Source organism: Condylostylus longicornis, unplaced genomic scaffold (assembly GCF_029603195.1).
Source record: "Condylostylus longicornis isolate FDR11 unplaced genomic scaffold, ASM2960319v2 ptg000013l, whole genome shotgun sequence".
NCBI classification, from domain to species: domain Eukaryota; kingdom Metazoa; phylum Arthropoda; class Insecta; order Diptera; family Dolichopodidae; genus Condylostylus; species Condylostylus longicornis.
In genome coordinates, this window is record NW_026577982.1 from 9,874,091 (window position 1) to 10,000,000 (window position 125,910).

The 125,910-nt window shown below is 25.1% G+C and overlaps 1 protein-coding gene across 1 annotated transcript; it reads left to right on the top strand.

Annotated features, from left to right (window-relative positions):
* The first annotated feature begins 38,283 nt into the window (after window positions 1-38,283).
* LOC129605369 (irregular chiasm C-roughest protein) lies at window positions 38,284-105,346 on the top strand. The gene is made up of 8 exons (XM_055515082.1): window positions 38,284-38,368; window positions 88,013-89,109; window positions 89,184-89,384; window positions 90,731-90,907; window positions 92,263-92,365; window positions 97,378-97,505; window positions 98,482-98,908; window positions 104,206-105,346. The coding sequence occupies exons 2-8, from the start codon at window positions 88,207-88,209 to the stop codon at window positions 105,297-105,299; spliced, it is 3,033 nt and encodes a 1,010-aa protein (XP_055371057.1). The 5' UTR covers window positions 38,284-38,368; window positions 88,013-88,206; the 3' UTR covers window positions 105,300-105,346.
* The last annotated feature ends 20,564 nt before the right edge of the window (window positions 105,347-125,910 follow it).

The window sequence follows — 125,910 nt, forward strand, 5'->3', positions numbered from 1 at the left end:
TTGCCCATTTCAAATAATCTAAATTAATTATTACATTTAATAATTTAATAAATTCTGAAAATTAGCTAGACATTAAATTGAAAAAAAATCATATTAATATATTAGAAAATAAAATAATTTTAATCAAAAAGAAATGTTATTAGAGTGAAAGAAAGAAAAAATTAAATACTTTAATTATTATTTTTTTTTTTTTTATAAATATTCATGGAAAATATTTTAATTAATCATAAGATGATTACAAAAATATTAAAAACAAAATACCAATGAAAAAGAAATTATAATTTAATTTTTAAATACATACATACATGTAAGTAGGATGTATGTATGTGTGTAAGTAATAATTGATATAATAATATTGTATGTAAAGCCTGTTTTATACAATAAAATTTCTTAATAGTAGAAAAACTACATTTTTTTCTTGAATCCAATATCTAGTCTAGATTATTGATAATTTTTTCTTGTTATATTATTTTAATAATACCTATTAATTATTTATGTATGTATGTGTGGTTGTATAAATGTATGTATGAGAAAAAAAAAATTTATATTTGAACTAATATTAAAGCAGTTAATCAAAAATTATAAAAAATTTTTTTTTTGTTTTAAATTTTCATATTCATAGCTTATAATAGATGCATATTCGCACTAGATAGGTAGTATACAAAGTACAAGAAATTAATAACGATTATTCGTAATTTTCTCGATTTTAGTTATAGATAAACTTATAGGAAACATCAATAAGTTTTGAGACAACACACAAATATTTTCTAAAATTTTTTATTATACGCTTAATTAGAGGCGGAAAGTAAAAATTCGTAAATAAATATAGTAATATAACAGATGTTAGTAATAGTTTTCTGGAACAGATGATGGCAGATAACCTGACAGATAAAAGCGCCAGAAGTAGTTTGATACAATGTGAAGAAGAAGTTAATAGATGAAAAGAGTAATATAGCAGATGAAAGTGGTAGATAAAGATAGTTATTTGATGTGTCGTAGCTTACATTCATAGGAAACTTCTACGTTCGAACTCTTGTTATACGTATTTGAACAAAAGTTAAAATAATCTTGACATTCTAAATTAGAACTTATTTTAAAAAAATTGCTTCAACAACACTATTGATTACGTTGATCCAGCTTTACTTATTTGACTTATTTCAAAACTCTTACATTAAATTTTTAGCAGTCATTCTATAAATCTTTAATCCATGGAAGCAGATGTTTGAGTTCTAAAAAAAAAAAAAATTTATCAACAAAAATTTCTAAAAGAAAAATAAAAGACTCTTACCATTTAAACATCGGGATATTAAAAACTATAAAGAAAAAATAAAAACAAAAAAAAAAAAGAATTTAAAAAATTGCAACAAATAACAAACTACATTCACAATTTGAATTTATGATACAAAGAATGGATGCTGCCATCGCCATATAGCTATATAGCATAGGAAACTAAAATTAAACCTGACACTATAACTTGTTTTTGTTTTATAATATTTTGATTTCTATACTTTTTATCAAAAAGAAAATGCAACAACGACAGCAAACGGCACCATGCAACATACAACTTTTAAAAAACCATAATAACAGCAACAACAACAACAACATGAACGCAACAAAAACCGCATTAAATCAAGTGAAATCAAATCACAACAATGAACTTATAAAATGAAAGAGCAAAAATTTTTGTACATATATAAAAAATCTTTGATGATGATTCATTGATATTGATTGTAATTGATTTTGATTAATAATTTTTCAGCATTTTTCTCTTATTTTTTTTTTTTTTTTTTTGGTTGTTGTTATCTATGGTAAATACAAGAATTGAGATAGTGATATTGTTGTTGATGGTAAACTAAGGATGATATTGATGATGATGATGACGATGCCGATGATGCTGATGATGATGATGATAATGCTGTGATTATTAATATGATGGAACATAAAAAGAAAATGTTAATTTATTTCTTGTGGCATTTTATATCTTTTCTGATTTCTGATTGGTCAATTTATCCAGGTGGTCACACGACCGTTGTTTCTTCTTTCACATTATTTTCTTGTTTTCCTGGTTTTGTGATTTTCATCATGATTTCCAACTTGTTATTTTATTTAATAATAACAAAAATATCCTTGAAGTAATCTCAGAATAATTAAGAATACAAGTATAATATAGTATATAATATTTTATAGATTTTTATGGTGTACAGGATGGTTAAAAAACATAGAATTTTTTGATTTTTAAATCTAAATCAAACATATAAGGTATACAAGTGAAATTGCCTATTATTCAAGTTCAGCCATTTTACAAGTTCAATTTATAATTTACAAGCTCAAGATTTATACAATATATAATTAAGTACAACTAAGTTCAACTAACTTAAATACGAGTAATAAGACCATAATAGTGGATGTGACACTATGGTAATAGCAAACACATTATAGCAAATTCATCTAATCATTGTAATCACTGTCGGGAAAATCCGTACATTTATGAATTTCCCTGACTTCCCAATAATACGGTATTAATATGTAATTCGACTTGTGCATTGTAAATTCTGAATTGTGCAGTAACACAGTATTGGCACAAATTTGAAATCACCTAACATATAAGTAACCTCAATATTTTCTTAAAATTTTTACTATACAAACGAATTTATGAATGCGTTTCCATACTTTTGTTCCTTCCTCATTAAAATATGGGATAAATAAAATTTAGCAATGCAAAACTTTGCAATTAGTTGTAATTTCTCCATTTTCCAGCCAAGTTTCTTGTCAGTCACCTCTTATAGGTTCAGCAATATACTGTATAAACCATAGTGAAACAAGAGCTCTGTTGAAGAAACTTGTATACTGTACCGTATTCAATTTTAGATTAAATTAAAAATTCGGAATGCGAACAATGCAAAACAAAAATTTCAATAAACAAAATATTAATATTCAAAATTTTATAAAACACTCTGTATTAAAGACAACCATATTATTATAACAATATTATATGCGCTAACATCGTCACTATTATGATTATAATCAACATCATCATCATCATTATTTAGTTTTAAAAAAAAAATACATAATAGCATTTCATTGGCAATGTGCATAACAGCAGCGCATCAATTCAATAAAATAAAGATAATAACAATAATATGTAATAATAATAATAACTGCAGCAGCTGGACTGATCAGACAACCTTAAATGATAATAACACAGCAGTGATAGCGGTGGCGGCGGCAATAACAGCAGCAAAAATCGTCATCATCATCAAGTAAAGTCGTCGTAATTGTTGTTGTAAGTTGTATGGCAACTAACATTTTTATTTCTATAAGATTTTTTTTTTGTTTTTTAAATCTTTGATGATATTTTTGTTATATTCGATACGTCTTTCTCAACTTTGTACTTTTAGGGATCTTTGATAATTTTACAAGAAGAAATCCAAAAAAAAAAATCATTTTTATGCTTTTAATGATCCTGCGTTGCGTGTGTATAAAATGTAGGTTCTCTTCAAATACGATTCAATCTACAATAATATGAAAAAAGGAAAAAACAACCAAAAAAATATTAAACTAAAAAGTCAGGTTAATTTCTTTTGTTCGAGATTCAGGGATTTTGAAAAAAAAGTTAAAGTGTAGACAAAAACAAAATCAGAGAAAAAAATTTATTTTTTTTTTCAAGAGGGTCAGAAGAATTCAGAGCGAACGTATTCAAAAAATATGAAGGAAATAAAAGCAAGAAGCAAAAAAAAAAATACCTGTTTTTGGTATTCGTTAAGTCTTAGGTTTGATGGGCTCAGGTTGATTCGTTGCCTTTATGAATTTGGTTTAGAGATTCGTGGAAATTTTTCTTCTTATTTTTATTCTTTGATTTCAGTTTTTTTTGTTTTTTGCTGTGCCGTCTTCGATGATTTTTTCTTCTTTACCTTGATTTTGTTTTTTTTAAACCTTTAAGGATTTTTTTTTATCGCTGTTGTCCTTCTCTTTAAATTCATAATATTTTTATTTTTTATTTTTTTTGTGACCAGATGATGTTTGAGAAAGAAGTTTAATATTAAAATTTTTTTTTGATTTAAACTTTGTGTATTTGGACCCTAGTATATTGTTTACCGTTTATTATGGGATATAAGTATTACGTTTTAGGATTTATAATACTCGTATCGTAAATTTTATTGATGATAAAATGAAATATTTCGAAAGGTATTCTAACGTTAATAGAGGAAAATTATTAAAAAGTATTTTTATACATACCTATAAAAGGCAACCAAATATTCAGCAGCATTAAAAGCGAAAACGCGATGATAATACTTGTGTATTATCGTAAATATTCCATAAATTTAGAAATAAGAGAGAACATTGATATTAAGGCTGAATCATAATTTCGCTTATGTTTCACTTTCAAAAACTAATTTTACTTGAGATTTTGTAAAACAATAACAATTTTTAAATTATTATAGATCTTTGAATGCAATTGTTTTTTTGTGAATGGTCGCTGTAAATGAGTTCCACACCTTAAGAATTTAGAGCTAGAATCATTGTTGTCATTTATTTCGTCTTTTAATTTACTACATTAGGAGTCTTACATTCCAATATTATCAACTATCTAACTAGAACGACTAGATTGTAAAATTTGAACTCCAGTATTACTCAATGCGCTCTTTGCCTTTGGTCACTCAAATTTCAAAACTCACAAAACCAAAAACTTGTTTTATTATACCCGACTGCAATATTTCCATTGATCCATGAATTTTATATTAAAAATAATTTTTATTTCTTTGTTTTTCCTAAATAAAGTTTAAGATGCGTAAAGCATTTATATAAAAATATATTTATTATACTCGTATATAATTTTAATTGTATGTGCGCACTGCACTATGTTGACAGAAAAATCTTATAGAAAAAATCGCATGAAACACGTTTAATTTTTTCTTTTTCTAATTTTTTTTTATTTTTTTTATATTTTTTACATAACATTCAACTTAATAATTTTTCATTTTATCCCTTTTAACAAGAATATTTGAATATGCAAATTAAAAATAATATTATTAGTCTGTGTGCAGTGCTTTGATAGTAAAACTGATTATTATATTATTATTATTTAATTCACCTTCAATATGTGAGGTCATTGAATTAAAAAGAAGTCGGGAGACATCTTTTGAAGATTTTTCAAAATTATTTTACTCGTATAATATAGTTGTAGAGTTTATCACCGAACGAAATTTATGCAAATTATTTAAAAACCATTTTTATATTTTGCTGGTGTTATAATGGTCTATATGACTAATATTCCTGAATTTTTTCGAATTAAATTCGGGTTAAAATATAATTCTATACATAAAATTCGGTAGAATAATGTGTTCGATTTATTCGCATTAATGAATTTCATTATTTTCGAATTGGTGCAAATAATTTAATTATCGAATATGTTATAGTGTAAGTTGCCTTCATACTTTTGGAAATTAACAAGTATTCGCAAGAAGATTTCTTATGTGGCGGTCTCTGTACTTTGTTTAAAAATTTTCCAATATAGTTCAAGTATAATAATATTATATAAAATACAGTTGTACCGGTAGTTTTATTTTGAAACGTTCTTAGAATTAGCAATTTTGGCGGAATCGGAAATTTTATTTGTACTAGACCAAGTTGTATTTCGATTCATATAAAATATGGCAAAATAATTGAAATTTATTTTATTGGTTTCATGGAAATTTTTCGACGTTTAACAATATTATTCTAGACAATTTTTATTTGAAATTTCATTTTATGCACAGGCACCTAGTTTTAATACATTGAAACGAAAACTGCTTTCTACTTTCCGACAATAACACTATCATTTTATGAAAGTCGTGCACCAAAACATTTTCTTCATGGTTTATGTGAAGCATATTTAATTCGTGATTCAGTCGAAAATTCAGAAACTTGGACTAGAAAGGATCTGGAAACTAGATACAAAAACATATCGAGAATTTTCAAAGTGTTGCCGTTTTAAACGAATTCCTATATATTTTATGAATATTTTTATATTTTATTCAATTTTCCAAATCACTTAACTATTAATATTATTAGCAAATAAACTCAAAATAATCATTTAAATACTTTCAATCTTCATAGAATGCACATAAATCTTTTAATTCCCACTAATGATTTTTCTAAAATTTTAAAAAGAAAGCAAATACCTAAATACCTATAAGTTCTTTTCTTTATCAAATTCAATTTTACAATTTGCGAGAGATTAAATTTAATAAGAACACAAAAATTAAGTAAATATTTTTATTACATTATTTTTGTAAATTTCATTTTCAATATTAACAATTTAATTCCATAATAAAAAATCAATAAAACAAAGTTATAAAGTATTAAAGAGAGGGGGTGAAGGGGGGAAAAACTTAAATATTTATTCTTAATTTCACCTAAATAGTATATAGTTTTTTTCTTTAAATATTTACTTTAAAACAAAAATATCTTCCTCCCTTTAAATAAGTGCTTGTATACGCTATGTTGTACTTATTGTGTATGAAACGAAATAAATAAAAAGCATCGATAAGAAGTGGAGTAAAGCAACTGCATATATTTATAAGTATACCGAATATATTCGTTCGTACACCAATAACAAAATCCTTGTTAAACAATAATAAAAACATACAGCAAGTCTATATATATATATATGTATATATATATATAAATCAATATCAAAGCAATAAATTTAAAAAGTTATTATTATTGTACAAGAGTTATATAAAATAAAAAAGGAAAAATGCTTAAAAACATGAAGAGGAAAAATAATATTCCCTTAAGCTTTATTTATTTTTTTACACTCACTTTATTCATAAATCCACACAAACTTAAGGTAAACATATATGTACATACATACATATAAATATATATTTTCTACCTCTCTGATGTATCACTCAATATTGATATTTATACTGTTATAAATTTGAGTATAACACATTCGAATAGTATTATTGTTATTGTTTTATAATAAAGAAACGAAAATATTGAGGTAAACACAAATTGTTAAGAAATCACAAATCGATTAAAATTTTTTTAGAAAAATCTAAAGAACAAAATGGCAAAAAAAAAGAATAAGATTCCCATTTTTAATATAAAATATAAAGGGAAGAAAACAATTGAAATTCCCATTTATAAATAAAAAACAAAAGAAAACAAAAAACGAAATAATCAATTGAATTTTCATTCAAAATTTTATTTATATTTTATATACTTGTATATACTAAGAATTAAGTGTGCAAAATGAAAAACAATAAATAATATTTATTGTTATACACCATCGAATAAAGTAAATCTACTACATTTTTCAGATTTTTGTTTATTTGTGTTTTTATGTCAAATTGTCGTTTTCGAATTAAAAATTTCTTGTATATTGAAAAATAAATTTGTTATTTTCTAAGCAATAATTAAAGACTTTACCTAGGTTGTTTCAAATTTAAATAAATTATTAGTGTTGCCGTGTATTTTGGAAACAAATGATTAAACAGGTATACTTCATAATCTCTAATTGACTCATTTGTAGCTTGAAACTAAGATTCATTGACTGAACTGAAGCTAAAATTCATTGGAGTGATATTGGCTCAATAATTTACATTTCAAATGTCATATATCTTACCAATTTCTTACAAATTTCCTAAAAGTTTTAACATGGCAATAACGATTTTCCAGATAAACACCCCTATGCCGTGAATCATTTACAAAATTTTTATTTTTATAGCAAATATTTAATATTGAAATATAATTTTTAGCTAAGTATTTGTAACTTTAAGAATTATCAAATTCAAATTGGAAAAATTTTTCTTGTAACCACAGAAAATCTATCACAGTAACTAGCGAAAAGTAAACAATCCCGAAAATGCAACTTACTATTCAACAATAAGACACTGCAATTTCTAACTAATGCATGGATGTATGTATATCTATATGTACACGTAATTTATTTTTAAAGTAATATGATTAGAAAGGAAAAAGAAACTTTTTGATTTTCTACAAGTACCCCATACATTCATAAACAATACACACACATAATACATGTTCCATTCTAATCAAAGTATAAGCTCTGAGTACTTCTGACTATGATACATTTTATACGAAACTATAAACCTTCTTTTAGCTGCGCTGCACATTATCATTTGTATATGTACAAGGATCCTTTATAAATTGTTATTCCTGTATTTTAACTTTATTATTATAAAATCATATATGTTTGTACTTAGAAAACACTCAAAATCTCGTATATAGTTTGAGTAATTTTAGATTTTCAGATAAAATACCAAAAAAAAAACAAAAATAATAAGAGAAAAACAACAATAAGAAGTTGACAAATAATAATATGTCCTTATGGATGTATGTATGTATATGTAGGTATATACATTGTATTTTGTTATACAATATGTCATTATGAATTACAGTACCTACATATATGTACAAGTTAACATGCACATTGCAGATCTCACCCCAAAGCATATTAGAACGGAATAGAATATGATGTGCATCAATATGTTAGAACAATACTAATGTAAGTGAATATGTTATACATATACTAGATATGTGTGCCTTAGTACAATTTAGAAATTTGAGGAGGAAATAAAATATTTTTAGTTTTTCTATTTTTCTGTTTAAAAACTTTATTTGTCGTTTAATTATTGGGGTTTTTCGTTTGATAAAAGAAAGTTTTTTTTTTTCTGAAAAATTTTTCTATTATTTTGATATTTTCTTTAGTTTGTTTTTTTTCTGTGTAACTTAGGGAATTTTTTTGAAATTAAATTAAATTCTGAGGTTTATAGATTTTGTAAGTTGTACTTTGGCAATTCTTTAATAAAAAGTGTTGAGGTAATTTTGTGTTTTTTTTTTTTTCAATATGAAATGTGTTACATATGGAAGAGATCCTGCAGTATACGCTTTCTATACTATGAGTATGTGTATAACAGAATTTTTAATGATAATTGCAAAAATTAAGTTGATCAATATTAAATTAATTTAGAATAGACATCGAAGAGGAAAATAAATCTATGTCCAGTTGAACAGGGTATTTTACATATAAATTTTAATTGAATATTTCAACAGTGCGTTGTTGTATAGGTGTAAAATTTGAATATCGAATTCGGTAATTAGTGCATAGGGCGGATAACAAATTACTTACGCAACTAGGCAGATTTGGATTTATCGAAATCAAAAGGAAGGTTTAGTCATTCTCAATAATACTTTGATTTCTGAAAATATTGGTAGTAAAAAGCAAGTAAATTTCTAGGATTAATTTGAAATTTTTTACAATCTTAAAATTAAGTTTAATATAGAACTATGAGCAGTATTTCAAGTTCTTAGGTTGCGAAGAGTCGATGCGGCGAAGAGTCGAATTATTTTTCAGCATATATAAGTTAACGTTGCACATTATTTCAGACTTTAACCTATCACATTTAACTTAAAAAATTTTAATTTAAAAATTGCGAAATCGTCAACACAGCAATTTTCGGTGTGAACTACCTTAAAATTTAGTTCACATAAAAATCGGTAATAAAAATAAAAATTTTATAAAATGGGTTCATTATTATTTAATAATTAGAAGTGATAACTAATAAAATTTTTGTTTGTAAAATTAAACTAAAATATTGTTTTTTTTATTAAAATAAAATAAAGTAATTTTTTCTGATAAAATAATATTATAAAAGAAGTGAAGGTAAAGGACAGAACCCAGGTGGACGCCAGAGAACTTTAATTTATATGTATATCGACAGCGTTCAATTTAAGAGCGTATAGCACTTCCAGTAACATGAAGTATAAAACAATAAATATTTGAGAAATACGTGAGATGGCGTTTATACTTTTATAATTAAAATAAATTGTCAAATTTTTGATATTCAAAATTGTTCATTTATGTGCATCGGGTTTAGGTACTGCTATGATGCCATTAAATTTATAACTACATCTTCACAACAATATATCTTACTCTGACACAATGACCGTAAATTTTTACATTCTCTTCTTTAATTATTCTTCTTTTGCCAAAACGTGAAATAATTGACAATCAAAAGTTGATTTGCTTAACTCTTAAACTTGAATGAAGGCATGGAATACGCAATTACAAAATCCAAAAAAAAAAATTTAAAATAAATTTTAATCAAACCAATCGAAAAACAATTTAACCAATAAAAAATTGTCAAAATTTTGTTCTCATTCAAAATTATCACCGAATAAATTAAAAATATTCAAGTAAAATCAATTTAATCTTCCAATATCGTTACTACAACAACGATTTTAACCACAAGCCAAGTTTATTTTACTTGAAATATTTTTAGTTCCTTTCCAAAAATTCTCATTTGTACAGATTCCTCCCCGTTTTTATTTCTTATAATAACAAAAAACAAAATTAATTCCTACTCAAAATTTTACCCCAATGATTCGTTTTTGTAATTCAAAAAGTATAATTTTAATAAAAAAGTGTTAAGATGTTTATAAACATCCACAAGCAAATATGGGTTCTAGAAGAGGAAGAGAATATCTTTGCTATGTTTGTTTATTTTTTTAAGAAACTATCAACTTTAAAAGCCCTAAATATAACAAGTATATTTTGTTATCCCCCTGTTTTGAAAAAAAATTTTATATAATATATAGAATGTTTTTATTGAATCGATGACATTATGGTTTCGCCGCATTTTCTCATTAAAATGATTGATTCCCCACTCCCTTTCTTTCAAATATCTTGTATTATTATATGGATACTGTCAGAAATAGAAGATATCAAAATTTAAAAATATCTTAGGGGTGAATTGTTTTTTTTTTTTTTTTAAGAAAATTAAACTATATTTTCGCCCTCAATATATTTTTCTGTTAATATAAATTTTATACTTAAAATGTTAGTGTAATTATGCGGGAATTTTAAACTGGTACATACTTGATCAAGTGAATAAGACCGAGTTTCAATATAAATTCAGGGAAATCAAATATAATTGTAAATAAATTGAACGTACATGTGCTGTAAATATTGAAATAAAATTGTATTTGTTCGATGCACTTTTGAGCATAAGACAAGTAAAATTTAGCAACTTTGCAGGCGATCATCAAAATCCAGACCTATTTAAATTGATAGAATTTCTAAAATAATTTAAGGAATTTTAACCAGTAAGTGATGTTCTTCTTGCTATAATTTAAAAAAACACCACATTCTAAATTTTCATTCAATACAATCTGTCTCTATTCTTAAGGACGGTAGTGTAGAAAACAATTTCTTCAAATTTACTTAGAAATTTTCTTTGTATACATTAGTATTTTTAATTTTTAATAAATTTTGATTCCATTCATATTTCAAATTGTTTGGATGGGGGGGGGAACAGGGTTAGCTGATTTTCTTCTTAAAATCAACCCTAATTATTTTGTAACCCCATTGCTATTCACAAACTATATTGGTATATATATAAATATTACATAAAAATATTGTCAGTAACTTTGATTTTTGAAAAAGTCATCTGATAACATTTTGAATTTTTTACAATGTTATTTCACATTTTGATCTGAGAGGGTGTTGGGTTATGTAATCCAGGGTATTATAATTGCTATTTTATGTGTTTATTTTTGGAATATCATAAATTTTAACTGTAAATTCACTTCAATTTTCATGTTAATTAAAATATTTTTCAAAAACACTTTGGGAATTTTTAAATACTTCTCCATTATAGAAGAATTTTTAACTGAAAAAAGAAAATTGTATCATTAACTTTTATTGTTGAATAATTTTGAATTAAGAAAGACTAAATTTCAGGTCGTTGTCATCGCAAAACGAATGAACAGCAAAGAAAGAACAATTAGTGAGAAATTAAAAATATTTCGAATTGATTTAAAACAGCATCCTTCTACTTCCACTGGCAGCTTCATTTGGTTATGGTGTGATACAAAAAAAATTAAAAATTTTCTACCAATGTTCGTACCCTAGACATTTTTATCATAAATTTGTAAATTTTCTCTGAAATTCACTTAAATATAAAAAGGACAACAGAATTCTTAGCAATTAGTAGGTACTCATTACGTTGTTGTGCTAAATTTTTCACGAGACCATGTGTTTTAAAAATTGTTGTAGTTTCACTCAGACAACATGCTAGAATTTTAATCACCTTCGTAATGTTCACATTTTTAATAATCAAATTTATACGAAAACGAAAAGTCAATGTAAGCTTTTGGGGCGTAATAATCGCATTCTCCATTGCATTTTCGGAGTGGAAGTATCATTCTCACACTTTCATATTTTCATAAAATATTTGAGTACTCACTCCTTGAGACAGCACTATCACTTTTCAATACCCATTAAAACAACAGATAAAACTTACCCTTAAAAATGTTAAGTTGTGTTGCATAATTTATGGCTGAATTCTTATAGATGTCATCATTCATCAGAAGATTTTAAATTTTTAATAAAATTTAGGACAAAATTTTCACTTATCACAACTAGATAATTTAGCTTTATCTAAACAAAATGCGTGCATATTTAAATAAATTTTCTTGATATTCGATTAAGAATAAAGTGTGATACTCGTAATTAAATCTATCTCTGCTGTTAATCTTTCTCGACACCATTTTTCCTAAAGTATGCAAAATGAATACATGTGGAACACAAAAACCAGTTTTCTTCTCAAGTATTTTATTAAAAATTTTCTTGATTTTTTAATTTTTTTTTTTAAACTTAATTTTTCTTCTCTTTTATTTTCTAAATTAATAGAAAAACAAAACTTACAAATTTGAACAAAAGGAATATGCCAACAACATTCTTTTCTGCAAAACTCAACGATATTAATCTTAATATAAAAGGATGTCAAGAAATTGCAACATGATGCAAATTTTAAAGTTTTTGAAAACGCAATAAACAAACATTGAAAGAATGAAAAGAATAAAAAATATTAAAAAAACTATGATTTCTCTATATATCTATGTGTATGTGCTTATAAAATTTATCTAGATATAGAAGAGGGTGAAACAAAAAAAAAAAAAAACATTGCATTAACCTCCTATCGACTTTCTGTCGCCTAAACTAAAATGTCGCAATTTTGCATTTAAAAAATTTTCCTTTTGTTTTCCTTGCTTCGGATGAATTTCACTATGTTAAGTACCAAAGGAACAGAGCAAAAAAATGAGGAAAACTTGAATGAAAACAAAAAAAGAACAAAAAACAAAACGGTGTAAATGGAAAATTTATAATAGCGTATGAGGGCGGATTTAGCTACAAGATGCAATTGGTATGCAATTAATAATTTTTTTATCCCTTCAATCGTTTAAATAAAACAAATCCACCCTCTTAGTTTATTCAATTTTAATATTGGAACGTTAATTGAACTGAAAATAAATTGATAACCTTAATACTGTAGAATAGAGAAGAAGAAAAGAAGAAGAAGAAGTTAGAAAGGATTGAAAGGATCCTTCCTTTTCTTAATCCATTTAAGTGTTAAGTGAAGTTTTTGTAAATATTAACAAATTAGTTTAAATTTTAAAAGAGATATTTAAATATTATTTTGTTGAGCTTTTCCACAATATCTTTGCTAGTTAGGGAAAGTCAATTACAGATTAGCTTCATTCGACTTCCCACTATCTCATCTCCGGGGTCAGAAGGAGTGGGAAAAATGTGAATATCATGTTCTCATATACTGCAATTTTAAGTTAATAAAAATATTTTCCGTACAAAAATTATTCAAAAATCTTAGCGAATCTTAGCGAATCTTAGCGAAATTTAGTAGTAATTGTTGACAAATTGACTGATTTATTTGATAGTTCGAGATTTGTTTGCCAAGTACTGAATTGTATCATCCTGAATATTCATCTGATAAGTTAGAAAATTTCACCTGAAAAAAATGACTAAAAGTTTAAAATTAAAAATCACTATGCTGCATAAGTTAAGTTTAAAACACCACTACCGGATGAATTCAATTTCGGCGACTTTAAAGATTTTAATTTTGTAACCGGTTTAAGCCGGAGCGTATGCAAATTCCAACTCAAGTAACTACTAAAGGGGATCCCAATTTTCAGTCTTAACATATGAGACTTGTGAATAGTGTGAAAAATTAATAAAAAATCACATTTTTCTCTCAAAATACAATTCACATTCAGTGTTTCCCTATGATTCTTCCAAAAATTCTACTCTTTTCATAAATTTCAAACAAAGTGAAAAATATCAAACACATTTTTTTTTTAAATTTTTTTAATAAAAAAAATTTATTTTTCTTTTTCCTATTTTTCCCTTAAGAATTTCTACCAATATTTCAAAATATTGTTGTAGATTTCTTTCAATATTCCTACAGCAATAATTCCAAAAGAATAGTGAAAAACTTAAAAAGTTTTGTGATGCTTCGCAAATTTAAAGATAAAATCTTTCATTCCTTTTGCATTGCACAAATCGTAATTTGTTTTATAAGGAAACAGAAGCCAACAAAAATAGATGAAAAAGAAGAAGTAGATGGAAACTATTGAAGAAAAATTTAAAAACATTTGAAGCAACATTAAAGCAGAAATAGACAAAATGAAAGAGATAGAATGAATTTTTAAAGGAAAAGGATAGACAGTGAAGGAAAAAGAAGACAAGAGAGAATACTAATGAAAGATTGAAATGAAAATGTAATTATGGTTTTTCTTAAGTGATTCATTTTTTTTCTTGTTTTTTTATTTGGTTGTTTGCTTTTCCACTGCAACAAATTGTTGAAAACACAAATTTTTATTAATTATTCTACTTGCAACTCAAATGAAAATTTATAATATTATTTTAATTAATGATTTAATGAAAAAATAAGTAATAGAATGAAAGGAAAATATGAAATATGGATGCACTCAACAATAATCATTGTTGTTCTTCTACTTCGTCAAAAAATGCTCCGTTTCTTTTTGAATTTCTTTGCAAAATCTTAAAGAAAATCTTGAAAATCTTGAATTTTCTATTTTCTTCTTCTTTTTTTTTTTGAGTTATGATGCAGAACATTAAAACTTTTGTATAACTTTGATTGATTATTGTTGAAATTATTTTTGTGTACTTTTTTCCGGAAGAAGAGTTTACGTCTCTGTATGAAAATTGAGTTTACATTTAATTCTAGAAACAATCGTGTTTGCATTATCATTACACAACTTTGAAAAAGCTTGTCAGAATCATTCCGAAATACTTCTGTGTGAGTGTCGAATTCACTTGATTCTTATTTCAAGTGTCGAATTCACTTGATCGTAAGAATTAAATACGGCATTAACAATAAATTTGTAGTCGTAAATAAGTTTCTTACAAAAATATTTTAGTTAAATTTCGGAAGAAAGACGTGGAAAAAAGAAAGTTCGAAATCAAAGGTTAATTAACAATTTGATAGCTTTGTTAATTGCAACTTCACAATTTGTATAATTTTCACCTGTATTTTTTTATGGTGGAATATTGCATCTTTGGGATATCAAAGCGATTAGTATAAAGAATAAACACCAATGCTCGTGTTAAATTAAATCTATCTGGAACTGGGACTCCCAAATGTCTACCAAGATTCACTTGGACTGACGCATTTTCTGTAATCCTAGTATGTGGCAAACTAAAACTGTCCAACTCATCATGGACCGTTTATTAGGCTTATAGTAAAGAACGTAGCTAGACATCTTAAATTTGATTAAGTCGAATGCTTTATAGTTATACTTTGAATTCTTTTTGAATTTTAATTGTTATACCTTGAGTTCAGATAATTACGTTATTATTATTCCTTCTTATACATCTTATGACCGATTATTTCTTGCTTTATCTAATTTTACGATAATAAATTAATTGAGGTTATTAAGACTTATTACAATGAAAATAAATCAAAAATATTTAAATTTTTCATTAATATAACAGAAAAAATTGTGTATAAGAGATATCGTTTATTATTTTAAAGAAACATTGAAGATTTCAAGCGGTACTCTCTTTAGATTCATTGATCAGTAGCATACGATATCAGAAGTTTTTGTCTATAAAGTAACTCATATATCATACTTCATATTTCCATACATATAATTGCACTCCATACATATAATTGCATTTCCATACATAAACATGTACTCCATTAGTCACTGTACTTCGAATTAGGGAAATATAAATTTCATAATAGTGTTGCGCCTTTTGTGACAATATTCTATAAGTAATATTATCGTATACTAATTTGACAATTTTGTAATTAGTTGTTCTAAAATTAGAAAAATGTGATTGAATAGAATTTTGAAGGTGTGTGAACCAAATTTTCATTTTATATAAAATATACGATAAAATTTTCGATGCGCGCTTGAAAAATACGTTATGAACGTAAATCTGCCAGCACTACATAGCAAACATGGCTGCTACTGTCAACTCAAAATTTAATATTGTATGTGTGCCATATTTAAAATTCTAAAAATGTCATAAATATTTAAAAAAAAATCAATAAAAAATTTGAACAATTTTAAAAGTCTGTTTAGGAAATTGAAAACGGCACGAACTGAAAAATTTTAATTTTTCACCACTTTGCATGACCGTAGTCACTTGGTTCTTAATGCTTTAATAGAATAATTGTATGGAAAATGATGACTTTAACAAAAATAAATTGCCATGTAAAAAATAAATAAAATTTAAAATTTTTTTTCCCTCCATTTTAATTTTAATGTTACAATAAAATTTCCTTAATAATTTATAAAATGAATTATAGAATTTGGGTGAGTTGAGGAGGAGAAGAGAGAAAGTTTTGGTGTAATAAACAAAATAATGATTTTGGGAAATTTTTTTGGTTTCTTGTCGTTGTATTTTTCTTTTAATAATTCCTAGAATATTTTAAAATCAACATAATAAAAAATTACATCATAATCATAAATATTTTTTTTGTTGTTAATGGAAGAGGGAGTTGGGGTGGCTAACAAAAAAGTAAAAGGAAAAAGGGGGAGAAGAACACAACTTTCTTGTGTTTTCTTAACCTAGAGGCGAAAAAAAGATTTCTTTTTAGCTCCAACCCTCAACTTCATATAGCCGCCAAACCATCATGTTACCATTTTTGTTAAAATTTTAATATGGTGTCAAAAATATTTTGTTTTTTTTTTTTTTTTTGGGGGGTTCTTCCCCCTTATAAACTAGAAGTGTGTGGAGAATTTAAAGAATACCGAAATGGAGAGTGAGAGTAAGTTCCCTTCGTATTTCTTCAGTTCTTAATTTAATATAGAGTAAAATTTTTTCTCTCTCTTCTTTATTTCTTATTTTATAAATTAGGTTTTTTAATGCAATAAGTTGAAAAATTACTTAAAGATTATATTAAGGAAAAAAAAAAGAAAAAAAATTAAGAGTGTTAGACTAAAAAGTCATCTAAAGTCATTGTCGCTTTTCTTCTGTTTTTTTTTTCTGCTAAAAAATTATAAGGATTATTTAAGTGTAAGTGAATGAAAGAATCTTAGACGAAATACATAATACGCATAAATTCATTAATCGTAAAAAAAGTTCTTTACGATAATAAAAATTTTCTTATTTGAATAATTCAAATTATTAGTAAAAGTTGTAAGTTGTTTGGAAGATATTAAGACTTTCGTATTTTTGTACAAAACAGTCAGAAATTTAAAGAAAACTTGTAAGAAAAAGCTCTACGCTGCCGCTGGTACATTACTATGCTCTTAGATTACTGAAATTTTCAAATAATGTGTAAAATTTCCTTAAATTATTAAAAGGTACAAATATACAGTTATTTAGAATCTGAATTTCTATATCAATAACTTGCATGAGTAATCGCATGGGTGATCAAACGCATTACTGCATAATGACCACAATCATAATTGCGGAGGTGACTTTAAGATCTCTGGATTAAAATTTGAATCCAGATCATCATCCATTGGTTATACAGCTCAGGGTGAGCCTTGACCTTATTCACAATTTTCCGTCAGATTTCATGGTTCTGGGCAGTTTCTCTCCAATCATAAACCCCAATTCTTCTATAATCATTCTCTATACCATCGAGCAATTAAAGAACTAGGCCTGCCTCTTGCCCTTTTGTTGTATGGTCCTTGCACCTAGAATTCTTGTCTGCGCTTGATGTACTGGCATTCGAGATACGTGTCTTAGTCTATGTGCCTTAATATATTTCATGATATTTTTGCCATCAATTAGTTCTTCTAGCTCCCGATGTGATCCTATTTCATATTCCCCGTTTTCATTTAGTTTTTGACCAAATATTTTTCTGAGCAGTTTTCTTTCAAATATTTTTAACTTTTCCTCGTCACTAATTGTCATGATCTATGTTTCGCAGCTTACGGTACGTTTGTACGGGTTAAACTATAGCGTTTTGTACATTCTAATTTTTATTGACCTAGTTAGTAGCCTGAATTGGAAAAGTCATTTGTATGTATAATAGCATTTTTATGCTGCTTGAATTCTATCATTAATTAATATAACATAAATAAAATTTTTTTTTTCTCATCTGAGATCACAGCGACGCCCGAGGTAGTTTATAACAACGATCCAGTTAGTGGTTTAATAAAACTACTACAATTTTGCATAGGAACTGTTGTAATTAAAAGTTAATCTTCTCTACTGCTGGCATTCATTGGAACTATCATTTTATTAATAATTTAAAGCCAGAGTTTAAGAGTATGTGTACTGATTACCTGTGTAAAATTATGGCACTTCAAGTTAAGTACCGTTTGCATTTCAGTTCAATTTCAGGACCCTCCATTATCCATCTCTTTCTCTTCTACTTTAGGATGCGAAATGTCATTACTAAATACTTGCTTTTTTTGTTGCATTCTTTTGATTGCCATTTTTTTTTTGTTTCTTCCTTTTTATTTTAATAGTATTTTCTTTTTTATTTTAAAGATAAATTTCATTTCCATTTCATTGTTTTTAAGTTTTTTTTTTTTCCTTTTTCCTGTTTCTCGAATTTTCTTTCTTTTTTCTGTTTTCCTTTTAATAGAATCAAAGAATAAATGAAGAGAAAATCAAATTTTCTTTCGTTTTTATAAAAAAAATCACTTAAATCGTACACACAACAAAAAATATAAAAACTACAAAAAAAAGGAAGGAAAAATTTTCAAAGGAAAACTTGACAACAAAATATGAAAATAAATAAATAAAAAAAACAGTTAATTTTTTGACATTTTGTACTTTTTTACCGTTATTTTTTTTAAACTTCAAATATTATGTAAAAAAGAATTTTTTTCTTAATTTTGTTTTTGAAATGTGTATCCTTTGCACACATATCCTTTGTTTTTTTTCCTGAAATTTATTTTTGAAAATGTTTGCTTGCCTTTTTGATTGTTTTTCTTATTGTTGTTATTTGTAGCCTTTTTTACTTTTCCAATATTTGGTGATATAATTTTCTCCCTCTCTCTGTGTTCCTATTTATCTTTCTCGCATATCTAAGACATAAAAGCGATTTCTTCTACTTTCCTCCCTCCACCTCTCCGCTTGTTTAATATTTTATTTATTTATTTTGTCTTTTTTTTTTGCATTTTTTTGGAAAAAAAAAATTATCTTCGAATTTTAATGTTGTTATAACATAAAAGTGAATAAACAATTTATTTTCTCTCTCTTTTTCTTTTTGCTCTTTTTGTTTTTAATATTTTTTGTTTCTCTCTTAAAACTACATACATAATTCACGCAAAATACATGATACCAAGAATAAGTTGTAATACACGCACTCTAACAACTGCAACATATGGCATGAATTTTAACATAATAATGAAATACGTGTGAATGTGGGTGTGTGTGAATTTTCGTATGATTATGAATTGAAAATGAATTTTGTATGAGAACAAAAAACAAAAAAATTATTAAAATTCTACACAGAATCACAAAGATTGTATTAAAATATAGGGTGGTCGATATGTGAGAAAATTCTATGGATATAAGTAGAAAGATAGGAAATTAATGGCTAAAGTTCTTTCGATAAAGTTTAAATATTTTGAGGGTATATTCTAAATTTTACAAATAATCGATTCATTTTTATTGTAAGGGGCAAGTTTGAGGAAAAAAAATACTTCAAATACAAATATAAAACATTAAAATCGTGATGTCATATGCAATACCGCATAATCAAAAATTTCTGAAATTTTTAGTTCAAGACACTAAAAATTTCTTAATACCACCATATGTAATGTATATTTTTCGGTACCTCATCATTATTTTGCGAAATTGGACAATAACGATATTAACATTTTGATACAAAAATGTTTCTACTATCCCACAAATTTTGTTGAAATACATGTCAGTTATATGGTAGAGTACAATAAATACTGAAGGAGATTAAAGCAGCACAAAATTGAGTAAAGAGAGTCTAATTTATAATTCCTCTAATTACAAAATGAATAAAAATTAATTTACAATGAAAACTCAAGGTTTCTCTTATCTTTCATATATAACAATTGTATAATTCAGAACTACAATTCTGTAGAAATGTCTACAGTACATTCTTGAAATTTTTCAAATTTAATAACAGTTGGCATCCCTTTCATATACAAGCATAATAATAAATTTATATCCGTATATTCACTATTAAGAAATTGAAATGAGGTGTTAAACTTATAGAATTAAATTTCAAAGAAAATGGCATGTAAAATGAAAAAAAAAAAAATAATAATAATAATAATTTCCTCTTCTATATTCTTTTTCTAATGTTAAGAAATGTTTACAGGACCCCCTAAAGTGAAAAATAACAACAAAATATTGTCATATATACAAAATAAATCTATACTCCCATATATAAATGTTTTATTATTATTATTTTTATATAAAGTAAAAATAAACATAATAGAATAAAAAAAAGAAAAAAAACTTTTATACTAAAACAAAACAGATAAACAACAACAAAATACAAAAATCTATCAACTAAAACACTACAAAGCAAACAAGAAAAGAAAACATAAACATTCTTTTTTTTCTTTCTTCTTTCTCTCTCTAAGAACAGCATATCCGATTCGAGCATTTTCCACTTTGTATTCTAGTGAAATCTTTCTCTGATAAAAAGAAAAATAAAACAACAACAGAGAGACTTTAAAAGCATGCGATGAGAAAAACAGCAACACAAGAATAACAAGAACAAATAAAAAGGAAATTGAAAAAGAAATGGAGAATTAAAGTAAGATATGAAAGACATGAAAAATATTGTTATTCTCTCTGCCTCTCTCTCTCCCTTTATCTATCTCGTATTAAACATGTTATATTGTCGATATTCTTTTCTTTTTTTTTCGGTTCATTCAAGCTGAGAGCAAGTATTATAAATTATTTAAAGCTATCAATAAAAAGGACAGATAAAATATTTATACGGCACATTCAAAAATTTTCCTTTTATCCTTTTTTTTTGTATGTTTATTTTTTTTTTTACAATATTTTTTTTTCTTTTAAATTTTTATTTTATTATTATCGTATAATCGTGTATAATATAATCGGATGTCAAAGAATATTTCATTTTTGGAATTTCTTTAAGAATACACTTTTGGAAATATTTTTCTAAACTCATAAAATATTTAAAATTAATTTAATTTATTATAGAATGGAATTTATCGATGCAGCCGAATATTACCAAAATATTTTATTATCTAAATATGTGTACACTCAGAGAAACGTTTAATAATTTACCGAAAATTTTACTAGATTTTTGTAATAAATTTTATTTGAATGTTGTGGTAACAATAAATTAAGTAATTCAAATATGATTTTTGAAAAATTTTAATAATTTGAAATGTTTTTGACAGGATTTTGTGAAATATGTCAAAATTTTTTTTTGAGTGTACATTATGAATCATTTAATTAAATTATATTATTTTAATTAATTTTACTGTTTACAATTTTTTTATATATCATTCACAACCTGAAAGAACACAATGGTATTTTCGATATTTTTCAATTGTGTTGCCTGTTGAACCTGAGAAATATTAATGACCCTTGGCATACCTTACAGCTAACTAATATTTATTTGAAATTTTTCTGGAGGAATTTTTTTAGACAACTCATTATACAACTGTAAAATATTGCAGCATTTTTCTGCTAGCCGAACATTTTGCGGCTATTATACCAAGCCCTGTCTTTTTGAGTTCATTATGAGGTATACGATATATAAACGAACAATTACGATCTATAATTTTCAAAATTTCATATTATTGATAAATTTCTTCAGTAAAGTCCAGTTTTTTTTTTTTAGATACCTTACAGTTTTACTTAATAATTACTTAGTAATTTTTTATTTTAATTTTTTTGTATGAAATTTCACACCTTATTTTATAGCCATAAGATTTTTTCTTTTTGTGTCAAAAGCATATTCTTTTCATTCAACACTTTTCATTTTTATAAGAATAAAATCTTTGAAATTAAAATTATATTCAGTAAAATGTATTTTGAATTTATATAGAATATTTTTTAGTTACACACTTGTAATTTATTTTGGTTTATAGTGTTTTATAATCTAAAATAGTTAATAACACTAAAGCTAAGACTAAACAGTAATAGAAAATAAAGGTTAAGCAATATTGTGTCATTTAAATTAATTGAAAATAGAATTATAGCGTGTCACTGAATTGTTATTATATTTTAATGAATTTTTTATTTCGCCTGAAATTATGCAATAATTTTAATGGAACCAAGTTTAGCAAAAATGTGCTAAGCAACAGCACATAGGTTTCTTATCGACAACATATTTTTAATCAGAATTTTCAGTATACCAAAAAATGTGATTTTTATGGCAAAATTTAGTAATCGGTAGAGGGTATACCTTAAAATCAGTCACATAAGTAAGGTGACAAAAGTAAAAATATACAAGAAAAGAAAATTTCTATTTTTCTTTTTTTGATTTTATTTTTTTTTTTTTATTATTACAAGTCTAGACTTTTTAAACGGTTGTATTATATGACCTGATACATATTATATAAGAGAAAGTGGCTCAAAATAATTGAAAGAAGAAAAAATAATATTGTTGTTTAATGAACAGAGAAAAAAAAATCATGTACTTTGCTATAGGCAGGCTTCCCATATATTCTGTATGTATGTATGCAAAATAAAATGAGAGACACGTTCCATTAAAATACACTATAGAAAAAAATTATGCAAGTCAAGAACATTTTTCAAAACAATTTCACATACCTACCGTCAGGACTACTTTTGTTAAAAAATTAATGTTTCTTCCCCTAACACTTAAAAAAAAAATTATTTTTTATTTATTTTAAAAAATTTTTTTTTTTCTTTTTTTATAAAAATAAAAAAAAACATTATGACTTTCATGTTTCTTTGCCAATATTTGATTTTTCTTTTAAAAATTATCGCCATTTTTTTTATGTTTTTTTCTCTATGTTCTTCTTCTTTTTCTTAATAATTGTCCTTTTATGTTCGTATGGAATTGTTAAATTCATAAATAAGTATGTTGTGTTTTTTTTTCAAATGCACACCTTCAAATAAATTTTTGCAATTTACCTTTGAAGCAATTATTTTAATTGTTATATGGAAAGAGAGACTGTGCTGTGCATTTGATTCGCCTACTGATGCGTTCATTTTTAATAAATTCATAAAATTAATTAAAATCAAAAAACAAAAAACAAAAGAAAAATCAGGCGACATGTTAATAAGATGGCTAGTCGCCTAATTATTAAGTGCGTGCATGGTTTAATGATGTTCGAAATTATAAATTGAAATTAGTCTGTATTGACGAAGAACTTAAAATTAGGTACCTAATATTATTTATACAACGGAAATTTTTTCTAGAAGACTGGTCGGTCACGGTTTTCTTAACCACCTACATAAATCAGTCTATATGCAAAATGTATAAGGAATTCTAGAGAGGCCTTGCAAGAGGCGATAAGAAATTCTTAAATTTGTATAGTACATTTTAAAGCGAAACTACACGCAATCGCAAATGGAAAGAATTTTTTTAAAAGAAAGAATTTTTTTAGGTCGTGGACCCAAATGATAAGTGTAGAACAAGACTAGAAAAGCAAAACAAATTTGATAAAGTGACATGAACCTTACTAATTCCCTTTATTTTTTTGTATGTTTAAATTGTATACTTACAGGGTTTAATTTAGGATGTAAGCGGAAAAGCCTTGAATTTTTATGTTGAATTAATCAATACGCGAGTCAACGTTTTCTGTGTTACACTGCAAATCAACCGAAATAAACTGTACCAAACCTTGTACTTTTCCAAACTGATCGATACCAGACCCGTTTTCTTAAAAGCTCTTGAAATAATCCTTTATTTGGAATTCGTCACCACAGCTCCATATTTTTTAATTCATAATTTTCAAAAAATTGTTAAAGAGTTTTGGTATGCTCCCAATTGGGTATACAAACAACAAATATTCAGCCAGCTATAATAAAAATTATTTATAATTGTTATTTAAGTATAAAATTCTTCAGTATAAGCATACTCTCTTTTTGTTACACACAACATTTTTAACATTTTGACAACTAAAACCTATATCAAACGAAGTCGATATTAAATTATTTGATAGGGTTTACGTGATAATTACAAGTAATCGCTGCATGCAACTAAAACATAAACTAGAAAGAAAAAAATGAACAAAAATTGAAAAATATTTTTTTCTTCTTCTATACCTTTCCTACTTTTGAAATCAATTAATCAATGTAAAAACCATTTTCGAAAAGTTTTTTTTTTTTACCATTTTTCCAAATTTATACACCATGCTTGAACGGATAACGTAAATACAACAAATTTTTTACTTCTTGTATCCTTGTACATATTGTGCATTTTGTACATATTGGATATACACAAATATACACTTTCTGTGTATGTTCAATGGCACTTTGCTTTACTACACAGGGTGAGTCAGCAATAAGGTAAAAACTTGCCAGAGAAATACATCCTATACCATAACAGATTTTTAACATTTAATCACTTAAATTAAAACTTGAACAGCTGGGCGAAATTCTGAATTTTGGAAATTTAAAAAAATTTCATGATAAAAGTTCGAACCGCCTGCATTTCCAAAAAAAATATATAAAACCAAATAATGCGACATTCTTTATTGTAAGCCCTCTTTACTATACTAGCCCTTTCAAAAAACGCCTTGTTTGAAGCTTCTATCATCTTTGGAACGGAAACTATAAGCCAAAAAACTTAAGTATGTGAAAATTTCGTCAAATGTTCTTAAAATCCGTGTAGTTCGGAAGCGGTTCCGTTTTGATGGAGCCTCATTTTCGACCCTCTACCCAATAGCATAAATAAAAACTACGGCAGGCTAGTCACCTACCTAGTTAAACCCTATGACGCTATGAAACTAGTGCATGAGAAATCATGCACTAGCCCTATGCTCCTTCTAGGAGTGAACAAAGGAAAAAAAAAAAAAAAAAAAAAAACCCAATAGCATATGCCTCCTAAGTTGTTGCTGATTCACCTTGTATACAAGTAATGGAGAAGATATTTTTTTTTCCACTTTTATATACAAAATTACTTTTTATGTTGACCCAAATTTTCTTTATGTATGTAGGTATAATTTGATTCCTTTTTTGAACTCCAATAAAATATTGGGGATTTCTTATTAGCTTTTACATGGTCTTTGATATTAAAGTGCATTTAATTTGTGTACCCAAAAAAAAGTTCGATATTAAATTTTTTATTGTGTGTGTTTATGCTATTGTTGTTATTATGGGTTTGGTATATGCATTGAGATATTTACAGAAAATCCGCAGCAATTGGTTAAATTCAATGCAAATGGGAGCAATAAATTATCGAAATAAAATCAGAAAAAAAAGAGAAAAAAAAAAGTTTTGCATAAAATCCTCCGACGACTTTACATTTTTTTTTCTTTTGTTTATCCTTTATTTTTCTTTCCTTGTCAGAGGTAAAATAAGTTAAAAAACAATAACAAAGAAACAAAAATTCGGAAAAAAAAATGTTGATGGTTTTTTATTTATTTTCGAGTACAGCTCAGGTATAGTCTACTCTTCAGTAATAAAACAAATATTGTTAAGTAAAGGGTTTTTAAAGGTAATAGTTTCTGTTAAAGAAATTTTTTTTTTCAGTCGCAGCATTTTTCAAGTACTTAAAAGTCTTAAAAGAGAGTATTTTGTTCAAAGAGTACCTTGACACAGTTTGAAATTTTCGAAATAAAAGTTCAATTATTTTAAATATAGTTTCAATATACTATATAAAAAAATAAATAGAGGTCAATTTCGAGTTTGAGTTATTGTAAAATCTTTATTGTTATTGTAAAATCTAGGCCCTTAAGGCAGTTTCACATCGACCCACAGGATATTTTGTGATTCGCAACCTCACCTACAGTAGCAGTATACCTAGGCCCTTGATAATGCCTATAGTACCAACTTTAAGTCGCAAGACTTTCATCGGGATCACAAAGCTCCTTCCCAAGTATATCTCACAATAATGAATTATGTTCACAATTTACACGCGATATTTATTCACAAAAGAAGCCGAGAGCACAAAACAGTTAATCGATTCTTAACGTTACTATGATACCATATAATTCTTCAGTTTTAAAGAAGAGAACAAGGTCGAAGTTTGTTTTGAATATTTTCAAAACTGAAACAGGTAGATGATATTATATGAAGTTAGAGAATGTAAAGGGAAAATATAACAGTTTTCAACTCATGCTAACATTTCAAAATCCGCAAACAAACGATATCTTCACAAAACACTTATAACTTGCAAAGGAAAAAAATTTTTATAAAATTTTAAAGTTTAAGCAACAGAACCTTAGGTTAAGAAACATTAAGTTCGATTTAGGAACAATTCTACTGAATACCCTTTTGAATAACCTTTTTAATTTAAAATAATGTTTAAAATATGTTAAAGTTTTCCTATGTCGTAATGTTTAAACTCTTCCTCTTTCGAATATCTTATTGTCCTTAAATCACTTTACTTTTCGTCTCTAAATCTTCATGTACCTACAAAATATTTTTTTATAAAATCAAATTATTTTTTAGGGTTTTAAAATAAATTCCTTTGGTGCAATCTAGTGCAAAAGAAATTGGGAACCAATACACATACTTATACATGCATTAAAAAATTGTATAAAATTGAAGAAAAAAAAAACTTACATTCAATTGAATAATGATAAATGTAAATTCGAATTTGTTCCCCAATAAAAAAAAAATATAAAAAAAAAAAAAAAACCATAAAAATTATTGAATGAACACAAAAAAGGACACAAAACAAATGGTATGTAAACTTGGAAAATTTGAAAATTTGTACAATGAACCAAAAGGAGGCTTATTTTTCCCAATTTCCATAACTAGCAATAGCTAGGTAAGCTATAACATTCTTCCGACTCTCACCACAGTGTTTCTCTTACCATTCATTCTCTTTCTACTGCATTATATGGCAGACATTTTGCATTTTTTTTAAATATAATTTTAATGCACGAAGTAGTACAATTTCTTTTTTTTTTTGAAACTTTGCCAAAAATTAAATAGTTCATACAGGATAAACGCGCCACATGACTGTATAGGGAATATTAAAATAAATTATGTGTATGTGATATTTTCAGCAGCTATACAAAATAATTTCTTGACATGAAATCACCTATAGGCTGTATACCATTTTGTGTATATTACGGTATAAAATATTCCCCAAGCAAATTAAATGTTAAAGATCCTTTAACATTTTGAGTCCCTTTAGTTTACCTATCCTCTTTAACTCTTTATTAGACCAAAACAATAATAATAGCAATATTGTTTTCTTGGAAAGAAAATTGCAGTGTACCTTAGACTTTTAAAATTTCTTATCGAATTTTATTTATGTGTGTTTGTAGACATTGCTAAATGAAAATTCTTTCCAAGTTGCAGAAAAATTATATAAAAAGCAACATGTACGTGATAACTGCATATATGTACATAAAATAACGGTTGAAGTGAAATTTATAAAAATTAAATTGACATAAACATTATGTATTTGTCATACGAAAATTTTCGTGTCGGTTTAAGGTTTTCTGTCTATTGGTTTCTTATTCCTTGTTTCCTTAATGATATAGAAAGAGAAAAAAGAGAAAAATGGGGAATATTTAATTTGACGTAAGGCAGATTTTTTTTATGTTGTTTGAAATCTAACCCAAATAAAGCTCTTTTAAAGGTGGAAAAGAAGATTCGTACTAGACGCTTTTCACCACAAAGAATACCGCAATATTTAATAAAATCGAAGAGAGCAATATCCCAACTATGTCAACTTTTTAAGGAATTTTCAATTCTGCAAATTAAGTTTTAGTATTTTAAAATAAATTGTCCACCATATCAATAATCAGACTATGACAAATAGAGGCGGAATATGTGTGACGGGGTAGGACAAGATATCGAAGGCAAGCATCGGAGTTTTAGATAAATTCTTTAAGAGAACCGTGTGGCTTAAATAAGCCATCTGGAATTATGCACTTGTAGACTGGCCTGGTGATCACGGGAGAGTGGTAGCAAAACGGCACATTTGTGTTAACTGAGATTCAGTGGACTTGCTGCACCAGCTATGTCAATCAACCAACCAACAATATGGCAAATTGTGATATAAGGCTTATACGAAAGCCTTTCTTATTTCATTTCTAATTCTCATCGTCACAAATGTTAAAACAAATGCTTCTTCTCTCACCATAGACAATGATATCACTTTATATGGAAAAATTTTAAAATTCAAGTTCTACTGGAAAAAAAACAAAGTTTTAATATTACTATGAAAATCTAAAAATTTATTTCATTAAGATGTGACCTTAAAGGTTTCAAATCAAAAAGTCTATGAGTTTTGGAATAAAATCACTGACTACAACTGCATTTCGTACTTTACTTATAAGAACTCCGAATTTTAAATAATTTTTGCCTTATTGCCCGTTTTTGTTCCCATGCTACAATTTGCCGCATTTTGAAAATTTCAAAACTGAATACAAGAAATAGAAAAGAGCAGCTCGACCAATTATTGGAGAAAAAGCGAGAAGACCATCCAATAGTTCCTCTTATTACTACCAAAAATTAATCATTTAAAAATCTAAAGGTTATCTCTTCGCTTTACCAGCTTACTTCTCACGAAATTTCAAAATTGAACTATGGACATTAAATCACTTGAATCTCCAGTAAAATCTTGCATCAAAATATTTAAGTTTGCACACTTAAAATGCCTTTCAATTAAGAAAATTTATGTTTTTCAATTTGTTATCGTAAATTTTTTTTATTTTTAAAATATTTTCGCTCAGTTTTGTCATGACATTTTTAGGCTAAAAAAGAAGTTTTCCTTCTTATTTTTTTTGTTATTCCACTATAAGGGATTTGAATAGAGTAGAAGATTATTAAAAAAAAAAACTAGTCGTCGTCCTTTAAATATGCACAATAAGGAAGAAAATGGAAGATAAAATCAGGAAAAAAGAAAACAAAAAATAGTTAAAAGATTTTACAAATTCTTGTTTTTTTCTTCCTATCTTATCCAATTTTAAAACTAATCGAATCCGATTGAGTGCAAATTCAGGTGTGATGCAAATCGATTCTGAAGTTTTCCAAAAGTTTTTCATTTTATTTTGTACTCGGTTCACTTTCATTTTTATTCCTAATATTGTCATTTAAAAACAAGGCGAAATTTTGTATAAAGACAAAGAATTGAAAATTAAATATTTGAAAAATTTCCATATATTGGTATAAAAGATGAAGACTATAATATGGAATGAGATCAAGAGAGATAGAGACGATGGTTGTTGTAAAAGGAAGATAAGTTTTTGTTCATCTTATGCTCGACTGAATTTAATATGAATGACGTAATTATGTGATATATGCCAATATCAATTTAAGCGGAAATTCATTTGTAATTTATTTGTTACAGAAGACAAGTTATTTTTTTTTGGTTCTCTTTACATCTCTTTACAAAGAGCCTTGTCGTATACACATACGAAGAATGCATAATATACGTGAAATCAATGAATGTTGTAAATTCTATATATATGGTTTACAGTCAATGGTGTGAATGGTGTTAAAGAATGTGTTTTTTTAAAACTTGGAAAATTCTATTATAAATTTTATAGGTTTTAGATTTTTTTTTATACCTAAAATATTACCATAATAGTTGTATAACGGGAGAGGTACACAACATATTAAATTGTAGTTTTGGTAATGAAAATATTTTCAAATAAAGGACCGATGTACTCTTTAGTACATTTGGAACAAAATTAGGGGAGAGAATGTGCTTTATTACTATGTTCTGCCGTTTGTTCGTCCGCATACCTGTTTACAAAATTTATACACTATTTTAAGGTAGAAAACTTAATTTTAAAAACAAATGAGTTTTGCTGAGAAAAATGAGTTTTGCTGAGAAAAATGAGTTTTTATTTTTTGTTTTTGTTCGGAAGAAAATTTTACATTCCACTCTCTAAATGTGCCTCATACATTTTTGATAACGAAAATTCTCGATTTTCCTGACAATTTATTATTTAAAACGGACTTGAAATTTAACAATCAGAGTTGTAAAATGGCAACTGTTTCTATAAGTGCTACGCAACATAGGCAAGCGTTACTACAATGAAGGATATTACAGCTATAATTATTTCTTATCTATCTTAGACGGCCTCTTAAAAATAAGTAATTAATTTCAGTTCAACACACGTCCTCTTATCTCCACGTCCACTATCTTCCTAGTAATCGGCACTAAAAAGTAGAAAAATTTCAATTTTCGTCAACTATAACAACTTTTCCCTTACAGGTAATTAGAGAGTGATCGTGCTACGTCTTCTCATTAGGAAACATAATAAAAATATTTCAGATGCGATCCACAGAAAATGTGATACTCTACAAGCCATTGCGGTTTTATTGAAATTTTTTTATTAAACATTCTAGTTGCATATACAAAAAATAAGGAAAACAAGAAGAAACTTTTGTCATTCTAAAAATTCATTCAAATAATTTATTTTTTCTTGTTTTACTCTTTTGGTGTCTATTAAATTTGTTTAAAAAGTTTTCCTCCTAAATGTTTTTGGTATTTTAATTGAATCGATAAATTATACAACTACAAAACTATGGAAGATTTATTTTTGTTTATTGAATTTATTGGTAAAGTTTATTTTGTTGTTTTCTTTACAAATTTCTTTAAAAATAATGAAGCTATCTTAAAAAATTTTTAAAAAATTACCTATGCCGGTAAATGTGTAAAATTAAGGCAATTCTCTATATGTGAAATGATTGTTTGTATTGGAATAATTAAAATGTTCCCATTTCTGTTGGAACTAGTCTATTTTTGGAATATTAAGTGATAAATTAATCTCAGCCTTTATTCTATTTCCCTTTCAGCACCTTAATTTTAAAATATAAAATTTGTAAATGAATTTATTGGCATACAAGCTACTTACTCATAAAATTCAAAACAAAATCGTGGTGTGTGTTTTTTAAAACTAAATTTAACTCGCGATTTTCAGAAGTGATCGAACTGCTCCTTTACTCACGTAGTTGAACACAGATAGTCTCATTATGCAATACAATATCAGTTATGCAAAGAAGCTTGACTTGACTCTTTCATCTGCTTTTTCTGTGTATCAGCACAAAATTTTTCAAAATTTTTACTAGGCACCAAAGCGAGCTATAGTGATGTTGCGATTGAAAGATTCATTCATTATAAAGTAATATCGAAAATTGTATTCCACTTGTACGCCAGCAAATCAAACACATTAACATTAGCTTTTTACAGACCAACACCATATGTGCATTGAAATTCTACTCACGTCATTCAAATTTAATTTTATTAATATTAATTAACTTTTTTCTTATTTGATATTATGTAGGTGATTTTTTCCACTTGTTCTCACTCAATTTTTTACTCAATTTGTATGTCTAGTTCAATGAACAAGATTAAATGCACATATATACAATCAACAAGAAAATAATGCATGTAACGAGCTAACATAAGTGCACTTCCTAAATTTTAAAAAATCACATAATTATTTGAACAACTTAAGCACTTTTTATCAAAGTTTACTTTGATCACTGTTAAAAAATTACGTACGCAATACACAGTGATAAAAAATCAAAGTGATTTGAAAATCAAAGTCACTCGCAGATACGTACACCGATAATTATTATGCGCATCAATAAAACAATTATTGACTTGCCATACCATCCTGAATTAAATTAAAAAACATGGAAGAAAAAAAAACAGCAATAGCAAACGGCAGTACAGCAACCGTTTTACTTTTTATTAATTTCAATTACCTGTTGGATGTTACTTCTATTAGTAAGGTCATAAAAAAAAATATTATTTTTTTTATAATTATTTCCCTTGAAATTTAATCTTAAGCAAGTGGAAAATAAGTAAAAGAAATAGCCCTCGCTTGTATGTTTATCTTGTACAACAGAACAGGGAAACAAAAAACATTATTTTATGTGTACGTTTTTTTTTGTCTCTTTTATCATTATTATAAAAACTTTAAATACCTGCATGGTTATATTTTCTTCTCTTTTCTGTCTGTTTTTGCCTTTGTAAATAAAACACCTGCATGGTTATATTAGTGAATGAGTTCAACAAGATGAAAGTAATATTGGACTGATACATCAAAGAGGGTGTTTTTTTCTGGTATAGTATTGTAAACATTTAACATTGATTGATCTTAAACAATACTCTAAAATTCATAAATTATTCTGAGAACATGGCCAGCATGATTATAGGATTCTTCTTGATAAAATTTATTATCGATTTACTATGTAGGGGTTAATTTCCCAACGGTTTCAGGCGTTTTTGTCAGATAACAAAATAAATTTGCCCACCACACACGCAGTTTTGCTGTTTTATCAGCGTTGGTTTTCACACCTTAATAACTTTGATTAACCCATCCAAAAAAAATTTGGAAATGTCAAATCTTACAAATTAAAATTCAATTGAATGGTCTCTTTTTGTAAAACAACCTGTCAACTTGTGTGTATTCAATATTGTATTATGTTGGTTGTTGCGATCGCTTCCTTTTACATTACTCTCAAATTTTCTGTATTGGCTCTTCAATTAAAGCGAAATTCAGCCCAGTCACCCAACAGAATTGAGAAAAACCTGGTATCATTGAATAAATTTTCTTTCTGTTCATCGTGCTTTACCAAAGTATACCTACAATTGTCATAAAATCTTATATGTGAACACAATGACTGATCGTTTGACAATTAATTCACTCTCAATCTATATTTAAGCAAAATTAAGTAAACACCTTATCCAAAAAAAAAAATAAACAAGTTAAAACTTTAGTAGGTTTAGGTACAAGTTCCTCCAAAAAAAAAAACGAAAAAAAAGGGAAAAAAAATTTCAAAAAAATTTTTATGTGAAGCCCCATTTTCATAATTTTTTATGGTTCCTCTCTTAACTTACTTCTTATGTTTTTATTATTTCAATTCTCCTTTTTTTCTCTAATAAATTATGTAAGGAGAAGGATTTAAAACCACACGCAGTGTTCCCACTTGGTAAAAACAAAATGTATCCAATTTCGAGGAAAAAATGTATCCAAAATGTATCCAACCTCATAAAGCAGAATTTTTATACCAAGCCGTCCTATTGTTAGTTTTTTTATTTATAGTAAATTCTTTAAGAAATCACATACAACTTCTATTATATTTTAAATGTGTTAAAAGTTAAGATCAGAAAAACATATGCATATATGTTGTTGAACTATGTGCTAAAGACAATTCACCATTAAAACGGAAAAATTTTAAAAAATATGTACAGCCAATGCATTTTCTATTACAACTAGCTTACTCCAAAATATTTCTGGTACGTTCTTGTCTAAATGTTCTAGATTTGAATACAGGAAGAGGCAGCACTCATTTAATAAAGCAGATTTCTTACTTTCTTCTAGTAAACTCGGAAATCTGCTTAAGAATGCCAGCAAATAACACTTTTGAAAGATAAAGCAATTACGCGTTTTAATATTATAGCAGCATTTTAACAGTTTTGTAACATTTATTTAGTGTTTAGAAAATAAATGTATCCATATTTCAGCAAAATTTTGAAATGTAGCCAATTTCGGCATTTTAGCAGATTTGAGTATCTTTGTATCCAAGCTAAATTTAAAGCACAAAATGTATCCAAATGGATACAATTGTATCCAAGTGGGAACACTGACCACACGAAATAAACAATAAAAAAAAAAATGCAAGAAGCAAAAAAACAAGATCAGAGAGTTACACAAAGGCAAAAACAGACAGAAAAGAGAAGAAAAAAATTATTACCACAAAAACGTATCAAATTATTTTACCATAACGCAATAAAAATAGGAAAAAAAATTATCAAGAAGCAGTAAACATAGTAACGAAGAACGACACCAGATCTCATTAGTTAATAATATTGAACAATAATAATATTGGAAGAGAAGAAGAGAGTATTACCGTAAGGAGAGATAGAGGCAAAAGTTATAAAGTTAAAAGTAATATGGTGGTAAGATCAAAATAAAAAAGTAAAATTATTGACAGCAGGAACCTCTTTTTTTAACATCATTCAATTTTCTAATTTTATTACTAAAAAAAAACACTTTTTTTATCAAAATTGGGGGAAAAAAAATAAAGAAATCGAATGGTTTTTATTGTATACATACAATAATCAAATTATAAATTAAATAACATGCTACACGAAGGAAAGATATCATATAACACCCCATAATTATGCTTCTATAAAAAAAAAAAAAAAAACAATCCATGAAACCACTTTAGCAGAAGTCTTCTTTCTTCAGATTTAAGAATATTATGAGGATTGAGGATTTTTTGAAAGACGGAATCTTATTTCTTCTAGTTCAGTGATTTTCTTTTAAAGTTTGTGTAATTTTATAATCGAAAAATGAAAAAAAAAATTTTTTATATACACACAAGTTCTTTCTTTCTGTTTTTCAACTTTCAATCTAATTTCACTCACCGACTGACTACTAAAAATATAAAACTCAAATATATGAAGTAGAAAATTAGCATTTCAAAGTAACGATTTTAACATTGAAAACAAGGACTGATTCTTTAAACAAACTTAGATCAGGTAGTTCGGCGGCATCTCCCTCTCATATACCTTAACCATAACACTTCGCGTGACAATTCTCAGAGAATGCCAAGTAAAGTAGTATTATCCGGAAATATATTTAAAGACGATCTTGATTTGAGATATTTTTGTTTTTAAGCCTAAAGGAACAAATTTGTTTATTCGAAAGTTCGAAACATCACAGGCAAATTCTTGAATTTTTAATTATCAATAATGACCTTCGTCCTCCTTAACAATTCCTGCATTGATCGTAGTCGGGGTCTCATCGTAGCGTTCTCTTGACATTATGCCAACCGTTATATAGAGGTAATATAGTGTATTAGCTTTTGAAGAGTCCACTTATATGAGTCCACCACTTGCTGAAGTGTGTTTTGTAGTTCAGTCACTTTTTTTATGTTGTGAAACAATAGAAATACGTTGCCAGTCGTCGTTTAAAATACGTTTGCGTTTCTTACTTGTTCAAAGAGGATAATAATAACTTTAATACAACCTGTCTAACTTCAATGTAAACTTTGATAATTACGTTTCTAGAACCTATCAAACTGTGATTCACATTTAATTACACGCGCAAGTAACAATTAATTCTAAATATTTTACTGTTAAACTAAATACTTACAGTTTCTCTTAAATATATTCAAAACAGTCAATGTAATCCAAGACAACTCAACAGATTCATTTTGTTCCAAGTTGAAGATAACATTTTTTAATACAAAATTATGGCGACAGTTATTTTTGACGTTAAGTTATTAAAAGAAGGCAACTTTTGTATTATTTGTTATTTTAACAAATCACAAAAAAGTTCCTGTTACTTTTTATTAATTAATTTCCTTTTTCTTCGATTAATTAAAACAATTTTAATATTAATTGTTATATTTTTTTTTTTATTTTTATTTATTAATTTCTTTTTTTTTAATTATTACAAAAACATAAAACTTAATTTAATTATATATCCACTTTTTCAAAAATTATTTAATATTCTTTTTTTTTCTCTCGCTTAATAAAAAACTTTTTTATTCAAACTTAATTCTTTGACAATCAATTTTCGACTCACTATTTTTAAGAAAGGAAAAATTAAACCAAGTTATAATTTTTCCTTGCTTTTACAAAAAATATTTAAAAACAAAATTTGTTTTTACTTTTTTCTTTTTTTGTTTTACATTAGGAAACCAATTTGCTGAAAAGAATTATTTTTTAGATTTTTATTTTTTTAGAAATATTTTCACACGAAATTATTAGATTTTTATTTTTTTTAGAAATATTTTCACACGGAATAGTTTATTAAGCTATAATTTCAATGCATAAATTTTATACAAGAAACAAAAAAAACTATATTAAATGTTTGTAATATTAGATTCTATTTTTATTAGTTATGTAACATAACTCTTAGTACGACGGCTTAAGCCAACATGTGTGATTTAAATAATAAAAAAAAACAAAACGAGAAAAACAAAAAGTATATTTTGAGTTATATTGAAATGCGATATATCATTAGAAAAAGCAAAATAAAGAAGATAAAAGGTATCGCTTAATTAGTATTGAAATTTTGTCTATACTGGAAGAGGATATATAACTGGCACAGTAGAATCCAATGTGGTAACTCTATTATATATTTTTAATTCAAACAACGCCTCTTAATCTTAATTATTTCAAGTAATTATTTACACTTGGCACTTACTACCTTTATATTCTTATATAAAAAAACATAATATGGCAACTCTAAAAATTTTAACATCTAATTTTGTCACCTTTTAACAAAAAGTTGCTATTGAGCACTTTTAAAAAAACTGCCATTTCTTAATTTTTTTTACAACTCTTATTTTTAGCGTCACACCAACCTATCTAAGAACTCAGATCTCCATATTATCATTTCGATGCTCTCTTATTCTCTTAACAGGTAAAGGTTTAAAGATATTAAAGTATCCTAAATTTTTTTCTGTAACTGTTTTTTTCTTCTTTTGCTTCCTTATCCTCTCTAGTAAGTAAATTATTATTTTTTTATCTTACACAGAAAGCAAAAAACAAGCCAACAGGTTAAGCAATAAAAATCCTTTAAAAAGTTAAATTGCGCTCTGATGATATTTACATGACGTTTATGCCAAAAAAAAAAAAAAAATCAGAACAAAAACATTAAAAATAAAATAAGAAACCGGAGAAGTTGAAATAAAATTTCGCTTTAGTCAGCTACCAGGGAAAAGCGAAAAAGTCAACATACACTCTTAGCCTTTGCTTTTCTTTTCTTATGACTTTTTGTTATTTTTTTGTTCTTCTTCATAATTTTATGATTGAAGGATGAAATTAAATTATAATAAAAAAAGTATTGTGGAAAAAAAAAGAACAACAAATAAACAAACAAAAAAAAAAATTATCCTTGAAAAAATCAACACAGTGTTGCGTTTTTCTTTTTTCTAATTTTAATCCTGTGAAATGTTTTCGGTATGGTGTCGCTGTTTTCAGGGCTTTATTCATGAAATCTTGTAATACCTATGGTATACAGGTGGGTATAGATTTTGATCTGTTTTTGAACTTTTGCACTTTTTGTTTTTTGTTTTTTTCATTTTTTTTCCTGGCAATTGAAATTTTACTTAGAGAATATGAAAAAGTCCTTGGTGCAATTGAAATTTTCTTAGTAAAAACAGAATTTTTTATTAATAACAAAGGTTCTTAAAATACCAGATTAATTTCTTTATTGATTGGAGATTATGACCGTGAAAATTTACACATGAAAAAGCCGTATGCATCTCATTTTCTGTTTAAAAAATATCATACATCGCGAAATACATAAAAATATCATGAACTCTACGAAATTATCCAAGAATTTGAAAATGATTTAATATTTTGAATGAAGATTAAAATTTTAAAATTGAAGCGAATTCATGTTAGAAAACTGGTATTCAATGGTAATGTTCATAATCTCAGTAGGTAAGTACGAAGAATATTCATGTTTGAAATTGGCATTCGTGTGGTTTTCAGCCTTATACATGAGTTCATAGAGGTGAGCAATTATATATGCATTATAAATTAACTGGGACTTCTAATACTGGTGATCCATCATATTTCGTATAAGGTTTAATAAAAATCAGTAGTTCTATTGACCTGAAGTACTATTGTTCATTGCATTGAACTATTAACTTCATTACCATGTCGTTAGAAATATTTTTCTTAACCGGGCACTTTTCAAAATTAATAGCTCTCGTTCTCATTACCAACTACAAAATATAAGCATCTCTGATATTATCTTTATTTAAGAATGAGTGAAATTCCCACTTAATACAGACACATTTTTCAACTTAAATCCTTCACCTCTTCTGGCCTATTCTTATTGAAGGCCGGCATTATATTTTCTTCTTTTACACATTAATGATTATGATTTAATTTTTAATTAATTACGAAATTTTTTTATTTTGATTTATTTTCAGATTTTTATTTCTGGAAAACCGAAATTTCATTGAATTCAGCTGTAAATAAAAGAATATCGTCCTTGCTCCAAATTATAGGTAAGTAAAATTAATAAAATATTGTACAACATCACCACATTACAAATTTATTAAAATATTAATTTAAATCAATTCAAAAAATTATTTTTTATTGAAATCATTAAATTTTTCTTCAAAAAGTTTTAAATTTCTTCTTCTTAAATCTTAATAACCATAAGCCTATCGTGGATATCGTTTTTATATCGTGTTATGTCTACATTCTCGCAAAAGAACACTTGTGTAATTGGAACAAAAATTCATTACTTTTTATAATTCAAACGAATTAAATTTTCAATTAAACCAAATAATTTGAATCCAATTCAGAAAAAAATAAAAAAAATTTATTAAAGCATAAGCAATAATTGAAAATTTCACCCAAATAAACAAAATTTAACAAGAACCAGGGCAGAGCAGCGGCAGATATCAATTTACAATCACTGAGAGACTTAAGAGTTTGTAATAATTTTAAAGAATATTTTTTTTTTATGTAGAACATTAAAAGATTTTTTGAATATTTTGAAATTTTTTTTTTTTGGATTAATCCAGATGGTTATGATTAAAAAATTAAGATTTCACAAACAAACTAGACATATAAAATTTATCATTGCTTTCATTGATTTCGGCAAATTATATTTCGTTAGTTTTCCGGATGAGGAGCAAAAATCAGAAAGAAAAAAATAACTTATAATTTAAATACACAAATATTTGAGTTGAAACGAAAAAAGAAACCTCTTTAAAATATAAACATGGCACAAAAAAATAAAAATTGAGTTAATTCTGCTTACTATAAGATATTCAATGAGTTTTCGTGCTATCTAATAAAATACTAATATCTTAATTAGTAGGTCTATTATTCTAAATAAGATCACGTGAGCTGAATTCAATAAAAACCTCAGAAGTATAATTAGAATAAATGTTAGTGGATCACATTACTACATAAGTAACAAAGAAATTTAGAGAGAATTTAGAAAAATTCATGTACGAGAATTGATGGTGCTTTATATTGTGTCAATAATAACGAGGCGGAGGATGTCAGTCCTCTTTTAGCCCTAGAAACAAGAATATATCATCGAGATATGCAACGATTCGAAGGCTTCCAAAGGCATAGAGGCGGCAGTTATACTAAGATGAATAACAGTTATTCGTTCAGTTTTAAAAAGAGGCACTATTCTGGTGCTTGGAACTCCAAATTTCATTGTAAAGATACTGGTGACATGGACAATATATGACTGTGGAGGGTATTACTCCGTAGATGTTAATTGAAAACACTTAGGTTATGCAAGAATGGCGAGAGAACGAGAGTATTGTAGTCTACATACTTAGTGTACGAAACATTATCTCTTGAAAAAGAAGAAATTTCGTTTCTTACTCATTACTTATTCATTTGGATACCGTTAGGAAATTCCAGGAATGGCCGACTTTGAAATCCGATCCTAATAGAAAAGGGAAGATGAATATTATCCTTAACGGAAGTATTATATTAACAGCCTGGTGAACTATCAGCGATTTCTGTAGAAGGTGAAGTCGTTCCAGTAATTTAGTCGACAGGTTTTTATTTTTCTAGTAATACAATAGGGTTACCATAGGGGATATTTTATTGTTGATCTTAATTATGCCTACAATTAGCACAAAAATTACTATTACAAAAAATTGAGCTATTTAAAAAATTCAAGTAGTTTAAAATTTTGTTTCTAAAACTTTCATTCTTTCATTTCTAAATGCTTCGAACATCACAATCGATATAATTGGAATTTTCATAATTAATTCATAAATGCTTGAACATGCTAAGCAAACATACTCTTGTGCTCTTTTTTTTGTGATTTAATGAAAAAATTAAAGTGAAGTTGTTAAAGTAGCATCAGTCTTCATAAAACAATAATGTAGGCATATATGCTATGTACACAACAATATTAAAATACAATGTTTGTGTTTGAGTGTATATGAAAAAAGAAAATCATTTTTTAGTTTTGCTTTTTCCTCCTATTTTTCTATAATCGAAGTACTTGAAAATTTCAATTTTTTTTTCTGTTATTTTTACAAAAAATATTATTGAAAATAATTGCACAAAGAGTTTTTCATCCTCATTTTCAATAGCAATTGTGCTCATTTCAATTTTTTTTTCGTATTGTTGTTGAACATATGAAAAACTCTAAGAGTTTTACGTCATAATTTTGCAATTTGATTTTCATTGATTCAAAATTACATTTTATACTCTTTTTATACTCTTACTTTCAATACACACAACAAACATAATAAAAATGATAAATTTTTGATTCGAATCATCATATAGACAATCAACATATTATGGAGTTAATTTAAATGGAACATCATCTGCTTAATGTACAGTTATATATATGACAAATAAAGAAATATTTGACATCTAATGAATCAAATTTTGAAAAGTAGGTGGATCAATTTCTATTCTATTCGGATTTTGTTTTTCTCTTTTTTTAAAGATGAAGATACTCTTGAAATTTTTCAATAATTCTCTGAAGAATGTTAGAAAACTGTGTGTTTCGTTTTCATTCTTTTGGATTTATTGCAGAAGATCTGGAAATTTATGCCATATGGTAGACTAAATATTTAAGAAAAATTTTTTTTTCTTTTCGAAAAAATTAAAGAATGCATGTTTTCTATCGCATAAAAAAATTTGTACCATGACGGTAAATTGAAGACGAAAAATATCGTGATATTTTAAAAAGTTTTGAATTTTGCATCGTTCCCATATTTAAGGCAATGAGCAGGCAAACATTTGGTTGATAACAAAATTTCGAAATACTATTTAATTTCTTCTAGACCTATTCAAAGAGCAGTTTGAATAATGTTAAAAAATTGTAATTACAATTATAACATAGACGCTTCTACTGTGGTAAGTGCTTCAATAACTATTACGGAAGTAACTTAATCAAGTAATCAACTAAATCGATATTTTATTATTTTTCTCCCGTATCCCACCTTCCATCATATTAAGTAGCTAAAATTATCATTTACATTCACTAAGTACATAGTTCATTCATTGGAATCGTTAGCAAAGAAAGGTGTGGTTGGAGTTCATCAGCGCCTGATATGAGCATAGTCTCTCATTGTATTCTCTTCCTCCTGGTCAATGAAGCTTCCACAATGATCTTTCGCAGGACAGTCCTCCTTCTCTCACGTTCACCAATCGGACGCATTGTGATCCATATTACAACATAGGTCTCCTTCAATTATGGAAATATCAGATTTCTTGTGCGACGCAAATCCAGCTCTGACCAAAAACTCCTCAGAGCCTTACATGTTATTTCATTTGCCAATCTGAGACGGGTTTGTTCTATTTTTTGCTTTGCATCAATTTCTTATTACTAGAAAATTCTAAACGTGATTAATATTCTCTCAGCTTTTGAATTAAGAATTCCTTATACCATTACAAGATTGTGTACAAAACCTATAGTATCGCCCCATTAAAATTTCATAAAAATTTAATATTTTTTCACATAGTTTTTCATCTCGATTCGCACTCAAAAGTAATGAGAAAGATGAAAAAAACAAAAATGAATTGAATACAAATTTTTTTTTCTTCGACTTGTTTTTCTTCTTTTCACATAGAAACCATATGTTGAGTCAGTGAAAAAAAAAAGAAAAAAATTGTTATACACAATTGTAAATTTGTGATGTGTAGCATACCGTAATGTTATACTTACTTAAAAAAACAGAAATGCAATAAAATTCAATTCAATAGAATCATTCAACTTCAATATAAGGAAAAACAAAAAGACCTTGTGTTTGTATTTTGTACAAGCAGTAGTAGCTGGCAATAGCAGAAACACAAAAAAAAATGTAACGAAATTTAAGGAGAACATCTTGAAGATTGAAAACATCTTGTATACAAAAATTATAATATGAATGGGAATTGAATGTGAAAGAAAGGAGAAATTATTGAACTTTTGAACCCTTTTTTTTTCTTGCGAAATCTTTTATTTAAAACTTATCTTTTTTATATGAAAATTGTGAATCAGTTTAAAGATATTGAAATGCTTTGTCGCCTCTATAACAATTTCTCAATGATAATAAAACGAATTGGAGCGAATAAAATTGGTTGTACTTTTTTTTTTAGTTGACACTTTGTTTTTTTTTTTGGTTGGGATATTTTTTGATTAATACAAACGTCGCGGTTTTTCGATTTTTTAATTTTGTCATTAAATGGTAATTTGGTAGATGAAAATGTAATTTTTTGCTTGTAAATACATAGTTACATATATTTAAATTATTTGGACATGTCAGGGAAAATATTTTGGAACATGAGAACGCAATAGGGTAAGATAAATAAGATTGATTGAAACCTGCCATAGGGTTTAGAGAGCTTGAACTAACTCTAAAATTTTTGTTTAAAAACAGAATTATTTCTTAAATTGAATGCATGAAATTTTTTTATAATTCTGGATGAGTTTTTATTAATAGATAAGTCCTTTAATATTTGATAATTATCAGTAATTAAAAGTAGTCACACCTATCATGATTTTCCTTGTAAATTTTCTATGATTTCCGGACTATTTGCGTCAAAAAAGTTTGAGTATCTATTCATTTGTTGCCTCAGTACAGCCTTCAGGAAATTTGCAACAATCGGACAATACCATCTCTTACTAATTAATTATTAAATAAATTAATAAAGGAAACTCAATTCAAGCTTCCAAATCTTAATGGAATAGTTAAATCACTGGAATGGCTAACATGAAACTTGCTATTAATAAAACAACAAATTAAACTAAGTAGGTGATCAAAACTGATTTTCTGGTTTTGGCAAAAATCTACAAAATTTGTGCATAATTGTAAAATAGACGCTTCTGTTTACGAACAGCATTATATACAAAATATTCCTTCTATTCAGTTTGCTATAGATGTCTCACCATGTTACAATCCTACAATTTAATTTAATACCCATATTTAAAGCAAAATAACAATTGAAAATCAATCCATTATCATTCATATGCTCGCCTTACAAGCAATACCTTAACTTATCTTACAAAACAACAATTTAATTTAACCTTATTTAGCAAAAACATACACAAAATAAATAGCAACAAAAATACTCGTATTTAATAACAATACAAAATACTAAAAAGCAGCTGTGAATTAAAAAAAAAAAATTGTTTTTCTTTTAACAATATTTTCCGAACATGTTTTCATTTACATTCTTAAATTTTATAGAAAAAAAATTAAGCATGACAAATACGGAAAGAAACATAATTTCCATATAAAATTAATCCAACCCCCTCCACCCTTAACACGATTATTAATTTAAAGAAAAACATGGCATATAATAAGGAATTTGGTGCATATAAACGAAAAACAATAACAAAAATAGTTAGAGCTAGTTACCAACTTTTAAATTTTTGCATTCAAATTAGAAAATGAAATCATGTTGTGAGCATAGAATGCAGCATAAAGAATGAAATAATCACTTGGTATCTAGTAATATTGAATGAATGCATGAATTATTGTAAAACTGAAGTGTTAATTTACCAAGTTGAGTAATAAAATTAGCAAGCAGCATGTTTTAAATAAAAAATTAGTTATAATAAATTGTGTAACAAAGAAGAATTATTGTATATACAATGTAGATATAGCTACGCTATATTAGCTAGATTTCGAAAAAATAAAAATAATTGTAATTTTCAATAATGTTAGATTTCCATTTTGTGCACCATTTTATTAACCTTATGTTGATCCCTAATTTTAAACAATTAAATTAAAATTTTTTCTTGTTTTCTTGAATAATGCCTTTTGTTCAATGGAAAAAATAAATAATTTATGCTTTGTATAAGATAGACCATGCTTTTGCTTTTTGAAAATATACAAGTTTTATTAAAATTGTGAATTATATTGGAAAATAATGTGAATGAGTCAATTACCACATGGTTTCTTACCTACATATTTGATTCAAGTATTTCTGTTATGGTAATTTTAAACTTTTCTTATTGTGCTGTCTGTGAATTTGGCTCTCATAAGATCTTAATCATCTGGTTAGGTAAACAAATTTCAGTACTTTTTTGTTTCCGTCTTTGTAGTTAAGACATAAGATGGTGTAAACCTTCCGATTCGATCAAAAATAATTAATTCTAAAATTGAAATGTTAAAAGCTGGTGTAATAACTGTTATATTGTTTAATTTGGTGATTCAACTAAATCACCAAATAATTTTGATAAATAAAAACTGCAAAAATTAATTTGAGAGAAACTACAATGCTATGTACTCTACAAAAAACCATAAATGAAAAGTGTGAATATTATAGCCTTTATCATAATATGAATTAAATAATATTGAATTAATCAAACACACATATAATGAGGGCCTGAGTTGAACTCATTAATATAGATGCGAAAATATTATTAAGTCAATTTTAAAATTTAGATTACAAAATGTGAATTGTTATTAAATAAGACATTGCTAACTGCTAATATGCGACATGCACATGATAAGGGTAAATAAATATATAATTTCGGGTTATACTGTTATACTGTTATAGATACTAGGCTTGTTAACAGAATATTTTATTCGTATGTAAAAATCATCTTTGTTTCTTCCAATTTTGAGCAAAATATTTAATAAATAATAATTTTAATATGATAGTTTCAGATTTTAATCAAATCTTTTGATTAGAATCAAGAATAATATTCAACAAACTTTATTAACAATAAAGTAAAAAATCGAGTAAAAATCCAATAGGTTTCGTAAAGTACCTCATTTTACTTTGATATGAAAGAAAAAAAATCAAATTTAAAGTTAAAGTCAATTACCATAGAGTAGGCAGATTACCATATAGTAGGCAGATTTTGTATTATCTTAAGCAATATTATCAAAAAATGAGAAAAGGTAGAGTTGGCCTTATCAACTCCGTAATGCCCATATGAATGAATACCACACTTTTCCATATGTGTTCCTGGTTTTTTTTTCATTTATGCAAAATTTTAGTATTAAAAATTTCAATAGCTTCCATAGTAAAATGGCCAGATGACTTTTGAAGTTGTATGGCAATTACTACCAAGAAATTTCAAACTAGTTTTATTAAATATAAAAACCTTAATAAAATATTTACCTGTATGAAATTTCAATTCTTTAGGTTCTATAATTTCCGATTTCATTTTTTAGAGTGTTGAAACACTCCTAAAGTTGATTTGAAATATCTTAAAAATTTCTTGCTGCCCTTTCAAGAAATCAATTCACCTTTTAACCAGTCTCAAGAATATTGTGTAATTTTTCAAAGAAACACATCACGACAGGGCTAGGGTTAAATTTATAAGCACATTTTACTAATTTTTTATTTTTTTAAGAAATATGCTAAAAAAATTTCAAAACACATAAGTGTAATTAATTTGACATTTTATAGCGTTTTAATTTCAATAATTTTGCCGATCAGCAAAAAACTAAAAATTTAATAAACTTGTTTCATTAAATATGGCTGTGATGTTCGCAATTATTTATTAAAAAAAATAATAATAACAAACAAAAAAAAAATTTTTAAAAAGAACAGGAACATGTTAGCGATCTGTCTTAATTATTTTTTCTGTTATACACTAATCAATTTAATCACAATATACAAAATTTTTAATTAATTATTAAAAAACTATAAAACGACATTGTATTTATTAATTAATTATTCATTTTTTACACATATAACAAAAAAAAATATTTTATTGAAGAGCATATTTTTAAAATTATTAGTGACATTTATTAAAAAAAATATGAGAGGAAAAGAGCAAGAATAAAAATATTTAATTTGAAATTGACAAGGCAAAAGGAAAAAAATTTAAGAGGAAATTTCAAAATTAGGAAATTTTTTTTCTCACTAAACTAATTCAGACAGTTGGTAATTTGAAAACTGTCAGATTTTATAATAAAAATAGCAATAAGTTTTCATACCCAAACCATAAATTCATTGTACAGGTATTTTAAAATTATCATCACTTTATTGCGATTTCATTCAACAGGTCAGCAACTGATTAGGTTTTGAATCTCTTTATTAAATTTCTGTTCCATGCAATTACTGAAGATATGCAAATGTGTTTAGTACGGGAAAAATCACTCCTACTCTTGAAATCTATAACATTCCGTAAGTCAATATTTTAGACAAGGAAATTGAATCCTCATAAATTAGAATTGAAATCGAATGACTTACATCGCAATCCGATATCTGAAATAAAACGTTGAAAACCAACAAATAAGATCAATTTGAAAGCAAAAAATTAGAGTAATGAATTTTATTTTCAAAGATTGAGATAGTTTTTTAGTACTATTTCACTAAATTTCCAAGATTACTTATTACTATGGGTTTATTACTTAATTTGTGAATTCGGGAGATACTAAGGTATTTTAAAAGTCTTGCAGAATAAAAATTTATCGGTTTTAACTGAAATATTGGCTTCTTGAATACAGATATTTTAACTGTTTATTAGAATCTATGAAGTATCTTCGAGTGATATCGAAACTCTTAACCCTTTCAATAGAAATTAAGTCCATTAAGTCCAATTAAATCCAAATATTTCAATAGCATTTTCCATATTGAAAATCTAAAATTTGTGAATCATATTGTGAAACTTCTGAAACCATCATATTTTGAATTAATTTTACCCAAAAATCTAGAATTTTATTCAATAAATTCTCTTCCTAATCGTATATATACCCTAGAAATGCTTCCGCAATAAAATATTATTACTATATTATCGTTTATTATTATGACTCATAATAATTGCATAAATTATTTCAAATTAAATTAATCAAATTATGCTTACTCATTTAATATTTCTGAGTCACACACTAAATTATGCAAAATAAAAAAAAATTGTACATAATTGTATTTTTGTATATACGCATTCAACGATATTTTAGTTATTGGTCTCTCCCTCACTCTTTCTCTTTGTCTCATTTACAAATTTTATTTGTTTTGTATAAATTGAATGAATAATAATTGTTACCAATTTATCTTTTATTTTGTTATTTATAACATAGGTAAAAATAGCATTTATTATCCTTTTATATCCTGAATTCAAAATTTTATAATTTTCGCTCCTAACCTACATTTTAAACCGAATTTGAATGACTCATTCTATATATTATATAATTTCTAGTATTATTCATTTTGTATACTTTCTCTCTCTTTCTCTCTCTCCTCTAGCTATACAATATTTATTTTTTCCCAAAAGGATAATAAACATTACTCAACTTTTTTTTTTTGTGTTTTTGACTCATTCACTGAATTTTTGTTTTTGGTTCTTTTTCTAAAACTATTATCATTATTATTTTTATTATTATTATTATTATTGTTATTGAATATCAACAAAAACATTTACATTTTTGAATAAAACCCTCAAAAAACAAATAAAATTCATAAATAACGCACAAAATTACAATGAAATATAAAATTTCTAAAAAATAAAAATTTTACCAAACCCTGTTCTTCCCGTTTTGCGATAATCGTTGCATTTTTACCATAAATAAATAAGAACCCTATTTTAAATACAATGTACTATTTTGTAACGGTAGTAATGCACAATGATAACACAATTATTCAGCATGAAAATTTATTACAAAAAATTATGCTTTGACTAGCATTAAAGTGCATAATTGTTATAGTGGATTTTTGTTGGCTAACACAATAATAACAATAACAATAACACAAAAAATTGTTCAAAACAACAAAATTGAATTTGTGTCCTGGCAAAATGTCCTGTAATTCTCCCATATAATAACAAAACATAAAAACAAAGAAAGAAAGAAACAATAATAAAAGTTGAAACAAGTGAATGGAATAACAAAATTGTATAAAAGCCTACGTCATTTAAAATTGAACATGACTAACGTTAAATTTGAAACAAAAGGACAAAATATTAAAAAAAAAACACAAAAACAAATTTTCTTTTTTTTTTGTTTTACCACAAAGTAAATTTTTTAGGAGTTTTTTTTTGGCAATCATTCATATTTTCACCACCACTACTAGCAATAAACGACGAAATTTTAGCAAATAAATAAAATTTGTTAGAGTTAGAGAGAGAGAAAGAGAGAGTAGTGAGACTTTGACTATGCAAATACATTACGTATACGTACACAACTACCCCAAAAGTAGAATATTCATGATTTTATTAAAAATGTCAAAAATAATATTGTTTATAAAAATAATATCAAATAGAGGAAGAAAAGTATGAATTGACAAGAACATAAGTGTAAAATGTAATGATGATTAGGGTTGCGTGTAAATTTACTGTTATTATATTCTTGTTTGCTTGTTTGTTTGTTGGAACTTTTGAAAAATGTCAAAATGACAACAAATTGAATAACTTGTAGCCATCAGTTATTTTTTATTTTCTTTTTTTTTTTTTTTGTATAAAAAAAAAATTTTTCTTATTTAACATTTAACAGCGTGTGGAGAGCATGAATTTTGATGTGCGGTTGAAAATTTATAATTGAATTGGATTCTCTATATTAACAATTTTGGTTTATGAGAGAATTTTGAAAATTTTGAAAATTTGATTACGTTAACGTGATTAGGTAAGGTACTCATCAATTCTCATTACTCAGTAATAATCAAAGAGAATATTAATTAATGCTGTTAATGTTGTTATAAGACAATATAACAGGTATATTTGCTAAAAAATTTATTCTTCTCTCTCATTCAGTTGTCTATTAGAATAATAATGTAATTAGCAGTAAAATTTTCTCATTTCTGTCAATTATGACTCAATTATTAAACTATTTTTACTTTCTACTGAAATCAAAATAAGAAATCACAATATTAAAATATTAAATATAAAATGTTTCAACGCAAAAAAAATCGATTTTTAAGTTTCCAAAACCATTTTCTTATTCATAGTTAATAGGAAGTTGGAGTATTTTAAGGTATTGGAGATCAACTTGTATTAACTCGGATATTATGTAAAAAATCTATAAATTTAGTCTTCATAACTTAAATTTTTACCTGATATCGTAATTATTATTTAACATTCTCCTCTATTGGATTTGAAAATTTTCTCATGATTTAAAATTTTCGGCACTTCGTGTCTAAAAATGCTTAAGCATATTATTGAATAACTCAATGACATTATGAAATAATTCACTCAATTTGTGCATTAAGATCTCAATAAACTCTTTAATTTTATCAATATTCACAGCGATCTATATCGTAACTAGAGTACTTCAACATTTAGACAAGTGTGACTTCAATTATCACAAAATTCAATTATTAATATTGAAATATTAAACAAACATACCCACTAATTATTAAAAAGTTACAAAATATTTCAATGTTGTTATTAATAAAAATTCATTTAAGTATGTAACGATTCTGTAAATTTTAAAGGGGTAAAAGATTTTTTGTTAATTGTTTGTAAAAAAATTTTTTCAAACAACAAAAAGTTATGAGTACCGGATTTCAAGTGAAATCTTTTTTAACATTTTAATAAGCAACCCCTTAAAATATTCCAATTATAATGTAATGTTAAATGGATTAAAAGGAAATCCATAACATTCTGTAAATTATATGGGAGTATAACGCGAGTTGAATTAAGTGCCATTTGTATGAAATTTTTATTTTTATTATTATTAAATTTTTTAAAAGGACATAAAAATATATTTTTTTTCCTGATTTTATAATTCTTTTCTCATATATTATTATTCTTACATATTTCCTTTTAAAATACAATGGGCTAAACCCGAAATAATTGTAAAATTTTTTGTCCTCTTACAAATTCCTTTATTTTTTTTTTAGAATGTTATTGTGACAAAACGGTAAAAATATACCATATGAATACATAATTTGTTGACAGAGTACCTATACCGTTGGGGAAACATGCAGCTAGGCTGGGATTGCGAGTGTCTGGCTCTGAGTGGGGCTACATAGGCGACATAGGGCAGAACATATGTAACGGGGTTTGGCAAGATATCGAAAATTAGCATCGGAGATTTGAATAGATTCCACAAGAGAAACGGATGGTTAGGATAGGCCACCTTTAATCGTACGCTTACTGAAGGTTTTGTCATTACCGGGTAATGGTAGCAAAACGGCTCATTTGTGTTAATAAGAGTGTGACAGAACTACAGCAGCGGCCACGTCAACCAACCAACTAAAAAATTAAACTCTAATTTTATATTGCAAATAATAATTTTTGTCCTGCTTATTTTGTATAATTGTAGCTGTATAATTGAAAAATTTAAAAAATTAGGGTGACAAGTTAGAGTTACATTTACGTATTGTTATAAGAAAGATATTTTTATATAGGCTACAATATTAATGAGTGTATGAACTTTTATACAATGGCTATTTACTGTCACCTTTTTTTTTAGCGGAATTTCGAATTTTGTTTACTCTAGAGTATTTCGGATAAAATTGTTATCATAAATGAAATAAATACTATCGTTTATTTTAATGGTAGGTCAATATGCTTGGCGGGACTATGTTTAAGTCGGCAACAATTCCCATGTTTCCCATGTAGCAAAATTTTTTAAAATATATTTAAAAACTTTAAAGTGCTACATTCCAAACCACGGTTTACCGAAATATAATATTAAATTCTATACGGATGTTGGCGAAGAACTAAGTTCAAACATTAATATTTAGTCTTATGCAGAAGTAAAATGACATCACTTTATTTTGATTATGGCGCATTCATACAATGAATTTTTGATGAATTTTTTCTGAGTTCCAATAAATTATTCAATCTTGCATATTATTGAAAGAGAATTTTGGAAATAATTGAAGACGTGGGGGCAAAAAGCAGATAACTAACAATTTTTAAATTTTTCAGGAGAGACAAAAAACTATTTTAAAAAGTAACCCATAATATTTATTGGAAAATGTGTCAATATATTTTGAAATGCTAATAAAACTCAATATTTTTTATAACGAAAAGATAAATAAATCGTTTATTCAAACATAAAAAAACAAAAACAAAAAAATCCATTGTCTGGTTCTTGCACAAAAATTGAAAATTTGAGGTGACATACTAATAAAATGTTAATCAAATTCATTTTTAATCGCCAAATTCACTAGATGTGGATTGAGCAGAAGATTTTAAATTTAAATAAAATTCCATATCATCTCGGGGAACATATTTTTCTGCTAATTGCATCACATCTGTGTACTTCTTTGAGTTGATTGGCAAGGTTTCTTCACGTAATAGTAGCGGTGAAAATGGGTTTCCATTAATGTTAACTAGTTTTGATTTTTGAAATAAATATTATTAAATCTAGTATTAGTATCATTAAGTCTAGTATTCAACACTGTTTCAAATAGTTCAATAAAATAAATACTTTACCTTTCTGCACCTGTAAATTAGATAATATATCACTTTCCTCTGATGATTTAGAGGGCTCATATTCAAATTCTGAAACACTAAAATCGTCAAGTTCACTCATAATCTATGTTCATACATTAAAAACTTAACACAAAAACAACATTAGATGTTATTACATCGAAAAACCACCTACAACTGATCATTTACTACAGAAACATTATTAAGAATATGATTCAAAACAGACAACGCAAAAACATGTAGTGACATGTCTTTAGTGTATAAATAAGACAATTGCACATTTTATCTGGTTTTTGCAGTAAAAGTATTAGGCAGACAACTACAAAATTGATAGAAAACATGTAAGAATTCACATTTTATGTCTGGTTTTAGCTTAAAACGATGGGTTATTTTATTTTTATTCTAAATAATCGAAAAAAGCAATTGCGCTAAATTCGTAGTTATCTGGTTTTTGCCCCCACGTCTTCAATTCTTCTCTTGTGGCCAAGAATTCGTACAATTTAGATATTGAACTTAATAACAGGCATGACAGTTTTATGACTTATATGGAGCACAAAATTGCAAAATCTACTTCAGGTCTATAATTTATTGTTACATTTTAAAAATATCTTGTAAAGATTAGATTTAAAATCATTACGCAGAGTCTTACAAACTGGAAAATAATAAAATAATTAAAAACAGAAATAAAACCAAAAAAAAAAAAATAATTTACCTATATATTTTTTAAACTTTTTTAACAACAACAATAACTTTTATACATAACTTTTAAACAAACATAACAGAGAAGTCGTTTCAAGGATATTAAAGCTAAAAAAACAGGAATTCTTTACCTTCTCCTTCTCTTTCTTTCATATCGTTTGCAGTATTAAAAAAAAATCTCTTTATTCAGTTTATCTCAGTTTCTCTTTATGTGTGTACAAAAATTATCAATAGGTTAAGAGGAGGTGCTCTTACATCATAAGGGTTAATTAATTTAATTTTTATGCAAAAGCAAAAAACATCAGGAGTTTCTTTTTTTAAAAAAAAAAAAACAAGAGTATAATAAAATAAACTTTTGTCCTGAAAGTTAGAACAAAAACTATACAAACAACACCAATAAAAAACATAAAAATAATAAAAAAGAAAATACTTTAGAATGGCATTAAAATATTGTTCAAGTGTACGAGTTTGTGTTCCTTATGTATAAAACTCAAAAGGATGTAATTTGAATTTTATTACCATGTGACAATTGGGTACGGTACGGTGACTCTTATAAAATTCAGGAAATATTTCGTTACTAGATTTTCAATCATTCTAAAGGATACGGAACATTTTAATTTTGTTAGAGTGAAAAGGAAAGAAGTAGATAATAGTGTTTTAGTTTATAAAAGTTTATTAAAATTTTTTGTAACTTAAAATTTCTAATCAAAATACTGTACACGTGCACAGACTCATCTTCTTCATATTTTTCTTTTTTTGTTTTTTTTGTTATAAGGATAACAAAATGGGATTATCATGTTTTTAAGTATTAAAAATATGAAATAAGAACATAGAGAGTAGGTATACAATATTTCTCTAATTTATTAAAAAGTTTTTAACCCGTTATTTCCCGGGGTAAAATATTTCCGAAAATTTTAAGTTGTCTTGGAATAAGACTACAATACTTCAGAAATTAGTTCGTAAAAAACAAGTTGTTGCTTGAAGAACTTGTTCCAAAATTGGTATACCGCGACAAAACGGGTTAATAAAGAGAATATTGAAGTTATTCACCTCATAATAAGAGTGAATTTAAGAATTGAAGCAATTGTTAACAAAATTCAACCGAAACAAGCAATTGTTTTGTTTGAATTCCTACAAATTACTAATTGTAGGAATTCAATCAAAAAATCAAAAAAACTGTTATATTATTCTAATTAATCGAATTTTTATTTTTTGTTGTGATGCACCAAATCATTTTCCAACAATCTAAAGTGTACCACACAATTTTCCTTAGAAATTTTTAAGAAATATCTTGGAATTGTAAAATGTACAACATTTTTAAGAAATCTCTTGGAATTGGTTCAAATATTCTAGCTTTGGAACTCCAACAAGAAAACTAAAATACAGGATCGAATAAAATATTCTCTCAATGCATCATAGTTTTCAATATACTTGGAATAAGTAAAATAATCTTCGGAACATTTTCATAAAAATGTCTCTTAAGCCAATTTCAAATAAATAAACTAAATCTAATGATCATGCCAGTCCGGCACTGTTGCTTCACACCAGAATTAAAAAAAAAATTTACATTAATTAAGAAAAACTTCGCAGTCTTAAGTTGGTGTAATTACGATGGCAAGGTAAAATTTTTCATAATTTTTGCATATTTCTTATATTTTTCACCGGTTCCCTTAATTACAATATTAACGTATGCAAAAGGATTAGTTTAATAGAAAATTCAAAAAGTTACCTGTATTTTGAACAAGTTTATGGTAAAAGAGGGAAAGGCGGAACCGAGGATGAAATAAAAGGAAAAACTTAATGAATGACATTTTATTTTTCATGTTTGATCTTGGTTTCACTTCAATCCTTAAGTGTTATTATCCTTCTTTTTACACTTACATAAAATAACTTGGAATATTCAAAAAATCTACTATCTTTGTAACGTATGCATTTTCACTCGTTTTGATCCTTGAATTTCAAACTTTTATTAAAGTAGTAGCAAAAATTTGCAATTTATGTTTTATTCTCTAGTAATTTTTTTTAACAAAAAGAAAATGAATTTTTAAAGATTAAAAACATAAAGCAAAAGTACTTGCTTAGTATCTAATTATAAGAGAAAATCTTTAATAATATTTTTGTACTTACATGAAAGGATTCGTTAAATTGAATTAATCTCCGACTTACACTTTGAATTTTGAAAATGAATATTAGTAAAATGAATTTTATATAGCTGTATTTTGAATATTAACCCGTTGAATCCGATATAATGTGCGATATTCAAATTAAAATAAAAAAATTTCTATAAAAATTTCGGTCGATTTTTTAATTATATTAGAACCAAGAACAGTATAAGGTGCTTTCTTTGAATTTATGGAATTCGAGAGAGGATGAACTGTCGAAAGAGCCATTATTCTGTACTAATTTAATATTTACGATCTCTTTTAGTCTTCTCTCTAAAATCATGTTTGACTTGTTTTATGTACAACACTATAAAAATATTAGCTACCACATAAGACGTGCGGATATCTCCACTGTAGAGAAAAATATTGTGTTTAGTACGATTTTCATTCTGGTTCAATTTTTTAATTTTATATTGCGAGCTACTATTTGCAAAAGTATTCTGTTTATTTTAACACAAAACTGATAGATGATATAGCTGAGGCTAGGTTTTCCTTATAAGTTAGCATAATGTGACTGGGTCCGTGCACTTACAGAAAATTGCGTTTCTAGTCGTTTTCAATAGAAAAAAGAGTTGCTATTTATACATTTTTATATTGCATATGTCTACGGTAATTCACGTGAGTGGGCCGAAATCTGCTGGAGAAACCAATTTACTAAAATATCCGACTTTTTGATTACGAAGTATACGTAGTAGTCACCCAAGATTTATTTTAACACTCAACTGATTGCAATTTAATTATTCAATTACAACTCAAAAATTAAAAATCTTCTCCAAAATTTTTAAGTCCATGATCCGAGTTCGCATGTTTGCTGTTACAAGAAATACAAATTTAAGAACCAAATATCATCCTGATTTTCTCCTTCCCCTTCTTGTACAGTTAACGACTTAGAAATCTTTCTCTTTCTTTTTTTGTATAAAATAAAAAATGCAATTATCTTGAAAGATTGCTATTTTTTATTTATGTTTACTTTTGTTTTTTTTTCTTTCTTGTAATAACTTTTGTAATTAAATAAATTCTTAGAAAGTAATTTAGAAAAATCTTTAAAAATTTTTGCAATAATAATTATATTGTTGGTTTTTATTTTCGCTCACTCAAGGACGTTAAGTTAAAATATTATTTTGCTCATAATTTTTTTTTTTTGTCTTTACAAAAAATTTATAATAAAAGAAATTAATATTTAAAAAAAAAAAAAAACAATCTACTAAAAAAATTATTTTGCATACGTATAGCATGATAGACTGGTACAAAAACCGAACCGTTCACAGATCTCTAGAATTTTATTCTAATATGCTAAAATATGACACCTACAGTAGTTGAAATTTTCAAATAAAGAACGTATTTCAAAATCTCTTATTTCAATATGCTCAATAAAGTTGTTGATTTGGAGATTGTTTACGAGTTGTAGACTCATATACGATAATAAATAAGCGGAGCGAATGATTGACCGTTTACATGATCAATAACTTATTCTAAAGAATTGTGTTAACAGGCTGATTGCATTAAAGGCTATGACTGCTTATATAAGACGTAACAATGAATTTTTTTTCAATTAATAAATGAGAAGAAATGGGAACGTTATTAAGCACTTGATTCTCAATGCATCGGGCCCACGTATTCTTTAACTTCATTGACAATAATTTTTAATATATTTTTAATAAGTAGGTGTTTCTACTTGTATATCATAATTACAAATTCTTTAACAAAAATAATTTTCAGTACTCACCATAAATTTTTAATTGCCTTACAATTTTCTTCATTTCTTTTAAAAAAAAAATCCTTTGTATTCCTACGCTTCATAACTGTAAAAATACCGAAGAATGCCATTTTTTTCTCCCAAAAAATTGTATTTTTAATTTTTCAACACAAACATACACACACACATATATTTATTATAGCAATATTTATTTATAAATTTGTAATATAATTTTTAATTTTTAATATTTATTCAATATCAAAATACGATATTAAAAAAAAAAGAGACAAAACAAAACAAAAAAAAAAGGAAAAAGTTCAAAGAAGAAAACTAAAACCTTCTTTAACTATTTTCGTATTTTTGCCTTCATCTTCTTCTTCTTCTTCTTGTGTTTTTATTAAAAAAGTTTTCTCTCTTTCTTTTTCTTACATTTTTTTTCTTTTATTTTTGTACTATCGCTATGTATAACAGTTCTTAATTTCTATATTGCCTTCTCTTTCTATAGTTATTAACTTTCTAACCTTAATTTTTTTTTTTTTCCTTTTTCTCTTCTTCTTATTCTAGTTCTCATTTTTTTCTTGCTAAGAGAAACTATATCTATACGAGTATACGTCGTATATACTCTCGAAAATTCGTACTTTACCATTATTCACTCACTTCTCATAATTTATTTTAATGGTACATTTTTTTTGTTTTTATTTTTTTGTATTTTTTTTTTAATATCCTTTAAAATTATATCCTTGTGTTGAAGTACCAATATTTTCTTTCTTGTATTTTTATATTTTAATTTTATGAAAAGATAAAAGTTATGACCTTGTAAAGTTTTTTTTTTTTTTGTAAGTATACAAGCAATAATATAAGAGAAAATGATATGAAAGTAGCTGAAGCTCTACTATGCTCTATAGTCAGTTGTCTATATTAAAGATTCTATATACATAAGTATTTATGGAATTTCATTGAAGAAACTATATAATTCACCGTTTATATACAATCATGTTTTACCACCGCCACGGCATCAACTACTAAAGAAATCATAAGAAACCGAAAAAATTATAAGAAAATTAAAAAGAAAATTTCTAGAAAAGTTTCGTTTTCTTAACAACAAAATTCTTTCTCTTTTTAATATGAAAAAGAAGAAGAAACAAAATAAAAAAAGATAAAAAACTAATTCAAAAGAATATAAAAGGACGTAAAGGACAACAGAGCAACGAGGAGGATAAAAACCGGATAAATTTTCAGCTTATTAAAAAAAAAATTTTTTTTTCTCTATTTTTATTTTTTAAATTAACTTTTTTCTTTCTTTTTCTTAAAAACGAATAAAATATAAATTGCACTTGGAATGGTTTTGGTTTTTGGTTGCTGTTTTTTCTTTTTTATTGGTAGAAAATGCTTGTGCCTATATTACGAAAAAAAAGAAGAATAAATTTCAAGGTCAAGTTAAGCAATAATTGGAAAATAAGAAAATTCAGTGAAACTTTACTACTTTACTTGTATCGAAATTTTTTTTGCCGGATCGCCTAAGAGGAAATGCAATGTCAATTGAGAGGAAGCACCGCAACAAAAATAAGAAAAGCGAAAAATACAAAATGTTTGCAGTTATTTATTTTTTATGCTGGCCAAATTCACGTCTTCTATATATCTTAAGTTAGGGTGCACTTAAATTATAAGTCTTCAAAATTACACAAAATATATTTTGTAAAAATTTTAAAATTAAAGGTCGATATTGTAAGGTTTTCAAGTATAAGATGGTGTAGGCGTTGTAAAAAATAAATTTAAAAAATTTAATTAGGAAAAATTTTATTTAGAAATTTTTTTAAATTTTGAATAAATTTTATACGAAATTTTTCGTAACACTATGCAATATCCTGTGTGAGTTTGATTTGATCTAAATGAAATTAAATATTTTTGTAAAATATGCATCCCTAATTCAAATTTTTAGAATTTTAACAGTGTAAGCTCCCTTTTGCATTTAAACTGTGCCTCTTTATTTAATCAGTAAATTTTTTATTTGACCAATGTATGACACAATAATGAATATGGGCTCAAAATACATGTTACATGAGTTTTATATTTTAGACATACTCATCGGTTTAATGATATAATAAAATTTTCAAGAAAATCGGATGACATTAACTGAATCTCTATTATATAAAAAGATCCTAGTTTCAATTCGAGAAATTTCTATCTTAAATAATAGCATTTCGCCAAAGAAATAAGTACACACAACTCATGCAAACCATACAAATACCACCAGGTTTATTGGTATTTTTAATAAATCATATATAAAATGTAACCGGAAGGCATAACTTTTGAGTTTTTCCATGTCATTCTGTTGTTTTATGCTGTGCTGTATATGAAAAACTATCTCTCTTAGTTCGTTGTACCACAAAATTAGCGGATGATTTCCTTTTTCATAATATTTCTAATTTATCAATAAAAATTTCGATTTTTTGACTAATATTGTCAGAAAACGATAAAAACTTTTCAAATTAATTCAATTACAATGATAATTACGATATTTAACAATAATTTCAATATTTTGTTAATTACCTTTGAATAAATTAAATGCAAAATTTTCTAAATGAAATCTGTGATGTGTAAAACAATAAAATTAATAAAATAATAAAATTTTTGATTCAATCTGTAAAATTTGAAAATATTTGTAATATTTTTCTAAATTATATTCAATAAACAAATGATTTTGTTCATTTACACACCCCTACACACAATTATTATTTTATAATAATTGAATATTATTTCGTATAACAATTATCATTTATTGCAATATTCTTCTACAGATAATTTGAATAAACCTTTTTATATTGGGAATTCTGTCATATTTAAATTCATAATAATTTTCAATTGCAGTTATTTAATAAAAATAATTATTATTGATAATGAAGTAGTTATATTATATAATATACATATGTAGGTAACTTTATTAAATTAATTTTATCTCAATCATAATTTCAATATGCTGATGATGAATATTTTATTTTTCATATAAAATTTAAAATGAAAAAATATATAAAGGTGTCCCAAATAATATTTTATCAATTTTAATTAAAAATTATTTCAAAATAAAAATTTCATATGAAATTGTAGAATCTCATTCGAATATTTTAATTATCAATACTTGTTTTTTTTTTTTTTTTTGATAATTATTCACAATATTTATACGATATAATACGAGATTATTGTGAATTTTTATGTAAATAATTAAAAATTTTTCGGAAAATAGGGTAAAAGAACACAAAATAAATGTTTATTGTTAAAAGATTAAAATTGATGGGTGGGGTTTTTCAGAAAACGCATCAGAATATTTTTGTATAATTTTTAGTAATAACAAGTATGTGGAGTTTCCAAATTTGAATGTCACTCAAAAGCGTATATTCATTCAAATATTTCAATTTATTACAAAAATTTAAAATATTTCCAATTAAAAATAAATTATTAATTCGGCAAAATATTTTCTTTGTAAACAAAAAGTATATAAAATAATTATTATTTTATTTTAAATTCAAGTGAGTTGATAAATTTGCACTTTATGATAATTGCAACGATAAGTTTGTTACGATACATTGATGTCGATTCAATGTCGGTATCACCCTCCACTTCTATATCTGATTATAATATATAATTATGTCACTCAAATATTTTGTAAACGTAACGTTATAATATTGTTATACGAAAGTGATTGTATAATCTAAAATGTAATATTAACAATTTATAATTAACGTTTAATACAGTTTAATAGAATTGATTAACAATGAAAATAAATTGGATTTTAAAAAATTTGTAAAATTATCTGTCAAATACTATCCAATATCTACTATCCATCTTTCAAATTACGTCATTATTAAAAATTTAGCTAACTCAGTTTATTTCAAACTAGTATGATAATACATTAAGTTTGATACACTTTGTATGAGAGCATATTATTGTATGAAATTTTACTTCATTATCTAATCATATGTGTATAAATCAATTAAGAAATTCAATATAATATCTACATATATAGTATTTCCCCTTTTTGAAATAAATTCAATTAAAAAAAAATATATTTTGGGAAATTTTATAGATTATGCAAAAGTTAGTTTATAAATTTGAGGGAAAATTTTATATAATTTACTTCCATACATATATATATACAGAATATAATTACCTATTGTTATTTGAAATTATTAAAATTGATGAATAATATTAATTTAATAAAGCATCATATACCTTTGAACTTATCAAACCCAATTAAAATGCCGACATTATTATTATTATTAGATCAGAATTCCTGGCTAACGATTCGTTTTATATTGTATATATGTGTGTGTTATATAATATAGTGTATATTCTGTGTAATTAATATATAGATAGGATAATAATGAGAATAATTAGATTGAAACTATGTATATTAATTTCAATTATTATTATTGTGAATAACTGGGTCGAAAATTTAAAATAATGAATTAATCAATAAGTAAATATTTAAATATTTGAATTAAAAATTTAATGTTAAGTAGCTATTTGATAAATTTATCGGTTTATAATTATTTCAAATTTATTGAGGGTTATGAGATATTTTTCGCATGACATCTTGATTGCAGATTATTTTTATGGGGTAAAGTTGTGCAGGAATTCTTAAGAATTTGTTTTGGGCCTTTCCTAAATACAAAGCATTCCAACATAGCAACTTATAGAGTTCGACAGAATGCGTGTACTTACTGAATGTGCACTCAAATCTTGTCATATGTTTTGTTTACGTTATCTGCAACAGACATCTTGCCAAAGACCATGTTTCTTTTTTAAACTTTTGCTTTTTATACGATTGAACTGACTGTGCTCTCCATTCTCAATAACGTGGAATATTTTTGATTTTCCGGTTGCGTCCTTTATTATTCTTTCCTGTGTCCCATGAACTGTAACGATTCTAATTTAACAATTTTAAGTTGATTGATTTAAGTGACTGATAGATGAATTAAAAAACTCATTAATTCACAGCGAACATGTTTGATTTAATTTTAATACCATTATTTCTTCCTCCCTTATCTTAACCCCTTTTCCAGCACTCTCTTTATTCCTATATATTTTAAAAGTTCTTTAAGGCATACCGCCGTGGTGTTTCCTTTCAGGAAACAATGTCAAAGTAACTAATTATTATAAACAAAAAAATAACAATTTTAAGCCAAACTTTCCAATAAAAATTGTTGTTAAATAAAATACACCACATTAAATTCGCCGTACCATATTCCTATATACTGCGAATTTTTATAAAAATTGAATTTTACGGGATGAATTCACAATAACAATTGGTTTTTATTGCATTTTTTCAAGATTTATTAGGAATTTTATTTTTATTTTTAAAATAACCTTCAATATTTTTTTTTTATTATAAGAACAGTTTAATAACCGTCTGCCGGAAGCTAACAAAAACACAAAGCAAATGGTAATAAAATACAAAATGTTTGTAAATATTTTTTTGTAAAATAAACACATAAGAACACAATTATGATTATGCACATTTTGAATTTACACTTTCCTAAAAATAAAAATAATATCAATTTCTATTTGCTTACAAAAATTTCCTTAAGCAAACTTCCAATTAAAAATTTCCTGTTCTATAAAATAGCCGCCGGTAATCAAAATCAACGCATTTTATATTTCATAGTAAAATTTTTGCACTCACTGTCACAGAAACCTCGAATTTTACTTGAAACAAACTTTATGATCCCCCTTTGGAAACAATAAAAAAAAAAATTATTTTGTTATTTTTAGCTTGTCTATTCTGTCTCCGGTTTATCCGTTGCGTTTCTTTGAAATTTTTTTTTTGTTCTTATACTTTGAAAATATTTATGGAAATATTTTTATTTCGCTAATTTTGGTTTTCTTTTTATAGCTAAGTACACATAATATTTCCCTTAAAAAGGAACAAATATGGAAAATTTTATATTTTCCTCTACCCCTCCTTAAAGTACTTTATATATTATGTCGTCTCAATTTTTTATAATGACTCATATGCTATGAATGTGCAATGAGTATATCGAACCGAGGAAAATCGCATTTAATTAATTCTTACATACTTGTACCTTATGTTTAATTTAAACAAAAAGAAGAAATTTTTGTTTATTTGCTTTTAAAATTGAATGTATACACAACACTGGTTTCAGAGCTTATTACATAGAACAACGGAGACCGTAAAACCGAAAATTAAGGGGGAAATTGAAGAAAGATTAAAAATCATTCAAAATTTCAGGACAATGAAATTCATTCGCTCAAACAGAAATATTCAATTTTTTTTTTGTTTTTTTTTTTTTTAATTTGTATTAAAAGGCACACTACATATGTTTCTACAGAAATAAGTTTTTGTTCCTCTTTTCTCTTTTTAATTGAATTGAATTGAAAGTGAAAATAATGAACCTTAAATTTTCCAAATGATTTTTTTAACCCCAATTCAATGGAAAAGAAAAAAAATTTCAATGCCTTTCGGTTATTACTAATTATACGAAAAGAATCAGCTGTGAATTATACGTGTATACATACACACAGTTTACAAACACAACAAACAAAATTTGAATTTTAATACGTTGACATGTAGTGGTAAGTATGTATGACTCAATATTTTTCATGAATTTGATTTGATTAAATGTATAATCTAAAGGAGCATTAGGTTTATTTATTTGTTAGAAATTTCAATTACTCATATGCGAGTATAAGAGAATCTCATTAATTAATTAGTTTGTGATATTGACGACGTAAATCACGATGACAAATTTTGCAAATTTAGTTATAATTGCTTACAGAAATCATACCTAGTTATTTGTTTTATCTTCCCAACAAGAAAATGTAAATTGAATGACAAGTTTGACAAGCGAATGATACATGGTTTTTGACTATGACGTTTAAACTCTTTTACACTTTTTACATTACATTTGGACTCTTGTTAAATTTGACGTAAGCGTAAGCTAAACATGTATTCAAACAGTCCTTAAAAACGAACACTAATTTTATAACAGAAAATTTCTGTCACTTTACGAATCATTTTTGGTAAGTTTAAATTTATTGCAGTGTGTCATTCATTAATAATTTTCTCACTACTTTAAAATAAATTTTTTTCAAACACTTTTCAATTTGGTGGTCTTATAATTTATTAATAATGGCGAATCAAAAGTCTTGTAGAGTAAAATTTGAAAATTTTCATTAAGTTCCCAAAATTTAACTAAAAACGTAAATAATTTTTTTTTTTCAAAAAAAAAAACGCTTGATCTGATCGAACGATTCGACACGTCTGCTTCATGTTCACTTTTTTTTCCTCTTACCCCAATATTTTTGATGTTAATTCTAAATTTAGATTTGAATTTCAAAAAAAATATTTCGGATTTTTTTTTTAATTCTCCAGTTTTTGCTTTGAAAACATCCGCCTTTGAATTTAAGAAATTGAAAACAATTTTTTTTCTGAATACCAGGGACAAATTTTTGAATAGATTTTATTTTCATTAATTGCATATGCGACTTAAGATTTGATGTCAATAATTTAAAATCATATTGTCATTCATTTACTAAGGAAATACGTTTTGTTTTTATTTATTTAAAATAATTTTAAAATACGATTACAATGTGTGACTTTAATTGCTGACAATATGAATAGTTTAAGTAAAAAATTTTATGAATGGAATAAAGAAGAACAGTGGGACGATGAACTGACTACGCATATCAGTTACTTACTATGCATATATCAGCATAAAGAAAAATCACTTTGTGTGTGTAATTGTCTTGAATTTTGGGTATTACAAATTTCAACGATATGTTATAACGGTTTGCTCAAATTAAACATCTCATTTCTTTTAACAAATTTATTTTGTATCACTGATTAATATTCAAACAAGATAGCACATACTTTTCTGTCATACCTGAGCCAAAAACAGCATTCTGATTCTACTTTAATAGGAAAAAAAAAACTTTTTTGTCGGGCTACGGACAGCAGCGACATTATGGTATACAAGGTTGTCTCATACTCACAAGCCTGTATACTGCGCAAATCGTTACAAATTTAGCTACATGTTCTCAACATCGCATTGAAACGATGGTTTCAATTTTATAGTAGAAAATCAAAAAAATTTTCTAGAATATTGTGTGAATTTCATATAATGGAAATTAAGGCAAAGAAGACAGTTGATAAACACTATAAAGCCATCAATTTAATTCTTCCTGAATCAGTTCGGTTTGGGAAAGCCTTTGGAACCACTTAAATAGAATGTATAACAGTTTCTTAACGAAAGACATTTTTTTTATGAAAGACCTTTTTTCTATTGACAATGAAAAATTATTTTTATTGATAATTTATTTTTAAGAATGATTTCATAGGGTCTTTCGTGACAGTACCAAATTTTTAATGGTCAGACGATACCAACGGAAATATTCACAACATATAATTCCGGTGACAACAAAATTCACAATAGCGCCCCACAATTTGAATATCACACCAGCTTTTGTACTCTGCCAACCTTAAAAGAGTTACATATTGCTTTCACTGCCGACCATCAAACAGTTTACGAAACAATGATTCATAATTTTCCTATTGTTGTCTGAGATGACTATTTTGGACTTTTTGCTAATACAAAAACTGAAACGAAAAACTTTTCATTCCGGGATCTTATATCAAAAGTATAATAATATACTTTGAAATATTTTTAAATTGTTAGTTTAAATTTAAAATAAATAATATAAAAAAAGAGGAACAAATATACATATAAGGAACACCCTCATATGCAATTCATAATGAATATTGTGCACCCCCTTTTTTTTTCTTCTTCTTTTGAATGTCTGAATGAGTCTGTACTTTAAAAATAGAACAAAAAAGTTGAAGTTAAAAATACAAATAATTTAATGGTGGAGGGTGAACAATACGAACATGCTTACATACTTACAAAAATTTTTGTTTCAACAAGGAAAACACATATTTCAAAAAATAATCTAACAATTTCATTTATACATACCTACTCACATATTCATTATGTATATAAAGCGTATGTATGTTGGCAATCCCTTTTACAACTAATTAGTATGAGTAAATTTTTTTCTGATGTGTTTTGTTTTTGTACAATCTACCATGGTGGTGGTACAATCTACCACCACCATTTTAATTTGTATCCCAATTGAAATGTAATTGTACAGAGTTAATAATTGGGCACGAGAAATTTTAGAATGTGTTACGTACAGGTATATACAAACATAATACATATTGTACATTATTAGAGATATATGAATACACACTTATACACGGTATACTCCTACATACATATGTATATTAAGGAAAGATATTATTTCGCAAAACAAATTCTTTGTTTTTTTTACCTTCTTTTTCAGAAATTCTTTTTCTTTGGGATTTATGAATTGCTTTTCAACTCAAAAATATAGATATATGTAGCTAGACATGTACAACATTGTTATATACATATGTATGTAACGAAATACATTATATTGTGTACTTATATTAAGGACCTGCTACAACAATGAGCAGTAGGTATATTCATAAAATGCTATTTTACAAAACAAATTCAAAAGCAAATAAAAGAAAAAAAAAATGTACTTAATAAAGCCGGCATATCACAATTCACAATTCATAACACAAAACAATATACAAAAACAGTATAAAACACAACAAAAGAAAAGAAAAAACGGTAAAAAAATACATGAAAAATGAAACACAATATTTTCCTATATACCTATAACAATTTTTCTTTATAAAATACAAGAGTAAAAATTATTTGGCAATATTGTTGAGAGAGTGGAGTGGCACTGACTTGAAGTTAGAAAAAAATATGAGAAAAAGAAACAAGCGAAAGAAAAGCAAAACATGAAAAAATTAAAACAAAAAGAAATCCATATGATTTTCTTATTTGCTTAATGAGTTGTGAGAGTCAAGAGAGTGAGAATGAAAAAGGTTTATTAATATATGGAATGAGTAGTTACAAATATTTTATATTTAAAATGTAAGCCATCTAGAGTTGTTAGAGAATCACCTTACCACCACACTCTTTAGTCACTACACTACTCAATTAAATTTATTCATTTTCACATAAGTGTGATTCATGAAATTTTATACGATAAATAATATATTGGTGTTATGTTATAGCTTTGCTACGCTCCAGCTATGTACAGCTTAGTAGAATTGAACAAAAAGAGGCAAAAAAATTACGAGATTAAAAAATTGATTTGAGTTAAGAAGAGTTTTTCTTTCAAATAATAAAGAGTCAGAAAAAGTTAAAAGAAACTCTTTAAGTCTTACTTTAATGAATGCGTCAGCGTAACGTAAAAATTTTGTGTTATTGTTAAACTGTATCACTCACACTCAAGCTCGGAACTCAATTTAATATTGAACTCAATCTACTCTTTTTTTTTTAAATTTTTATATATTTTTTTTTCTTTATTCTCTTTCAATTCGTTGTTTTTTCTGTTTCTACTGTTGTGTGTGTTGTGTTTGACTTTGTGTTATTTAAATTAAAAGAATATTTTTGATATTTTTGTCTTTTTCTTTCTTTTTTCTTTTTTAGTACAAAAAAAAAATATAGCAATGAGAAAAATAGAATCAGAACATAATCAGTTCAGTTTACAAAATATTAAAAGTCAGTCAGATTCAGTCGTTTGTATAGTGTGATCGTGGTGTGTTGTGTATAGTATATCCGATATTATCGTATATTTTTATGTATACATGTTTAAAATAGAGTAATAATCAAACCGGTGAAATTTCTTAATTTTTTGTTTTTTTTTTATTACAAGTGATATTTTTATTGGATTATTACCGTTCAAAGAAAAAGATATGAAAATGAAAACATAAGAGGAATATAAAGAAAGAAATGATAAGAAAAAATAAACAACAAAAAAAAAAAATGAAATGAAAAGAGAGTAAAATTAAGAGTAAAGTGTATTTGAATGGAGTAAAGTATTTTAAGAAATACGATTATTTTTTACGCTCTAATAAGAAAACTAAAAATAAAAATCTGTGAGATTTTTTTTTTCTTTTAAAATATTTTTTTTTTTTTTATTTTTGTAATTATTTCATTGCATTTCATTTCACTGTATCGTTCGTTCTCTGGCTGTTGCTTTTTATTATTATTGAATTTTTAAAAATTAAGCAGCAGCAGAGTTAAATGAAATTTTATCGAGCCAAAGTATTTTAGTGTTATTTTTGTTTAGAATGAGTAAAAATGGATAAAATACGTGTACGCCGATTTTTTCTGATTTTTTAAAATAATAAAAAAAAAAAAATTGTGTCTTGATACCATTTAATCCTTTCTTTTTGGTTTGTGCATGAACAGAGAAATTAAATTTCGTCGTGCGCGTTTAATTGAGTGCTAAATAATTTGAATTCTTATTAGTATTGTATTTTTTTTTTTTGTTGAAATTTAAACAATATTTTTAAATAAGAAATTAGAAAAAAATAAAATAAAAAATAAAAATTATGCTGCCGCCTGATGTGGGGGTTCTATTTTCGTACATTCTATATAATATGCTTTTTATTATACATGTTATTCAAAAGCCGTGAGTTTTAACAATATTCATCATGTTGTGTATATTTTAGAAAACGAGAAAAAATAAAGGGGTGAAAATGGATTATGACTCCCTTACTCATTGACTAACAATAAAATAATTTTACCTTTTATTTTGGTTTTATATTCAATTGAGTGGAATACTTTTTATTTTATGTATAGCTTTGGATAAGCACAATATACCTATGTAATACAAAAGAAAATAATTAATATCACGCATTAATGATGAAAGGATACGCGTATATAAAGGATAAAAATTTTTAATAAAAAAAGAATTTTTTTTTTTGCTATAAAATTTAATTGTGATGAATTTAATAATTTTTATTAAAAGAGAAAAATTAAATAAAATCAGCTGGTTTTATGCCAATTGAAAATAAATTTTTTAAAAAGACTAATAAATTTTATTTTTAAAAATTAAAAATTATAAAAATAATTAAAATAAATAAATTTTTAAAATAATTAATGTAAAAGTGCGAATAAGATTATCAAAGTGACTTCAGAATTAAAAGAAGATTACAAAAAATTATTCAAAATAAAAGAAGAAATTTTACAATCGAAAATATTTGATTAAGAATAATGGGAAATTAATTATTTAGATTAAAATTTAATTGAATTTAAAAAAAAATTTATGAAAGAACGCAAAATATTTTAAAAAATAACAAAAGAATTTTTAGTGAAATTATGAAAGAGAAATTTTATTCTTAATTCAAGCAAATTTTGATATTAATAAAAATTAGTGCACAATATTATTATTCTTAAAAGTCTAATTAAATGTTTTACTAAAATACAAAAAATTACAAAAAAATTCAAAATATTCAAAAATCATTTAATCTATGTAGTGAAACAAAATATTTTATTTAATTCAAAAGTGGTTTTTATAAATTCCAAATCATATTTTTAAAAGGATATACTTAAGCGACATCTTTAGTCTAGTACATCGAAATTATAACAAAATTTTAAGCATAATATCGAACAAATTGTAAGTGATAGTTTGAAATTTTAATTATCTTTAAAATTACTATCGTATTTTTTATACTTAAATTATTCGCTTAGATTATGTAAAAATTGTGAATAATTGTGTACGTACTTTTATGCCAGAAAATAATTTGAATTTTGATCCGAAACTTGTACACCATTCCAAAACTCTATACCTAAGTATATATAATACATATATGAATTAAACTTAGTCATGAAAAATTGGCTAGCCAACTCTGTGGCTAAGGTAGCTTAACTTTAGATAACAAAAGAATAAAGGTTTTATGAGGCAATTAATTAATATTGACCTGAATGCTTCCTTGTCCTACACTCGTGGAGGTTCATTTACATATGCAAGAAACTTTATAATATAATAATCAGCTAGCGAGCGATATGTTATTTACTTAACAACCAAAATTAATGAAATGATCCAGATTCAATAATTTAAGACTAATTTAAGACTTAATTACGAGTAGTAATGACCGCATTTAGTTATTGTTATATTCTTCCGTTAAACGTCCATTAAAATTATAGTACTTTTTAAGAAACTTTGTAAAAAAATTATTTTGAGAATTTCAAATATTCTTTAAATTTTTATTCGCGGAGGAATAAAATTCTATAAAAAATTCCAATTCTAATAAGAAACGGTATTAATTTTCATCAATGTTTTAACAAACACTAATTTCAAATTAAAATTTTCCTTACTTACTTAAAGACACTTGAAATATAGGACTTAAATCATAAGTACAATTACGTTAATTCAAAATTTCAAAGAAATTATACTTAAGCCTTAAGTATAAGAATAATTTTATAAAATTTAACAAAATTTAAATAATTTTCTCTCAAAAACAAGGACTTCATAAGAAATACTTACTTATAACAATTCCATTATAACAATTTGTTCTATAAAAACAATATTTACTTAACTGTTATACAAAAGTTAATAATTTAATTTCATAATTTAATTAAAATTTAATTATATTTAATAATTTTTTTTTCTTTTATTATTTTTATAGAAAATTATTAAATTATCGTTTTGTATGCTTACTTACACTTAATCAATTAAAAAAGGTACTCTTAGCAGTCATTTGTTTTTCGTTTCACTCTTAATTTGCAACACGTGACCTGTCCATGTATACCAATATTTTTTTTTGTATTATAATTTTAATGGTTTTGTTTTTTCGTTTTTTTTTTTTCTAAAATTAATGTCAATATTTTATTTTGAACAAATTGTTGACACGTGCTTTAATTATTACCAGTTTATAAGTATATTATTAAATATTTCCTTTTTATAAATTTCCAAGTAATTTGCTCTACCCCCTTATTATCAAAAAAAAAAGCAAGAATTATTGAAAATAAAAGGAAAAAAAAAACAGAAAATTTTTATAAGTAATTTAAAATTATTATACTTACTTGAATGAAAATTTTTTCTTTTAATAGGATTAGAGAGAAATTGTGTTAGAAGAGGTCTTTATAGTTGATTTTTCGTTGACATTTTTAATAGAGTCTGAGTATTTTTGTTCTTAAGTATTAAAGATGAAGAGATGCTCTTCATTCGCTTTTGAAATAAAAATATTCATTAATTATTTGAATTTATTTTGATTCCTTTGATTAAAATTTTATGTCAAATTAGTTTGAATTTAAAATTTTTATTTATTTTAAGAACAGTGCTTACAGTGAGAGAAAAAATAACTTGAAGGTACACATTATTATTATACATATGTTAATTTTAATATTAAGTTATACTTTTCATACAAACATATACCAAAGAATAAAAGAGAATTCAATTTTAAATTCAATTTGTTTATATCGACAGTTTAAGCTAGCGTTGGAGAACTATCGATATATTATTAAACCATTGATATTTTTGATATATTATCGTCGCAAAACTATTGCGATATATTGATAGTTCTGTAATATGCAAACTGTATAGTATAAGTGACATGAAGATTAATTTGAAATATTAAAACACATACTAGACTTCTTCAAATTTAAAATCTTTGAGCGCAGTACTGCAGTACTAGTAATCGAAATCGAAAATCGAATTATATTAACATTTAAGCTTATCAATCAAATGACATAAAGTATCGAATATCAATTTTGAGTTTTTACATGGCTGTTATATTTTGTTTTTGTTTGTTTATTCCAAAAAGAGAATAAAAAGGATAAACCATACCCATTGTCATCTTCACAGAGTATTCATAACCAGCGAAGCAAACGAGCACATAACGAACTGATAAAAAAATTTTAAACTTCTTTAACATTCATAAAATTTAGTAGAATATTAAAGTATACGTTCTTGTCCGTCAAATTTTCCAATTAAAATAATACCTTAACAAAATTCTAAATAGTTTACTTGTAACCATTTCAGCTCTCTAAAAAAACCTCGATATAATTTTATCTATAATTTTCCACTTCCTTTTTAAGCATAGTGAGTATTACTTTCCTTTAAAAATAATTTATAAATTTCTAATTCTAAATAATTAATAGGGAAACATTATTATTACTAAATTTACTATAAGTCTGGCGTGATAACGAAAAAGCCATCTAACTCGATTTATAAACCATTAAAACGGGATAATATAAAATGTGAATTCTTGGTACATACTCAAATGCATATTATACATATAGGTTTAATTCGGCAAAATTCGGTGAAATTCGGCTAAATTCGAAAATTTGATAAAATATACTTGTAGTGTTCAAAATTTGAAATATCAGAAGAAAATTCCGAACAAATTTTATTAGTTAATTCACTCAAATGTACTAATTTAGGCAGTTTTATACGATTACGATAAAAGTATACTTATTAATTACTATTGTGTATGTTGTTCATAGTGATATACAGAAGGTAATTTTTGTAATAACACAATAGAATAACTGTTTTTGAATGGTGTGAATTTAAAATTAACAATTCAATACTCACTAGCGCTTCTCAAAAAAATAAAGTAGTTCGTTTTGTTTAGAACTACAAGAATTGTCTTCTGTGTACCTCTAATACAATTACAAGAATATTGTCTTCCATAAACCCTAATATATACGCAATATTATTATAATATATTATAATATATTATAATAATTATTTTATACACGATTATTATTAAAATATATTTGCTTATGATAACTAATTAAAAAATAACTAATTATTTTATAGAAATTATTAAGTATTCTTTTCATTTCTTTATTAGTCTATTTAAAATTAATACGAAAATTATTATTTTACATGATTATTTAACAAGTGTCTTTTAAATGCTAAATAGAATCTTTTTAGTACGCCAAGATTTTCTAAGTAGTTATAAATTAAACTTTTATATCTAATTTTAAATTTAATATTAATTAAATATTTAATATTCTTTAGGTAATAAACTATAATAATTTTAATTCGAAAATTTTCCTATAAGTAGAACATTTTCTATACAATAATTACTTACATTTATACGATCTGGAAAATATTTAATTTAATAATTAATTATAATATATTTAAGTAATTGAAGTACAATTAAAAATATACCGTAAAAAAATTTTATTACAAATTAAATGCTTTAATATCATTATAAATGACATTATTATATCACATACATACTCTTGTGTCATAATATTATTATACATTTTGACTGTCACCGTTGTTATAAAATTTGCTATAAAATAATGATATTTAATTATACTTATTTGAAAGTGTTAGAAAATACTTCAGACGTATGCGAACTAATTAGCTTAATCTTAGAATAATTTTTTAATGTTTACACTATTTCTAATAATTTCAAATTACCTTTAGAAAATTTTGCTATAAATTAATTATAGGTACAAAAATTTTTTAGAAAATCAAGTATTAAACTTAAAAATTTTCATAATTTTTTTAGAATCTTGCCTAATTATTAAGAAAATTTTCAAATTTTTTGATGATTGAAATTGAAAGATTTCGAAACTAAGATATAAACTCATTCGCCATTATGTAAAAATGAAAAAAAAAATTAGATATTAAATTGTGTTTGTTGAATTTTATTCAAATGACTGCATAGTATAACAGTTTTACTACAAACTAATAACAGTAAAAATTTCTCGAAAAATTGTTTTTAGCTAATTAAGCTCAAAATTTAGATTCAACTTTTATACTTAGTAAAAATTGCTACTCTTTATAGAGTCCCCTATATTCTAAATATCGGAACAAATAAAAATGCGAATTAATTAATTTTCGCAAATTAAGCTAGACTGAAACCAAATTTTAAAAAAAATACTAAATTCGACTTACACGTTTACTGCTTGTAATTACCAAAATCATTCCAATAATAAGTTATAAAAATGAGAATTCCTATTCATGGCAATCTAACAAACAATTAATCTTTAATAATCATAATAAGTTAATTAACTAAGAATTATATAATTAATTGAAATAAGGATACGCAATTTGGTTTCAAATCAAATTCATTCCTATATATAACTCTTTTGTAATCTTGAAATTTATACCAGTTTTTTTAAATAGCTTTACGTTTAACATATTAAACATAAATAAAAAAAATATCCTTATTTCAAAATCCTTAGATCCATTAGCTAAGTATGTATTATGAGACTCGTTTTTAACACCTGGAGAACCAATTGATTTTATTTCACATATTATTGTTATACAAGTGTAGAGGTAACAGCAATGAACTAAAAACTTATTATAATAATAACGCGAGCATAAAATATAATATACAAATAAAAGAATTAAAAAAAACTCTCATAAATTATTTTATATTATTTAATTATATAACATAAATAATTACATTACACCACTACATACATATACATTAATCCAATTTTAATTATACTTTATCGTATACATTTTATATGTTTGTATGCATTAAGCATTTTTTCTATTATATTTTTATTTTTTGCATATTAAACAATAAACCATTATGGTTTGTACTAATGACCGTATAGAATGGTGTTGTGTCCTCTTATTTCTCCAACATATAAAAAAATTTTAATATATACTTTTTTTTTATTATATTTTATTATTATATAATTTTATAAGTGTTTAGGTAATAAAATGAAAGAAAGAAATTAAATTATACTTACCATATAGAAAAGAAAGGCAAAAGGAAATGAGTTAAATGGAGGCTAATTTTGCTATCTTAATAAATTTTAATTTTTAGCGATATGCAAATATTAATTTTTATTCATTCTATATAGTTATACTGAAAAAAAAGGATAAACCGCTTATTATTTATAATACTTTATGACTAAATTCAAAGATTTATGAGGAAGAATAAAAAAATTATTATAATTGGAGCTACCTCTATAATAGAAAATTAACCCTTTGCTGCTGTAATTGAAATTGTAACTATAGGTAAGATTAGGTAATTTTTACTATTATTTTTACTCTAGTGTGAGGTTTATGTAAAATATTCAATTAATGTTGAAAACAACTTTCCTTTGAATTCTAACAGATGCCCAACAGCGTCAGAAGAGTTTTGACATTATTTAGGTACTTAAATGTAGTTCCTTGAGAAATATCTTTGGCTATTTCTTTGGCAATCAAACAGTATATGGAATATTGAAGACTGTAATATACCATAAGTTGCTGTGAGAACAAGTAGTCAATCTGCAACATAATCCCATTTATAATTTATTAATAATTCAATTAAACGTCAGTTTTGTTATTTGAGTACTCGCAACTTCAATTTGAACGCTCAAAGTTCCCTTCAATATAATTTTGCAAAAAGTGATGACTAACATCAGTCACTTATACATAGTCAAATTACAGTTCTATTTGTGCAATACAAAAGTCTTAATTAAGTAATTATGAAAATTGATATTCGGAATTCAGATAATATTTTCTAACAATTTTAGGTTAAAAGCTGTATTCTACCAAATTTTACTGGTCACACATGGCTACGTTACGATTATCATTCATCATACAGGGATTTTAAGAATAATTACCGAATTATGAATTTTATAATTAAACTTAGCGCAGGCAATGGCTATAGAGAGTCTAACAAATTTACATTTTAAATTGTAGGAGTTTAAGGTTTAATCAAAATACTTAAATGCAGCTAACATTTCCATTATACCACGTAAATTATTCGAATTTCTAAGTAAATTAACGTTCCTCCATTTAAATTTCTTTTATTGCTTCCTTTTTTTCTTTTTCAAAAAAAAAGTTCAATTTTTCCATTTGCTTCCAGTACACCTTAAGAGTCAACACAAAAAGAAAAAATGATAACATTCTTAATTTAAACTAATTTTTCATTCAAATCATTTTCATTCATCATCCATGATAACCTGCTCACCTCAATTTTCTATTTGCCCAGAGAAACAAAGAAAAAACCACAAATACTCGTACGTTTGTAAAAACAAAAAACGCGTAAATTTACCTTAAACAAACATAAGTATATTTTCGTTTTTTTTATAACTCTTTCATAATTTTTCTGTCTTTGTGACACCAAACAAAAAAAAAAAAATGAAGTAAGTCCACCTTCGTTGTTTCTTTCCTCCTTTTCGAAACAAAGGCATTTTTAAATCTCATAAAATAAAATATTTTTATTTTAATTTTCTTTTTTCCTATTTTTTCTGTCCATTCCATTTCTGCGATAAACCACGAGGAATCATCCTTTGGCCACCATATGAAAACCATCCAAATAAACAAAAAACCTTTTTTCCTAACGTTTTATTTGCTTTTTATTTTTCGTTTTTGTTTTCACTATTTTTTTCTGAGTCACTTTTTAACGAATTTATTTGGCATTCATCAACACCCAAATTTCTCTCTCCCTCACCTTCGTATACATACTCACATACCATATATTATTCGTCTATACATTCTAACATTCCACATAGAAAAATATTCTAATCTATCCTTCCTATTTAATTTTATTCATTCAAACATTAAGGAAATAAAAAATAAAAATTTCACATATCCTCGATTTTTATTTACTCTTCATATACATTAGGTACACATTAAGGATATCAAATTCACGTACAGGATTGTATATTTTGGCATATTTTTAGCAAAAAGGAATTTATTTTAGCTGCTAGTCTGGTCGTTTTTCTTCCTGTATACTTGTGACTCTGTTTGAAAGATTTCCATATGATTGAAAATTCAATTAATCAATAACTGGTTATTTACTAATGGAAATGACTCCGAAAAATATGCAATTTTTTGCCTTATTCCCTACTAATTATATGTAATAAGTTGCAAAAATCCAGTCATATAATGATTCTTGAGTCAGGAAGCTAGTTCTTAATATCAAATTCTTAATTAAAAAAATCTCCTATACTTATGCAATTTTTATATTGTTTGTCCTCCTATAAGTATGCTATTATACAATAAAAAATTTAAATTATTATTAAGACTAAAATTTGCTACTTTGCAGATCTATTATTTGACCCGAAATGTTCTATAATATAAAAAAAAAACTACATAACTGCGTATATTCATAGAAAAATACAGAAAAACTATTAGTTAGTATGCGCGAATGACCATATCACAGAAAAAAAACAAAATATAACAAAGTTTTTAAGGATAATAATAAAAAAAATGAATTAAAATTGCTGGAATATTTTTTTTTTTTAGAAAAAAAAAGCTGTTCGCGTGACATTTTATTATTTAAAAAATTAAAAATAATATATGAAAGAAAAAAGGAAAAACAAAAAAAGAAATTGGGCAAAATGTATAAGGATATTTAAGAATATGTTAAAAAAGATGACAAAAAAATTCATTTTTCATGACGTATAACGGTATAATTTTTTTTTAACTTATTTTTTAATACCTTCGTCGGTTTTTAAAACATATAGGGAGCACACACATATTTGAACACATGTACTTTATGTTTTATTTTATATTTACCGTTTAGATTAGGTACACATAGAAAATTTTAGTTTTTAAAGCATTTATAGGGTAAAATATAAAATTCAGGATAAAATTCTTTTAAGGGGAAAACATATGTGATAGTGTATGGTACCATTCATATTTGGCAGTATGCGTATAAAACATGGAATTATTTTCAAAAAAATAAAGTAAAACAGGATTTTTCAAATTTTAAATATTGCTACTGAATTTTTTGTGTTTATGCAATGCAGTCAGTCACCCAGAAGAATATTGGACATTACGGTTTCTCACCACAAATTTATTTCAAAAAAGAACATAGGAATAGGAAAAATCCGATTTGAAGTTGTTCGTTACTAACAATTAGGGCTGTTTAATAAATCCTGCTGGTACGTAAACTGCAGATTTTCAACTTAAAATTGAAATTTACTTTGATATTTGCCGATTTGTCTCCATCCTCTTCCATCTAGAAGTCTTATAAGCTTTGGTTGATCAACAATTACTGTTTTAAAAAATATTAACAAATTATGCACTAATTGCTCCTCTATTTTCTTTAGTAAAAGTTTTGAAATCACTTTAATTTTAAAATTAAGGTATTACTCAAGTATAGACCAAAAAAAAATGTATGTAATGAATCCTTTTCATTCTGCTGTTACGTAAAAATCATTTCCCTACCATTAGAAAAGTATGTGGGTAAATCTTAACATATTAAACAAAACATATGAAAATGAAAATTAAGGAAAATAAATTTTTTTACATATTTCAAGGAGCATATGTGTACAAGCCACACACACACATACATTTAGTCACATTTTGGGAGTGGATCACGACTTATTCGTACTAAATTACGGTGGGTCAAAAATTACAGATTTTTTTTTCTACATTCCTCTTTTTTTTGTGTATTTAATTTTTAGAAAAGGGCAAGAAAAGCATATTGTTTTTGTTATTTCATAATTTTCCTTTAAAATTAATTTTTCTTTTTGGTTGAAAGCGTGTGAGTTTCATAAAAAAATATTTCCATTTTTGCCCTCTTTATTTTTTTTTACACTGTGTAGTGTCAAAGTATGATAATGATGATGATGAGTAATAAAGTTGAATGGAAAAGAAAAATCTAAGCTCATATATGAGGGAATAAAATTACTTAAAATGAACCAAGAAAGGGTTAAAGGTGGTGCTAACTATGAAAACTATAAGAAAAATTACTAATATGCATACAAAATGTATGTAATAATTAATTTTTGGGGGAATAAGTAAGAACTTGTGCTGTGTATACTTATATAGGTGTGGGTAAAAAATGCGATTTTGAAATTAATTTATTTGCATGAGCAATTTTTACTTTTTAGAAAATTTTACTATTTTATGAATTCCTCCAATAGGTAGTAAGAAATTTTATATTTTGCGTCTGTGTGCCACGACAACCCTTTATTTTTTTTGCATCTTGCAATTATTATTCCATATGTTGGTGAAAATTGCAATTGGTTTATATAGGTTTCAAATATTTTAATTATGTACTTAATATTAAAATATGTATGCTAGCCGAACAAGAATTTGTTGACTACGAGTATAACTATGTGCTGTGCTAAGTTAGTATACTGAATAAATCTTAGTGGGTAAATCCTAGTAGTTAGTATAGTGGGTAAATCTTAGCTCTATTAGAGGTCGAATTACATTTAATATACAACCTTAATTCACGATTTAACACTCGGCATTTCTAATTTGCGTTCAAGTAAAAATTTAAAAAATTTTAATATTTTGAATGTGTTGGTACAAAATCTTACTCATAAATATTAAATTGTAGCACTGCAAAATCTATATTCCGTAAGTTGCGATATTCCATAAGTTAAGATGCATTTTAAGACTACTATATGCACTTATATTTAGATGTTATATTATGTATTGTGTAGTTGAATCAAATTTTCAAATTGAATACCTTGTTAGCACTATACGCACTATAGTCAGATTTTGTATAAATATTATTAAGGACTATCTAAATGAACATCGTATTCCTATTATAAACAGTGACAGTAACATTTTCATTCTTTTATACTTTAATAAAAATGCGTAAAATAGCCGCATTTATTTTGAATCTGAGAGGTGAGCAAAGTAAAATCATTAAAATTTATTAAACATTCCACCGGACTTCATTATTTTTTTTTATTAAAAGACAATATAAAAGTTGTAAATGTCAAAAAATCTCCTTTTTTTAAAAAATTTTATAATAATCCTATGCGACAAAAATTACATAGAATATTTCCCACTACCTATTGGAAAAATCGCAGTTCACCACAACCTAAATCTAAAATTCACCAAATTAAAGATTGGAAAAAAAAATGAAAACCAACAACCAAAAACACCAATGACAGGTAATTGCTTATGTCCACAAATGACATGCTTTGATTGTCACTACTTAGTATGCCAAACTGTAAATTTGTATTTTTTTTTCTGTTGTTTTTTTTTTTTTCTAAATTGATGAAGTTGGTAAATTTTGTAACATGTTTTTTGTGGTTATTGCCTATTATTAATATTAAAAAAACCAAAAAGAAAACCAAAAAATTGAAATTTGTTTACTTTCATTCTATAAAAATGGCGTTTGATATTTTAGTCGCGTCTTTCAATATTAAAATATTTAAATGTCGTGTAGCAAGCAAGTAACACATGTGTCCTTTTAGTATAAACGCACGTTATTTACATATTCTCTCTTTCTCTTTCTACAAACAATACTTTATTTTTGTTTTTAATAATTTTTTTTTTATTCTTTTTGCCTTTAACACTTCATATTATAAAAAGTATAATTTGACACTTTTTAAAGTAAACAAAGACAGACTTTATTTAATGTATGGTTGGTTGGTTGGTTGGTGTTTGATGTATGTGAGCTAATAATGTATGATTTATTAAGGATATTAAAATTTCAAAAATTTCATCTCAATAGATTCTAATAACATAAAGAAAATCAACAGAGTGTGAAGGTTAACCGCAATATTTATGCCTATTTTTTATTGTTGTGTTCTCGTTGTTGTGTATTATTTGTTAGGTGTTATAGTAAAAATATGAGTAGTCAAGGTAAAATGATTTTTGAATTGTTTTTCATATTTTTTTTTATTATTATTGATGAGTTTTTCTAGACCTTTAATACACAATAATAATTTATTAATGTTCATTGAAATTTAAGTAAACGCACGTATGCGATGAAACAATGTGATGAGTTGTATGACTGTATTGTTGTACGGTAGGGAACAACATGCATGTAATGTATGATAAGAGAAACTGAATTAATGTGTAAAGTCCAAATTTTAGCCGGTTTATGATTGATTGTTATTGCTATCATTAAATATTTGAAATTTTAATATAAAATTTTTAAATTTTTACAATAAATTTTTAATAAATTAAGTATGCAATGTTGTCATTTCATACAATTTGTTTGATTAATAAACAGAACGAATTCAGTACTCTTAAAAATCATCCGCGAAACTGGTATCAGACATGTGCTCGAATTTGTATCTTCAACTAAAAATATTAGATTAAAACGTAAATTTGGGAAAATTCTGTACATGTTTGAATGTAAAAAAAATGTAAATGTACTTGAATAATTGCTCACAACTGTGTTTGATATATTTTAATGTATAGCTTAACTATTGTGGATATTTTTTTTCAATAAAATATATGAGGTAATGATTATAGTGTCTATAATCGATTTAATATCTATGTGATTAATTAATAATAATGAATAATTAAACGTTAGTATCCATATGTATTATTTTAATATTCATACATGATTGAATAGGTTCACATACGATTTCATACAAAAATTTTCAAAAAGTAATTATGTGTGTAGAAAATTATTTAACTGTTATACTATCTATTTTGAAAACAAAGAATATTTTTGGAAAAAAATAAATTCAAATTCGAAACTAATTTTACTTTCATACAAACACACAAATATACGTATATATCTACATTTACGGTATGAAGTATGATTGCGTAAGCACATGTTTGATAAATTACAAATTAAACGTGCTTACTCTTTTACACAATTATGTTTTAAATCGTTTACAATGACATTTTTTCCTAGAATGCAATGTAAGTACTTAACGTTAGAATGAGTAAAAATAGTATAAGTGAAAGTATAAGTAATTTTTAAACAAATGGCACCTATTAAAAAAAATAAAAAAGAACAATAATAAAAAATTAAGTAATAATAGAAAGAGAAAGAAAATAAAATTGTGGTCATTATGGAACATTAACCCGAGTTTAGTGGAATATTTTTTTTCTATCCTTCAAGGACACAACAGTAAGCTATAATATTGTAATTTTTCATAAGCATATTTACGTAGATCCTCAAAAAAGAAATCATGTGGAAAAAAACGCGCTCAATTTCATATCCCATCAAACACATGTTTTTTAATTGATGATGACTGATTTTTTTTTTTTTTAAATTATTATCCTTGTCATAAAATATGTATTTGTTCACATATACTTATATGTATTTGTGTGTATGTATGCATATGAATGTCAAATTATGTCTGAGAAGTAATAATATATTTACGAGTAGTTTAGTAATGAGTTTTATTAATGTCTTTCGTATAGATTTTGATATTTGTGCATAAATGGTTAAAGTTATTAAAAATTGCGAAGCATGTGAAAGACCTTAAATTTCATGTATTTTTCCATTAATATTAGAGAAATTGGAAACACACAAAATTAATAATTATAGGAGCCTGTTTAAATGCTTATAGTTGTGATAAATAAGACAAAAATGCTAGAGAAGTGAATAATATTTGTCAAAAATTATAATCAAGTCTAGATATCGCCGAAATTTTGGCTGATTTTTGAAAACTTAAAGATAAATTAAATAAAATTTTAATTATTCCGCTTAAACGAAGAACTTAAGTCTTATATAAGATCATTATTAGAGAATAAAACTTAAATATCGCGGGCCATACTGATTATTTCAAGTAAAACTTTTATTTCTCAATAACTGTAATTTCTCAATTTCTCTCCATTTTTATTGAGTAAGCGCAGTACTTTAAAGCATAGTAACTAAGTTACTTTGACAGCCTTTAGACGGATACATAAAATTTTTATATCATACATAATCAAAATAAATGAACTCTAAAATTTAAAGAGAAGAAAGAAATTATTTCGATCGACACCTGTATACACAAAATTTCCCAACTTAACTCTTATCAACAATGAAGAAAAAATAAATTATAGACAAGAGATTCAACAAATAAAGTCCATATCAATTGATGTATTCAAATTAAATTTTAGAGACGAACAATTATTGAAATGTCATAGTTGAATATGATCAGATTCTGTCGAGATTCTTATAAAGCTACTGTAACCCTTAACATTTAATAATAATATAGACTGTTTAATAGAATTTTGTATTTAATAATCAAGAAATACCAAATTTTTTATTAATTTTTTTTTTCTCATTAAAATTATTTCAATAAAATTCACTTAACATTTAACAGTAAAATACCAAACCTAACATATCATTCGTGTTTTATGAATTATTTAGAATTTTGATGGCCTGTATTTAGGGAATATTTTGGTTTTAAAGTAGATTTTATTTGGAATTTTTCGGTATATTGTTTAAAGATATAGAAGACATAAAAACTAATTATTTTATAAAAAAAATAAAGTAATTTTTGAAATTTTTCCAATTAATTCAAGAATTGTTCAAGTTTTTCTGATTTATTTACCTTTGAATTTTAGAATAAATTTTTGGCAAATAAAAAGAAAATAATTACTTATTATAAGTGGAATAAGTACTTCACGTATTTAAAATAAAAATAGGTGTATGTATGGGTTTAAACATTTACATACAAAAAAATATTGAATAGACACGTGCCAATTATATATAAAGTCCGGAAGGTTAAATTGTCCTTCAATTATTTTTTTCTCTCCTTTCTTTGTTATTTTTAAAGCCATTAAATTAATCAAGTGTTGGAGTAATTCAATGGAAAGAAAAATGTATGGATCGTGTTCTTAATTTCAAAATCTTTTATTTTATTTTTTTTTATAATCTTGATGAGAAATAATGTAAAGCCTTCTCCTATATTATATTTGGGATACTTTTATCTTAAAAATAATATTAAATAATTTATTGTTTTCACATTTGGTATTTTGGAATATAATTTTTAAACCAAAACCATTATTTTCTATAGCAAAAATTTTTATATTTTATTATTTTTGTGTAAGTATATTGTAGGCATAAAATTGTTATATTGAAGGATATTTTATATACTTATAAGTTTTCCTTCAAGGTCATATTAATATAAGAATATTGTGATTCAGAGAAATTTTCTTATCTTTTCTAAAATTCATTTTTCATTTTATTGTTATATAAATGTGAGGTAAAGTTTTTTTTTTTTCAGGAGAAAAGTGTAGGTCGATAAATTTTTCTATATGATAAGTAGGTTTTCTTAAGAGAAAAAATGAGCTGATGAGAGCTCAAAAGAGCATAAAGAGCTTTAATACAAATCATATGTATGTGGACTTTAAGAATAGCAGAAGTAACAAAGATTTTTTTTAACAGTAAAGCGTAAACACTTGTTGTCTGTCAATTGCAAAAGCAATTTTGCGAGATTTTCAAAAATACGGCAATACTGTATAGATTACATAGAATACCGACATTTAAATCTTAAATTATTTTTTAAGAGCAGGCGGTGCTTTAAATAACGTGGAGGAGAGTTAAAAATAAATCTTTCCGTTATTTGGTGGCGCCGCAATACTAAATTTAAAATTAATATTGAATTGGTTTTGTTCTCATAAAATCTGTCTGCGCTTATAACCCTGTAATTAAAAATTCATTCAAATTTTATAATGATAAAATTGATCTATATAAGGATCGTAAATTTTTTGAATTATTGTTATAAAGATTAAGCTTAATTATTAATTTTAGTCGAAAAGAGAACACGATTTTTAGTCGAAACGAACACTTTGATAGCAATAAACTTGCGGCAATAAAGCAAAACCCTCTAAGTCGAATTCGTACTAAATTGAGATAGAACAATATCTAAATTTTCCGTATTTGAATTTGTAATTAACAATATTAAAGTACACTAAAGTAAACAATATTAAAGTACACTAAAGTAAACAGAAAATTTCGACAATCTGATAAATCTCACTAAAAATTAAATAAAATTTTGAACAAAAAAAAAAAAATATTTCAAGTTCACTCAAATAAAAAATTTTGAAATTATTTTATATAAAGAACCTTAATTTTATTTAGAAAATTTTCACGGTTTAAAATTTTTTTTTTTTTCTTAGAAATGTTACCAAAATTTTACCATAAATAAAATTATTTCAAATGTTTTTACATTTATGTTACATAAGAGGTGTATGAAAATCATCTGTAAACATAATATGAGTAGCTAAAAGAATGAAAAGAGAGAAAAGAACAAAAGACACAAATCTTATTGCAAACAAAATAAATTTTAAAGGTGTTCCCTTGTGTAGAAGAAAATTTAAACTTACCGTATATATTCCCACAAGCGTCGAAAATATTAGCGAGAAAAAAAAACAACAAAAATACAACGAAAACTTCTTTTTAGTTAATTTTATAAAAAAAGTAATAAACTTTTTTTCTCCTCTACATCATTTAGATTTTTTTTACAATTCTGACAAGTTTTTTGTTTTTTTTTTTTTTACCAAATTTTAACACGGCAGTATTATTTTTTTACAAATTAAAGCAGACGAAATGCAGCTATTCCCGATACAAAATGGCGGATTGCTGCCAAGTTAGTAAAGTATTCAAAATAAACGAAAGCATATTGATTTGTTATTGACAGGAGTCTTCCTTCTTTGATGCCCTGCTGAATTCGGCATATACAATCTGTTCCTTTGTGGATTACAAATTTTGCCGAAACTAAATGGAGGTCGGATAATCTTCCTTCTTCGATGAAGTTTGACAAGTTTGCACATTTTTATACCCGTACGTACGTATCTCATAAAATTCTTTACTTGGCTTCATTCAGTATTGGCTGCTTCTGGTACCTGCCCTACAATTATATCTCAGAAACTATAAAAACTGTGGCATTGAAATCTCACGCAAGCAAATATGTTAGTAGGGCCGATGTGTTTGATAAAAGTCATTAAAATTTCTTGGCTCTTTCTGGTAGCTGCCATACAACTTCAATAGTAGTTGGGCACACACAGTATTTTGAAAAACACAGTACTGAAATTTTGCATAAATTAATATGGTAATACGACAACTTAAAGTCATAGTCTGTCCCATAGTCAGTTATGGCATATTTATTCGCACATAGGATAAGAAATTCGTACGGGTATCGCAGAGTTGACAAGGTCAACTCTATTCTTTCTTTTTCTGTTTTTGACAGTGGCATATTGTTCCTCTTTTTGTTTATGGCTGATATTTAGGCAGTTTAATTGACACTCAATTCGTCTGTTACTTTTGATGTCAATTTTTTCGTTTTAATTAAAGAAGAAATTTTTTGACACTTCTTGTCTGCATATTAGCATAGTAGACGATTTATGCCTTTGTAAGTCTTAAACTAATTCAAATTTATTTAGGGAAAATAATAGATGGCAGTTTTCAAATTGGTATTGTTTTTGTCGACCTACATGATACCAAGTTTAAGACTATTCTTATCCATATTTGTTTACTAATTTTGAGGAGTCTTCCCCCTCTATTTTAAAGTACGGTCATATTTCTGTAATTGAGTGGAAACTAATTTTGTCGAGATTCGATATCTAAGCTACAATTTAGTTACTTAAATCCTTTGCGTTTTATTCTTTTGACAAATGACTGACTTATCAATTTCTGTACCTCATTTCTGAACTGCAAATATAAATATTATGAGGACTCATTTAATTTCTTTATGTTATAACATTAATCCAATACTTAAAAATCTTCAAAATTACCATGAAATGCCAAGGATCGAAAAGTTTTTTTTAAAGAAAATGCAAAAATTTTATATAAGTACATGCAATTTTTATTATTATAATTTTTTCTTTCCTTTACTGTTTTAACAAAATTTTCATGAAAATAAAGTACAGTTGTTTTACTTACCATAGTACCGTTAGTTTTATTTACTATTTTGTTTCTCTTATATTATTAAAGTTTTTTATAAAAAGTCGTCCTTATTTTTGTTTTTTATTTCTCATTTTTTCCTCGTTTCTTACCCTTATACTTTATATGGCTACTTTGTGTACCTATGTATGTATGTACCTAAATATATGCATTTTATGTCTGAACAAAAAAGAAACAGGATCAACATTTTTTACATCAAAATAAATTTTCATCTTCTTTCCATTAACAATATTCTTCTATATATTTTGCTATATGCATAATATTCAAAAATGAATCCGACAATTGCTTCAACAACCAGTAGCAAAGAAAGAGATGAGATAACTAAAAAAAGAAACAAGAACAAAATGAAGATAAAAAGCTATAAAAACAAATTCTTAACTAAATTTTACCATCCTGTTTTTATTGCACCGAAAAAGAGTTAATGTCCTTATAAAAATCTTAATACTTACTTGCATTGGATGCACCAATATAAAAAAGGAAAAACAAACAAGAAAAGTAACAAAAAAAAAGGATATAAATAAAAAGCAACAGAGGAACAATGCCAACTTCTAAAATAGTGTTTTGAAACAGAAAATAAATATAAAGAGATAGAAGGAGAGAAAGAGACAGAGAGAGAAAAAAAAAATTTTAAAAAAAATCTTGTTTTTATGCATTCAATTTCAAAGACAACAAAAAAATAAACAAAAAAAATACTTGATCTTGTTAACTATAAGAACTTGTTTAAAAAATTCTTAATAATTTTGAATTTTCTTTATCGAAGATCGCCCTATTCGGTAGATTCGGTAGATTTCAACGGAACCGAGTGGAATAAGAAGACATATCCTCCAGGCCACCGCAGACATTCGCGACTTATTTTAGCCTTCCAATCCTACGGTCTATAATATCTCCGTTCTCAGTATAAAACTGGAGATATCCAAGAGAGATATGTAAAAGAGTACTAGGCAGTCGCAGAGAATGTACACGTCGGTCTCGTGACCGTTTCCACAAATTCTGCACAAGAGAGAGTCGACGATCGCCTTATAGAAAATTAATTCGGAATACAACATTCTTAGTCACAGAATTTGAGTTTTGAATACTGCTAATATGCGAACGATAATAATCGTAAAAAAGAATTTAATAATGTCATTTCAAATATCGTTAGCTTGTTTATTTTATGAACCAGAAATATAAGTACATTTTAGCTATTAGGTTGAGCCATTTTTTATACCAATTTTGAACTCTAAAGAATTTTAAGGCAAAAGTAAAAACAAAAAATAACAATAAACTTAAAACTTTTCATTCTTTTATTCAAAAATTAAAATGTAACAAGAAATGAAAACTTTATTTTGGTTTTTATGCTTTAGGAATATTTCAAAAAAAAAAGAAATTTTTTTTTTTTACGAAAATTTTCACATACCGAAAATGTTCATTCAAAAAAATTTAATAAAAATAAACTATAAGTGAAATTAAATCAATGCTTTATTAAGCAGCACATTTTCCTTAAATATTTTGTTTACAAACTCTTTATTGAAAAAAAAAATGTTTTCCCACAATAATAATGAATCGTCGTGTTGCATATTTTTGGGATGAAAATATTAATGAGGGAAGCATTGATTCCATAATTCGTATCTGATAACGGTATATGGCTAATAAAACGACAAATGTCTACTGCTGGTTTCTGACTTACATTGAAATTTGAAAAAATTTTTAAATTGCCGAAACTTATTGTCGAAACAAATTGCCGTAGATTAAAATTTGTCTACATGATGGTAAAAATTTTTCTTCCAGCGAAATAATTTTCTGACTGCCACATTTTTTTATTTAAAAATAAACCTTTCTATGCTACATGTAACACGAAAAAAGGTACAGATAAAATATAATCAAAATTATTTTCAAATTTATTGAAAATGTGCTAAAAAGTAAAATGCCACTTGAATTTTTTTTGTGGAGCTTATTTTCCTATCTTTTCTTTTAAACTTTTCATCAGATTTAAAATTTATTGGTCTACTGTAGTTTAGTAGAAATAAGAAAAATCTTTAGGAATTTTTAATTATTTTTAATAAAGTGAGTATAAATAAAAACTTTATATAAGATGAGGTCAAAAATTTTAAAGACAAAGAGTTTAAAAGTTAAAAGTGATTGCACAGGATTCTTAAAAGCACGATAAATTTTCGCCCTGTAAATTTGCTGCTCAATACTGTTTTCGTCTTTAGTATCAGAAAAAACTTAGAAACAACATGAACCGCAAACTGCTATAATACAAAAAACTGAATACTATCAAGAAACCCAATATTATCAAATCCAATTTTCATGTTTTTGTAAGATTTTCTTCAATATTACGAACAACTTAAATTTAACATAACAACAATTTAATCGTAAATTATTAACAAATTTCGATTAAATCCTTTATATTTCAAAAAAACATGAGAATTTATTTAAGTATTAAATAATCATTTTAATTTTATATTTTTCTTTCAGGCGATTTCAAAATTCATTGCTTACACGTATACCAATTTAAATGTGAAAGTAAAATAAAACAGGAGATTTTCTAAAAATTTAAAATCAGAAAACACTCAATTTGATCAATCAACAACATAACACTTTAAAATAACGACTTCAAAACAAATTTTAATAACTGTTATACTTTATAATTATTATTTTATACAACAAATATGAATACAAAATTGAAATATAACTATAATATAATAAATTTATTAAGAAGAAGAAGAAGGAGGAGCAATATGGCTGGAAGCGTAACATCAAAACAATTATTATTTAATAATATAATAATACGTCCAAATTATATAATAAATTTATATTCAACATATATAATTTTTGTTATTACATTAATGACACTATTTCAATATACAAATGGTAAACATTATTATCATAATAATAATTATCATGGCAGTAGTATATCAAGTAGTTTTAGTAGTAATATAAATAGTCATAGTAACAGTAATAGTAATGTGCCTCAAATAAATGCAAGCCCATTATCAGCTAGTACCAGTATTATAAATAATAATAATAATAAAAATCATAATCATCATCATAATAATAATTTACCGATAGCAATGTTATTAACACAAGGATTAAATGATGACAATACTGGATCATCATCATCATCATCATCTGGTGCAACACAATATAATTTTCATCAACAACGTTTTGCAATGGAACCACAAGATCAAACAGCTGTTGTTGGTTCACGTGTTACATTACCATGTCGTGTTATTAATAAACAAGGTTTGTTACAATGGACAAAAGATGATTTTGGTTTAGGTACACATCGTAATTTAAGTGGTTTTGAACGTTATTCAATGATTGGTAGCGATGAAGAAGGTGATTATTCATTAGATATATATCCAGTTATGTTAGATGATGATGCAAGATATCAATGTCAAGTAAGTGGTGGAGGACATAATAATCCAGCGATAAGATCAAATTTTGCTACATTAACAATATTGGTACCACCAGAAAATCCAAAAATTTTGCAAGGTGATAAAATTTTATTAACAGAAGATCGTAAAACAGAAATTGAATGTATTTCTGTTGGTGGTAAACCAGCAGCTGAGGTAAGTTGTTTTTTTTTTTTTTATAAAATCTTATTAAGTTTAATTTAAAATTTTTGAATTTAATGTATATATAGATAACATGGATTGATGGTTATGGTAATGTGATAACAGATAATATTGAATATAGTGTACAATCATTACAAGATATGAGACGTTTTACAGCAAAATCAATATTACATTTAGTACCGAAACAAGAACATCATAATACAAATTTTACATGTCAAGCTCAAAATACAGCTGATCGTACATATAGATCTGTTAAAATTCATATTGAGGTTAGTATTAATTTTCTATTTCTCTGACAATATTCCAATTTCAGTGGTTTTGTATAATTTATAATCGTTTCTCTTTTGAATCAAAAGTAGAATATAGAAAAATATTGGTCTCGACTACGTATTAAGTGATTCATTCGAGCACCTTCTCCTACATTTCATTCGAAATTTAAAAAATTAAGCATTCAATATTTTATTTTTAAAAAAAGCACCGATCGATGCCACGATAGTACTCTTCAGACACCAGTCGCCTCCCTGTGAAATGGCAAATAAAGCTGAGTCGATTCGCCTAGACAGCTATTTTTAATTTGCAACCTTTTACAACCTCTTTGTAACAGGATTTAATAAATTTTCCGCTCACGCATAAAATAAATTAAAAAATTCTAAGTTTGTTAAGAAGAAAAAGAAATTAAATTGCAAACGATGCCATAGTTATTCCAATGTTTTTTTTTCCTGTTCTACGTAAGCTAGTTCAAGTGAATTTTCTTTATTTCCGGTGAATTTTTTTTATAAGAAAAAGTTTTCTTTTTTATTTTTATGTTGACCATGGCGATTTTCAAAATAAAAATTTTTTAATTGACAGAAGTCACAAATCAAATAAACTGCTTTTTAAAGCAAAAAAAAAAATTGCTGCTTCTGTGCATTTGTACAGCCCCAATTGAAATTAGAAAACTAAATTATTGAATTTACGAATGAAAATGTTTTTAATCAGAATTTATTAAGATTTCAATTTCAAGTGTTACCGTTTTCGAAAACATTTTGTAAAATAGCAATCAATAATGTCCAATCTTGGGTTTTAAAGAACAAATTCAATTTTACGAACAATAAACTCTTAAGCTTTAAGAGTTAAGCCTTAACTAACTTGTAAATGGGAATTAGAACTAAAATAAACCCTTTGTTAGTTTGGAAATTTTCAACGGCAACTCCTTTTTAATTTTAGCTTCACCTTTGAAATTTATGATTAATAATTCTTAATTTGAATAGAATCTAATTTCCTATTTTCCCCATTTTCATTGTAAAGTTCGCGTACAATCTAGTTTTTAACAGTAGATCGCCAACATTATTCAAAGAGACTTTCCGCGTGTACGTTCATTAACTTCGAAATTGAGAAAAGTTTTCTATGTATATGCAATTATTTTGTTTTCTAAGAAAATTTATTTCTAATTTTTAAAAATATTATTGATTTTCTGCTTTAATTCAAATAGAAAACTTACTTTTCTTCTTTTACACAAAAACAATTTTTTTTTTTTATTTCTCATAAATTTTATTTATTTATTTTATTTTTATTTTACTTTAAAAATTTTATTTATTTTAATTGGGTTTTCTTTCCTTTAAATAATATCGTATAGGTAAAATATGCACCCAAAGTTAAAGTAAATGTTATAAGTGGTGCTTTAGCTGGAGGACGTTTACCAGAATTTGCGCAGGTGCGACTTGAATGTAAAGCGGATGCCAATCCATCTGATTTAAAATATCGTTGGTTCATCAATGATGAACCAATTATTGGAGGCCATAAAACGGAAATGGTAAGAAATATGCGAAAAAGAAAAATTTAAAATAGAGAAGCAGAAAAATTTTTAAAAGAAAAAGAAAATGCGGAATTTTATTGCGCTAGATTTAGAAAAAAAATTTAATTTTTCTTTTTTCTTCTTTTAATTTAAATTTAATTTTTAACTGCGTAGGAAAAATTTCAATGAGAAAAAATGTTCTTTCCCATTTTAAATTTTCACCTATTTTCAATGAATATTTTTTTTCCAACTTTAATATTTATAAATTTTAAGTTGAAAGTAATCAGATTCTACAAAAAATAAATTTTTAATGGAGAAACTTTAAAATGAGAGCAATTATTGTGAATTTATACAGTATATTCTCGATAAAAAGTTCTTTATTGCAGAGTTATTAAGCATAAAAACTAATGTGGGTTGAGAATCATTTGGTAATTCAGAAAAGTTGTTTTAAATTAGGGTACTAATATCCGCAATTTAAAATATTAAATTTGTTAATACATGTAATAAGAATGTATGATAGTTTGGTATGATGCAAATGTATGATACAAAACATAACGCATGACAAACATGCGTACATCGTATATCATTCATTCCCATCGTATAATAATGTATTCCACGTAAGGTAATAATTTGATATCATACACATTTTAACATTTTAATAAGAGTGTATATAACAAATTTTGTATGGTATGATCGCATGAAGTATGATCAAACAAATTGCATGATAGAGTAAAATAATAATAATTATTTATTTAAAAAAAATAATTAATTTTGATCGATTTTAATTTTACACACATAATTCTTACATTCCCTTGGTATAACACCAAGATCATACAAAATGTATGATGAAACAAAGTAATCATTAGCAAAACTATTGATTTCGATGTAATTCTAAACATTGCTCCAGTTTGAAATGATTTTAAGTGATTTCAGTTTATTAAAGAGCTTGAAAAGGGTTATCTAATAAAATTTTCCAAATTTATTTCAATTTCATATAGAAGATATTTTGATTTCACCTTAGCTTCATATACAAACCAAGGCTACTACAGAATGACATTCGAATTATCGAGATCTTACTGTAATACAATCATATACCTAATAATATAATAGTTAAAACAAAAATAATAAAAACAAAGAAAATGTTTTTTTCTTGCTTTCTAGATTTTCTTAGATTTACACTTTTCTATTTACTCTTGAGATTTATTTGTGGTTTAACTTTTTATTCTTTTGTTATTCCTTACTACTCGTATATTCTTATGTATACAGCTACCATTATTATTTTTATTTACATACTTTTAATGTTTTTTTTTTTTTTGTTTTTTCTTACCTTGAAATTTTTTTCTTATTCTGGCTTTTTTTTATTTTTGAAACAGGTGATAAGAAATGTTACACGAAAATTTCATGATGCCATTGTTAAATGTGAAGTACAGAATTCAATTGGGAAAAGTGAAGATAGTGAAACTTTAGATGTTACCTGTAAGTTATATCGAGTATATAAATATGTTTTGTATAACAATATAATTTAAATATAGACTTGTATAGTATGTTTGTATGTATGTAGTTAAAAAAATTGTTGAAATTACTTTGAATTTTAACTTTTTTGTTTTGTCTTAAAAGTTTTCAACTAAATTAAGTATACCAAGTCTTTCTTTCCTTTTGTTTTTTTTTTGTTATACTGTATAATATTTATTTACTTTTAAAGATTAATTAAGGTTAATTATCATTACTTTTCTGTGTTTCCAAGGTAACTTCTGTATTTATTAGATTATAATTTGAGCAATTTATTTCTAACAAAAAACAAAATTTTATTTTTGTTTTTATTTTTGGTTAAAAAAATTTTTTTTTAACTTTTCTGAAAAAAGATGTGAAAGTGATAAAGTATTAAAAGTAAAAATTTAAAGCGACAATTTGAAAAGTAAAGTGTTTTAGAACAATGAGCTTTTAATCGGAATTTTGTCTTTATAAAGACCAAAAATTGGAACAAATTATGTACAGAAGAGAATATTGAATGAAAAGGGAAAATTTTTTAAATCTTATCAGAAAATTTATAAAAAAAAAATTATAATAATTACTTAAAGTAGTTATTTATTTTAAAGTTTGTGAAGAAAATTTTAAATATAATCGATTGGTTAATAAAAGTCTGGAGGGAAAGCGACAGCCATTGAAATTCGGGTGATTTTATTATAAGTGCATATAATTCGATCATGTTGAGAATGAAAAGGAAAACTAGCAACAAAAAGTACTAGAAAAAGCCTCACAACATTTAAATTATAAAAATATTTCCTATCATTTCTTTACCAGGAATTTTATAATTCGATGGATACCTACTGAACACTAAAACCAAATTGAAACTACAGCATTCTTATACTTATTTTCGAAAAGAATAATTCTAATTTTTATAAAGAATGAAAGTATTTTTATAATAATTTATGAAATTTCCCCAAATCTTATGAACAAAATCTGCGATGAAATTTAATATTGTTATACAAACTCAATTATGAAACATATAGAACAATGAATCTTAACGAAAACAAGAGCTTTGTAATATTCAATCTGTAATTATATTATAGTGCAGTTGAATTAGTTGAATTATTAACAACTTATGATTATTACATGTACCGGAATCATTTTCAAATTACATTGATCCGGTATCGAGGATTTCTCTTCGATACAATGAAATTCGTGACCTGTGTGTGCACTTCGAAGGGAAACGCTAACCTAAACTAACCTAAAGACAGTTTATTCAATCATATTAGAATTACACAAATCAAATTATAAGCAATGTTATTGTGTAAAAATTGATATTTCCTTCTTAATATAAGAGTAGAAATGATTTTAAAACAGTGAAATGAATTTTCATTTACAGAGAATAGCCAATAAGTTATAGTGCTTATATTATAAGTTTTAAAATTCAACAGGCAATATAAATTTTTCTAAAATTTTTAATTTTTAGTTCTAAAAATATCAAAATTTTTTAAGATTTCATATATACAGGGTGTTTTGGATAAGGCACAAAATATTTTAAGGGACTTTTTCTTTTTGATCAAATTTTAGCAAAACATTTTGTGGGGTGAGGCTATACTCGTTTTCGAGCTATAGTCTGTTAAAAAAAAAGATACGATCAATTGCCTGTTAAACAAGCCACCGATAATTACTCTATGTCGCATGGTTCTGAAGTTATAAGCATTAGCAATATGCAGTAGTTTAAAAATGAGTATATTTTCTACCTTCTTAGGACTCATACAATTTTATAGGGGAAATTGATCAAAGAATCATCTCTGACATTATTTCTTTCATTATGCGAGACACCCTAATAAAAAATTTGTTGTTATTTGCTTTACATAAAAAAATTCCATTAATGTCGACAAAATATGTGAGATATAAAAGTTATAAAAATGTTCTTGAATTAGTTTAATTTTTTAAAGAATTTCTGAGAAATTTATTTTGAATTTATCACATATTATAAATTTAAAAAAAAAGTTTTTTTCCATTTTTCATTTTCTTAACTAATTTAATTCAATTATCATGTATCACTGAATTTTCAAATAATTTTTATTGTAAATTGTTATTTTAAAGTTGTTATCATACACACTATCTAATACAATATTGTATAATCATACATACACTCAAAAAAAAAAAAAATAATTTTATTTTGTTACACTTCAATTGTAACATGATTTGAAAAATATAAAACGTATTTTATTATCCTTAAAATTTACAAAAACAAAAATTTTAAATAAAAAACTTTTAACTTGATTATTTTCATTATTTCAAGTATTGTTCATACATTATTATTCTTTTATACATATATGTATGTGAACACAAGAGAAAAATTGCAAAAAAAGAAAGAAAAACAAATAAATTGGGTAAAATTTTTCTAAAAACAAAAGAAAAACAAATTTTCTTTCAACCGTAATCACTGCTCAGGACATGTAGAGAAATTTGTAATATTTTATTCTATGGAAAAATTTACAAAATTATCCTCTTTAAGATATAATCAAAAAACCTTAATTTATTTTAATTGCTTCAAAATTGCCCTTCTTATATATGTATATGATTCTAATTAAATAATATAAGATAAAAAGAATATTAATTGCAGGGGCGGATAAAATCAAAATCGAATTTTTTATTTTCTACTTTAATATGATTTTTAAGTTTTTGAAAATTTTTAATTTTAAAGCAAAAGAAAAAGAAAAACCAACATGAATTAAAAGTTTTTGCAATGGTCTTTCATTCATTAATATTTTGTAAAATCGAGAAAATTGCATATTTTTAGGAGTATTTTAAAGAAACATGCTTGATAGATGTCATTTACCATGCTGAATTTCCTGTTGAAATAGAAATGCTGAAAAATCGTATTTAGTTTCCTATAAAATTGATTTGGAATTAAGATTTCAACATATTGCAAATAAGAAATAAGAAAAATAATTGTTTAATTTTCATTCATACGAAAAGTATTCATACCAGAAACCTTCAGTCATACGAGAAGAATTCATACCTTAAGTAGTTTATCATGAATTTAATTATATATAACACTTAGAGCTAAAACAGGATAATGAAACTTTTAAATCCAATAGATAAAATTTTTAAATCAAATAAAAAACATTCTAAATTAAATATTTTTTCTTGAATTCTTATCATACATCTTGTTTGAATCTCCTACAATATGTATATAGATTTCGAACCAATAACACAGATATTTCCAAACAACCTCAGTGAATTTTAGTGCTCTATACCCAATCTACATTATTAAATTCAAATAAAATTCTATTAGAAATAATCAATTATAATATATTCATACTATAAACATGTCCAAAATAAAAATCAAACAAACAAAAAAACAGAAAGTGAAAAATAATTTATTACTCGTACTTTCTCCTTTTAAGGATTTATTCATCCAATAATACTTAAAATAGTTGTAAAATTGTCTTTTATTTGATATCAATTCTTTAATTCTCTTTCTTCTATTATTTTATTTTTATTACACTCTCGTTTTATATGAAAGATAAATGTTTGAATGGAAGTTCCCTTACATAAAATTAAGTTAATAAGCAAACAGAGAAACAAACGAAATTCTACTTTAAAATTCTATTTTCTCAAAACAAAATTATTTTTACTTTCTTTTCATATAAAAAATGTAATAAATAAAAAAGAGAAAATATTATATGAATAAAAAGAATAATTTATATTAGTAGAAATCATATTTTCTATATAAAGAAGAGAGATTCTCAAACTTTGTCTCTCTGCGCTGTTATGTACACTTAAACCATTTGAAGCCATTGCAATTCATTCAAATGCTTCTTATTTATAACATCAAAACCAATGCAATAATAAATTATTAAAAATAACGCTATAAAATAAAAATATAAAGGCACATTAACAAAATTACTCCTAACATATAAGTATGATTTTAAAAATTTTCAATCATACTTGTTAAACTGATATGTATGATTTATAATTTATTATATTAATAATACCAACTTATTTATCAATTAATTGACCGAATTGCCCATTAAAATTAAATAATTTAAACCGGATAAAATTTATTGTTAAATAAATTTTTGTATGTCATACAAACTGTATTATCAAACATTTAGAGCATCATTATAGATTTGCCTGACATTTAATCAACTAGAACCATTTAAATTTTATTGTTCTTGTTATTAACATTTTAAAAGGTCCTGGGATGATAATAATTTTTATTTGTTTATCTAAAATTTGATCTATACTCTACACATAAAGAATATAACAAGTTTATGGCCCAAATCTCAAATATTCATGCATTAAAATAACCTCAAACAAGATGAGGTTCGAAAAGCAAAAAAAAAATTCTTCATTTTATTGTTTAACATTCTTAAAATAATAATGTTAGTTAGATTTATTTTGTTTTTTTCGAGAATCCTTTAAAAAATAATAAAAAATGAGTTAAGAAAAAGTAAACCGCAATAAAACTTTAACCCTTTTATTTTAAAATCCTCTCTTTTCATACAATTTTATAACTTTTCATTGATTTTCATTGTCTTCTTTTATTTTTTATTTATTTCAAATATTTTATTTTAATTTTTATATTTTTCTTTTTATGTTTTTATCTCTTTTCTTTTATTCTTTTTGTACATGAATGCCTTTTTTCTATTGATCCTTTCTCTCTCTCTCTCTCTCACTCTCTCTTAATAAATAATTCTTTTATCTGTCATTACTATATTTAAAATTTGTTTTTGTTTTTGTTTTGAAGCCTCTTTTTATTTTTCTATATTGTAGTTTAATCTACTCAATTTTACTCTCATAATGTAATATATATTGATTTAATATAAAAATTTGTATATATATATATAATGACTATATACATACATACTTTAATATAAATAAATAAGTAACTGACATTTTTATGTTGTACCAACATTTTTATATTCGGATTCAATGTTAATAAAATTTCAATTTTTCTCTTTTTTTTTTTTGTATTTTATGATTTTATATTTATTTGCCACCAGATGGACCACAATTTAAACAAAGGCCACAATCAGTTGAAGCAGATATTGGTACTACTGTATCATTGAATTGTGAAGTTGATGGAAATCCACAACCTGATATTGTATGGATACAGCATCCAATTGATAGGGTAAGAATAATATTGAGTACTATTTTATTCATGTGTATATGAATGTGTGTCGTTTAGAAGTGTTTTGTATTTAAATGTGTTAACATACTTATCATTATTTTGAAGATGTGTGAATGTATATATATGCATAAAATGTAAATATGATAAAATTCTTTAATGTTATTATATTATTTGTTTTTCATTGGATTACTTTTTATATAATATACAAAAAGATTTCTTTTGTAACTAAAAGGATATAAAAACTAGGTACCTACAGTTCTATAGAGTGCTAATACACATAATTACATTAGAAACAAAAATATTTTATTTCTTATATGTAAGAATGAAAGGAAATATAATTGAAAGAAAGGATTAAGTATTGAAAGTTTGTGTTTACGGTGTGTGTGTCTATGGAGAATAAATAATAAATTTTTTTTTGGGGTTTTAGATGGGTAAATTTACGAAATTTATTTGCATCTGATATCATTTTTCTAAATTCATTTAAATTATTTGATTTAGTTTGAATATTGGCCAATATGCATATTTTGCATATAATAAATTAAAGTTGATAGGGGTATGACAATGTTTTAATTGAAGTTTACAAATGAAATTAAAAAATTCTGGAATGATTTTTAAAAAAAAAATTATATTCAATCCTGTTTAGAAGAAATTGAGTTACAAAGATTTTGATTAGCCATTATGAATTTAGTGTGAGACCATAGAAGAAGTATAAACCTTATCATTCTGGAAAAAAATTAATTGGCTTAAGTGTAATATCAAATAATTAATCTTCTTTAATATTATTTGTTAATGAATCGTTGAATTTATAGAATGCATTCAGTAGAAATCACACAATATTGTTATCAGCTCACAAAAACAAGCCCTACAACTATAGAATTTAATAGCCTCTTTTCAATAATTTCATAAAATTTTTCAACAATATAAATATAAATACAAAATTTTATAATTTTTGTTTTTCTTTTCAAAATTATTACAGGTTGTTGGTGTAACACCAAATTTAACATTTATTGTTACAAATGAAACAGCTGGTAGATATTATTGTAAAGCAAGTATACCAGGTTATCCAGATATACAATCAGATGCATCAGTTTATGTTAAAGGATCACCAATAATAACATCAAATCGTTTTCAATATGGTTTAATTGGTGATACAGCACGTATTGAATGTTATGCAATAAGTGTACCAAAAGCCCGTCATGTATCATGGACATTTAATGGACATGAAATAAATAATGAATCAGGTGGTTCAAGTGATTATTCAATATTAAGTGATACTGTACCGGGTGGTGTTAGATCAACATTAATAATACGTGATAGTCAATCATATCATTATGGAAAATATAATTGTACAATTGTTAATGATTATGGTAATGATATTGCTGAAATACAATTACAAGCTCAAAGTAAGTTAAAAATTTTAACATTTTTATTTAACAAATAATTGAAAACACAAAAATAAAAAAATAAAATTAATTGTATTAGGAATTTTGGATATTTAAATGCGAATTAAAATAAGATCCAATTAACACCATAATTTAGTTGAAAATTTCGTGCAAACGTTCTTTTTTTCCAGAACCATAGAATTTAATAGCAGAATTTCGTTCATATTCCAATTTTTTCGATACAATTTTAATTATTTTTATTACAAGCAATAAATCAAAATTTATTGATAATTTCTTTCTCTAATTCTAATTAAACCCGATAACATGATTTAATTAATTTCTTGTAAATTATTGCATTTCAATTAAAATTTTTAATCGAATTTTAGAAATGAATGTTTTAACAAATGGTCATATTTGCAATAAAAATAAAGGTAGTCAATCATGTCAAATATTTTAATATAAAATTCCATTAGGAGTTTAACTCTATTTGAATTGTACACCATCAATATCAGTAGTATCAAGCAAAATTGAATACGATAGGTACTTGATGAAAATGAAGAATTTTAGAAAAAAGCTCTATAATATAATCATATGCGCATTCCTGAGTCTCAGGCTCCACTCAATTGATAAAGAAAAATTAAAGCTATAAAAAGTTAAACAATATTATTCGGGAGTATGAGAATTTGAAAAGCCTCATGGAATACGTCAGTTCTTAGCAATGACATTGTGTCTCAACTAAAAATTTAACAACTTTGTTAAAATTTTAAGTAATTCTCGAGCTTGCACAATATTTTTGTAATAATAAAGGTTGAATTACTGAAATTTTCATAAATATCTTTTAGAAAATTTACGATATACGCACTAATAGATTTTGTTGTGACCACCGGAGACTTTTCACTTTAAATGAAATCATTTCAATAAATTATTTAATAAAAGGTTTATGCTTTAAAAAATAGTTTTTTAATATTACCTAACAATTTATTATTACATAATTACTGAGAAATCTTAAATTAAACTTGAAATACTTAAATATAATAGCGGCTTAATAACAAATCACTTATTGATTGCCACATCATGTGGATTATTGAACTGAAATTAAAACTAAATAATATTGTTTTTTTTTTCGGAAAATGCTAGGTTTTTGAAATTTTTTTTTTTTAAATTACATGATTTAATAAAAATTTTTTACTATTTATTTATTCTTATCCTGTAATAATGCATTTTGTATTGTGTGCCCAACATATATTCGGTATTAAATAATAAGGTGCTACCATACATAATATTTATAATTATTCTATGAACATCAAGTGTGTTTTATATTATGATTGTATTTAATTGAATCTTATCAAAGAATTTTAAAATAAAAATATAAAACAGGTTGTGATAATGCACAAACAATATTGTAAAAGAACTCAATACCAAAGCAGTATGCTTTGCTAAAGAAATATTTTAAATATAACATTGTGGAATGCATAATTCAAATTCAAATACAAAGATAGTAACAAAGAATAATACAAGTATATAAAGATTTTGATAGTAACTCATCATATTTTTGTTTTTTTTTTTTTAAGAAATTTACAAAACAATTTTTTAATATTCAAAAAGATTCAATATACTTGTTTTTCTTTCATCCAATTATAGATTGGTAATAATTTTTATCTATTGGAATTTTTTTATTCTTTTAATTAATAATCATATATATATATATATATATGTATATATATATATAAAGATGAGATGTGAGTAGATTCACCTGTTATATTGAATTATCAAAGCTGTTATATACCAGATATTTTTTTTTTTTCATTTTTCTGCAATTTTCACAAGAAATAAGAAAAAATTTGTAAATTAATTATATGAAGTTTTCTTTATACTTCAGTAACCAATCAAATTATACTGTCCTGCCATCTTAGCATATTTTCAATAAAATTTTAGAAAAATGATTATTTTCAGTCTGTCTGGTTATATGAGCGTACGTCTGTTTACAAAACTTTGTATTTTAATTTCGTACATAAATAAATTTTTATAAAGAAGAATATTTTTAACTATTCCCCCTTTTCCCGCAACCCGTATCCATCCATCTGTTATTAAACGCGTTATTTCTGGAAAACTTATTATTTAAACCAAAACCACCACCGTGATTAGTTCATAGAATATGAAAATTTTTATTTCTAATATAAAATAAAGCATTGAAAAACTTCAGTAGTACAAAATGGCTCTTTAAAATAATAGTCATTCTGAACACTTTTATTTAAAATTTTAATAATTTTTATGGGTAATTCGGGAAATATGGCGTGATAACAAAGGGTAGACATAAATTATTAGTATAGTCATTTTTATTTTTCTCTTTCTTGCAAGCACTAAAAATTATAACGGTAAATATGTTGCCTCTCAAAAAATATGGTTACTTAAATGACCTAATTGGTTGTTATGCAATAAGGCCAAATATCGCAATATTAAGAGAATAATATAAATAGAACCCTTATTTCATATTATTCTAAAAGAACTTTTAAATAACAAAAATTTCCGAAAGGAAATGTGCTATTTTATAAACCCTTGATTTGCTTCAATTTTTTTTTTTTACTTATTTTCTTCAATTATCTATTAAATTAACCTATAAACCAGTTTTATTTTTTTCGCAATTGAATGATAAATATTCAAGAGTGTATCAAGTATAACAAAATTATTAAAATAAAGAACAAAATATTCTTAAAGTTCTTAAAGATTGAAATGATATAATTTTTAAGATTTAAAATGTATGTAATGAAAATAGCCATATACAAACATATATACACATATATCGTATGCGTACAATAAAAAAAAAAACCTGTAATCAATTTTATAATAATAAGAGAAAACAAGATGAAAAAGAATGGACAGACTTATAAAGCTAAAAATATCCACAACGGAGCGTATACATATAAAATTTATTAGAGCAATTCCATTTAAACGTATATAAAACAAAACTTAATGCAAAATTTTAAAATGCTATTGAAAATTGCTACAATTTTCTGGACATATACCTACTGCAACAAAAATACTTACAATAAAAATGTACATACGTACATTCACACACACACACACGCATAAAAATTAATGATTATTATATAGAGCATAACGCATTTTAAAGAAATTATGCATATTGAGAAATTCCTTGTATCATGAAATAAAATAAAAAAAAAAAAGAACAAAGACATTTTATACAAATATAAATAGTGCGGTTGTGGTATTTAAAATGATATCATAGTTTTATATTGATTCGAAAAGAATTAAACAGGATCGCAGAAACCTGAGGACGTTAAAATTTACATAAAATATCAAGTTAATTTTAATATTATATGTTAGATTTGTGGGAATGACATAACATTTAAATTAGAATTTTACATTGTAGTACTATCTTTTTTTTTCTCTTGTTATATAGCTGGATAAGTGCAGTAATTTGGAAGCGAAGAAAACTGGAAAAATTGTATAAAAGAATGCGCCTAATAAATAGTTCAACATTATTTTTTTTTCAACTTCTTTGTTTTACTTCAATTCATATAAAATGATCCTCTAAGATAAATAAATACCTACATATTATACCTTAATTATATTAGATGAGTTCTTATAAATTTTCAAAAAAGCAAAATTCATACTTAAGTATTAATGATTTTCTATTAAAATCTTTAACAAGATTCTAATTTACATACATACATTTACATTTATATATAGTTATATTGGTTGGATTTTAATTGTTTTTTAAAGCAAAAAAAAAAATTTTTTTAATTTTATAACTGTTGTGCATATAAGTAATTATGTTTGTAACTTAATTATATGCTTAAGCTACAATAATTAATAATTTTCATAAAAAAGAAACGACAAGATATAAGAGTTAACAACCTCTAATATTATTGAACTCTAAGAAAATAATATAAAATAATATTATTCAAGTAACTTATTAATTACTTATGTATAACGGGAAATATTGAAACAATATTATTGAATTAAGACCACCCTAAATGATAACGTTGACAAACGTAATTATGAAAATGTAAGAAAAAAATAAATAATAATGAACAAACAAAGAACGCATTATGAACGCATAAAATAATTTTTAGCTCCTTTAACTACTACAAAACGCAAGTTTTAAAGATATACATATAAGGGCTCAAGTAAACATTCAATTTTTAGTTTTACTACTTATTTGTACCCCATAGGTTTATATTCCATACAGGCTGCGATATCACGTCAAGCATTAGGGAATCTTGAGGCAATCCACAAGAGAAACGTAAAGTCGGAAAGCCGAAAATGACTTCGCGTCGAACAAAATAGACAAAGAAATCATTGAAAGCGGCCAAATCTGGGTACAATCAAAATATTTAACTTGCAACCGATTAAAATTGAGAGGCTATGTGGAAGCCCTGTGCTCACTAAGGAAGTGAATAAAGAAAAAAATATTCAATCCAACAATTAAGCAATTCAAACAATTAAGCAATCAAACTGTTTATAATTTTTTTATAAAACAATCGATTTGAATTGACGCAATAGCGTATAGTTGCTTAGATGTGGCCGCAACTATTTTACTATTAAGCATTAAAGAGCCCTTACACTGCAAATGTATAATTCTCTCATAACGAAACACTCCTTACTACATTACCACATTATTTTTTTTCGATATTTCTATAAATTTGATTTTAAATTAAATTCAATAAAATTTTTCAAAGAGATTTTAAATTTTTACAATTCGGGACTAATAATATTCTAAATTTAAGTAATTTTGCCTTACTAACATGTTTATTTTTACAAATATTAAATGTTACAACAAATAAACCTATATATAGGTGCTTAAATTTTAAGTGCTCTACATTACTGTAGAATGCACAAGTACCAATTTTTCAATTATTCTAAATTATTTTTCCTTTTAAGGCATTTTATGTAAACAACTAATTTTACATTGTACCGGAACAAAATTTTCACTTTAAGTGCAATATTTCTAAAATTATTAATATTCTACACATAATTTATATATACACACATACATATGAAAAATGCTTACAACACAAATATTTTACATATAATTTTGTAATAAAAATGTACAAAATTTTAATTCTGCTATTTTTTTGTTTTTTATTTTCAACCGAATAATTTATTCCACATAACCGCAATAACGGTATTTATGTGGCCGTCCAATTTTCTAAACAATATTCGCATTTCAAATATCCTTTAAAATTTTTATTATTTTTACAAATCCTTATTATATACATAATTTTTTACTATTTATATTTTACAATGTTATTAATACTAAAAAAGCCCCCAATTATTGTTTTCCTATTTTACAGAAAGTGTACCATTATTAATGACAATAGTCGGTGGTATATCATCAGTTGGTATATTAATGATTTTAACTATTATTGTATTAATATATTTTAAATGTAAAAAGAATAAAGAATTACCACAAGCTGATGTTATTAGTGAACATCAAATCAATAAATTAAGTGGTGGTCATCATCATCATTTAAATCATCATTTAAATCATCAAAATCATATAAATATGACAGCATTAAATAGTATGGGTATTGGTATTGGTAATATGGGTATGAAAGAACCAGGTGATCGTACATCAAATTATAGTGATTTAAAAGTTGATATATCAGCTGGTTATGTACCATATGCTGATTATGCAACACATTATAGTCCACCACCACAATATTTAACAACAATACAAAATTCAAATACAAATTCAAATACAAATACAAATTCAAATACATCATCATCTGGAACAAATACATTAGGTAATGGTAAAATAATTGGTGGTACTAATTGTAATAATGGAATTGGTATTGTAACAACAGTTAAAACAAATTCAAATGGTAATAATAGTAATACAAATAGTTTACAACATAATCATAATCATAATCAACATTATCATCAACAACAACAACAACAACAACAACATCAACAGCAGCATAATCATCATCATCATCAAATAAATGGTACAACAAATTTAGTACCAATGACATTTATGAATGGTGGCAGTTTAACTGGTAGTATAATTGGTTCAAGAGCCGGTAATGTTATTGATATATTAAGACAAGATAATGGTTTACCAAGTTTACAAAGTACATGTACAACGGTAACAACAAGTTTAGGTGGCGGTAGTAGTTTAAATAGTAATAATGGTGGCGGTAGTAATGGTGGTGGTTGTGGTAGTAGTATTATTAGTTCATCACCAAATGGTAGCACTAGTAATAGTATTAATACACATATACAACATCAATATTCATCATCGGGTTCGACATCAAATACATTAAGTTCAAATAATTCTGGTAATGGTGGTTTAACTGTTATTGATCCAAGATATAGCGCAATTTATGGTAATCCATATTTAAGAAATTCAAATTCATCATTATTACCACCACCAACAGCTGTATAATTTTTAATGAAAATTATTTTCTATTTTAATTATAAGTTAATAATTAACAATTATTTTTACATTTTATAATAATTATAAAATATACATATATATACACTCGTACATAAAAACATAAATATACTTACATAATATTTAAAAAAAAAAATTTACAAAAATTACACATTTTACACATAATATACAATATATACACAATATACTTACATAATTTACAATAATTACAATTATACAAAGTTAGAAATTTTATTCAGAAAATTTTGTAAGAAAAAAAAATCACCAATGCGTTGGAGAAAATTGAAGAATTTCTGTTTTTTTTTTTTTTTAACAAACTATAAGTACTTATTTTATAATTATACATAGCTTATATACTAATTTAATTTTGTAAAATTAATTAAAAATATAAGACATACACACTTTGATTACAAATTTTGTAAATAATAAAAAGTTAAAGAATTTCAAAAATCCAATCGAATTCTCTGCATTTTTGAAGAAAAAAAAATTAAGTCTGATATTCAATATTTTACATGCATAAATGCGTTTGTATGTACATATAATATTGTAATATTACATAATAATAGAAAATATCAAATTTACAAAATTACTAAAACTAAACTACAAAAAAAACGAATAAATAATTTTAATAATTTTTGGAATATGGAAACGAATAGTGTAGTGTTGTGTCAGAGTATTCTAAAGTTCAGAAAAATTATTTAATTTAGCAATATATAAAATGTAGGAATAAAAATATAGGACTTAAAAATTACTAAACATACAATAGGAAAGTTCTAAAATGCAAAAATTATCCGATTCAGAAATTTATGTCATAGCCAAATTCATTAATTTTATATGATGTACGTACGAGTTATATTGAAAAATTCATCGGGAATATACACACAACTATAACATGTAGACATTCGTAATACCGAAAATTGACTTATCGTTACAAACTAGTAAAATTAAATTGGAACAGTGTAGAAATTTACAATCCGGGCTTGAATTTGATTCCGGTCCATACAATACTGCCATAATATTCAAATGATACAAGACTGTTCCCAACAGTAAATTAAGTTAAAATTTGTGTATGGAATAATATTGGTAACAAATTGGAATTTGTGTATAACTATTCAGGGGTATCATGCTATAATTAATATACAAATGCAATTTTAATTAAAAAATTCGAACAATAACTACACGGTCAAAAAACTGATTGAAATAGTGTAAAAAATTTTGTTTAAGAATTGAATTTCTAGTGTTCGAAAGGATTTTAATTTCCCAATTATTTTAATTAATTTTTTATGAATTTCTTGAAACCAATTTTTTTTTACTAAAATTCTATAATTATCACAATAAAATAAAAAGAATATTTTATTTTAGTTACAAATATATTGAAATTTTGTAAAATATCTAGGTTTACATCAAAATTATACCAACAACAACATAGTGTAGAATACTAAGTACGAGTTTTCAAACTATAATAAACAAACATATGGTACGTTTTATATACATATATGTATGTATGTTAGTATAACTATATTATATAATAGAAATAGAAATGAATATTTTGTGTGTATATCAAAAATTAGTTGAACAATAGAACATCTACAATAAATTTCCCAGAAGGTTTAAACAATATTTTCCCTTATCAAAATAAGGAAGAAAAAATTTTAAAATGTTTTTTTTGAAAAAAAAATAAAAAGGAGAAAAAATAAAATTTAAAATTTGAAATTTTAAAAGGTGATTCAATTTGAATTTTGCTAATAAGTTTTAGAATTCAATAGAATTTAGGTATTAAACGGTGTTTGTTATAGGGCGGATAGGAATTTGATAAGAATTGGATGATTGTCTGTCTGATCCATTAAACATTTTTCAAAGTAGGCAAGAAACCATCCAATTTTTTATCAAAGCAAAATCCATTAACCACCTTTGACCTACAAATCCAGTCTTAAAAATTAACCCTTTTGTTACACACTATTAAATAAGTATTTGTTATTTTTAATATAAAAAAGTTTTATAATTTGCATAGGGTCTTAAAATAAATTCTTAAAAATATTGTAAAATAAAATATAAATGGTAAAATGTTCTCATATATTTACTCTTGCATTTTCTTATTTAATAAAATTAATGCTGTTTTAATTGAGTAATAAAATGCCAATTTTTGCAATATTACTAGAACATTTTCCAAAATCTTATAATTTTTCCATTAATTTTCGTTAATTATTACAACCAAAACCTAAAAATAAATACAAAATTTAAAAATAATTTCAGATTAAAAACTGCCAACTTCGAATTTTTCAAATTTGCAGGATTTATAGCTGTTCGAATTAAATTTTCGATTTTCAAATTTATGTAATATTTGCTGGAATTGATTTTATTCTGCTGTATTTCTTTCTTTTTCAGTATTCCTCAATGTAGTTTGTTCGTTCCATCACATTCCAGAATTCCGGATATATCTAAAATTATTAAAAATAAATAATTAATTTTCAAATCAACAAGAACGCTTTTACTCAACTCGAGTCTAATACAAAGTATTTGATATCATTTTTATTCCGAAATGTCCAAAAATGTCTTCCATAATGAAATACGGCATTCTTTTAGTACCCTACTTCTTTCTTAATACTTTTATGAAGACCCAAATTTGATTCACCTAGTCCAAAATAATTTTAACATAATCATACACATTTACATGTACATAATTAAATTTCTTATATTTTAGTTGTAAAAGATTGACACTCATCATATTGCTCTCCTTGTAATTTTCTTCATTGTTTTCTAAAAAAAAAAACAAAACAAAAATAAAAAAAAATTAAAAATTTTATAATGAAATTTATTTTTAATTTATTTTTAATAATAATTTTTTCCTTTTTTAATATTTTTTGTTTTTGTTTATTTTTTTGAAGACTGATCTCATGAAATAAAGGATATTTTTAAATTATACTATAAGGAATAATAGATACTATAAAAATGAATTAGAAATTTATATAACAAAAAAAAAAAATAAGAAAAAATACAATTTATTTAATTTTTAATAGAAAAATAATGGTGTAATTGTAGTTGTAAACTACTTTTATATAACAATATAAAGAAATTATAAGAAAAACATAAATTTGAAGAGAAAATTTTACTATATAGAGAATTCAAAATAATACGGAAAGTTTATATAACAGAATCGGATTTTAGGGCTCATTTCGTAGATGATATCGTAAAAATGTAGGCATGTGAAAATTATAAATTTGTCTCAAATTTTGAATCTTAATATGAAAGTGTTATAATTTTTTAAATTAAAACAAGGAACCTAGTTCGCCGAACCTAATTGATTGAATTTATTTTAGAGTTAAGAAAAGTGTTGAGTCTAGACCATTCATTGGTTACAGATACAGCGTGACATATGTAAATTCTTCAAAAATTTATTTTTTTAATCACGCATTCAATACCACATAAAAACACTTGAACAATAATGACTCTTTCAGTATAAAAAATTTTAAGATGCAATAAGAACCTATCTGAGCATTAATGATTTGTCAGAAGAAACAAAAATAACATATTTTCTGTTCTTAACTCGATTTAGGCGATGATTGCAAGTCTACAGAGCTAGCATTTCAACTAAGGCGACGTATGAATTTGCCAACAACTTTGGTTTTAATAATCATAGATTAATCAAATTTTGTGAGAATATAGAACGCGATTTTGAGAATTCAATAACACAAATAATTCATTTCGAGTAATAGGCGAGCGGTTTGTGTTTTTGACCATGCGGTGTTTTTAACCGTAGAAATTTCTAAATAACTATGACATATAGTAAACTTGTACTGATTCGTATTGAACATTCAGTTGGAGTTAGGGTATATAAAATGCGCCTCTGGTTTTTATAAGAAATGTTATTATACCGTTTTGTTGTGTTAATATTATGTATAAAAACAATCACAATATTTACATATACACTATATAGAAGTACGTGTTAATATCATTTTAATTAAAAGAAAAAAAAAAATATCAATGCACTAAGATTGTATGTGTATGTACAGAAAATAAATTCTCATAGGTTCATAAAAATTAAATAAAATTGGAATTATAAATTTTAATTTAAAAATAATTATGACGAAAATTTAAAACTATAAGTTTTCTTTTTAATAAAATAAAAATTATTTTAATTGTAATTTGAAATTTGAAGGTAAAAAAATTGAAAATTATTTTAAATTTAAAAAATTTAATTGCAAAAGTTCTATACTTGGCAGATTAAAAAAAATTAAATTAAATAATTTTCCTGAAGGTGTAATGAGTATTTGAACAACAAAATCATTTAATTTTACTTTTTCATTAATAATACTGAAAATTAGATTTTCGATTCCCTTTGTACACGACACTTTTTCTCTATGCGATATGATGATTTTTGTCCGGAAATACTTAATTAAGTAAATTCAATTCAATTTGAATAATAAATATACTTATAACAGTTTGTAAAAATCTGGCTAGTATTTAGCGTTTAAAGGCAGGAAACTTAACTAAAACTATGATGAAAATAATCAATGCTGGGCATCATATCCTATTATAATTTCCAGTTGTTGAAATTTTTATATTTTTTTCAATTCTACGAGGGCTGTCCTAGAATTAAGTAACACAAAAATTGTGAGTAAACGCGGCACTCATCTTGCGCAAAGCTTTTTCATGTCCAAATTTTTGGTCAATATTCGATGTACAGCACTTTTTGATAAGCCTACTATATCAGCTAACTTACGCACTTTCAATCGACGCTCGTCTAATATAATTTTGTGGATTTTATTAACCGTTTCTAGCGTGGTAACCTCATTTGGTCAACCAATGCGATATTCATCTTCACAGCTTGTACGGCCACATTAAAACTGCACTACCCAATTTTTAATCATTGCATATGAGGGAACAGACTCCCCTAGTATAGAATATAGTTCATTTTTGATACCGACTGGACTAAAAACTTTCAAATAAAAATATTCAAGAATGACATAACGATGACCAATTTTATCCATATTAAAAATTTACTGAAAAGTTTCACTTTTAATAGTCGGTAATCTGAAAAAAAATAAAAATAAAGGTGTTACAGTTAATCCTGGCTTTCTGCCAGGCTTTTTTTTCAAAATTTTTGTGTTTTCTTGGTTAGGCTACTTATAACTGTTATATAAGCCAATCCAATATAAATGAAACAGAATAATTAATCAAAAATTCATTTATAAAATATTTTCAAAAAAAAAAAATAAAATAAATTTGTAAATTCTATTCTCATTTTGATTTTTTAATCCAATTTAATTTTTACTTTACATTTACAGTATTAATTTTATTATTTACATTATAAATTAAAATTAATATTAAATTGAAAATAAAAATTTTAAATTAAATTAAAATGATATTATTATTATAATTTTTGTTTATTAATAAAACAAATATTTTATTTACAAAAAAAAATTATAATAATTCAGTGTTAAAAATGGTAAACGTGTTCTTTTTTTAATTTTGTTATATAATTTAATTAATATTTTTTTATTTAATAAAAAGTGAGAAGAAAAACAAGTGAGAATAATATCGCGTTACTCATGATTTTTTTGCAATTTTTTTTTTTCAATTTATTTTATTTATTTAATAAAAAAAAAAATACGGTTAATTTACTGTAAAAATATTGACGAATAATAAATCTCTTGGTATGACTTTTTTTTTGTTCGTTGTCCTTTAAAATCAACAATAATTTTGTTTTAATTAAAATTTTTACTTTTATTTCGTGTTATAAAAAATAATTACTTATGTGGTCTATATTTTTTTTTTTGTTATTGTTTTTTAATTAAATTAACATTTTAATTTTGTATACTGACGCTTTTGTTTTTTTTTTTGTAAATCCTTTTACTCTATTGACATTTAATCATAAAGTGAAGTAATCGGTTCAACAGTTAATATAAACCATGGGGTAAATAATGTCAAATATTTACTTTTAATTTTTTTCTTTCGGTTTCATTTTCTTTTTATTATTATTAAATTAAATTGAATATTTATCCACTTTGCGATAATAATTTAATTATATTTTTGATGGTATTATGAATATATAGAGACAATACTAATACTGTTATATTACTTACATATTACTATTAATATTGTTATATTAAAATAATTAGTACAAATATTTGTGAGTTTTTAAATAAAGAATAAAATATTTTGGAATATTAACGAAAAATTAAATATCAAATTACTTGAAACTGAATTTGGCATTATATTGGGGCTTATTATGTGTATCGAATCAATAAGTGATGGAGATATCGTAAAAATTTCAAAATTTTTATTATAGACACGAATCATTTGTATGAATTGGTTTGTGTTTACAATAATATTATTACAACTTTTTACGATTATTATTATCACCATCACTAACTTATTGATTTGATACTTAAAATAAGCCCGAATCTTAACACATTTGTTCTGTATATCATCTTCTTACTCACTATTGGTGGGTAGAAAATCAGTGTTTAATTATCATAACATATCTATTCCTATAATGAAGTTTTAAAGTGAGAAGATGGGTTTTTTTGTATAATATATTCCAAGTCTACTAAATTTTAACTACTAAATGAGAACTTAGTGACTGGACTTAATAATTTTGTTTGAAACTGACAAATTAAATTAATATTTTAAAATTTTTATATGATATTCTGAGCAAAATGAGAATCTAATAGGAAAAATGGATTAAATTTTTTTTCATAATCAGTTTTACTCACAGGTTCATAAATTTTATATAGTTTTAAATTTTACAGTTTGTATGCAATCCATATTGTATAATATTAAAAATTTGAGAAAAATAATACAGGAAAAGACCTAGATATTGCATACCATTCAAATTATTTTTCGCATAAGACTACGTAGTGTATAGAGCATAGAAAAGGAGCAAAATATTTGCATACATAAGAATATATAAAAATTTAGAAACAAAACTCTAGAATTTTTAAAAATGTTTAGAAATAATTAACTAGATCCACAAATTTCTAGCTTAAATTTCCACTTAAGTTCAAACCAAATATTTAAAACATTAAAATCAATTTTTAAAGCATTAAAAATTCTTGTATATCATAATATTTTTATATTTTATTTAATTTAATATTCTCAGTTAATTACTATTTCTATATTTTAATAATTGCAATTCAGTAATTAACTACACTCAACACTTAATTTCGTCGGTATACAACGAATGTTAAAATCTAAACTAAGAGTAGAATATATTAAATTTCAGAATACTGCAATGAAGTTTATAAAAATTATTATGTAATATTCAACTAATATAATAATTATTAAGAATATTGTACATTAAAAAAAACGCTCTATTATCTAATATAAACATAATTTAAAATATGGGATAACAAACACTGCCACATGTTATGTAATTAATGTCATTTACAAAATAGCTATAATATTATATTGAAAAATTATTACTATGAATTAAAAAATTTTTGAAAAAATTCTAAAAATGTATGTAGCTATTATATTATGTAAAAAAAACGTCAGAAAAATTACTATTATATTTTAATAAAATTAAAAAATTCATTAAACAGATTCAATTTTAAAACTATTTTGTAATAATTACATTCGATTTAAAGTAAAATTTAAATATCCTGTTTCTTCCTGTTTTGGAATTGAATTTAAAAATAAGTGAATTAAAATCCATCAATATATTATTCTATATATATTACATTATTTACATTATTGATTATTTAATATTATTGTAATATTATCTTACTTTATTTCAATTAAAATTAATAATTAATTAAATAGAAATTATAAAATTAAATTTTCATGCAAATTTTAATTTATTCTATTGTATAATTTAATTACATTTTATATAACAAATTTAATCTACAAAATTTGTTTTAAAATTTCAAAAATTTCTATATTTGAAAATATTTGTGTAAGCCTATAAAATATTGCTCAATTAAATGCATTTAAATTGAATAAAATATATTAAAGTATAAAAATAAAGAGCCCTTCATTCAGTTCATAGTTTTCAATTCTGCTTTCAATTTAAAATAACTTTTCTTAAAATATTTTCAATAGAAATTAAAAATAATTTTCCAATATCATTGTTCAAATAAATTCAAAATTAATACACTAATGATAATTATAAAGATAAATTAAACTAAGACACAACTTCCTTAACTATTACAATCTTTCCAATTTTAAGATTTTGTTACTATTGGTTCGTTTTGAAAGCATGACCTTCAGCATAAACCGTTTCCCAATATGTAAAATGCGTGAACCTTATATAAGTTATTAATTCCAATGCGACATGACGTACGTGCAATAAATTCCAAAGCAATATGATGCACGCTTCATAAATTCCAATTTACGTTGCCAACGCAAGTGATTATTATTTTAGTCTTTTTTTTTTGCATTTCTTTAAAAAAGCTTATTAATGCAGAAGTGGTTCTTATATGGTGACAAAATAAATGACAAAGAAAACATTTTTCTAATAATTTTTAAAATGTCAAACGCCATCTTTAAGTCAATCTTAATTGCAAATGATTGTCACTTCACTTGCAAAGGCAAGCGAATGACGTTATCAAAATGATTGTCATAATCTCTCACAGTCTGATACTCGGAAACGATCATGTGCTCTTCTAATTAATTTGAGCTATTGAATGATGAGCTATTGACGATTACACATTTCATGTTTTTTCAAATTATTAAAACATCAAAAATAATAATTAAATGCTTTTACTTCTTTCTTAGATAAACTTTAATTTTGAACTATTTTGCACCGAGTTATTTTTGTATTAATTCTACTGTAATTAAATTACTAATGTAAGGCTCTTGTGACAAAATAAATAAAATTGAAATTAAAATTAATAATACGTAATATATTTAATAAAATCTTCTGTTACATATTTTATATAAAATCATCATTATAATTTTTAAGTAATCTTGAATTCCAAAATGCAGTAATACGATATTAGTATACACAATTCAGCAATTCACACTCACAAATTGAATTGTGAGTGTGAATTAATACTGTATTGTTGCATTTCGGAAGACAAGGTAAAATAATTTTAAATTAATTAAGTTTAAATTATTTTAATTATATTTTAAAATTAAATTTCCAAAAATATTTCAATAAAAATCATAAAAAAAAACAACAAAAAAACTAACTTATCTCTTATTAATTAGTTAATAAGGTTAGAATTAGAGTATGTACTCATAAAATATTAAAAACTAAGAAATATTATTAATTAAAAATTAATTTTAATATCTTAAAAATAAAATATAAAAAGTCAATTTTTTAAAAAATAAAAAAAAAATTGATTTCAAAAGTACCTGAATTTAGAAATTTTATTAAAATTTAAGGTGATATTTTCAATTTCATCTTTTTTTTCGTATTATTATTTTGTAAATGCTTGTTAGTGTCTTATTAAATATGAATTTAAATATTGAAAACAAAAAATATAAAAAAAAATTATTGAAATTAAATGAAAATATTGAAGAAGAGAGAAAAAATTAATCCAAAAAATTATTAATGATAAAATTATCTTAATTATTATTTAAAATTAATTACGATAATTATTTTTAATTTATAATTTTTTTTTATAATTAAATTAAAATATAATATAAGACTAAATGTGCATTAAATTAAAAAGAAAAATTCAATATAATTGTACATCGATTTTAATTAAGTTTTGCAAGAAAAGAAAAATTAAAAATATAAATATAAGAATTTTTTTAATTATTAAAATAAAAAACAAATAAAAAAATATTAAAAAAAAAAAAATAAAATATTTAAGAGAGAAAATAATTTTTTAACAAAAATTAATTACAATAATAATAAAATTTAATTTATATTTTAATAATTTTAAATTTTTATTTTACAATTTAGATGCAAAAATACGAGATTATACGAAAACAATGCGCGTATAAACAATTTACAGGGTCCTTTAACATTAAATTCAACCATTTTAACTCAAAATTTTTAAATCAAACAAAACCATTTTCAATTTGAATAGGTGTTGCTTGTTTGAACCAAAAATTAAATGAGTTCAATTAAACCATTTCGATAATCTAAATATTGATACGAAAATTATGGTAATAATCAGAAAGAAGGAATCGGAAAGAAGACGGTCGGAGCAATGGAGAAGTCTTTCGGGGCTGCGGCAATCCAAGGAGCTCCTGGGAGATTATGACCAGAAGCGATTTAAGAAAATTATAGGGATGGGCAAGAAGCAGGTGAGAGTCCTCACCGGCATTTTGACGGGTCACTGCAGAATTAGGGGACACCTCAGTCGGCTAAGATTAGAAAATGAGGATACTTGCAGATTCTGTGGAGAGTATGAAGAGACCGCGGTGCATCTCCTGGGGGAGTGTGATGCTCTTGCTCGTTGGAGGGGGGAGGTGCTGTGGGGCTTTGTTCTAACGGTGGCGGAGTTACGGTCTTCTTTTTAATAATTTCCATAATCAATTAATTTGTTTTAATTCGTATAACATTATAGACTCAGAAAATTATTTAAAACTCAACAAATTTTTTAAATCTGAATTCATTACATAATTATTTTGTTTTTTTTTTTTTAAATAATACAAATAAAAGAATTTGATTAAAATTAATCAATTTATTTATATTAAAAATTAAATTTTAATATAATTTATGATTATTTACCAAAACAAATAAAATATTTATTTTATCCAATATTAATTATTGAAAAAAAATATTAACAATAATTATGTATTTTTTGTTTTTCAAAAATGCCCACCATTATTAAATAAACGTTTTATTTTTTCATATTTTTTTACAATTAAATTTAATGAAATTTCGATATTTAAATTAAATGTGTTTAAAATTTACTCAAAAATTTTTTTTTTTTTTTCAAATTAATTTTATTAATTTTTACAATATAACAATAATGATTTTGTATTTTAATATTCAGAATTGTTTTGCGAACGTCAATTTTGTACCAGATACTCGGAACCAGAATATATACAAGGTGTTCGAATTTAATTTTAACTATTTAAGTAGAAAATTCGAAATCAGTCACATCTTAAATGAAAAAGAAGGAAATATAAAATCCTGAAAAGCATTATACTATTATATTGGAACAAATTACATAAATTATGCAAATTATTATATTATACAATGAAGGTATCCATTTTGTTGCTCCACATTCAATATGTATTTCTTTAATTTAAAAAGCCCCAATGTATATACTCCAAAATAGTTATTGAAATCAGTTTTCATAACAATATTGTTGTTCAACGCCTGCTTCCTTTTAAATTTTAACAATATTCCGATATATTATCATTAAAGAAATCATACATTTCCGTCAGTGAACAGGCACAATGAACTACAAGCCTAAAACGAAAAAGTATATTTTAGATATTTTAACTACAACATAATTAAAGTGTATTTTCGAAAATATATTTATATCGAAATGTATTCGAAAAATGTTATTATTATACTGTACATTGCATAATCAAAGGAAAAAAAAAAGTATATAAATGTATAACACAAGTTTTATGTCACAGATAAATTCAAAATTTCTACAAATTTTAAAAAAACTTATTATTTTCATTTAAACGCTTCAATGAACACATTACAATTAAAATTGCAGAAATTGCATTTTATGATAATTTAATTTTTCGTAATAATTTTTGTATGTATGTACGTCTGTATAAAATTGCAGCAGCATATTGTACTATCTGAACAATAAAATTATTAATTATATTATTATACAATGTAATGTACATACTAATATACATAAGTATAAAATTGTAAAATGGATACGTGATAATCTCTAAAAACTACATCACCATAATATTATATAATTGACATTTAAATTGAAAATATGAAGTATAAAGAACAAAATTAAAACTAATGTACTATATACAATATAAGAAATTTCATTTTAAATGACAAAATACATGAACACCCAACAAAACTATAAGAATGTTAAAAAATTTTTCAATTAAAATGTTCAAGAAAATTTAAAATTTTTCTCATATTTGAAAAACGCGACACTCTTATACAGAAAAACAAAATTATTTCTGCTTAAAAACAAAATTATTTGCGTAGAATAAATTACAAGAATGAAAGTGTCTCCATACATCCATACAAGTACAATCGTATTCATTATATCGATAGGAATAGAAGTGTGTATGTATTTCAGAAGATTCAAAGTAATTCTTCAATTCAATTGATAAAAATGTTAGGGTTGGCAATTGAACACGTATTTCTAAGTTCTACCCCTTCATGGTGGTGAATATTTGATTTTTTGCCTTTTTGAAGTAAATGTCAGAATTCTGAATTGATATCTCAAAATTAAATATTACTGTATAAACTGGTACTGTAAACTATAACTTCTAACTCTTACTAATACTGTAAACAATTATTGTTATACAAATATTAACTATAACGATAACGGTAAATCATATTTCTTGCATTTTCTGTCATACCTTTAAAATTCAAAGAAGTCATAGTTTGTTAATTTATAAATCTTACAATTTAATTGTATAAAGATTATTTTGATCTGCTTCCGGACGCGAATTATCTTAAAAAGCTAGAATTTAACAAGAATCTCTAAAAAAACCTAGCATCATTTATAATAAGAGAAATAATTCACAATTTTCATTCTTTCTCAATTCAAATATTAATTTAGTAATGTTGGCAACTCTATTTATAATTATATACATTATACATATTATTTTTATATCGTTAATATAAAATTTCTTATTTTAGATTAATTTAAAATTCATGATGTTTATTGACTTCAATTTTCTATTAGCAGCACTATATACATTGAGAAATTTCTATGAAAAAGCAAAGACGATATACAAAAATAAATACATTAAAAGAGTATAAAAGAAATTAAATGTCATGAATTGAATAATAAATGCATATTGAATATGCTTAATGTTATACATATAATATAATGTAATAAAGAGTACCTATACATATACTTACAAACACATTGAATTTAAATACTTATGTTAAAAAAAATATTGAGTCTCTCAAAAAATATATTCAATTTAGTGATCTAAAAAAAAATTTTGGCATTAAAGTAAAATTTTTACAATTAAAATTGAATTTATTTGTTAAAATTTAATATCCTTGCTAACTTCACTGGGGTCCTATATACTATGTGTAATTCGATTTTCGTATTCGGAAAAATGATAAGGTAGGGAGCACCAATCAATTTAAATGGTACTATACTTTTTCATTTATGCAATAGTTTCACGAAAATCAAATTATGTAGTACGGTCTCTGGGTCAAATAATAATGACGTTCATATAGACATTCTTTAAAATATTTATACGATATGATGCGTGATGATCCAAGAAATTGCAATGTCTAAACTAATTTTGAACCTGTACTGCAGATTAGTGTCAAAAATTAGTGAAAATTTTGATTTAAATTTAATTTTTCGGGATAATTAAAGTATTATACAAGCATTGCAGTCTTAAAAAACTTCTATTTTTGAAAATCTCGTATTAAGCTATCAAATTTTAAAATAAATGGCTATAAAAATTGAGCAGGCATTAGTTTACACCTTTGAAATTAAAATCATAATATTATTGTCAAATTTTATTATTATTATTTTCAAGGAAGCCTTTATATGCGGGAATTGAATATTATATAACTATAATAATTATTAATTGTAAAATTTTCATGTCAAAAATTTTCATTAAATCTCATGTACATTATAATTTAAATTTTAAATCATAATTAATTTAATATTTAATTTAATTAATTTCAATATAAAATCCAATAAAAAAGCAAAATATGATTTTAATGTTAATAAATAATAAGGTAGACAGACGAACTAATTGACAATATTGAATTTAAAATTTCAATAATAAATTCATTTAATTTAAACTATATCTAAATACAAAATGAAGTAATAATGATAATAAAAAGTGTGTATGAATAAAAATTTTAGAATTAATTGTAAGATCAACTCAAATCACTTAGATTTCCCTTATGTTTTATTTTTCATAGCTATAAACAAAAAATATTCAATTTTTTTAGGATTTTGAATTCACAACTGTGTTATTTTTTTTGATTTAATATTATTAATTATAATTTTAATAAATTAAGTAATTATTACACATAATATGAATATTATTTTAAAAAAAAATTTTTTATTATGAAAAAATAAGAAATAAATATATGAATAGAAAAAAAAACCCAATTTATAAGCGTAAAAAAAAAAAATAAAATTTAATTTTTGCTTTTAAGAAAAAAAACAATAAAACTATAAATATAGAAATTTTTAAAAAAAAATTCAATTATTATATAAAAAACGATGAAAAATATTTAATAATTATATTAAATTGAAAAATTGAAGAATGAAATATTTTTTAAATAAAAAGATGAGAAAAAAAAAACAAAAAATAAACGAATAAAAATTACGAAAATTTGCATTTTTCTTTTACTATTAAAATAAAAAAAAAAATTAATAGATTTACGGCAATATTTAATTGAAAAATTTTAATTAGTTTGTATATTTCCCACGGGGAGGATACGCTCGAAAAATATTTGATTATATTGTTTAGACTCTCAAGCATAACGCCAGTCCGTATTTAAATTTCTGGTCGATAAAATAATAACGAATTGTCATATAAAGAAGTTGTTATACTTAAGGTACGAGATAATGGCATCATATACATCAATATGTTCTGGAAGCGTCGAAACTACCATATATGCAAAGTAAACATTTTCAGTGGGCGCCAAAATAAAAAAAAAAATAAATTTTAAAAAATAAAAATTTTTTCCATCACATGCTTTCCAAAAAATTTCTTTCTATTAATAGCAAAATTGACTTGATGTCATGTACGTCTATATAAGTTAACGTTGCACATTATTTCAGACTTTAACCTATCATCTTTCATCCAAAAATTTTAATTCGAAAATTGCGAAATCGTCAATACAGCAATTTTCGGTGTGAACTACCTTAAAATTTAGTTTACACAAAATTCGTCGAATGGTCGACGTTGCAGCTATAACAATTATGCTGATATTGCAAGTAGAGCGATCGGTAATAAAAAATAAAATTTAATAAAATTTGTTCATTATTATTTGATAATTAGAAGTGATAAGTAAAAAAAATTTTAAAATTACTTTAAAATAAAATAAAGTAATTTTTTCTGATAAAATAATATTATAAAAGAAGTAAAGGTAAAGGACAGAACCCAGGTGGACGCCACAGAACTTTAGTTTATACAAACATTGTAATATAAAAGGATGAGTGTCTAATTTCAGGCTTTCATTATATGATTTATTTTGCACTCAGCTAATTAAGCTACAAGTAAATGGTTATTATTATGCACAATGTAAAATGTCTATTACATATTTTTCTTTTTGCGGGGGGGGGGGGGCGGCGTACTTTTTGCAAAATACATTCAGCACCGAACAAGTTACAACTAGACCTGTGTCCCGGATACATTAATTACTTTCATATGATGTTGGCAGCATTCCATAATGCAGAAAAAAAAAAACCCTAAATTTTGATGATGTTGTTCGAATTTTATATAAAATGAAGTTTTCGAAATAGGTACTGGATGCTTGATATAAAATTTTGGCAATGAGTAGTACTAGTTGTATGCATATATTTTAATTGTCATATTACTAATTTTTTGACCTTTTTTGTTGAATTTTAATGTAAAAAATTGGATATTGGCGAGTAATTCGCTTGGTGATAGAAATGTCAACGTGAATGGGTTGTCATTATATTTAGTTTTGGATTTAAATACAATTTAGAGGCAGAAATTCAAAACTTTTTTTAATAATATGAAATACTACTATTACCAAACCAATTGGAATAAGGCATCTGTCTTCCTTTAGAAGTAGAAGTACTTTTTCCATGCATACAGTTGGCGTAGACACTACATACTTGTCAATAAGAATATCAAGTAATCAGAGCAGTATTTAAAATTCTATATAATGAAAATATGATAGACTTTAAATTTCAAAAACATAGACGAACCTACTACTATCTACGATAAAATATCTATTCATGATACGGAAATTTAACCCTCTCTCTACTATATAATTGAAGATTTTGAATATTTTGAACTATTTCCTCTCTTATTTTTGACAATTTAATTCGATAAAATTTGTTTGAAAAAAAAATTTAAACTTTCAAACAAATAAAAATTAGGAAAAAATAATGTCGACTTTAAAATTTTTGAAATTAAATACTGCCATACTCATAAAGTTTTTCTAAGAGTACCTTTAATTCTTGAAAAACTTTTACATTTATAAGTTATATGCTTACATATAAATAGAGTATTTATAAAATAATACAGGAAAACAATCTAGATATAATTTTTACATTTTAAAAACTTTAAATTTAATTAAGCTGAAATAGAATACGAGGAAATTTAAACTTATACTACTTATAAGTGACGTTAGTGTTCATATTCTTTAAAAAAGAAAAACCACGAAGAAGCGTCTAATTAGACATTAAATAACACACATATAAACCTACATAATTAAAGTTTAGTTTGGTTTTATTAAGGCTTAATTGAAAATATAGGGTAAAAAATCTTGTTACTGTACAAGAAATTTGTTCAAGGAATTCAATTAAAGAAAATTTTCAAAACGTTCCAGTCAAAACTTCATTTTAAAGAGAAAGAAATTGAGGAACCTACTCTTTTTCAAAACCCAACACCTTCTATGGTAGCTGTCTATCCCTATAACTTTAATAGAAAGTTCAAAATTCTTAAAGTTTTTTTATATTTTACCTTATTCTTTTAAAAATAACTTTTACTTATTGGAAAACAAGGAAAAACTTTTTTCTTTTCTTGTTGTCAAAATGCATCCTTTAAAAAATTTTGTTATAGTTTCTACAAAAAAAAAATCAAGAAACCGTAAAATGTATAAGGGGAAACGTTGTACAACTAATTGAAAAAAATATTCTGAAATGAAATTTACAAGAATGATTGATTTTGCTTTTATTAAAAGTTTTAGCAGTTAAAACTCGCAAATTATTTTTTTAATTTTTGAATTTTTCCCGAGTATTCTCGAATTTTCTTTAATTTCCAAAAATTATGAACAATTAGGTGTTTTTAGAGCGCAGCGCGTTTTAAATCAAAAAAATTTTCTTTCCTTTAACAGGGGTTAGAAAATAAAGGAAAGGTTTGCCTAATAACAAATTTTCTAGTATACGTGCCATTCCAATTCATATTATCCTGTATAGTCAAATCACACACGAACCTGTACGAATTCTATTTTATCAATGATTCTGACTGCAGTGTCGGTTGTTTCCTATATCCTTTAGTACAAAAATTAGAGTATCTGAAACAAATGAGCGATAATTGCTTCAAATACACTGCGTTCTAATGCTATTTACGATAATAACTTGGTTTATGAACTCAAATGCAAAGAATGAAAATTTTTTGGCAATTCATTTTCCTAAACTTAATGGACCCCCACCCTAACTTTTTCCTTATTAAATATCAAATTGTAGTTGTACATATAATCAAATTTTTGAGCAAAATTGAGCGATATAAGAAAGAAAAACTGCGTCTTAAGGGTTGAAAACTAAAACTACCCCATTTCTACTAAATCTACCCTATTTTCAGCTATACTCTATTCACAGTTCCAATTTTTTCTTGATACCACCATAATCAGATACAGTTGGCTCAACAATAAATCAGTATGAAAAAATAGTATACGACGTGTATAATAAACTTGAGTTTCACCTTTTATTTTAGCCGCCATTATTCAATATTCCATTCTTTTAATTTATCCAAAAATCCATTCAAATCATGTTAACTGTCATGATATTGCATATTAAAGACCAAAAATATGGGAAGTTAAAGTATTAATTTCTATACTTGCAGTCAAAAATAAAAGTTCGAATATACATGTATGAGTATGTGCTTACTTTTATAATAACTTGTTTGAATGCATATCTGTTAGACACAATATCAAAAATTTTCTTTTATTATTACTGTCATGCTAATAATAAATTTTACTATGTTATAACAATAACATTTTCAATATGATAATGTGAAAAGGAAAAGTATAAGTTGCTGTATAGCGTACGTCACACAAGTCACACATGTATGTACATGTAACATGTTATTAAAATTTTATAATATGTATATGAAATAAATATTTAAAAGTTTGAATATTAATTATTTCAAGTAGCTACATATTATATAAATAATGTGAATTCTATATGACTAAGTACATACATATTATGTATTATACAACGATTGTATTATGTTGCATCATACACAAACTTATTTAAAATTATAGGTGCATAATTCAAAGTTCGAAATATTTAATGAAGTGCAATTTTGATGTGAATTTCCTTCCTTCCGCCTCATATTTTATAGTTTTTTTTTTTGCTGTTTTATACTCCATTTATTGTAATGTGTGTAAGTAGTTGGTCTTACATCAAATTATATATGTATATGCAATGTGAGTTGTAGTTATACACAGTATCCATGAGTAAATGACTTTTCTAAAACAGGGTAGGGTGATAGAATGGACTAAAAACTAAATAGTAAAATAAAAAATTATAGCTGATCTTGTTTGAGTCGTCGAGACTTGAGGCTTGTGGCTGGAGTGCTCACTGGACATTGTCTTACAATGGTTTATTGAAAAGGATGGGGCCAGGTGGATAGTGAGCTACGTACCGATTTTGCTTGGAAGAGGATTATACGGCAGACCATCTGATATGCGTGTGTAAGGCTGTGGCCCGGTTAAGGCTTAAGTGCTTCTAGTGGGACTTTGTGACCTCTTCGGAGGTCTTAAAACTCTAAGTGATCGTAATACTGATATTCGTCAGTGACTTAGAAATTGTGCTTATGTAACTGGATCGTGAATCACAAAAGATTCTACGGATTGGATCAGGAGGTCTACGGCGACCCGATCCCCCCTTTAAACATAAAGAAAAATAATAATTATTTTCATTTGAGTTCAAGTTTTCGCTTCATATAGTCAGCTTAATTTTATTAAGATTTTTTTACAAAATTTTTAGTTTGTCTGGACTTATATCCTGCAACCCAGGTTATAAGGTTCGAGAATTCAATCAATTCTTGAACATGGAAAAAAACTAGTGCCAATGAACTCTAGAGAAATATCGTTGCAAGCTAAATGTTTCCTATCATCTTTGATTCGAACAGGTCACGTTACCTTCAGCAACATCATCTCGAGTCTTGTACGCTCAGTGTGAAGAATACATGAATAAGCATAATATACTAGAACGTATATGTCCGTAACATAGCATCTTATATAAAATTATTTCCTATATATTTCTAATAATAATCAAAAAACAAAATGTTTTAAAAACCCAAAAAACATTATCCGGTAACATGAAAAATCAATCATCATATTTCACTGTTGCACAGGTATAAAATGTGTTCCACCTGTATTTTTCCACTATTAATTTTTTTGAATTATAATTTCGTATTCCCGTCATATTCAATTAAAAGAAATTGAAAAGTATAAATAGAAAAAAAAAATTATTTAAAAATAAATGTGATTAGTTTTGTATAAAAATTGCATAATGTTATGAGAATATAGAAAATTTTGCGATAGGAAGAAGTAGAAGTTGGCCTCCATATGTGAAATATTATGTCAGTTACATAAATAATATTTAATATAGAAAATAAAATTATGACTATTTATGTTCCCTATAATATGAAAAAGAAAAACAGCAACTACCCATAATATCCAATATGATTCACGTCGTATGTTCAGTGTTATTTTTGATTGAAATGCATGCAATTTTAAAAAGAAATGAAGTATTTTTCCTTTTTTTATACGTGTACACCAATATATTACATGTGTAGGCATTATGATCCTTTCAGTCCTTCGTACAGGAGTTCACGAAGAGGAATAAAATTTTTAGAATTCGATTAAATTAAATAAAAATATTATTAGGGCTTATTATTTAGAGACATTTTTTTCTGAGTGATTATTGAAAATTTTCATTAAAATAGCTATATACTGCTTAAAAATGAAAGAGGGTTGGACTATATTACTGCGTAAATGAAAGTACTTTAGAAAATGAAAGACTGGATTAGATTTAAAATGCGTTGTCGCAATGCTTTAAATATTCAAAATGAATTTCCTTTTAAAATTTCCATTTTGTAGCTAAAGCACAAGAACTCTTTCTGAATTTCAAATGAAACAACACTGTTTAAACACAGGTTTTGGCTTAAATTTTACTTCTCGCACACGTGAGATACCAAAACGCTTATTACTAGAGATAACAAAGTTACTTGAGATACCAAAACGCTTACTTCTAAAACAGTGTTTAAAAAAAGCTGTCTTAAATCTAAAGAAACCTGCTTGATGACATTTTGATAGCATTTTCAGGCTAATTTTTGCATTATTAGCCATGCTTGAAGGAATAAACTTCAAAGATTCAAAAAATTTACCCACAGCCATTAAATAGATGGGTGAAGGAACTATTAACAATTATGACAACCCCTACTAATTTTAATGTAAACATCGTATAGAGTACTAAAACAAAGAATTTAATATTTTTCAGGTATCTTTTAATCATTTTATTTTGGATATTTTGGCTTTATCGTAATTTTTAACAAAAATTTAGTAAAATTTTTATAATTTTATTATAAAACGAAATTGTCTTTTAGCACAAATGTAATAGTGTTA

Coding starts and splice junctions, on each gene's coding strand:
- LOC129605369 (XM_055515082.1), top strand. CDS start 88,207: ATGAATACAAAATTGAAATATAACTATAATATAATAAATTTATTAAGA. Junction 92,366..97,377: donor TGAAACTTTAGATGTTACCT/GTAAGTTATATC, acceptor ATTTGCCACCAG/ATGGACCACAATTTAAACAA. Junction 97,506..98,481: donor TACAGCATCCAATTGATAGG/GTAAGAATAATA, acceptor AAATTATTACAG/GTTGTTGGTGTAACACCAAA.